The sequence below is a fragment of the Tamandua tetradactyla genome, chromosome 22 (genome assembly GCF_023851605.1).
Source record: "Tamandua tetradactyla isolate mTamTet1 chromosome 22, mTamTet1.pri, whole genome shotgun sequence".
NCBI lineage: Eukaryota > Metazoa > Chordata > Mammalia > Pilosa > Myrmecophagidae > Tamandua > Tamandua tetradactyla.
The window spans coordinates 23,840,763-23,984,941 of NC_135348.1; the positions used below are offsets into that span (position 1 = coordinate 23,840,763).

The 144,179-nt window shown below is 37.9% G+C and overlaps 1 protein-coding gene, 1 long non-coding RNA gene, 1 other non-coding gene and 1 pseudogene across 5 annotated transcripts; 3 read left to right on the plus strand and 1 right to left on the minus strand.

Annotated features, from left to right (window-relative positions):
- Nucleotides 1–41,092: 41,092 nt before the first annotated feature.
- GYPA (glycophorin A (MNS blood group)) lies at nucleotides 41,093–69,796 on the plus strand. Of its 2 annotated transcripts, XM_077139586.1 has the most exons (7): nucleotides 41,093–41,315; nucleotides 45,500–45,571; nucleotides 47,025–47,084; nucleotides 60,912–60,950; nucleotides 64,964–65,049; nucleotides 66,730–66,808; nucleotides 69,316–69,796. In XM_077139586.1, the coding sequence occupies exons 1-7, from the start codon at nucleotides 41,279–41,281 to the stop codon at nucleotides 69,327–69,329; spliced, it is 387 nt and encodes a 128-aa protein (XP_076995701.1). In that variant the 5' UTR covers nucleotides 41,093–41,278; the 3' UTR covers nucleotides 69,330–69,796. The 2 variants fall into 2 exon arrangements, with proteins under 2 accessions (XP_076995701.1, XP_076995702.1); XM_077139587.1 differs by lacking the exon at nucleotides 47,025–47,084 and having other exon boundaries at nucleotides 41,121–41,315.
- On the minus strand, nucleotides 55,649–116,470 carry LOC143666075 (uncharacterized). 2 transcript variants are annotated; one of them, XR_013167361.1, is made up of 4 exons: nucleotides 116,361–116,470; nucleotides 116,135–116,266; nucleotides 115,320–115,404; nucleotides 55,649–55,879 (listed from the first exon to the last, which is right to left on the minus strand). It is a non-coding gene; the product is annotated as an uncharacterized LOC143666075 (long non-coding RNA). The 2 variants fall into 2 exon arrangements; XR_013167362.1 differs by lacking the exon at nucleotides 116,135–116,266.
- On the plus strand, nucleotides 94,210–96,071 carry LOC143665937 (pantothenate kinase 3 pseudogene; annotated as a pseudogene).
- LOC143666412 (U6 spliceosomal RNA) lies at nucleotides 108,551–108,657 on the plus strand. Its single transcript, XR_013167612.1, has one exon. It is a non-coding gene; the product is annotated as a U6 spliceosomal RNA (small nuclear RNA).
- Nucleotides 116,471–144,179: the final 27,709 nt, after the last annotated feature.

Here is a 144,179-nt window from a genome sequence, read left to right on the forward strand (position 1 = left end):
CAGGTGGGCCATGGTGGTTCCACAGACAGAGTTCTCACCTGCCATGCCGGAGGCCCAGGTTTGATTCTTGGTGCCTGCCCATGCAAAAAAAAAAAAAAAAGAGAGTACTATAATACTTCAAATTAAAAATTGGAAAAATAAAAAATAACATTGACTTTTCCAGTCTAATCTAAAGGAAAACCATGACTATAAAAACATTAACATACTCCTTTTCAAGGTTAATAACAGAAATAGAATCAAAATCGATTATGCAGAGCATCATAATCATACAAAACAATTTCAATATTTCCATCAAATCCTCTTCTCAAGTTTTACTTCACTTTCTTATAAACACAGGTAACACTAAATGTTAGAACAAATAAACCTTGAACTTCAGTAACATACCTGATAGAAGTTTCTTTTTCACTCATTTGAAATGAGTGGTGGGTGATTTCGGTCCCACCCCCACTTGATGTTTCAGTGTCCCAGACTCCAATCTTTTGGGTGAGTGACCCCTAGGGCCTTGTGGAGCAGCCATCTCTGGATGACAATGCCTCATTATGGAAAGGATTTGGATGGACATGAACCCAACTGTGCCACAATTCTCTTCATCCAACGTTGTTAGCGAGTGTTAGCATTATACATGGTGATAGGTGAACTAAGCCTTGATATTTCAGTTAAATATGGAAGCAGTAGGGCATAAGGAAAGGGCAAAGAATAGAATCAGACTCTTGAGGCTGATTATGATTTTCTCCTGTACTTAAGCTCAAGGGAAATATTAATAGTAATGCATTTATTTGTTCATTAACTGTGCATTTAAGATCTAAGTTCTGAGGATTTAATTTGGATGCGGCAGTGAGCAAAATAGAAAAGGTTCTTCCCTAATGAGGGTTGTACTGTAATGTGGGAGTCAAATAAATAAGCAAATTCACAAATACGTAGGATCAGGTAGGAATAAGTGTTATGAAGAAAAGTAAAGAAAGGTGAGGGGATCTCAAATGACAAGCCACATTTTCAATAGAATGGTCGGTGAAGATTTCTCTAAGAAGGTGACAGCTGACGAGAGACCTGAATGAAGCGAGGTTGTGACCAACTAGAATACCTGGGGGTAAAGCAAAACTCTCAGAAGAAAGAAAGCTGACCCTTTGAAGGAACAGCCCAGTACCTGATTCCATCTATCAGTGCTACATGGAGCAATTCATATAAAGATGCTTAGGAAAGAAGTGTGGTAGAGTGGAAAGAGAATGGTCTTTGGAGTAAAGAGACATAATAAAAAGACAAAGTTTGCCACTTAGAATTGGTACTATTTTTGACAAATCACTAACAAGTATAACCCTCTGATTTTTCATTATCAACAGGAGGAGACTTACTGAATTGTTTTGAGATTTATATAAGGTACCACACATAAATTGCCACTAGTATATGGCACATTGAAAATAGTCATTAAATATCGAGCATTCCTCCTTTTACACAGAATCTTGTGGTGGTTGGTAGTAGAACATTTATTTTCCATCTTTCCATTCTTTCTCTAGCTGGGCAACTTTAATGTCTTGCCCATTACAAACTCACAATATCCCCTTCCCATCTCAGACACCCGGCCTTGCTTCACAGAGACGAAGATGAAAATTGAGGAGGAAGTGACCAGTTGTTCAAAAAAGAAGACAGATGTTGCTCTAGGCACCCACGTATCTATGGAACTTTCCTTGTAATTTCTGCCATGCTTATACATTTCAGGATTGGGTTGCGAGAAGGCAGAAATTCACGGCTATGAGCCACAGTTCGAAAGCTGAACTTCTGAGTCTGCCAACCTCCCCAGTTATCCTATCTGTACTTATTATTCATTAATTTAACTTAAGTTCTGGGGCAGGCTGTTGCTTTGGAAAAGGTAAGCTCAGTGGCTTTTGTTTTCTCTTCTCAGACTAACCTTTGTGGATTCTTTATCTGCCTTGTGACTTGCCCAAGGCCTAAAAGTTTCTGCATTCCCTGGCGCACTTTGGTTTCTTTGGTTTGGTTTGGTACAAAGATATAACTAAAGGCCCTAATGCATTTCCACTGGAACCAGTCTATATTATCCCACAAACCAGAGCATGAATTACTATTGCATGTTGCTTTACATGCCATTTTGAGATTATAGTACCCGCTTCTTTTAGAATGTATTTATCATCACACCATATGCCGGTGTCCCTAAATTTGTCTTTGTGACTTGGTTTCAGGGCAGTAATACCCTTAAGACATTTCTCCTACTTCACTGAGGCCTCAGCTCACTAGGGAAGAAGTCAACGTTTTCCATGCTCAAAGAAACACCTAGTCACTCTCAAGAGTACAATACATCACAGGTTACTAAATATTTAAATATTTTATTTGCACATTGTAGTCACCTACATCTTTCAAGTCTGGTTGTAAATCTCTTTTCACAGTGGCAGTATCTGTATCATTTGGTTAGCACTTGGCAAGGTTTTTCTAGAGTTCTTTTGACCAGACGTTATAATAACTTATTCATCTTCTTGCTTGGAGTTAAATCAGCTCTTTTTTTTTCCTCGGCTCTACCTCTCTTACCTATGGGTCTCATGTGTCTCAGACACTGAGAAATGTTTTAGTAATTTAATTTAAAAAAAACTCATAAAAAATCCAATCTCATTAAAAAGAAAGGAAGCTGAAACAGCTTATGTTACAGTAGCCTCGAAAGCCCTGCCCAGCTGCCTTCCTCTTGACAGCTCACTTCGAGCTTTGCCCCTTCTCTCAGCATCTTGCTTCAAGTAAATCCATGCAACGATGCTTGCAGGAACATCTGCACTCTCTCATGCGGGAAGACAAGCAGAATGGACATCCTGCAGAAGGAAATACCAGTAAACACTAAAACACCAGGGAAGACTTTTGTTGGGACATCTGCAGACACTACCCAGGACTAAATGAGTCCAAAAATATGCCCCATTCCATGTAGCAGACTACAGAAATTCTGTAAAAGTTGCAGAAGACTTCTATATTGCTTCATGCATTTCCAAATGCCAGCCTCTGGTGTGTCTATGCAGGGCCTACATTCCATTGTGCAAGTAAAAAATAAACATTTGCATCAACCTTTCTTTCCAAAAAACACCTTCAAATTCCTCGGGAATCATCAACCGTAGTAAAGTTGACTAAGAATGCACTGTGGCTTGTAATTATTAGGTGTTTAATAAATAGCTGCTAAAAATCAATGAATTTTAGAATTTAAAGTAACCTTAGAAATTATTTAACCTAGCTAGTCATAGTACAGTATTAGTACATTGTACTATTTTATAAAGTAGGCAAGCTAAAAAGCAAAAACATTTTAATGGTAATCAAACTAGGAGCCTAGTTATAATATTTGAATTTCAACAAAATGCTTACTCCAGGAAATAGATGGAACTGTCCAAAATAAATCTAAGTATAATCTTTTGATCCTAATTAATTGTACTAAATTAGTAGAATATATGACTATATATTTTAGTAAAGGATTTAAGTTTTATTGGAACATCTTCGCACACAAAGTAAAAATAATTAGTAGTAAAGGCCTAATGCATATTCAGAGCTTCTTTAATATTTATGAAGAATATCATGAATATGCTCATTGTAAAAATTTCTTGTGTGTGAAATACTAAAGACTATAAAGAAGAAAGTAAAACAAACTGTAGCCCTGACACATGGAGATAAACACAATGAATATTTCAATATCCTCCATCGTCCCCTTCCTCTTCATTTTAAAAAATAACTAAGATCTATTTATATGCTTTAATTTTTTCAGTTAACATTTAATCATTGGCACTGTCTGATGAGGGCAGCTGGCCTTCAACACAGCCTTAGTGGCCCCCACCTCCTTGTGTTCCCACCGTATCCCATACCGACCATACCGGGATTAGTCTGTGTGATCAATAGCAAATGGCAGACATAAGAGAAGTAAGAGAAGCCACTTCTGAGTCACTATGAGCGATTGCAGCTTCTATATCAGGCTTTCTCTCTCTCTCTCCCTCTGGCATCTCTTGCTTGGGGGAAAGCTAGCTGCCAGGTTATAAGCAGCCCTATGGCAGTGCCCACTGATGGTGAGGAACTGAAGCCTCAGCCAACAGCCAGGACACCTGCCAAAATGTACATATATGAGCTTGGAGGGGGATTCTCCAGCCCCAGTTCAGCACTGAGAAGACTGCTGCCCTGGCCCACAGTTTGATTGCAACCGTGTGGCAGCCTGTGCTTTATAAGCCACTGCCAGATTGCTGATGCTGAGAAACCAGATGAGATAATGTACATTTGTGAATTTTGAATTTGCATTTTTAAGCTAATATGCTTTGAGTCAAATTGTTATATAGCAATAGAAAACAAACACACCCATGTTTTTAAAGATTCTTCAAGAAAACTGTTTTTAATGGTTGCTTAATATTCTGTCCTATAGATGCATCATGATTTATGATTTCTTTTACTACCTATCATTGAATTTTCAGATTGTTTTGCTCCTTTAATTAATATTTTAGTATATCTTATTTTTGCACATTGTCACATCTGTTAGTTTCCTAGAACAAACTCTTAGAAGTAAAAGAAAATCAAAATGTAAACATTTTCAAAAATATTAATAATTTTATATTTATTACCAAAATGTTTTCTGAAATTTTTGTATCCCACCAATTTAAATTTTACTGATACACAACAGGCAGGTCTGTAAGGATGCAATTGTATCTGTGAACAGCACCAAATGTTCCTGATGTGTAATGCTCTATATTCGATTGCCTTTTTTTAAAAAAAAATTTATTATAACATAAAACATATATACAAAGCAAAGAATGAAAAAAGCACTATTTTCCAAAGCACACTTCAACAAGTCGTTACAGGACAGATCCCAGAGTCTTACCTGGGCTCCCATGCGTAAGGAACCTACAGACTGGGAGAAAGACCAAAGGAGAAGGAGGCAGTACAGCAGAGAAACTAGGACTTAACAAAAGAGTGGGATTGCTGAATCACTATATTAATAATCCTTTTAGCTTCCAATGTTTTGCCAAGGAAAAATTTGAGGTCATTGCCTTTTAAGTGCTGTTCTAGAAAAGAAATACAGATCTTTTTATGCATTTGGTTATTGGTTATATCTGCTGATTCAGTGTGTCTGGTGCACATTCTCCTCCTGTATTTTCTCATCTCAGGGTATAGCGCAACCAATCTCCCAGTCTTCCAAAGCAGGTATGTGAGAGCCATTCTAGACTGTCCCCTTTATCTCACCGCTTACATATAATGTTCCACTTAAATATCTTTTGCCTCCCTTTCCTCTCCAGCCCCACTGCTAGTGCCTTAAAACAAACCAGGCATAACTCTCTCCCTTTCTTTATTTTCAATCTTCTCTTACCAGTGGCTTTATTTTGCCACAATAGATTTGTTCTTGGAAGAACTAAGGATAACTTGGTTTTACTTACTATAGTGACCATTATCTTAAAGTTTTATAAGTACATTACTAAATACTATAATGTTCAATATTTCATGTACCAAAGGTCATTGAGGTTTTCATGTTAAAAAAACACTTCTAGAAATGATGCTTGCTGACTATGGCAAGGCATGGACTTTGATGACCATGCCAATGAACCATCCAAAATGATTCTGGGATTGGGGATGCCAGTCTTGGCAGTGCCAGGACAAAATCTTTGCAGAGGGAGAAGATTCATTCCTTTTTCCTATCTCTCAAAACATTCACTCTGGTTGGGGCTTTGTTTTGTCTTCTTATAGGAAATCTTCCCACCCCTCCAGGTACATTTCGATAGTTGTGGCACAGACTGCAGGACTTGAGGCAAAACTCAGGCAACACCAGAGTAACATATTAGATAATGGAAAAGAGTAACCCACTGATGACACTCATCACTTTCCCATGTCTTTTAAGATCGCATATACCCAAATACATTTTACAGATATTTACTGTAATATACCATTTTAAATATAGTTTCCCCATCTGACTAGTGAGTAGTAAAGTATATTTTAAAATTATACCTTCAGAGCTAAATTTAAAAAATGGTATATTTTAAGTTTTATGGGCACAAAAACAATTTTCATAGTTCAAAAAGATGCAGCTTCCAGGGTAAAAGCTGTTTCTACTTGTCTAATGAATGAAGAGATATTCAAAGAGCGTATTAGAATAAAAGTCCCATTTTTGTTTGGTTCTTGTTATCTAAGCAGTCATTTTTCACTCTCAGCTAAAATTAACACAGGACATTCTTCAGGACAGCCCCTACATTCCTGACATATTTCCACAAAGAGTCCCCAGTTGGAGGCTCCCACCCTCATGATAAAGTATTTTTGTGAGCATTATAGTAAGAATATTATTCATAACTTTAGTTTTTTATAATGTGCTAAGCATGGTGCTGAAAGTTTCACCTGTATTTTATCATTTAATCTTCACACCAATGCTGCAAGTTATTTATGATTATCTCCATCTTTCAGAAAACAAAATTGGAGCTCTTAGAACAGACTGACGAATGTCACAAAGTAAGGGGCTAAAGCAAGCTGCTTTTACTCCAAAATGAGATTTCTGTCTGATGCTGTTTTTTTCTCTTGCAGCTTGTTGTCTAGAAATTTCATATCAGAGAGATTTATAACTTTCATTTTCTAAGATATCTTCTAAGACTTCAAGCAAGTCACTGTACATTAGGGCTCTGATTTTAAAAGCAATTTTATTGATATAGTCTATACTCACATACCATATAATCATCCAAATTTTACAATCAGTGGTTCATGGTATCATCATACAGCTGTGCATTCGTCATCACAATTGATTTTTTTTGGGGTGGGGTGGGGGCGGAGGCAGGCACCAGGAATCAAACCTGGGTCTCTGGCACAGCAGGCAAGAACTCTGCCACTAATCCACCATTGCCTGCCCCACAATCGATTTTTGAACATTTTCACTACTCCAAAAAAAGCAAAGTGAGACTAAAAACAAAAAAGTAATGAAAAAAAGAACACCTAAAACATCCCATACCTTTCCATCCCTCCTATTATTTATTTTATATATATATTTTTTCTTACTCTTGTGTCCACATACTGGATAAAGGGAGTGTCAGTCATAAGGTTTTCACAATCGCACAGTCACACCTTGAAGATGCTAATATTCAATCATCTCCAAGAATCAAGGCTATTAGATTACAGTTCAACAGTTTCAGGTATTTCCCTCTAGCTACTCCAATACACCAAAAACTGAAAAGGAATATTTATATGCTGCATAAGAATAACCTGCAGAATGACCTCTCAACCCTACTTGGAATCTCTCAGTCACTGACCCTTTATTTTGTTTCATTTCTCTTCTCCCTTTTGGTCAAGAAGGCTTTCCCACTCCCAAGAAGCCAGAGTGAGGCTCAGCCCTGGGAGCCATCTCACACGGCGGGAAAAGGGTCCTGACTTTTGAAAAAACAACCCCCCCCCCCAGAGTATTAATTTGGATTTAGCCAATTCCAATTGTTTCCTGCTCACAGGAGAACCTTGAATATATTTTGTGTTCTGATGACTCACATATTCAGTTTCCATTTTTAGTACTCCCAAAAGGGTATGCAACATTATTTCCCCCCGGGGTGCTTGATTCTCAGGGTCTAACCGTGAAGGGGCATCAGCTTTTGCAGGATGGACCTATGTTTTAATTAGCAGGATTTGAACTTTTCCAACGCAAGCATGTAGGAACTTCAGTGAACAGCCTCCTGACCCTCGAAAGTGTATCTTCAGCCCCAAACCATCAGTCTTTTCCAGGCCTGTTTTGTGGTATTTCTCTAATTGAAGGCCACTAATAAAATGTTTTCCAAAATAAATTACTTTAAAAAATGATTTTCTATTCTGTAAACTAATTAAGGTCACAGTCAATGTTAAGTCATCCAGGAACTAGAAAGTTCCACTGCCTCTATTTCCCTTCTTGCCTCTTTCTCTTGCCCACCTTCCCCGCCCATTCCTACCTTTGGAGCACTTTGCTGTCCAGAGGAAGAAAGATGGTATTCATTCCAAACAGTAAAATTTGTTCTTTGTTAATTATTATAAACGTTTTCTTGGGGCAAAAAAGCAACTCACTTAAACTTGGCTTTGAATTATCCAGCAGAATCTGCACATCAATTTTGGGCCTTCTCTTTTAGTTGGCTGAAGTGCCCAAAAAAGACTAAATTCAGATCAAGTGCAGGTTTAAAATATTATTAACAATGACTGATATTTGATTAGTACTTGGTGGTTTATCAAGCACTTTTAAAAATACGAATTCTTTTACTCCTACAACAACCCTCAGCAGGAGGAAATAAATGTTTATTAAACATTTATTATGAGCAAGAGCTTGTGTTAGTGCTTTACATTTAAAAACACTCTTACTCTTCACAATAGCCCTTCAAGGCATGTATTATCTCTATTTTACAGATGATGAAACCGAGATCCAAAGAAGTGAAGTAACTTATCTAGTATCACACAGCTAGTGGGAGGGAATTCAAGATTCTAATCAAGAATATTGAGACTCAGGCCACGGTGGCTCAGCAGGAAAGAATGCTTGCCCGTGCCAGAGGACCCGGGTTCGATTCCTGGTGCCTGCCCACGTAAAATAAAAAAACAGACAAACAAACAAAAAAAGAATATTGAGACCCAAAGTCTTGTGCCTGTCCTGCGCTTCTCTGACACCCCAGTGGACCAATGCCATTTCCAGTGTCACCCCAAAGAACTTGTTCAAAGCCACATTTTCTCAACTCTTTCCTCTCTAAAACTTCTCTCTAATCTATAACTGATTCTGCTTTTGTTCAAAATGATAGATTTAAACACACATTATGCATATTTGTGTATGTACATGCACACATGTATACTTCATTATGAAGTGACCTTGCTTTTATGATGGGAAAGAAAAATAATCCCATAAATCTGCAGTATAATAAGGATGAAATACTAATTAATGAATGTTTGAGATACGGGTCTGAATCACCTAATGAATACAAATGTAGATGTGAATTTCTAGTAGACTTTGTCTCATACTCTCTCAACCCTCATAAAAGAACCACCTTTCATGTATAAGGCCCCCAATATTAAAATTCTTATATAAATATTTCCTTTAAGTTAACAACTATTTCATGGTAATAGTTTTTAGGACACATTAACTATGATCTGTAGTTTTAGCATTTAACTAAACCTTTCACAGGAATCATACAACAGGTTCCCAACAACATGTTTTCAAAAGCGTCTCCTAAGATACAGTGGAAAATGTGACTTTTCTTTAAAACTTAATAAATAACTCACTGATGTGAAGTGTTTTAAGTACAGCAATGTGCTACATTAAACAAAGTAGTGAAAATATATAACTTGACTGTGTCTAGTTGTTTTCACTTCTTTCAAGGTTTAGATTTCCTTTGCCTGCCTGTCTGATTCAACTTAAGTCTGATTTAACTTAAGTGAAAAAAAAAAAAAGAAAGAAGAAAAGAAAACTTATGGAAAGTGCGAACCCTGAATACTTCAAAGTTAACCAGATCAAAGTCAAATGAAGTCCACTGAATAAGAAATAAGCTTGAATGCAAAATGTGTCACGTTGATGTTGGCTTGAAATTTCCCATAGTTTATGATTTATTCCTTGAATTTGTCAGGTAGCTAAACTCTGGGAGTTAATGAAAAAGAATGATTCGCTGAGTATCTCCTGAGGACAGATTCGAACACAAACTCATCTACCTGACCAGCTAATTAATCCACCTATTATTCATTGAAATATTAGAAAATATAAGAGGCTTCCCAGCTACAGCATCTTTGTCCACTCTGTTTAATTCTGACAAATAAGCCCCTTCGACACAACTGCATCTTGTTTAATTAAAGAAGCTCTTTTTACCCTTTCGTAAGAAACATCCCTCCTTGAAACGTGAGTAGGCTAAGGACACTGAAATTAGCTCTTACATCTTTCTATCTCTGCTTGTCAATGCCTTTGAAGTGAAACAGTTTCTTTGAATGTTTACTGGATTCCAATCTAGTTTTTAATCTTCCCTGGCTCCCTGTAATTTCAGAGACTGGGGGAATTGGGTTTAGGTTGAAGTGAAAAAAAAAACTGCAGAATCATTAGCACACAGAAAGGTAGTGAGGTCTGTTATTCAAAAGATGCAATGGGTGTCCTTGAATGTTCTGCTTCATTAAAGCCCTCATATGCCACACATGTTACCAGGAAAGGCACGGCGTTTTTTCCTTGAAATGGTCCATGCTGTTTCGTTTGAAACGGTGTGTGCTGTTGCTGGGTGTTCTGTGGTTCTGTCTCAACAACATTACTCAGAACTCACATTCAGCAGGTATCACCCAGTGGGCCCTTTGGTATCAGAAGAGGAAATAAATCACATTCTCCAGAAACACCCATCTGTTTTGAATAGTCCCATAGATAGATGACTGTCTGTTTCAAGGAATATTAGAAGAGGAGGTTAAAAAAGAAAAAAAAAAAAACTAGTACAAACAGTTTACTTGCTTTAAGACCAAGCAGCAAGAGGTCTTCCAGTAAATTCTGAAAATGAGAGAGGCCAGAAACATTGCTCAGTGGCTTTCAAAATAAAAATGAAAGAAAATAAAATTAAATTAAAAAATAGTAATCTCTATGGCTTTGGTGACCTCTAGTGATCAAAAATAAGAACAAACTTACTGGATTTTTCCTGGTAGAGATTACCAAAGTCAGAAATTACATACTTATTTTGTGATTTTCTTACCCATTCCTTAAGTAAAATAACTGGAACTGCTCTTTCTTGTTATTAAATCACAATGTATTCCCAAGGTAGAAAATTTAATAAACAAAAGAATAAGAAAATCTTATTATTTAGAATAAATTCTTTTCAGTCTTATTTCTAAATATTTATCTATGCAGATAATTAGCCACAAAAGTGAGCTCATTCAGGACATAATATTTTGCAACTTGTTTTGGCATTTAAAAGATCATTATGAATATCTTTCTATGTTATTAAATATCGTCTACCACATTATTTTTTTACTGCCCACTTAGTATTTCATCATAATTTATTTAAACATTTCTCTGTTTTGGCTATTTACATTGATTTAGGGATTTTTTTTTTCCTATTATCCTTGGAACTAAGTCTTTGTACTCTTCCAGCAGTAAGATAAAATCTTAGAAGTGAAGGTTCTAAGGCTTTCAATGCATGTTACCAAATTGCCAGATTGCTCTAAGAAATAAGTGGCAAGCCAGACACATCACTTGGATTTATATCAAATAAAAGCAATGTTATCCAAAGGGGGCAATGTGATAAGCTGAAAACTCTTTGGCAGTCTATATACAAAGTATAATTACCACCCAGGCTTTCCTTCAGGAGCCTGTGGCTAAAGAGGAACCAAGAATAACCAAAAACGCTACACTGTGTGGGCTGCACAATAGCCCTTGTTAATCCAAGGCTATACCACTTGGCAGAAAAGGAATACGTGAGTATTATCAGATTCCAAGGAACTCTGCTTTGTATACACGTAGACATATGGCTTCTACATCAACAACAACCTTTAACCTTTTTTAAAGTATCCATTCACTAAATATCAGCTGAGGGTTATATGTGGAGAGGGTTTGCTGAAGGCTCCATTATTTTTTATGGTTTTTGCCTTCACAGGATAAACATCAAGTTCTTCTTTTCTTCTCTTTTTAAGATAAATGATGCTCAGGTAAAGCTCACAATATGGGAGTAAGGAGAAGAGAAGTTGTGGGTATCTGTTTTTGTAATTATCAAAGTATGGGTCATACATTCGGAAATACTTGCTAAATCTATAAATTAAGTCCCCTGACCATACTGTTTTATGAGTTTACCATGTTAAGGAGATGGGCTATATTCAGCAACGGTTCCCCCACCCCACCCCCAGGGGAACCTATCAGAGTATTATGGGATTCTGTAGGCTTTGAAAGGCACATTCATATAACTTTTTTTTTCCTTCATACCAGTTAAGGAAAGTAAAAATCAATCAAGTCTTCTAGTTTGATTAGAATGAGCAGAAAATAAGTTGAGGCAGGATGAAGAGGGTTAATAAGATCGAGAAATACAATTTCCCGGAGAAATTTATATCCTCCAGATCTCTGGAGTAGAAGAATCATTTGGTGAAGGTGATGGATGCGTTTCAAGTGCAGACCAACTTGTCTTCCCTCTCCTTCAAGGCATTGCTGACTTTCCGGTCGTTATAAATATCCACCCTCTGCCTGCTTTTCAAACTTCCCAACAAAAGGGTTTGCTGGGCATGTCTCCTTCACATCCCACAATAGAACAAACGTACAGAAGCCATGAAGATGCTCAGGGTTTTAGTAGAAGATTCAGGCTGAATCTGAGCATCAGGGTCCCGAGATGCGGCTTCCCTACCTCTGAGATTCCGACTTCAGAGCTCTTTCCCTCTGATTATAAAATGCCTTCCTGCATTAGTTGGGATTATTTGATTCTAAACCAAATAAATCAATGCTGACAATTTAAGAAAAAAAATGAATGAATGAATTTTTTAAAAGAGAAACTCAAATGATCTAGGAAGAAGGTACTGAAGGGTAGTCTCTTCAAGGCCAGGTTAGGAAGAACCAGTTCAAACCATGTTCTGTCCTCTACTCGAAACACAGTACAGATTATACAAAGGTCACTCCTCCAACCTCCACTCACTCAGTCAGGATTCTATATAGAACTAAAAAATTTGCATTTAATATTATGAAACTGAGGTGTTTATTTTGTACTTTAAAATTCTCCCCAGGTAAATAATGATGTCACTTAGGTATCTCATTGACAGACTTTTGTCTCTTTGGAAAATCACGTATAGGTTATTATATTTCTAGGTTCTAGTAGGGTTTTTTTCCACTAGAGATGGGATTGTGTAGAGTCATTAGACTTATCTACAAAGTTGGAAAAGATTAGCCCCCTTCCATAAACCTCTATTGAAGAATTACACCACTGAAACCTTGTTTCCTTTCTTATAACACGGCATCTTCTTGCACATTCTAACATCAGTCACAATTTTTATATCAAGGAATATTGCCATAATTACTTGTCTATTACATCATTACTAGCTGGTTGCTTCAGAAATTAGCTGAGTGTTTGAAACTACCTTCTTTCATCATTTTTATTCTGAGGCCATTTTTTTTCTTGAATAAAAACATCTAATTTTCCAGTAATTTCTTACCCTTCCCCCTTACGTCCAAGATCTGAGTAGAATGCCCAGATACAAAGGGAGCTGGCCTTCTGTACTGTCACATTCTATGAGGGAAAAAAATAACTCTGGTGATTTGGCTGAACCACATAAATGAGAAACACATTTGTACAACAGGGGTTTGCTCCAAGCCACAGAAGGTCAGCACCACCATTTGGTATATTTTTAAGGCTAGAGGGTAATTGAATACCTTCTACACTAGACAGATAGTAAAAAAACAGCAGGGTTTGTCTGGAGGAGACAGCCCAAGCTCACATCTCACTTATAGGATCTTGGCAGGACTGAGGGGGCACATATAGGGTTGTGCTAAACATCCCCACATGATTAGCCATGCACAAAAGGGCCCTCTCAGTCATTTGAAGCCAAATTATCTGCAATTGCTTCAACAAGTGTGGTCACCACATCTTCAATAGTGTTACAGACTTGTAAAGCCGCCTGCCTTGTCCCTGGCTAGTTCAGCCCAGCATTTGCTGAATTCTGTTAATGATTCCTTAATTAGACACATCAAGACCTGTCCTAATTAGGACTCTTTTGGTTACAAGTATCCCAAACCCACTTCAAAACAGCTTAATAGAATCAGAAAAGTTATTAGAAGGACACTGGGATGCCTCACAGATTCCAGGCGTCAGAAAGAGTGGGAATCCATGCACTTCAATAGAGTTCAGGAGATTTTTATTGATAGTCACTCTAGAGCTGCAACATTAATTTGGCTTAACTTCTAACTCCAAGTCTTCTGTGCTTCTCAATAAAATATTCTCCAGAGGAGAATCAGATGGGCTTAAATTGCATTGGTGTCTGTGCATGAACTACTCAACTATGTTCAAAATTAATGGTCACATAATAAAATGCATGTCCACAAGGATCTACCCTTCAAGTGGAGGGACCTTCTCCAAGAAAAGGGAGTGGAGTCTGGTCAAAAGCTGTAACTTAAAGGCCCTAGATGTATTCTAGTTCAGTTACTAGGCTTGGGCCGCCTCCATGTCTCTAGTTCCTAAGACTCAGCGACATCCTGGAACCTTTCCACCCAGCTAGAAGGAACTACAAACCTGGCTTACCCACCATCTCATGTCCATTCACTCCATGGGCAAGCTGATGACTGCCACAGCTCTATCTGTAGTCCAGATGCCTCTTTTGAATGCCAAATCCTTCTTCTGATTATTTAAATGTCAATAATCTATTTTCCTACTTGTCCTCTCCATTAGGATGTTCCAGAAAACCTCAAATTTAACATATCCAAAATGAAACTTGTGATCTTCCTTCACAAACATGATGTGCTCCTGGAATTTCCTATCTCCATAAACAGGCCCACTCTGTACTGGGTCAGGCAAGTATGAAACCTTGGAACCAAAACCTTTAGTCTCCTTCTCTCATTAAGCATTTTAATCCCATTTAGCAATTAAGTACACCATTCAATCTTACATTCTAAATGGTTCTTAAGTCAATTCACTTAACTGTGTGACAGCTACCTGAATTCAGACATCTGACCTTACTCTTACCTATCTCATTGTTTACAGTGTTACCTCCTGATATCTGTCTTAATCTTATAAACAGGATGGCACCACCCTACTACAGACCCTTCAGTGGTTTACTCATTATCCAATGGATGGAATTCCAGTCCTAATATGGTGTATGATCTCACTGACCACAGCCTTTATCCTCATCTCTCACCACTATCCTCACCTTTTATGCTCTATGCCTCAGCCATAAATTATTACTTTCCTTCCTCTGAACTTTATGCCCCTATCCTAGGCCATAAAGGGAGGTCTCTGTTCAAAAGCCTCTTCACCAAACCTGCATGCAACTGAGGAACAAATTTCCACTTTTAGTATTTGACCAATTCCTTCTCCTCCAGACCATGCTGTTTGACTTTTCATTGTATGATCTAGTACAGCACGGGGGCAGTATAGTTTACAGGACTTGGGCTTTGGTGACTTCCCATCTTTCACTGATTAGTGGGATGGTACCTACTTTGTACAATTGTGATGAGGATTAACACATTCCCTAAAAGATATAATTAGTACAATGGCTGATAATTGGTTAGCGTCCAATAAATGTTAAATAATATCATGGGTTTGTCAAAAACAAGAGCAGTGGAACCAACAGAGTAGCAATATAATAAACACTCTATAAAATATAATCTGAAAATGAATTAATTATCTTTGGACTCAGCTGATGCTCAGGGCCTGTAGAAACTCATCTCTGATTTTACTATATCAAGCCGTTTACTTTCTGTCCTCTAGCCTCCAGAGTGCAGCCAAGAAAGGGAAAATAGTAGGGATACTGGGTTCTCCCATCCCAGAACTTTATAAATTAATACTAGTTTCTTTGAGCCAATTTTTAAGAACTTCAAAGCCTGTGTCTAGAAATGACTTTGGCTACTTGTTCCTTGTTCATTTGAGACATGTGATACAATTACTCCTCCAAATTTGGCATATTAGGAAAATGGTGGAGCTGTTAATAGGAAAATTTGGGGCTTGTTGACTGATATTGATTAGCATCATTTATAGGCATGATAGGTAATATAGAGTTAAGACTGCACAAAGAGGGAGTTCTGGGAAGATGGCAGAATAGCATAAATCAAGTTCAACCCTGCTCCAAGAAACAGCTAGAGAAGGGATGGGAGAGTGACTGAGACAGCGATTCCAGGGTGTAGGTGACCTGGCAGAGTCTTCTGTACCACATAGGGCAGCCCTGGTTGCAAAAGCTCTGCTCTGAGAAACGGAGAACTGGAGACCATCTGGCTGGTGCAAACAGTCTAATGCAGAAGACTGGAGCCCTCACGAGTGCATGGACATGGAGAGGGACACTAGGAAGTAAGCCAAACCATGTCCCTGGAATGTGCTACCCTCACTAGCACAGTCCCACAACCCACAACTCACCCCACACCCCAAACACCTGAACCCCATCACCCGTCTGCACTCCCTGCACTCCAAGCGCCCCCACCCGGCCAAACCCTCTAGTGCATACCCACCCCACAACCCCTCCCCAGCTGGCATATGCCTGCCCCAACCCACTTATCCTGCAAAAGTACAATCTTGCCCTGCCCCTTCCGAGCCCTACCTCTCCCTCCCTGCCCCCTGCAGGCAGTTGACAGTGCACAAAGGCTACAAGCACTTACCTACATAACCAGGCTATGCCCACCCCCAACCCATACAGTTGTGCAACGCCCCCCCATGCCCTCCAGATCTGCACACGTGCACATAAGTTTACGGCCCTCCCATAACTGCACAAGCATATGGACTCTAGTCATGCCTCCCAGCTCTGGGCAAGCACTGACCTGCAAAGCTAGGCCACATCTGCCCCCAGCCCATGAAGGTGCAACTCTGAGCCACAGCCCTGAGCCCTGCCCATGTGCATAAAAGGCCATGTGCCCTAGACCAGCACACACCAGGACCTCACCCCCAGACCTGTGCACTGCACAGCCACATCCTCCCCACTGCTGGACACGCACACTCACAGGCACCACTGTAGCATTCTCAATCTGTGCCCAAACCTGTGCTGCAACATATCGTTGCACTGTTGTGCCCCACCCCACACCCTGCATCCTGCTCCACATCCATCCAGCAAATACAAAGCTTTAAAATACTGAAGGAAATCAACTTCCAAAGTAAACCAGTCAAGATATTTATGAAGACAATAGAAGATAACTAAGCATATCATGATGCAGACAGATATAGTCCAGCCTAATGACTAAATTAAAACACTAGAGGAGACACAGACATTGGAACAATCAAAGATGTTCATATAACTTTACTAAATAAAATAAATGGGATGGCTAGTGACATAAAGGAGATCAAGAAGACACTACAAGAGCATAAAGAGGAATTTGAAAAAATAAATAGAAAAGTAGCAGATATTACAGAGATTAAGGATTCTGTAGACCAAATAAAAAATATACTAGAGACACACAACAGCAAATGTGAGGAGGCAGAAAAAGAATAAGCAAACTACAGGACAGGACAACCAATTTTGAACACTCAAAACAGCAAATGGCAAAAGTAAATGGAAAATTTTGAATTGGATCTCAGGGAAATGATGGACAAAATAAAATGTACAAATACAGGAATAGTTGCTGTCCTAAAAGGAGAAGATAAGAATAAAGGGCTAGGAAGATTAGTTCAGGATATAATGGAGGAAAACTTCACAACCCTCATACAGGACATAAATATGCAGGTCAAAGAAGCTCAATGAACTCCAAATAGAGTATGTCCCAATAGGCTTTCCCCAAGACACATACTAATCAGTCTGTCAAATGTTGAAGAGAAGCAGAAAATCCTGAAAGCAGCAAAAGAGAAACAATCTACAACATACAAGAGTAAACACATAAGACTGAGTTCAGACTACTCAACTGGCACTATGGAGGTGAGAAGGCAGTGGTATGACATATTTAAGATCCTGAAAGAAAAAAGACACCAAGAATTCTGTACCCAGCCAAGTTGTCCTTCAAAACTGAGGGAGAGATTAAAATTTTCACAGACAAACAAACCCTGAAAGAATTTGTCAAGAAAAGACTGGCCCTACAAGAAGTACTAAAGGGAGTTCTGCCAATAGGAAAAAAAAAGATGACAGGAGAAGAAGGTCGGGAGGAAGGCACAGAATTGAAGAGTACCAATAAGGGTAACTGAAAGGATAAAAAGAAAAAGTGGTAAAATAATATATAGATCTGACAAATAAAATCCAAAAGATAAGATGGTGGATTCAAGAACTGCCTTTTCAGTAATAACTTTGAATGTTAATGGACTAAATTTACCAGTTAAAAGATACAGATTGGCAGAATGGATTAAGAAATATAATCCAGCCATTTGCTGCTGTTCTAGTTTGCTAGCTGCAGGAACATGTATACCAGAAAGAGAACAGCTTTTAAAAAGGGGGAATTTAATAAGTTGCAAGTTTACAGTTCTAAGCCAATGAAAATGTCCCAACTAAAGCAAGACTATAGAAATGTCCAACCTAAGGCATCCAGGGAAAGATACCTTGATTCTAGAAGGCCTATGACATTAGGGTTTCAAACTCAACTGGAAAGGCACATGGTGAACATGGCACTGTCTGCAAACTTTCTCTCCTGGCTTCCTGTTTCATGAAGTTCTCCCAGGGGCATATTCCTTCTTCATCTCCAAAGGTCTCCAGTTGCATGGGCTCTGGCTCTTTTCATTCTTGTGACTCTGCTCTGTTCCTCTCCTGTCATTCTCAAGCTTTCTCCAAAATGCTTTTTAAGGATTCCAGTAAACTAATCAAGACCCACTTAGAATGGATGGAGCCATCTCTGCATCTAATCAAGTTTAATACCCACAATTGGGTGAGTCACATCTCCGTGGAGATAACCTAATCTAATTTCCAATTTATAGTACTGAATAAGGATTAAAAGAAATGTTTGCCTTTACGAAATGGAATTAGGAATAAAACATGGCTTTTCTATGGTACATAAATCGCTTCAAAATGGCACAGCTGCCCTCAAGAGACTCATCTTATTATTTCATCAAATAGATTGAAAGTGAAAATAAGGAAAAAGATTTTCCATGCAATTGTAACCAAAAGAAAGCAGGAGTACCTATACCAACATCAGAAAAAATAGACTTTAAATGTAAAGACATCATAAGAGACAAAGAAGGACACTGTATACTAATTAAAGGGTCAATTCACCAAGAAGATATAACAATTACAAATGTTTATGCTCCCAATCAAGGAACTCCAAAGTACATGAGACAGACATTGGCAAAACTGAAGGGAGCAATAGAAGTAGGAGACTTCAATACACCACTCTCCTGTATAGACAGAACAACCAGACAGACGAACAACAAGGAAGTAGAGAAGTTAAACAACTTGATAAATGAATTAGGACTAACAGACATATATAGATCATTACACCCCAAAACAGGAGGATATACATTCTTCTCTAGTGCTCATAGAATGTTCTCCAGGATAGATCATATGCTGGGGCACAAAACAGGTCTTTATAAATTTTAAAATGTTGAAATTTTTCAAAGCAATTTCTCTGATCCCAATGGAATGAAGCTGAAAATCAATAACCACCAAAGAATGAGAACATTCACAAGTATTTGGAGATTAAATAACGCACTCTTGAACAACCAGTGGGTCAAAAAAAAAATTGCTGGAGAAATCAGTAGCTATCTGGAGATGAATGAAAATGAGAGTACAATATATCAGAATTTATGGGATGTGGCTGAGAGGGAAATTTATTGCCCTAAATGCCTATGTTTAAAAACAAGAAAGAGCAAAAATCAAGAACTTAACAGCAAACTTGGAGGAACTTGAGAAAAAGCATCAAACTAACCCCAAAGCAAATAGAAGGAGAGAAATAACAAAGATTAAAGCAGAGTTAGATGAATGGTAGAACAAAAGAATGATAGAGAGAATCAATGAAACCAAAAGTTGGTTCTTTGAGAAAATCAGTTAAATGATGGGCCACTAGCAAGACTGACAAAGTAAAAAAGAGAAAGAGATGCAAATAAACAAAATCAGAAACAACAAATTGGAGGATTAACACTTCCTGACTTTAAAACTTATAAAGCCACAGTGAACAAAACAGCATGGTACTGGCACAAAGATAGAAGTATTGACCAATGGAATAGAATCAAGAGTGCAGAAATAGACCACCAAATCTATGGTCAAATGATTTTTGACAAGGCCCCCAAATTCACTATACTGGGATAAAATAGTCTTTTCAATAAATGGGCATGGGAGAACTGGATATCAACAGCCAAAAGAATGAAATAAGACCCTTACCCTACACACTACATGAATATGAACTCAAACTGGATCAAATACCTAAATATAAGAACTAGCACCATAAAGCTTCTAGAAGAAAATGTAGGGAAACATCTTCAAGACCTAATAATAGGAGGTAGCTTCCTAAACTTTACACCCAAAGCACAAGCAACAAAAGAAAAAACAGATAAATGAGAACTCCTCAAAATCAAATGCTTCTAGACTTCCGGAGAAGATGGCGGCTTAGTAAGACGTGCGGGTCTTAGTTCCTCCCCCAGAAAAGCAACTAAAGAAACAGAAACAATACAAAACAGCTCCCGGAGTCACGACAGAGACCAAAAAGACAGCATACCCCATTCTGGAACAGCTGAACGGGCAGGGAGAATCTGCTGCGGTGAGATACCCGAGGGGCGCGCGTTTTCCCGGCCGGGGCGGCTGGCGACTGGGGTACCCTCCACACACGTGGCTCCCCGGTCTGACTGGGAACGTTGGATAGCAGGGCCCTCCCGTCACGCTTGGCATTTCGGGCCAGCTGGGCAATTAGGACCGGCACTCTCCCAAGCCGCAGCGGCCAGCGACCCCCGCCTCCACGCGCGGTTTCCCGGGCTGACTGCCGTGCAGACAGACGAGCACCATGAGCGCCACCTACTGGGCAGGAAAAGGAAAACAGAGCCCAGAGATTTCACAGAAAAAGCTTTCAACCAGCTGGGTCCCACACCCAGGGAAATCTGATCAAATGCCCAGACACCAGCAGAAAATAATGGATGACGCTCGGAAAATTGAAGATATGGCCCAGTCAAAGGAACAAACCAATAGTTCAAATGAGATACAGGAGCTGAGACAACTAATGCTGAATATACGAACAGAAATGGAAAAATTCTTCAAAAACCAAATCAATAAATTGAGGGAGGACATGAAGAAGACATGGGCTGAACAAAAAGAAGAAATAGAAAATCTGAAAAAACAAATAACAGAACTTATGGGAGTGAAGGACAAAGAAGAAAAAATGGAAAAAACAATGGATACCTACAATGGTAGATCTAAAGAGACAGAAGCTACAATTAGTGAACTGGAGGATGGAACATCTGAATTCCAAAAAGAAACAGAAACTATAGGGAAAAGAATGGAAAAACTTGAGCAGGGGATCAGGGAACTGAATGACAATATGAAGCGCACAAATATACGTGTTGTGGGTGTCCCAGAAGGAGAAGAGAAGGGAAAAGGAGGAGAAAAACTAATAGAAGAAATTATCACTGAAAATTTCCCAACTCTTATGAAAGACCTAAATTTGCAGATCCAAGAAGTGCAGCGCACCCCAAAGAGAATAGACCCAAATAGGCGTTCTCCAAGACACTTACTAGTTAGAATGTCAGAGGTCAAAGAGAAAGAGAGGATCTTGAAAGCAGCAAGAGAAAAACAATCTGTCACATACAAGGGAAACCCAATAAGACTATGTGTAGATTTCTCAGCAGAAACCATGGAAGCTAGAAGACAGTGGGATGATATATTTAAATTACTAAAAGAGAAAAACTGCCAACCAAGACTCCTATATCCAGCAAAATTGTCCTTCAAAAATGAAGGAGAAATTAAAACATTTATAGACAAAAAGTCACTGAGAGAATTTGTGACCAAGAGACCAGCTCTGCAAGAAATACTAAAGGGAGCACTAGAGTCGGATACGAAAAGACAGAAGAGAGAGGTATGGAGTAAAGTGTAGAAAGAAGGAAAATCAGATATGATATACATAATACAAAAGCCAAAATGGTAGAGGAAAATATTATCCAAACAGTAATAATACTAAAAGTTAATGGACTGAATTTCCCAATCAAAAGACATAGAATGGCAGAATGGATTACGACCCAGTAATACCACTGCTAGGTATCTACTCAAAGGACTTAAGGGCAAAGACACAGACGGACATTTGCACACCAGTGTTTATAGCAGCATTATCTACAATTGCAAAGAGATGGAAACAGCCAAAATGTTCATCAACAGACGAGTGGCTAAACAAACTGTGGCGTATACCTATGATGGAATATTATGCAGCTTTAAGACAGACTAAACTTATGAAGCATGTAATAACATGGATGGACCTAGAGAACATTATGCTGAGTGAGTCTAGCCCAAAACTAAAGGACAAATACTGTAAGGTCCCACTGATGTGAACCGACATTCGAGAATCAGCTTGGAATATATCATTGGTAACAGAGACCAGCAGGAGTTAGAAACAGGGTAAGATAATGGGTAATTGGAGCTGAAGGGATACAGACTGTGCAACAGGACTAGCTACAAAAACTCAAAAATGGACAGCACAATAATACCTAAGTGTAATGTAACTAGGTTGGAACACTGAATGAAGCTGCACCTGAAATATGGCTTTTTGTTTGTTTGTTTGTGTGTTTGTATCTTTTGTTTTTGTTTTTTTTTCTTTTTCCTTTTTTTATATATATATTATTAGTATTATTATTTTAATTCTCTTCTCTATATTAACATTCTATATCTTTTTCTGCTGTTTTGCTAGTTCTTTTCCTAAATCGATGCAAATGTACTAAGAAATGATGATCATACATCTATGTGATGATACTAAGAATTACTGAGTGCATTTGTAGAATGGAAAAAAAAAATCAAATGCTTCTGTGTCTCAAAAGACTTCGTCAAAAAGGCAAAGAAGCAGCCAATTCAATGGGAGAAAATATGTGGAAATCACACACTGGACAAAAGTTTGATATCCTGTATACATAAAGATATCATACAACTGAACAAAAAGAAAACAAGCAACCCAATTATAAAACGGGCTAGAGATATGAATAAGCATTTTCCTGAAGAGCAAATACAGATTGCTCAAAAGCACATGAAGACCCCTCTCTGCGTGGGACATGACTCCTTCCTGGCAACGTGGGACAGAGATCCTGGAATGAGCTGAGACTCAGCATCAAGGGATTGAGAAAAACCCTAGAATGAGCTGAGACTTCACATCAAGGGATTGAGAGAACCTTCTCGACCAAAAGGGGGAAGAGGGAAATGAGACAAAGTGTCAATGGCTGAGAGATTCCAAACAGAGTCGAGAGGTTATCCTGGAGGTTATTCTTACGCATTAAGTAGATATCACTTTGTTGTTCAAGATGTAGTGGAGAGGCCAGAGGGAACTGCCTGAAAATGTAGAGCTGTGTTCCAGTAGCCATGTTTCTTGATGATGATTGAACAATGGTATAGTTTTCACAATGTGACTGTGTGATTGTGAAAACCTTGTGTCTGATGCTCCTTTTATCTACCATATCAACAGAAGAGTAGAACATATGGAATAAAAATAAATAATAGGGGGAATAAATGTTAAAATAAATTTAGTTTGAAATGCTAGTGATAAATGAAAGTGAGGGGTAAGGGGTATGGTATGTATAATCTTTTTTCTGTTATTGTTTTATTTCTTTTTCTATTGTCTTTTTATTTCTTTTTCTAAATTGATGCAAATGTTCTAAGAAATGATGAATATGCAACTATGTGATGATATTGAGAATTGCTAATTGTATATATAGAATGGAATGATATGTTCATATTTTTATTTGTTTGTTGTTAATTTTTTTAATTAATAAAAAAAGCACATGAAGAGATGTTCATTTTCATTAACTGTAAGGGAAATGCAGATCACGACTACAATGAGATACCACCTCACACCTATAAGAATGGCTGCTATTAAACAGGAAACCACAAACGTTGGAGAGGATGTGGAGAAATTTGGATACTTACGCACTGCTGGTGTGTATGTATAATGGTACAGCTGTCATGGAAGACAGTTTGGTGGCTCCTTTGGAAAATAAATATCAAGTTGCCTTATGACCTAGAAATAGCAGGACTTGGTATATACCTGGAAAAGTTGGAAGCAGGGATAAACAGACATTTGCACACTGATGTTGATAACAGCACTATTCACAATCACCAAAAGATGGAAACCATCCAAATGCTCATCAACAGATGAGTGGATTAACAAAACATGGTATATACATACAATGAAATATTATGCAGGGGTAAGACAAAATGATGTCCTGAAGCATGTGACAAGATGGATGAGCCTTGAGGACATAATGCTGAGTCAAATAAACCAGACACAAAAGGATAGGTACTGTACAATTCCACTTTTATGGCCATGGTAGAGTAAAATCAGAGGGCTACACAGAATATAGAGGACGTAGAGATACATAAAAGCTATATATGGGTGAACAGTTAGCTAATGAGGTTGAACTCATATGTAAGGGAATAGATAGAAATGAAGGTGCTTCTCCAGTGGGTCTATAAGTAATATTACCATATTGAATGGTGAACAAGAAAAAACCTAAAATTGCAGAATTGTAACCCATACCAAACTCTGAAATCTGTCCTACAACTAATTGTTCTGCTGTACTTTGAAATTTATTGCTTTGCTATATATATGTTATTTTCAAAGCAAAAGGCAATTGCGATGATAAAAAAATATTTAGGGACTTCCTGGAAGATGGCGGCTTAGTAAGACGCGCGGATCTTAGTTTCTTCTCCAGGACACCTATTAGGGGAGTAGAAACGATACAGAAAGCGCCCAAAGCCACAACAGAGATAAAAAAGACAGCGTACCCCATCCTGGAACGGCTGGCTGGCTGAGAGAAGCAGCTCGGGTGAGATCGCCGAGGCGCGCGGGCCTTACCGGGCGGGGTGGCAAGCGGCCGGAGTTACTCCCTTCCCCCTTCCCGGGCCGGCTGGGAGAATTGGAGAGGCGGTCCCCTGAAACAAAGACGGCTGGCGCCCACACCACGTGCAGCCCCCGGACCAACTGAGAGAATTGGATCGGAAACCACCAGGCTGCGGAGAACGGTGACGGGTGGGGGAGGCCCCTTCCAAACCCGTGACTCCCGGGGAACGTGCACTCTCTCGGGCGGGCTGCTGCCGCCAGCGCCCTCCCGCCACGCTTGTTGCCCAGGGCCGACTAGGAAATTCGGACGGGCTCTTTCCCTGGCTGCGGCGACCAGCAACCCTCCCTACGTTCGGACCCCGGGCCGGCTCAAGCCGTTTCGGCTAGCGAACCCCCAGGACGGCGAGAGTTTTCCAAAGTTTAAGGTCCCACAGCACCTTTTACTGGTGGGACCCGCAGACAAACGGGTGCCACGAGCGCCACCTACTGGACAGGATAAGAAAAACAGAACCCAGAGATTTCACAGAAAAATATTACAACCTTGCTGGGTCCAACACCAAGAGAAATCTGAATAAATGCCCAGACGCCAGCAGCAGAAGATAACTGTCCACGCTCAAAAGATTGAGAATATGGCTCAGTCAAAGGAACAAACCAATAGCTCAAATGAGACACAAGAGCTGAGACAACTAATGCTGAATATATGAACAGAAATGGAAAACCTCTTCAAAAATGAAATCGATAAATTGAGGGAGGACATGAAGAGGACATGGGCTGAACATAAAGAAGAAATAGAAAAACTGAAAAAACAAATCGCAGAACTTATGGAAGTGAAGGATAAAGTAGCAAACATAGAAAAAATAATGGATAGCTACAATGATAGATTTAAAGAGACAGAAGATAGAATTAGTGATTTGGAGGATGGAACATCTGAATTCCAAAAAGAAACAGAAACTATAGGGAAAAGAATGGAAAAATTTGAACAGGGTATCAGGGAACTCAAGGACAATATGAACCGCACAAATATACGTGTTGTGGGTGTCCCAGAAGGAGAAGAGAAGGGAAAAGGAGGAGAAAAACTAATGGAAGAAATTATCACTGAAAATTTCCCAACTCTTATGAAAGACCTAAAATTACAGATCCAAGAAGTGCAGCGCACCCCAAAGAGATTAGACCCAAATAGGCGTTCTCCAAGACACTTACTAGTTAGAATGTCAGAGGTCAAAGAGAAAGAGAAGATCTTGAAAGCAGCAAGAGAAAAACAATCCATTACATACAAGGGAAACCCAATAAGACTTTGTGTAGATTTCTCAGCAGAAACCATGGAAGCTAGAAGACAGTGGGATGATATATTTAAAATACTAAAAGAGAAAAACTGCCAACCAAGACTCCTATATCCAGCAAAATTATCCTTCAAAAATGAGGGAGAAATTAAAACATTCTCAGACAAAAAGTCACTGAAAGAATTTGTGACCAAGAGACCAGCTCTGCAAGAAATACTAAACGGAGCACTAGAGTCAGATACAAAAAGACAGAAGAGAGAGGTATGGAGAAGAGTGTAGAAAGAAGGAAAGTCAGATATGATATATATAATACAAAAGGCAAAATGTTAGAGGAAAATATTATCCAAACAGTAATAACACTAAATGTCAATGGACTGAATTCCCCAATCAAAAGACATAGATTGGCAGAATGGATTAAAAAACAGGATCCTTCTATATGCTGTCTACAGGAAACACATCTTAGACCCAAAGATAAACATAGGTTGAAAGTGAAAGGTTGGGAAAAGATATTTCATGCAAATAACAACCAGAAAAGAGCAGGAGTGGCTATACTAATATCCAACAAATTAGACTTCAAATGTAAAACAGTTAAAAGAGACAAAGAAGGACACTATATACTAATAAAAGGAACAATTAAACAAGAAGACATAACAATCATAAATATTTACGCACCGAATCAGAATGCCCCAAAATACGTGAGGAATATACTGCAAACATTGAAAAGGGAAATAGACTCATATACCATAATAGTTGGAGACTTCAACTCACCACTCTCATCAAGGGACAGAACATCTAGACAGAGGATCAACAAAGAAATAGAGAATCTGAATATTACTATAAATGAACTAGACTTAATAGACATTTATAGGACATTACATCCCACAACAGCAGGATACACCTTTTTCTCAAGTGCTCATGGATCATTCTCAAAGATAGACCATATGCTGGGTCACAAAGCAAGTCTTAACAAATTTAAAAAGATTGAAATCTTACACAACACTTTCTCAGATCATAAAGGAATGAAGTTGGAAATCAATGATAGGCAGAGTGCCAGAAAATTCACAAATACGTGGAGGCTCAACAACACACTCCTAAACAACGACTGGGTCAAAGAAGAAATTGCAAGGGAAATTAGCAAATACCTCGAGGCGAATGAAAATGAAAACACAACATATCAAAACTTATGGGACGCAGCAAAGGCAGTGCTAAGAGGGAAATTTATTGCTCTAAATGCCTATATCAGAAAAGAAGAAAAGGCAAAAATTCAGGAATTAACTATCCACTTGGAAGAACTGGAGAAAGAACAGCAAGCTAACCCCAAAGCAAGCAAAAGGAAAGAAATAACAAAGATTAGAGCACAAATAAATGAAATTGAAAACATGAAAACAATAGAGAATATCAATAAGGCCAGAAGTTGGTTCTATGAGAAAATCAATAAGATTGATGGGCCCTTAGCAAGATTGACAAAAAGAAGAAGAGAGAGGATGCAAATAAATAAGATCAGAAATGGAAGAGGAGACATAACCACTGACCTCACAGAAATAAAGGAGGTAATAACAGGATACTATGAACAACTTTACGCTAATAAATACAACAATTTAGAGGAAATGGACGGGTTCCTGGAAAGACATGAACAACCAACTTTGACTCAAGAAGACATAGATGACCTCAACAAACCAATCACAAGTAAAGAAATTGAATTAGTCATTCAAAAGCTTCCTAAAAAGAAAAGTCCAGGACCAGATGGCTTCACATGTGAATTCTACCAAACGTTCCAGAAAGAATTAGTACCAATTCTCCTCAAACTCTTCAAAAAATTCGAAGTGGAGGGAAAACTACCTAATTCATTCTATGAAGCCAACATCACCCTCATACCAAAACCAGGCAAAGATATTACAAAAAAAGAAAACTACAGACCAATCTCTCTAATGAATACAGATGCAAAAATCCTCAATAAAATTCTAGCAAATCGTATCCAACAGCACATTAAAAGAATTATACATCATGACCAAGTAGGATTCATCCCAGGTATGCAAGGATGGTTCAACATAAGAAAATCAATTAATGTAATACACCATATCAACAAATCAAAGCAGAAAAATCACATGATCATCTCAATTGATGCAGAGAAGGCATTCGACAAGATTCAACATCCTTTCCTGTTGAAAACACTTCAAAAGATAGGAATACAAGGGAACTTCCTTAAAATGATAGAGGGAATATATGAAAAACCCACAGCTAATATCATCCTCAATGGGGAAAAATTGAAAACTTTCCCCCTAAGATCAGGAACAAGACAAGGATGTCCACTATCACCACTATTATTCAACATTGTGTTGGAGGTTCTAGCCAGAGCAATTAGACAAGAAAAAGAAATACAAGGCATCAAAATTGGAAAGGAAGAAGTAAAACTATCACTGTTTGCAGACGATATGATACTATACGTCGAAAACCCAGAAAAATCCACAACAAAACTACTAGAGCTAATAAATGAGTACAGCAAAGTAGCAGGTTACAAGATCAACATTCAAAAATCTGTAGCATTTCTATACACTAGTAATGAACAAGCTGAGGGGGAAATCAAGAAACGAATCCCATTTACAATTGCAACTAAAAGAATAAAATACCTAGGAATAAATTTAACTAAAGAGACAAAAAACCTATATAAAGAAAACTACAAAAAACTGCTAAAAGAAATCACAGAAGACCTAAATAGATGGAAGGGCATACCGTGTTCATGGATTGGAAGACTAAATATAGTTAAGATGTCAATCCTACCTAAATTGATTTACAGATTCAATGCAATACCAATCAAAATCCCAGCAAGTTATTTTTCAGAAATGGAAAAACCAATAAGCAAATTTATCTGGAAGGGCAGGGTGCCCCGAATTGCTAAAAACATCTTGAGGAAAAAAAACAAAGCTGGAGGTCTCGCGCTGCCTGACTTTAAGGCATATTATGAAGCCACAGTGGTCAAAACAGCATGGTATTGGCATAAAGATAGATATATCGACCAATGGAATCGAATAGAGTGCTCAGATATAGACCCTCTCATCTATGGACATTTGATCTTTGATAAGGCAGTCAAGCCAACTCACCTGGGACAGAGCAGTCTCTTCAATAAATGGTGCCTAGAGAACTGGATATCCATATGCAAAAGAATGAAAGAAGACCCATCTCTCACACCCTATACAAAAGTTAACTCAAAATGGATCAAAGATCTAAACATTAGGTCTAAGACCATAAAACAGTTAGAGGAAAATGTTGGGAGATATCTTATGGATCTTACAACTGGAGGCGGTTTTATGGACCTTAAACCTAAAGCAAGAGCACTGAAGAAGGAAATAAATAAATGGGAACTCCTCAAAATTAAACACTTTTGTGCATCAAAGAACTTCATCAAGAAAGTAGAAAGACAGCCTTCACAATGGGAGACAATATTTGGAAATGATATATCAGATAAAGGTCTAGTATCCAGAATTTATAAAGAGATTGTTCATCTCAACAACAAAAAGACAGCCAACCCAATTACAAAATGGGAAAAAGACTTGAACAGACACCTCTCAGAAGAGGAAATACGGATGGCCAAGAGGCACATGAAGAGATGCTCAATGTCCCTGGCCATTAGAGAAATGCAAATCAAAACCACAATGAGATATCATCTCACACCCACCAGAATGGCCATTATCAACAAAACAGAAAATGACAAATGCTGGAGAGGATGCGGAGAAAGAGGCACACTTATCCACTGTTGGTGGGAATGTCAAAGGGTGCAACCACTGTGGAAGGCAGTTTGGCGGTTCCTCAAAAAGCTGAATATAGAACTGCCATACGACCCAGCAATACCATTGCTAGGTATCTACTCAAAGGACTTAAGGGCAAAGACACAAACGGACATTTGCACACCAATGTTTATAGCAGCATTATTTACAATTGCAAAGAGATGGAAACAGCCAAAATCTCCATCAACAGAAGAGTGGCTAAACAAACTGTGGTATATACATACGATGGAATATTATGCAGCTTTAAGACAGGATAAACTTATGAACCATGTAATAACATGGATGAACCTAGAGAATATTATGCTGAGTGAATCCAGCCAAAAACTAAAGGACAAATACTGTATGGTCCCACTGATGTGAACGGACATTCGAGAATAAACTTGAAATATGTCATTGGTAACAGAGTTCAGCAGGAGTTAGAAACAGGGTAAGACAATGGGTAATTGAAGCTGAAGGGATACAGACTGTGCAACAGGACTAGATACAAAAACTCAAAAATGGACAGCACAATAATACCTAATTGTAAAGTAATCATGTTAAAACACTGAATGAAGCTGCATCTGAGCTATAGGTTTTTGTTTTGTTTTGTGTTGTTTTGTTTTGATTTTACTATTATTACTTTTATTTTTTTCTCTATATTAACATTCTATATCTTTTTCGGTTATGTTGCTAGTTCTTCTAAACCAATGCAAATGTACTAAGAAATGATGATCATGCATCTATGTGATGATGTTAAGAATTAATGATTGCATGTGTAGAATGGTATGATCTCTAAATGTTGGGTTAATTTCTTTTTTTCCGTTAATTAAAAAAAAAAAAAAAAAAGAGAAGGGATAATTGGGGATGAAGGGATACAGACTGTACAACGGGACTGGATATAAAAACTCAGAAATGGACGGCACAATGCTACCCAATTGTAATGCAATTATGTTAAAACACTGAATGAAGCTGCATGTGAGGTATAGGTTTTTTGTTTTTGTTTTTTTTGTTTTTTTTCTTTCTATTATTGTTTTAATTCTTATTCTGTTGTCTTTTTATTTCTTTTTCTAAATCGATGCAAATGTACTAAGAAATGATGAATATGCAACTATGTGATGTTATTAAGAATTACTGATTGTACATGTAGATTGGAATGATTTCTAATTGTTTTGTTAATTCTTTTTTTAATTAATAAAAAAAAAATATTAAAAAAAAATATATATATTTATTCCTTCCAGCCTCCTGTATTTTGGAGTAGCTAGAAGGAAAAATCTGAAAGGATCATATGGTAGCCCATGACAAACTCTGGGATGTGTCCTATAACTACTTGTTGAAGGTGCTTTAAAAACTACTGCTCTTTTCTTTCTTTGCTTTGTATATATGTTATATTGTACAATAAAAAACTTTTAAGAAAGATTGCACAAAGGGAGAATCTTCTGCTTCCAAACAGGAAATAACAGATTGAGGTAGCTATCAAAAGTGATAGCTTCTGATGAAACAAATAAATAGAAAAAGATAAATGGTATAATATTTTACCTTTAAACACACTTAAGAGCTATGGGAAGAGAGAACTAGTTGAATTAAAATTCCAGAGAAGAGGAAACCCTTCCTAAATGAGCTGACACTTACCAACCATTTTCTTTCCTTGGAGGAATTTTTCTATTTGCTGATTTCTTCCTCAGGGATATTAATAGATTCTAAGTAGAGGGTCTCTGTGGGAGAAGAAAAGCTGGTAAAGCTTTTGGCATAACAGATTAGGAACCAGAGAGGCCCCAAATACAAAGACCATTTTCCCTACAGGAAATCTGCTTAGTTCTGTAATAGTATAGCAGGCTGGGACACTACATTGGAAAGACAGAGCCAAGTCCTACTAGAGGCAGGGGCCTCTAATAAATATGACCACTCTCTCCCTCAAGTTTTTTCCAGTGATGCTTCATGGGTATCTAAGCTCAATGCCATGCCTAAGAGAAAAAATATATATATTAGACATGCAAAGAGATGTAGAAATGTGACAAATAATCAGGAGTTTAAAAAGTAGAAGCTGAATCAGATGACCCAGATATTGGAGAAAGCAGACAAAGATCTTACAATAACTAGGATTAGTATGATCAAGAAAACAGAGAGAAAAGTACATAAAACAAATAATAACAGGTAGAATTTCAACTGTGAATTGGAACTTATAAAAAGAACTAAATTTGCATTCTGAATAGAAACTTATAATAATATCCGGATATGAGGTGCAATAAGACTGATAGCTGATGTGGTGGCTTGGAGCTATGCACCCCAGAAAAACATGTTTTTAAACGTAATCCATTCCCGTGGGTATGAACCCATTGTAAGTAAGAACTTTTAAAGAGGTTGCTTCAGTAACGTGTGGCCCACCTCAATAAGGATGGGTCTTAATTCTATTACTGATGTCGTTTATAAGCAGACAGAGGGGGAGAAAAACAGGATATAAGAAGCTAAAATTTAGCAGAGCCCCAAATGGAAGGAAGAGGCCAGGAGCAGCCATCATGTGTGACAGAAGAGCCCAGAACCAAAGATCACCCGCAGCCAGCCCTAGAAAGCAAGTTTTTGGGAAGAAAGCATCACCTCACTAAGTCCTTGGTTTGGACTTCTCCTAACCTCAAACCCATGAGGCAATAAATTCTCTTAAGCCAACTCCTTGCATGGCATTTGCTTTAGCATTGGGGAAACTAAAACAACTGCTTTTTTTTTTTTTTTTTTTTAATATCTTCAGGTCAGGGTTTTTCTTTTTGGTAATCTGCACATAAGTTTATTTTATAAACGTATACACCACTACCCAAGGCCAAAACAAAGCTCACGTTTGAATTAGATTACTTATTCAAGATAATTCTAAAGCCAATCTAGTTTTCCATATTCTAAAACAGGGGTTCACAAACTTTCCAAAAAGGGCTCAGACAGTAAATATTTTAGGCTTTGCAGGCCCAAGAGTCTCTGTTGCAACCACTCAATGCTGCCATTATAGTGCAAAAGCAGCCATAGGTAATACATGAATGAAAACAAGTATAGCTATTGTGCCAGTTTGAAGCTGTTACATACCCCAGAAAAGCCATGTTATTTAATCCTCATTCAATATTGCTGGGTGGGACCTTTTTGATTGTTTCCGTGGAGATGTGACTCAGCCATTCAAGGTGGGGTTGCTTACTGGAGTCTTTTAAGAGGGAACCGTTTTGGAAAAAGCTTTAGAGCCACCAGAGCCACCAGAGCCCACGCAGCCAGAGATCTTTGGAACAGAAGGAAAATGCCCCAGGGAAGCCTTATGAAATGAGGAGAGAAAGCTAACAGATGTCACCATGTAGCCTCCCAGCTGAGAGAGAAACCCTGAACATCACTGGTCTCCTTAAGCCAAGGTGTTTTTCCTTGGACATCTTAGTTTGGACGTTTTTATAGCTTTGCTTTAATTTGGACATTTTAACAGCCTTGGAACTGTAAATTGACAACTTAATAAATTTCCCTTTCTAAAACCCATTCCGTTTCTGGTATACTGCATTAGTCTGCAGCTTGCAGACAAATACAGGTATGTTCCAATAAAATTTTATGAACACTGAAATCTAAATTTCATATAATTTTCATATGTCATGAAATATTAGTTTTTGAGTATTTTTTTCAACCATTTAGAAAAGTAGAAACCACGCTTCTCATATGGGCTGTGTTAAAAGAGGCAGCAGTTAGTAGTTTGCCAATCACTAAACCAACTGGTCCAGAAAAAAAGGACCAATGTCTTTGAAGGGCTGAAGAAAAAAGCTAACAACTGAAAATCTGTACATAATTCAAATATTCTTTAAAGTTAAAGAAAAAGAAAGCTATTTTATTATTAAAAAATGAAAAGAAAAAAAAACCTGAGCAAATTTTTCACTAGGAGATTAGCACTACAAGAAATACTGAAGGAAATCATTCAGGCTGAAAGAAAAAGATCCCAGATGGAAGCACAGAATTGAAAAAGTTATAGAGTGGCAGGAACTGTATAACTGTGGTTAAATAAAAAGGAATATTTTAAACAAATGATAATGATATCTTGTGGGACTTAAAACATATACAAATACAAATATATGGCAACAATTGTGCAAATGGTGAAGAGGGAGGTCAAAGGAGACAAAATGTTTTAAAATCCATGCATTGTTCAGGAGTTGATAAAACTACTAACTTAAAGTAGGCTATAATAAATCACTCTAGACTGCAATAAATCCATCCAAAAATACATGACTTATAACTAAAAAACAAAATACTTGTTTTATACAAAAGAGGTCAGGAAAGTATAAACAAATAAAGAATAGAAAGAATAAATGTAAAAAATATAAACAAAACAGTAGGCTTATATACAACTATAAAATTAATTTCATTAAATGCAACTAGACTAAATGTTCCAGTTAAAAGATAAAAGATTTAAAGGAAAATGTATAACTTTAAATTCATACATTAAAGAAGAAAGTTTGAAAATGTATCATCTAAGCTTCTATCTTATCAAGCTATAGAAGGAGCATCAAATTAAATCCAGAGTGTTGAATGAAAGAAACAATGGAGATAAAGCAAAAAATACATAAAACAGAAAGCAGATGTACATTAAAAAGCAAAAAAGCCTAGACTTGGTTCTTCAAAAATTATATGAATTATCAAGGAAATATGAAAGAAAATATAAATTACCAATATCAGGAAACAAAATATAGGACATCATTAGAGATTGTATTGGCATCAAAAATATCATAAGGATGGTCTTTGAATAAATTTGTCAATAAATATGACACATTAAATAACAAGGAAAATTTCTTGAAAAAACACAACTCACCAAAACTGGTACAAGAAGAAATAGATAAATTGAAAAGTCCTTTATCTGTTAAAAAAAAAAAAAAAAGATTAAAATCCTTCTTACAGAGAAAAATCCAGCCATGGAAGGTTTCATTGGTGAAGTTTTTCAAACATTTAAGAAATAATTTATACAAATATTACATAAAAGAGAATTGAAAAAATGCTTTCTAATTCATTTTATGAGGCCAGTATTACCTTGTTACCAAAACCCTACAATGACCTTACAAGAAAGGGAAATTATACGCCATTATTTCTCATAAATGTAAATGCATAAATCTTTAAATTATTAGAATATTGAACCTAACTATACATAAAAAAGATTTTAAAAATCTTATCTAATTTTTTATTCAAAAAATGACAGATTGCTTCAAAATTCAAAAAATAAATTCAGTTAAGTCAAAATTAAGCTAACCAAATAAAGATCCTTCATACATCAGAATCAGTTGGTCAATTTTCTCTAAAATAATCCTCTGAGATTGCATTGAATCTATAAATCTTTTTAGGAATAACTGAAACCTTAGCAGTATCATATTTTCCAATGCACAAACAAAATATCTCCCTCAATTAATTTCAGTCTTCTTCAACTTCTGTCAATAATGTTTTGTGATTATTAGTGTGGAAATCTTACTCATTTTTAGTTAGATTTATGCTATGTTAAGTAGTTTTCAAGATTTAAATTTCCAGTGTTCCTAGCATATAGAAATACAATTGATTTTTTGTTTTAATCTTGTATCTGGCAAGCTTGCTAAAATCCACTTGTTAATTCTGTTTTTAATAGATTTTTTGGTATATTATATACACAATCTTATCATCCACAACTAATGCCAGTTTTATGTTGCCTACTGCACTGGCTCAGACCTCCAGCAAAATGTTGAATAGAAATGATGCTAGTAGATGTAGCTGCTGTGGCCTCAAATTCAGGGGTAAAAGGCTCAATATTTCAAACGAAAATACTTCTGTTGTCTGTAAGTTTTACTGTGGATCCCCTTTATCAAATAACAGGGTCCCATTCCTAGTCTCTGAGAGTCTTTATTAGGAAACATTATTAAATTTTATCAAATGCTTTTGCTGCATCTTTTACGATATACCTATGATTGGTTTATGTTAGATTTCAATAAAAATCAGGTCGAAGAAATCACTATTTATTTGTTCTTTCTCTTTTGTTAAGATATCTCCCCAATATTTCTTCCTGCAGAGAATCAGGGCCACATATTGGTTTGCAAAGGCAAAAGGCATGGTGGACTGACATCACAGGCATTGAAAAGCACAGATACCCACATTTCTGTGTACGTACGTGTCCTTAGAATTTCGGTTTTGTAAGCTACTAAAAAACTCTCTCAATTCCAGACCAACACTCATGAAGTTTTCTATGCCTGCAACACTCTTTCTTCTCCCTAGACCTGGGTTTTCATTCTTTAGATCTCAGACATTGCTTGCTTTGGAATGCCTTTCCAGAACCCCAAGCCTGAGTGAAGTGCTCTCCTCATGTGCCCACTTGGTACCCTCTGCTTCCTACTATATATCAATTGACATCCAAATTTCAGGTGCCTTTTCACTTACCTGTCTCCCAAATAATCCCTAAATTCCTGAAGGGAGAGGAGGGAAGACATTTTCAGTTGTTAAATGTTGTGTCTCCAGCATTCAGCACAGTTTCTGGTAAGTGACTGAATGAATGAAGAGCAAACTAGACCTATCAGTTCTTAGCAGACAAGACATATGTGACACCTGATTTCAGAACGGTGATGTGGAATTAGAGGCAATCTAACCAATTATAATTGTAAAGAAAGGGAATGGGGCCCTGGATTTAATCTCAACTCTAAAACATCTTGAGCAGCTCTCCTAACTAATTTGGGTTTGCAAACCCAAATACAGAAAGGACGTAGGCACAGAGTACAAATGAATGTGGTACTTCATTATTGTTCTCAATTATGTATCACCCTTTCTTTAGGTGTTTTTTACAGCCCCACCACTGCCATGTGACTTGTAAGATTTCCCTTTGGAGGAAGCATATACTTCCTTGCCCCACTGATGTCAACTTGGCCTGTCATTTGCTTTGACCAGTAGAGTGGGAGCAGAACTGACACACGCCAAGTCTGAGCAGAAGCATTAAGTGCCATTACACAGTTTGACCAATTTTTTCCTCCCTCTGCAACAAGAACAGCCTATTCCAAATGGGGGCTGCTCCTCCAGCTTAGATCCTGGAATAAAGCGGACAAAATGTAATGTGAAGCAGCTAGGAGAAAAAGTCTGAGATGATGGCATGGTAGTCCATGACAAACTGGGATCTGTCCTGTAACAACCTGTTGAAGAATGCTTTAAAATTACTGTTGGGTTTCTTTTCTTTCTTTGTTTTGTATATATGTATATTATCCAGTTTGAAAAGTGAGAAAAAAAACACAAAACAATAAATGCGTATTTAGAAAAAAAAATGTAATGTGAGCGCAAAATGAACCAGTGTTGCTCTAAGCCACGGAGGTTTCAAGGGTTTATCACAGTATGTTTTTCATAGCTGACTTATGCAAGCAGCCGGTGAAGGACTGGCTAACTGGTGAAAGCGTACCTGTTCCAAGGGACGGCCAGGCCTTGGCTGCACTGGGTTGCTGTCATGTGGCAACGCAAGCTCACTCTTACCAGAGTCTCCTGTTGTTTAGGAGAAACCAGAAATCCTAATATTTAATTTAAAATACCTCCTTTTAAATGTTCAATATTTTAAATAACACTTAAGACTAAACACAGTAAGGCCAAACCTCTTACCCATCTCTCAGTTTCCCCATGTATAAAATGAGAATGGTAGTATCCATTCTGCCTATCTGACAGGTTATTTTGAATGTCAGATTGGTCTAAATGTGCATCTTTTTTTAATATTAATTGAAATTAAAAAAAATTTTTTTAAAATATTAAAAACTGAAATATTAAAAAAAAAAAAAAAAAAGTAACAGAGAAAGGTAAAAGAAAGAAGTCAGACCACTCTGGAAAAGCAGGCAGACATCCCTAAAAAAAGGTGACCAGGTGCCCAGGAAACCAGCAGGGCAAACCACTGTTTCTCAAGTTTTCTCTCACTCCCCTGTCCTTTGGTGCTCCATACAAAACAAGTAAAGGAGATTTCTCCACTAACGTGCGACTGTCTTCAGAAATAACATGAGCCTGAAATAGTTGGAGCATAAATAACTTGGGAGACGGGTAAGTTGCAGATCTATGCGGGTTGACCCAAGTTGATCCAAGTTGCCTTTCCTAGTTTACAACTTTATACTTAGTTTCTGTTCTTACACTGATTTATCCAGTGCCACTAAGAGAAATAGCCCAAACACATGCATTACCAAGAAATCAGGATGCAGCTTCCAGGTTTAATTAAAAGTTTCAAACATACTTGTTTTCCTGTAGGTACATACTCAAAATTCTCAAAAGATATGTTCCCATTTGTAGGACTTTATGATAATCTTGAAAATGTGCCTCAGTAGGAATAAAAGGAACATTGAGGAAATGCCTGAAAGGAAAAAGTATCATCTGATGTATAATTTTTGGTCACATTTTCAGGTCCCACTTTCTTTCCTTCCATTTTGCAGATATGCCACTAGAGGTCAGCATATAGTGCTGCTTTGGCACACCCTGAGTGCGATGCTGGGTCAGACCTTCAATTTTCACGTGGAGAAGCTGCCAATGTTTGCCTTTCTTTAATCAGGCCCAGGGAGTGTCAGCATTTTGGTCCGAAGGAAGCCATAAACCCGAACTTGACCCAAGGTCATTTCCCACGCCAGGTTGTTACGAGCTGACAAGTCCTTCCAGTGACTTAGAGCAGAGCATCCATTGCTTTCATGCAGCCTCATGAACATATAGGGCTCCCTGTGTCATGTGGCCCTCATCGCCAATGACAGGGGTTTGCTGACATTAGCAGCAAATATTAATACTAAGGTATTTTTTTAAAAAAATTTGCTTGGCCACTAAGGGACACCAGCAAGGTGCTGGAAACAGAACAGGGAGATAGGACCTAGAAGCACAAAGCAACATGATATGTGGGACACCCTGAGACAGGTGCCAAAGGAACTGGCTTACATAAGTTCCAAAAATGCTAAAGAGTTCCAAGAATGATTAATGGGGTGACTCTGCAGGACAATGGGAGGTCACGAGAGAAGGTATGAAAACTGGCTTTTAGGCCAACTTTCCTTTTCTCCTTTCTGTTTTAGCAAGGGACCTCTATGCTGGGGGTAACCTAAAGCTAGACTATATTAGAGGATGTGTGTATAGATAAGACTCTACCCCCTATGACAGCCTGAGAGAAATCTCTTTCCTCTAGACTGCAATGCTCAACTGTCATTTATTGATTTAATGAGCATTTATTTTATCCAACACTCTTTTAACAGGTTTTAACAAACATTTATTTTATCCAAACACTCAGTGGTGAATAAGATAGCCACAGGCAGAGAGTACCCATTAGAACTTAGAGTCTAGTTGGGGCACAAAGGTGAGGTCATGCAGTGTGAGAAGTCCCCGTGATAAGGGAAAAACAGGATGCAACATGAGTGCAGAGCAGGGACCCTTGACCCAGACTTAGGGAGTCAGAGAAGGCTTCCAGGAAGAAGTGCTATTAAACTGAGACACTTGGGAGGGACACATAAGAGAATAAGCAAGCTCTAAGCATAGGTAGCACAGTCCAGAAGAAAAAGGAATAAAACTATTTTATTTTTGAGCATACAGTTTTGGATCTTGCTGTTTTCCACTTTACTAGACTCTGTGCCAGTTTGAAAGTATTATGTACCCTAGACGAGCCATGTTTTAATCCTGATCCATCTCATGGGACCAGACCTACTGTTTAAGGTGGGCAACTTCGATTGGATTGTTTCCATGGAGATGTGACACACCCACTTGTGGGCGTGGCCTTTTATTTAGATGCAGATGTCATTCCACCCGTTCCAAGTGGATCTTGCTTAGTTTACTGGAGTTTTGTAAAAGGAGAAGCATTTGGGAGAAACATCAAGTGCAGATGCTTGAAGAACAGTTACTTCAGAACTGACAGAGACATGGATAGTTTGGAGATGCCTGGAGTGCAGACAGAGAGAGCAGGTGCCTAGACACAGGCAGAGCCCGGCAGACATCACCACGTGACTTCCCAGGAGATACTAGGCAAGCCAGAACCCAGAGTTGTGTCCTGGAGGAGCGAAGTAAAGACCCACAGATGCTTAGAGAGGAAGCCACTGGCATCAGAAGCTGGAAGCAGTGGAACTGGGAACAAGAACCAGCAGATGCCAGCCACATGTTTTCCCATGTGACAGACATTGGCCTTCCTTGAGCTAAGGTATCTTTCCCTGGATGCCTTAGTTTGGGTATTTTTTTCTGGCCTTAAAACTGTAAACTTGTAACGTAATAAATTCCCTTTATAAAAGCCATTCCATCTCTGGTATATTGTATTCCAGCAACATTTAACAAACTAATACAGTCTCTAGTCATTAAATAATTTTGAGAGCCTAATTTTAATAGCTGCCTAATACTGAATTATTAGGATAGCAACAACATTATTACCCATTTTTCTGTTGTTGAGCATTTTAAGGCTCATGCTACTGTTCTTCCTGAGCAAATTTTTTTACTGCTTATATTAATAGTCACAAAATCTCTTTTATTGGACTATCTATTTCTGCAACCCAACCTAACAGCCAGTCACAGCAAGTACTGAATTTATGAAAGATATTAGTTACCAATTAGTTAAATTAACTATTAATTTTACTGCAATTAGTTTTTCATGATTTGGCATGGCCTTAAGAGAGCGCCAGTGTTCTGGGGCTTTAAAAGTCTTGTGCTGCCCCTCAGCTTATCCCTCCATGACCCTCATTCTTGGCCTCTAGTCTGCCTCTAGTTCCTTCATCCATCTCTTAATCTCAAGCGCCCTTCTTTCTAGAATGTTCCACTCATATTTATTCCCATCTTCCACCCAGTAAATGAAGTTCTTCTCTCTGACCAAGTTTCCTGAAGCTGCAATAGCCACTTCATAAATAGTTTTTTTAAAAAAAGAAAGACTGCATTTACGGTAAATGTAAAAATACATATATATATATACAACCAGTTTACTTGGCAAATTGATTTTCTGGGGACAGGCAGGAAAGGTTCCCACAGATAAATCTTTCAGGAAGTGTGACAATTTAGGAGCAGTATCCAGTCACCTTTCTTTGAGCTGTTTCAGATCTAATTCATATTGTGTTTGCTCTGCCTCCTTTTAAAATTGCTCTTGTTCAGACTTCCACGCCCCTCATTTTAACCTGCTTTACAACAAGGGTACTTTGTGGTTTTTGTTTTTGTTTGTTTTTGAGTGTTTGCATTTATTATTCTGTTAGTAGCTGACGCTTACCTAATGAAGCATCTTCTTGAGAGAAACTATTCACAGGTTCCACAATACACAAATACCATCTGTTCATTTGAACCCTATTTTGAATTAACAAATTCTTGTGTCTCAGGTATACATTGCTGGATAATTTGACAGGAGTTTGAGTGTTTTTTTTAAAGCAAGAGCACTCAAGTGGTCATTCAAGTTCTCAAATACATTTGTATCACCTATGAGGAGTCATTTTCATCTTGGACAGCAGGAGGCCTCAGGCTTCCACAGTCTGATTCTGGCTTGTTCAGTTGGAAGCATCCAACTGCTACTACCTTGCAATGCCTACTTGATTTATGCAAAGCAACTTTAATGCATGGCAGTTAGTTCCTTGAAGAGAAGATTTTTTTCAACATCTTAATCATCCCAGCTAAGCAGATACCCAAGTATCTTTATTGACTGGTGTTTAACAACTTTGCAGAATTTTAAATGCTGCCTGTCTATCAGCTGATGATGGCCTCGGAAAGGTGGGCCTAAAAGATAAGAGTGTCCAGGCTGGGTCAGAGCCTGACACTGTCCTTGGTGGTGCTGGCGGTTTTCTTACACTGACTTTTGCCAACCAGCTCATGATCTCAGAATGTATGAAAAGCTAATAATTGCTCTACTATTGTCAGGTAAGTGAAAATTTTTAAATTTATGCTCTTGTATCAGGTATGAGATTATAGATTAAAATACAATTTGCTTCATTTATATTCTACTGTACTTAAATGAATAAATCAATCCCAAGCTGGTGGATAGATTTTACTGAAACTCAGGGGGCAAATGGGGTGGAGATAGCATATCGGAGTCCAGTTATTGTGGCTGGATCACAGTTTTCCAGTAGGAGAAGCATGCTTCAATTCGAGCCTAGCTAGAATTATAATAACTGTATGTAACATTATGAGAAACACCTTGTATTAATAGAATAGTTGATTTGTTTGTGTTATGATGAGCTTAACTTTCAAATTATAGACTAATTTATGACAGTGATGTCAGATATCTGGCCTTCAATTTTGAAAACATACAATATCATGCTTCTGACAAAATGGTACAAACCACAAGCATGAACTCTGAAACCCACACAGGAGTTTTTTCCCTTTCTGTGGATCCATTACTGAGATGTGATGAAGGAAAAATTAAAAATAAAAAAAAAGCAACTCTTACTGGCTGAGGTTTTATGCTGTTTTGGAAGAAGCCTAAATCAATCCATTAAAATAAAGAAATAATGCAAAGGTGTTATTAAATTGTATTGAATTAATGTAATGTTTGCCTTCTTCCTGAGAAAGTTAATCCTCCTCTTACATGCAGGCATTGTTCTAACCCAAGTTTAAAGGTTTTCAAATAAAGGAGAAGATCATTCTAAAGGCACTCTGTGTTCATTACTTCACACACTCCATTATCAAGGGTCAGTTGCACACTCTTGGAAGGAGGAAAGAGACGTAGCATTTTCTAAGGTAGACTAATAGAAAAAAAAGTCTAACAGTTAAGAAGATAGGGATGTGGCACAGAAATAACTGGGTCAAAATCCTGGTTCGAATTATCTTAAAGAATGGGTAAACTTAAGGTAAATTACTTACCCTCTCTTTACCTCAAATTCCTTTTTGTAAACTGGGCATAATGTTGGTATCTACCTCATAGTAATAGCATAAAGATTAAGTAAGGCAAATAATGGAAGGCACTTATTCTAGTGCCTGGCATGTATTAGGTACTATATAAGTATTAGCTGTGCTAATAAGATAGACGAAGGAAGAAACCAGGGTATGTGATTGATGGTTCTTGACATGTCAGAGAGAAAAGGAAAACAGAAGGCCAACAAGGCTACTCTAATCTTTTTTTAAGTAGCAATGATGTTGTGTAATATCTAAATATATTCAAAAATTTGTAGGGCTATTAAACAGAAAAGAAAGGAAGCATTCTTTGTTGTTCCAGGGGACAAATTGGGGACTACTCAGTCAAAATTAGAGCATCACATCCTTTTTTATTTTTTCGGTGTAGGGACACAATATTTGGAAGAGCCTCGTATGACTTAGAGCAGCCAACATTTGGAAAGCATTCTAGAAAAGAATAAATTCTTCACAATGACAACTACACAGGCGGATAGTGAGTGAAGGCCTTCGATGGCACTTCTCAAGGTATCACTGAAACAACAGGACTCTGAAGGCTCCAGCAGCCTTCATTGCCAACGCTGATCTCACCCCAGCATCTTCTCAGGCTCTTCAAGGAAACTGCCTTGAATGATAGAAAGGTGTGAGAACAGATTATTCTTCATTGACTCATTATTGAAGAGAAGAATCTAGAAGATAAGGAAGGTTAAACATCTTTGGCAGGAGAGAGAAAAAAAAGGATGGTCTTGCTTTTTCTAATCTTAAGGATAAAGCCAATATTTCCAATTCAAAGTCTATTGGATTTCATCCTCCAAATAGAGAGTAAATTTTTAAGGAAATGACTTGATTCCCAACCCCTGAATTCATTCATTCATTTTTTTCTTTCATTAATTACATGCCTGAGGCTGAGCCAGACACTGAAGACACAGCAGTAAGACAAATGAGTTCTCTGTCTATTCTGGCTGGGTCGGGGGAGCTGGTGGGGGAAACACAGACAATAAACAGAGCAACAAGTAAAGTATTAAAATGAGAAAAGACAGTAAAAAAAAACACAAAGAGAATAAAACCAGTTATGGCAAGAGGCATGAATGTAGAAGTCTGCTTTAGAAAAAGATAGTGGGAACATCTTCTCTTAGTAAACTGAGTGAGAGTTGAATAAGGACAGGGAGGAAATTTTGCAAAATCTAGGGAAAGGGCACTGTAGGCAGAAGGGACAGCAAGGGCAAACGTTCTGAGACAGAAGCAAGGTTAGTGTACTCAAGGAAAGTTAGAAGTCCAATATTGGAGCACAGGGAAGGAGGCAAAGATGGAACCTAATTTTTTGAGGGCATGATAAAGAGCAGAGATTACATTTTGAGTACAAGGGAAAGCCATCGCAAAGTTAAAGCCAAGAAACAATGTTATCTGATTTGTGTTTTTAAAAACATCTCTCTTGTTGCTGTATGGAGAGTGGATTATAGGCAGTCGTGAGAAGAATTTTGGACACTGGCTAATAACCCATTATAGTCATTGAGGCCAATGAAACCATGGAAGAGGATAGTAACAATGGAGATGAGTAAAAGTGAAGAAATTTAAGATGTATTTTAGAGGTATAACAGGGAAGGCCTACTGGTGCACTGGATATGGGAGTCAGGAAGGAGAGAAATCTAAGTTGTCTCTAAGTGAGTGATGATGCAATATATAAAAACAAGGAAACCATATATGTAATAAAACAGAGCATCCAATACAATGATAGCCTTTAAGAGCTAGAAGAGACCTTAGCAGTGATCTATATAATCTATTTATTCCACATATCAGGAAGTTGTGACTATAGATTGAAAATATTTTGGCATTGTCAAACAGCTAGTAGAAGAGCCTCTATCAGACCTTGCATCTTGAAGATTTTGGTGCAGAGAGCTTTCTACGTCATTCAATAATTTTCAAATTATGGCCTGCAGAGGCACAGGATTTCTGTAATTTCTCCAGGGATTAAGATGGGATATTGGGAAGCTTTGAACTCTAGACCCTGAATATGCACATATATATCTACAGCATCCCCTGATATCTACTTTATAGTGGATTTTCAAATAAGCTTTTTATGTGAAAATCAGATTCTGGTGCTAAAAAATAATTTTAGAACGCAGTGTGATATTACTTTAATTAGGAAATTATGTCATAAACTAGAACCCTCTTTAAAAAGTTCCTGGGTCTTGTTTAAAAATTCAGGCAAATTTGCATTCCCAGTCATAATATACTCATTTAATTGGGAAATCCAAAAGGACTTTATTCATCAGTTATCTCTATAATCTAGCACAGTGCTTGGCACATAAGGGGATATTGGTTGAATAAGCAAGGAATGAAGTAGAGGGAAGTAGGAAGAGAGGGAGGGAGGGAGAGGAATATTTGCTTGCATTTGGTTCGGCAAAATCAGTGCTCCACATAGCAGACCACGCTCACCCGTATATCCTGTCACATACCCCTGCAGGTACACCAACAGGAAAAGCACATGTTTTAAATGACTAATAAAGTTAAAAAGGCATTTTATCTCTCCTCTCTCTCTCTCTCTCCCTCTCTTGCTCTCTCCCTCTCTTTGTCTCTCTTTCTAGGAACCCAAGAAGAAAGTTTTTTGAACTGTCCATTTAATTGTTACAGAAAAGAGGTCTGAGCTGGGTGTCAGGGTCAACATGGCCAATAATTCATTAAAAGCAAAACCTGTGTCTTCATTTACATATCCCACACATTGTCAGGCACATGACAGGCATTAAATACTAGTTGCAGGAATGACAAATGACCAGAATTTTACTCTGGGCTAAACTATGTAAATTGAACTAACCTCCATGGGCCCCACTTTCTTAGTACCTTTTAAATAAAGCACAGTTGAGATGGTATCTAAAATCCCTCCCATCTCTAAATTTCAATGAATCCTCAAAGGTCATCCTGAGATATGCTGTAGATGGGTTCCCAATGTTAGAAGTCTCTTTAACTTTGTGATGAAATTGAGCTTTTAGACAGGACTGAATACTCCACTGTGAATTCCTTTGGAGAATGAGTCCTGACAGAGGGTACAGATGGGAGAGTATCTCAAAAGTGATTTATACAAATTCTGAATTGGGAAACTGAGCCTCACATTCTTGGAAAGAATTTCTTTTTACTTTGGTTTCTAGATGATTACTGAAAACTCTGTGAAAGTGTTTGGGGAGCATATTTTAAATAATTTTCCCGACTTGTTTTTACAGGTTATGCGTCTGCAGGAAATAACGTAAGTCATCCCAATACCACTGTGACAACACCACCAATAAAGACAGCTGGTAAGCTTGTATGTTTACATAGTAGATTTTCAGCTATTAGTATTAGAGCTACATATCTTATAAGCACCTATCTGTGTAGTTTTCTGTGATAAGTGAACTAAAAGAAACAATACTGAAAAAAAAAATCACAGGGTTTTCTCTGAGTGATGGGATTGTGAATAAGTTTTTTTTCTATTTTTTTAATCTTTTAAAAATTTTCCACAAAGAGAATCATATAATGTAAGCAGGAGAGGTTAAAGAAAATTTTAAGCAGACTGAAGAAAGAAAACCTCTGCTTTTAAAGAGATCTGTATCAATAAGCAATACTGACAAGCATTAATGGAGAGAAATCAAGATAGCAGCGTACTGATTTCATTGTTGTTGTTGTTACTTGAATGAAATTGGTTCTGATGTATGTTGGGACCGATTTCAAGAATCTGGAGCAGAAAAGGTCAAGAATTGACAGCAAATACAAGAGATAACCCATTATCAATAATTTTCCCATTTTCTGATTTTTATTGAACTTGTTTTTGTGATGGTGCAATAATTCACCTCCATAGGCTTAAATGCCATGCTAAGAGCAGCTAAGCCTAACAGGGAGGACTAAGGTAGCTAAGGTGGTGTAGCTAATGTAGCCAAGAGTACCATAAAACTGACAGCCAATGGAATCTTAGGATACTTTATTGCCTAGAAAGGCTCTTTCTAGGTGTGTGAGCCTGTCTCAAAGAAGTGAATGACTCAGGGCCATTGTAAGCCTCCCAAATCCTGAAACATTGCATGTTCTTCTCTCAGTCCCCTGGCACCACACCAATCCCCATTGTACAGGATGGGAGGAGAACCCACGCCCTCACCTCCTCCAGAGCCTTTTTTCTTCTGATATTTTTTATATCAAACTGAAATTCAACAGTTTGCCTTGAAAGTCCAAAGGAAAAGGGCTGGGTTTCTCTCTGAGGAATGCATAACCCTACAAGGTATTCTTACATCTCAAACAACTGACTAACTACAACAAGGAAACCCAACTCAGTTGAATTGGGGACGCGAAATTCCAATCTCTGGTGATAAATAAAGGAGGAAGACAAGTTAACGTTTTCTGATTACCTATGTTTCTTCCATTTCAATTTGAAAGTGAGGCTGTTTCTGATTAAGATTAGGCCTTTGTACTCTCAACCTTTAGGGACCTCAACTTGTAAATATTCCTTAACAGTTTCCATGCAAGAGCAATTACAGATCTGCAGCCTATGTACCACTTTGGACCTCAGGTACAATGCATGAAGCAGTATCTAGTGATAGAGAAAATGAGTTCCCTGCTTTGCAAAAACCATATTATCATGAGAGAAGAATGTTTAACTTGTACTATCATTTTGTTTTAACAGAGTTATGATGCAAACATAAATACATATAATACATATTCATTATAGAACAATGGGAATTTACAGACATTAATATTTCTTACTGAAAACCTGTCTTGTACCAGGCACCCTGTCAACTCCTTTACAAGGATCATTTCATTTTAACCAGACAGTAACTCTACGGGGTAAGTGTTATTCCCTTTGCACAAAAGTCAAAAAGGTTAAGAAATTTGGGGGGCATGCAAATCCCGTCAGTTGGATTGGAGAGCCCTCATCCTTAACCAACATTTTCTACTTCCTTCCTCAAGAGAGGATAAAGATCATCCCCTATCCTGCCATTCAGACATAAGCCCTGTGGCCATTTTGGTGCAAATCTTCCAGATTTTTTTCTATGCATATTTATAAATGTACACTTAAAAACAGGACATTGTTTTATGTAATACTCTGAAACCTGTTTTTTCTTCACTCAGTGACTGTTTTGCCATATCAACAAATGCATTCATAAAACAGCAGTTTTGTGGTTGCATAATATTACATCTGATACACTTGCCATAGTGTACTTGACCCGAGTTAGAGGATGGTTTGAGCTCAGACTGCCACCTTTCCCTGCACCCACAAATGCATCTTGTGATTTGGACCAGATGTGTTGGCCAAGAGAGACAACAGAGATAGAACACATCCCCCAGCTAATAATGATGTGCTGCTGAGTTCCTTCCCCTTGTGTCCTGAGCATATGTAAACATTCACTGCAGATGGTCACGCTGAAATAGTTATGACATCCAGTTCACAGTCCCTCCATCCTCGTCCTAGTGGTGTACCTGTCCTTGGTGGGAGAAAGCAGTGGTCCTTCCACTGTGCATGAGAGGGGTGAGCTCCCACTGTTTGCCAGCAAACTGGGATCTACTGGCCATAGGGATGAATACTCAGAGCAAAGCAGGCCTTGCCCTGTCTTTTCTCTACGTGAGTCCCCCGCTTTCCCATCAGTGCTGGGTAAGCCATGCTTTCACTGGCAACCTCAGCTCCTGTATTGGAGTGTGTTGACATCTCTTTTGATGTTTCCCTCTTTTTTTTGGCCAACAATTTGGTTCAGCAAGCTGGACGCTATCAGTTTAGCACAGCAAGCAGGGTGCAGACGTTTGATAGTCCAAAATAACCTATGCCATATTTTTTAATATTTCAGTTATTTTCACTTTGCAGTCTCTTAAACAATGCTGCAGTAGACACCCTTGTAGACTCATCTCTGTGTACATGACATTAGTTTCTAGAAGCAGAATTGTGTTATATCAAAGGTATAAGCATTTTAGAGGTTTTTGATGAATATTGCCAAATGTGCTTCCAGAAAAGTTACAGCAATTTGTATATCCACCAGTGTATTTTGAGAGTATATGCCTTTGAAACTTCTTGCCAAATGATATGCTGGAAATCATTTTATTTTTGCCAATATGATTGTGTTCCAATTTTTATTTCCTTAATTACCAACAAAAGTAAACCTTTTTTTTCATTTATTTTTTTAACAGCTTTGCTAATGTATAATTTGCATGCAACAAAATCTACTCATTTCAAGGGCACAATTCAGGGCCAGAACTAGGGTGAGGCCAGGGAGGTATCAACTCAGGTCCAAAATTTAAAGAGCAGCAAAACCTTAGTAATCAAGATAAATGAAATCTCAATGCAATATTTTTAAAACTCAAAATTAATTACAGAAAATCCATATGGAATAAAATATGGACATTTTAAATACAAGACAGGATCTATCCGAGTCAGGAGCAGGGTGAGGTGAGTGAGGTGAGTACAGCGAGAGCAGGTCATCACCTGTCGCCTGGTGACTGTCCTGGTCGAGGAAGACCAGCCTATTCCAATCAGTGACAGAGCTGAGTTCCGCTAGGATTCAGTCTTTTAAAGACGTTGTTTCTCTTCACCCCATCTTCTAGCAGTTAGCCTTCCAGAGGCCCCAGCTGACATCTCGTGGTGTTTACTTGTCCTGGCTCCTGTTTCTCAGTGGTTCCTTAACCCCAGCTGTGGTTCCTCTCACTCTGTGAAACGGCCAACATGTCTGAAAAGCTTCGCTGCCTCTCAGGTCCACTTACAAACAAATGTTTCCAGAGGAAGGCTGGTGGCAAATGTCAGGCTTGCCTCTTTGCACATCTCCTCTCAGCCTCAAATCCTACTGTGTTGGTAGCCTCTGCAGCCCTCCATTAGATGTTTTAAAGCTGTCCAGCTTTTCCACTTGTCATCAGCTGGAAGGTTAATCTGCAGCAAAGGTAGTCAGCCCTGACTGGAAGCAGATGTCTTTGTTAATTTATTTCTCCAATGAGTTTTGGATCATTTGGGAAAGTTAACCTTTATACAATGCCAAAATATTCCCACTGTTATTTTAGTCAGAATACTGAAGGAATAGATTAGCTATTTTTTTTGCAATGTTAGATCTTCCAATCGGGACTCTATTATATCTTTCCATTGAGTTGCATCTTCTTTTAGGTCCCCAAGAAGAGTTTGAAATTTTCTTCAAATAAATTTTACGTACTTTCATAAGAGATATTTTATAAATTTTGCTATTTTAATTAAAACATTTTGTTGTATTTTGAAGTATTTATTTTTGGCCTAAGGTGTATATATTACTTTATGTATATTCATTTTGTAACTGTGTTAAAATAGTTGACGGTCTTTGGTTTCCAAATTAGACAAACATATTCTTTATAAAAAATGATAATCTTGTTTCTTCATTTTGAGTAACTATTTATGGCCACTTTTTCTCTTATATGGCATTCATTAGAACTTTCTAAACAATGTTACATAATGATAGTGCTGGCAGCATGTTTATATATGAACGTCATACCATTAATTATGATATCTCCTTTGCAATCATCACCCTTATAATGTTAAGACATTTCCGTCTAGTCCTAAACTAAGATATTTAATGACAAAAAGATATTGTATTCTATGAAAAGCCTTCAGCATCACAGCTGAAAGTTTGAATGTTGACGTGTATGGCCTTATGATGTGATTAATTATGATAATAACTTTCCTACAATTATTATGGAAGACAAGATATCTGTTTTCCCTGGTATAAAAGGGATACTTTCTAAACTTTTCTTTCTTTAGGAATGTCTGTTAACCTTTTGAACCTCTATTGCTACCATTGTAATTCTGTTCTGTAGTATGTTCAAATGATGAATGATATCAATGGATATTATAAAATTGCACTATCCTTCTCATCCTGGTTTAAGTTACTTGGACATTATATAAGATTCTTTTAGTATCATGCTGCATTTAATAGTGTATTTACGATCTTTTTATCTTTATTCACTATATATAAAAATTTTCTGCACTTTACTTGTATGTACCCATGTGCATGTGCTTTCAAAAAGCTATATGGATTTTTCTTTGCCTATTTCTCTTACAAATAATTTAAGAATCACTATTCTGTGCCTGTGTTAAACATGGAAACGATTTAGAAATAGCATCCATCTCCTCTCTATTAGAAGATTATTTTTAAGAATAGATGAACACTTTATCAAAAAAAAAATGTCAATAATAGGAGGACATAAGGGAGGGATATGGGATTTTTTTTTCATTTTTCCAGAAGAAATAGAATGTTCTCATATAGATTGTGGTGGTAAATGCATTACTATGTGATTTTTACCAGTAGCCACTGACTGTACACTTAGGATGTGTGACTAAAACTGCTTGTTTGGGTTTTTTTTTTCAAAAAAGAAGTGATAGAATGTATCAAAAGAACACAGATTTCCCACTGACCAAATCTGGAACAATTTTAGTATCAAAATAAATAGTAATAATAAAAGATTAAAACCCACTAAATAAGATAAGAATTCATAAGTATAACATTGATTGTAAATGATTAAACAATTGAAAGTTTGATTATAAATAGGATATTTACTTAGATTTCAAATATCCCTCCCCCCCAAAAAAGGTCATTATTAGGACAACTGGTAAACTTTCACTGAAGTCTGAGGACTAGATGGCTATATATTTCAATGTTAATTTCCTGATTTTGATGGTTATATGTGGTTATGCAGAAGAATTCCTTGCTTGTTAAAAAGATACACAAATAGAATGCATCGTGTTAGTAACTTGCTCTCAAATGGTTTGTGAAAAAGAAAATTCTTTTTATTATCCTTGTATCTTTCCTTTCAAAATATGAAGGACAAAAAAGTTAGATGAAAAAAACTAGATGAACAGGTATCTATTCTCAAATTATACATGAATAAATTATATTATCTGATCTTGAAAATTTTTAAGCAAAGGGAAATATTCAAAACCAACAATGTATATTAATATATTTTCTTCCATAATGACACTTTAACTCTATACACTTTAGCATGCATCTCCTAAGAAAAAGGATATTCCTTAAACCAGCACAACCATTTTATGATCTAAAAATTTTGATAATCCCATAATATAATCTAAATGTGGTCCACTTTCAAATTTCTCCAATTGTCCCAAATGTCCTGAGTGTCTTTTATAGCTGCTTTGTTTAAAATCAGTATATGATCTACATTCACTCATTGAATTTGTTTGTTACCTCTCTTTTAGTGTAGGCTGATTATCCAACTCCTTTTCTCATTGACCTTTTAAAGTTTCCAAAAGAGATGTCTTTTAGAATGTTCTACATTTTGATTTAATTATTTCCTCCCAAAGGGCATTTTCTGGAAGAAGTTTCCTTCGTGGCTACTTACTTGCTCAGGTCTTAAACTTTTCCGTAAGCTAATTTAATCATTTATACTTTTCTAGGCATTTTTGTTTTAGTTAATCCTTTAAAATGTTGGAAAGGAATTGAACATAATAATATGTTTTAATTTTAGTTTAAAAAATTGCCTCTGTAACCTGACACCGTGGGATCAGCAACTACAACTCCATCCCGACCAAAAGGGGGAAAAGAAGTGTAATTAATAAAGTAGCAGTGACAGAGAGAGTTCAAATAGAGTCAAGAGGCTACTCTGGAGGCTGCTCGTACACAAGCCTTAGGTAGTCCTTACTACTTATCATAACCTGCCAAACCCCAACCAGGACCATTCCAGCTAATCCTAAAGAACACCTAGGGCAATTTATAAGATTCCACAAGGGTTCCAAGAACTAGAGTAACTTTCCAGGAACCTGCAACCTCCAGATTGGTCCTTGGTCCAGATAAGTCCTGACACCTAGCCCAGCCTCTCCAGAACATTAAATAGTTCCATCTTCTTACCCCATATTAGTGACAGTCCCTTCCAATATGAAAAATCAAGAATCGCCATAACCCAAATACCCCTAAAGAGAGGTATGGAAAGATTGAAGGCGATGGTGGCATTATACAGAGATGACAGGATTTAACAAGTGAATATGAATGCTGAATCATTAAATTGATATCTCTTTTAGACGCCAGTATTTTAGAACAGCTAGAAATAAAAACCTAAAATTGTGAAATTGCAACCCATGTCAAACACTGAAATATGCCCTACAACTAATTGTGGTGCTGTGCTTTGAAATTTATAGCTTTTTTATATATATATGTCATTTTTCACAAAAAAAAGATGGGGAAAAAGTCAATTGTGATGCTAAGAAAGTATTTAAGCCCTCTAGCCTCCTATATTCTGGAGCAGCTAGAAGGAAAAATATGAGAGGATCATATGGTAGCCCATAACAAACGCTGGGATCTATCCTGTAACTACTTCCTGAAGAGGGCTTTGAAAACCATTGCTTTTTTATTTCTGTGCTTTGTATATATGTTGTACTATACAATTAAAAAAGCTAAAAAAAAATTCCTCTGTATACTTTATATTTTTCTCATCCCTAGTATTGCATATTTGTGTTTTATATCTTCTCATCTTGACTAAAATTTGCAATGATTTTTTTATTTTGTTGGTCTTTTAAAAAGCTATTTTTGTTATATTTATCAATCCCAATAGTTTATCTTTGGTTATTTTTCCTCTTATCTTTATTGACTTCTTCCTCTGAATTTCTTTTAGGCTTATTTTGCTATTCTATTACTTATTCATTTTTTGTTTAATATTAAAACAATTGAGGCTGAGAATTTTAGAAGGTCACTTTTGGCCATTCTCACTGAATTTTTATGCATAGTGTTCTTTTAGCTAATTCCTAAATAGTCAAGAATTATTGTGTTAATGTCTTCCTTAACTTAAGGGTTATTTTAGAAGAGCGCATTTGTGTGTGTTTCTCTGGGTCTATGTGTCTGTATCTGTGTTTTCCCGAGCTATTGCAATTGGGTTCTTTGTTAACTTTTACATTTTTCTTAACTTTTTCTTTTCCACATAAATTTCTTATCTTCTTGTAATGTAGTCAGAGATTATGCCCCCCCCCCCAAAATTTCTCGTTTGGAATTTTTATTAAGGATTTCTAAATAAATGTTAAGAAATGCTCACATATGTGATCACTGGAAAAGAAAATGTCTCTTTTTTATAGTTTGTGATGTTATACAAATCAACTGTTTCATCATCTTTGGTGTATCCATCTCTAGATGTTTATTACAATTAGGTTATGAATAATAGCTGACACTGCTGATAGCATTTGCTTTGCTTCAGGCTCTCCTCTAATTGATTTACATATATATTTACTCACTTAATCCTGTCAAAACTTCTATAAGGTACAGACTATTAGCACCGCTGTTTACAAAGATGAAACTAAGGTACAGAGAGATAAAGTAAGTAGTCCAACATATCAGCTGATAGTGGAATTAGTTGAAACCCAGTCAATCGGGCTCTAGAATCTGTGCACTTACTCGATTCAGTGAACTGAGTTCGTGGCCCACTAATGCAGGTATTCACAACCTTGATTTCATGTTGGAATCACTGGAGGAGCTCTAAAAAGTACTGATGACTGGGTCCCACAGCCAGAGATTCTCATTGCACTAATGCAGGGGTTGGCAAACTGTAGCCTGCAGGTCAAATCTAGCCCACTGCCTGATTTTGTACAGTCTGTAAGTTAAGAATGGTTTTTGCATTTTTAAATGCCTTTTAAAAATCAGAAGATGACTAATATTGTGTGACATGCAAGAATTACATGAAATTCTCATTTTCGTACCCATAAATAGAGTATTATAGAGCACAGACACTCGTCCATCTATAATTTGGTTTACGTATTATCTGTGTAATAAGGCTGCTTTTGAACTTCAGCAGCAGAGTTGAAAGTTGCATCAGAGACCATATGACCTGCAAAACTAAAGCATTTACTCTCTGTCAATTAATAGTAAGAGCTTTCCGACCCCTGCATTAATGGGTCCTAACCTATCATTTGAAAAACTCAATTTTAGACTGAATATTTCTTAGGTGAATTCCCATAGGGTTGCTTGAAACCTGCTCCTGAGTCCTTCCACTTTCTCTGTTTCACACATTAATGAGCTTACCCTTAGAAAGTGCGTAGAGTAAAAACAAATGGGGAAAGAGGGGTAAATTCTAAGAAAAAATCATGAGGAATGCTAACATTTCAAATAGCAAAATGCAAATGTTACTTTTCAAGCAAACCAAACTAATATACAATTGTTTTCTGAAGCTGTCCAAGCCCTAGAGAAGTATGACAAAAAAAAAAAAAAGGTATCTTAGCAAATGTAAAAATGGACCTAAAAAGCCAGGTAACCCAAATTTATATTTTAATCTGGTCTAGAACAGTTGTTATTTACCACTAACAATACATTACAATCCTGGATGCTATGGATCATTCTAATATGCCATCAAGAGTGAGAACTATTGACCTAGAATTTTGACTTTTATTTACAGTTGCTCAACCAGGGACAGGAAGTATTGGTGGCCTGAGAAGTTTGAGATAAAGTTTTCATTTTAAATGAGCATTGTTTTCATCAAGTCCACCTTCTTTAAGCCCAAATTTAATATGAGTAGAAATTTCAGCTAAAGAAAGGCCAATATTTTAATATAAAATTGGCACACCTAAAGTAAGGGAAATCCATTTTGCTCTGAGGATGGCAGGTAGGAATAATAGGATTGGAAAAATCCTATTGATTTTTTGATTGGAAAAAGTGAGGTTCCAGTTAAATTGTTACTGCTCAGAAACATCTGTCCTTCCATAATTGGATATCCCACTAAAAGTCACCTTGCCAATTCTATGTTAGATGTACAACACTCCCAACCCGGGCTATCTACAAGGTGAATTTCTCTATTTATGTATTTTTGATTAGCCCTGATTTGATATAAATGGTCATTGTAATTTGGTGAGAATTGAATCTTCTCCTAACGAACCTTTTTTATTCTGCAGAAATCACAGTAGAACTTGGTAGCCAGCTCTGCAGTCAAATGGAAGTGCATTCAAAATCCAGTTCTGCCACTTACCAGTTTGGTAACCTTGGGCAAGTTGGTCAATACTTCCAATCTTCAGTTTTTCTCCAGTACAAATAATAATGAATATATAATAATACACCCTCAGAGAATTGTTTTGAAGATGGCAAGGAAAGATGCTTGGAACATAGTAAATGAACAATAAATCTTAGCTACAAATGTGATTACTTAGACATGTAAATTTTCATGATTTTAGACTAGTGAAGGAATTTAGAAGACCTCTGCTCCATTCTCAGATTAGAATGGAATTTTGGAAACTGAGGCCCAAAAAGTTCAGTGACTTGAACTTCAAGTCCCCAACCACTTGGTTGCAAAGTAAGGTCTAGAACTCAGCTCTCCCTCCTCGCAGTTCAGCTTTATTCCACTTAGACAGTGGACGGACGCATCCCTTGTTTTCCATCTGTCTGGGCTAAAGAATGTACAATCGTTAAGAGATATAGATCGATTTTTCTTTCTAACCCTCCTGCCTCAGTAATTGTTTGGGACAGAGAGGGTGATCATAGGCTGGACAGTACAGAGCCAGGCTTAAAATGCAGTGTTCTCTAAGGGAAGCTGCTGTCTTCTTAGCCCACAGCAGCTTCAGCAGACTCAGTGAAGGGTTTGCTCTCTACCAAATTAGAGAAGGCAGATGTGTGTCCAATTGGTTGCATGGGAACTGCCAAAGCAATGTCATTTTGTACCTAAAAAGAGAAGTAAATCAATGAGTTATTTCTTTCTGAGTTTGGGTAGGGGGAGGCAGATGTGAATACCCAGTTAGAATTTACTTATGTCCATTTCATCAATGCTAACCTTCACAATAGTTTCTTAATAGTAACATTTGTCTGTAGCATAGTAAAATTCTCCTTTAAGTACAAAGTGTCTTTGCTTAGGTACATAATGAAGGAAATAAATTAGGTTGGCTAGATAAGTGGAGGGACTACTCAAAACACTAAGTCTAAATGTTATCACACAAAGCACTTCATCCTTTAAAAAGTTAACTTTTTCTGAATTGTAATTGGCTGCATTGGCTGCCTAAAACCTTGCCCAAAAAGAAAAATGAATGGCAACAGAAGGTACGGGCACCTAACCACATGATTACACCTTGTAACAGATTGAATTTGTCAGTAATTTGGCTCAAGAGCAAAACTTAATAATTTCCCTTAAAAAAAGTGCTTCCTGATAATACCCCTCTCCAAACACCTTTTGGCACAGGCAAGATCCTCATTTATACCTTTGTCTTATATTGAACAATAAGGTCTGGCAGAAAAGATAGAACCAGAAGTCAGCAGATGTGAGTTTTAACCCCAGTTCTATCCCAAATTCCTGTGCAACATCTGTGCAAATAAATTGATCAATCAGTTTTCATGGTTATGCCAAGTCCAATAACTATAGCACTTAGGAAATTTAGTTTTCCAACTTGGAAACCATTTAAAGCATTTTATGTGCAGGGTGTATCCTTGTTAAGGGTATGCTTTTACAAGATAAGACTTCTCCTATCATCTGAAACCTAAGAGGGAAGCAAAATCAAATTCAGCAGCTGTGTGAGCTGACTTTTTTATCACTTCACAACAGAAACTCACTCCTGGAAGTCGGGCATAGAGCAAAACTGCAGGTTATTTTGTCCCACATCTTATTTCACTTTTATTTGTTCTAATAACATTTCATGTTAGAAAGGTCAAGTCTTTGGAAAAGCTGCATGGTCTAGTGGACTGAGAGTAAAGCAAAAGTTAAAAGGGCTCCAAGCTCTATCATAACATGTCGTAGCTGCAAAGTTGTCACTTCACCTCGTTGGTACAACTGTGACAGTGGGAGGACTCACTCAGACTGTCTCCCCCTATGCACAGACACACAGGCTGGTTTCCTTTAGCAACTGTGAGCTCAGAGCAGTGTAGATAAAAGATAATAGAGGTGAAATGTTTGATATAATTCAGATATTATGCAAGTGCAAGCATGAAAGTACATTCTGGATTAAACAGGACAATATTTAAATTGACCTTTAAACTGCGAACGGTCAAATGGACTTTTAAGGAGCTGATTTAGCTGTAGAGAACTAGGGGCCCAGAGCACAACAAAGAAACACCTAGGAAAAGAAAGAGGGACCCAGCTCCTATTCCAGTTTTTAAGAGGTTTAGGCAAACTCTGCCTGTTGTTTTGTGGTCCCAATTTTGTTTGGATGCTTTTGACCCAGTTTACTGAACAGAAGAATCTATTGCAGAAAGCGGTTTATAGTCCACTTATCCACAGAAAATGTTTGTCTTAGTATAACAGGGCATAGCCACAGACAGATATTAGCTGGTGAGGGTTTAAGAAGCTGGCAGAGTCAGACAGCCGGGGCTGGGAGACAGGAACGGTTGCCGTCAAGTGGTACACCTGGGCATTCTTGGTGCTGATTGGAGGAATGTATTATGGGATTCGGGTTCCCTTGTCTTGAATGCTGTAAGCAACGTGAGCACTTGAGAATGTATAAAGAGGTATTTCTTTTCTTACTTCTTGCAGGGTTTTTTCAACCAGATGTTGGCTTATTTAATTTGAAGTGACTGATAAAAATTCTTTAAATTACTTCATGTGGTTCTATCTGGAAATTGTTAGCAAGTTCTTTAAAATGTAATTAAATAACAACAACAAAAAAAAAACCATAAAGGTTTATTTCTGTGATTAAAACTGTTGCTCTTTCAAGCCTAGACTGTCTTTTAACTATGGACTTTCAATAACAGGACCCCATCCTCTTGTCCTGTTGCTAAGCCAGCTCAGGTAGTAATTCCTGTTTTCTGTATCCTTTTATACAAAAAACTGAAGAAGAACTAACTGTGACAAAGGCTGTTTTATAGGCCAGCCAAAATTATTAGATCTAGAGAAAATAATGTTTAAAAACATTTTTTAATCAAACCGTCCTTAGGAATTTATGTATTTGTTTATTTACTATGTTTGTGGCTCTAAGTGACTGTGACAAGAAATTGAATCAAAGCCACTAAATGTGAAGAATTAAAGCAGTTATTTCTAAGAACATAGGTGGAAAATTTCAGTCTCAAGTCCATTTGGCCAGCAATCAGTTTTTATAAGGATTTAAAAATAAAAAAGGGGGCTTGGATAAAGTATGTGCAGCTTTTGGAAATTACCTCAAGCAATGTGTTGCCTTCAATATTAGGTATTTTCAAGTTCTGAGTACAGTTTAGAGCTTTGCTTAGAAGTAAGGACAGAGAGTTTAAAAACACTGGTCTAACTTAGTACGGATTTTAAGATGAATGTCAGAGTATAAATCTTGCTCTGTAAACTTGGGCACATTTTTTATCTCTTTGGGCTCAAGTCTCTATTTCTTTGAGCACAGTTTCCACTAAGTGGCCTTTTCCTGTGAAGAATAGCTGTTGGAAGAGAATTGTTTGTTAGAGGGTTAGAATTATTTTGAGGAAGTTCAAAACTTATGTTTGTGAGCTTTCTCTCCCTGAACACTTTCTCATATTGATACAAAAAAAGTGACACATGATTTGCTTATAAAGGTTAATACCTTTTCCAACCCTATCTCCCTTCTCTGTCTTTCTTTAAAATTAAAAGCATCAGTGTGTCAGTTTCAAGAGACGTGAAAACCTATTGTTGGGTATTTGCTGTACTTTTTTCATTACTTGCTCACATTTTCTGTCCCTTTAAATGAGATCCCTGTCTACAAGCCTGCTCCAGCACAGCCAACGTGGAGAAGTAAAGGGCCCCTCTTAAGGAGTAGCTTGTTTGCAAGGCAACTGCTTGTCTTGGCCACTCTTGAATCCAAGAGTAGGATCCTTTTAGGAAGAACCCCAGGTGTGCTCTTTGCCCTGTGTCATCCCTCCTACCATTGACAGTCATCTCCCCAAAACTAAAATCTGATTAAGGCTCTTCATTGGCTTTCCATTGTCCAAGAATAAAATTCAAGTCTCATGGCTTGGCCCACAGCATCTGGCTCTTTTCTACATCTTCAGCATGTTTCTGTGCATATTTATACATGTTTATATGCAATGACCCCAAATTTAGGTATAATAGCTAAAACTTACAATGCTGTAGACCAAAACGTTTGAAGTGTTTACCGACGGGTGGTTTGATTATTGATGATTTCTATATTATTCTTGCATTTCCCAAATTTTCTTCACTGAATCTAGATTGCATTTGTAATTTTAGAAATTGTGTTCTTTTGAAAAATAGTTAACAATGTATTTAATGAGATTTTATAAGGGCAGATGAGAACGCGTTTTCTGTTCTTTATGTCTGTGTGCATGAATGTTGATCCTAAAGAATAACCAGGACCTGAAGTTAATTACATCACTTGGTTCCCTGGGTCCTCAGCTTATCATCTCAGGCTGGAGTCAGCATTTCCTACAGGCAGCACTCACTAGCTCTCGGGTTACTTTTCTAGGGACAAGAAAGGAACTTTACAAGGGTTGACTGAAAGTAAAAAGGGACCAAGTCTTACAGAGGAGAATGCAGGTTTAAAATAAAGCCAGAGAAAAGACTTTAAGTGGCTAAGAGTTTGTAAATTAATAGATACATTGAGGAAATTTTCTGAGATAAATAGAAGAAATAAATTGTAAGGAGGACAATTAGGCTTGAAACTAATTATAAGCTTCTGGGTCCAACTAAGCAATCTAATTTTCCAAGTGACTTCAATGTAATGCCAACATGATGGTGTTGAACTGGACAGCACTCAAGGGTAGACCAGAGACGCACACAGTGCTGGACATTGTAAGACACAAATAATGGCTAACATGGTGAAGCACTGCCATGTTCTCATGTGTTATTTAATTTTATCTTTGCAATAACCCAAAGAGATAGGTATTGTACTTTTCATTTTGCCCAAAAGGATTCTAAGCACAGTGACATTAAGTAACTTGTTTAAGGAGACACAATTCATCAGAGCAAAACTCATCATGGAAGCTTCCATGGTTTATACCAACGCCCTTACTCTAACCACATGTATTACCAGAAAGAAAGAGAAAACAAGCTGGTAACCTTTATACAAAACGTCAAAAGAGTGACACAAAATGTCACCAAGTCCTTGACTATGCGACACAATATAATGTGATATGTATAGAAATTGGATTCCGAAAAAAATCTGTGGACTCTAGGGTAAGAGGACTTTATGATGACAATGGCACATGGACACAGAGGAGATAGAAATGTCAGATGTGGACTGATAAGGGGGACGTTAACTTTGGCAGAGCACTAAGGAAACCATACTAGAAACTGCTGGAGACCAGGAAACCAGCGGCACTGTTGGCAAAAACTCAGATGAGATCTGACCCAATAACAATTTGGACTTATTTGGATCAGACAGTGTCTGTGAGATAAATCTGGAAAATTGATAGCAACATAACTCCTTTGTGGGTTGTACTGAAGTCTGTGTGATATGATGCTCCAGGTATCTCCTTTTTTTCTCACCATTTTTCCACACTGCTTCTCATGAAAGTAGGTAGGTCCTTCTTCCAATACCTTCTCATTCCCTTTCTCTCACTTAATGAGGTGGTTCACTAATTTTTGACTCATGAATATTTGTTGAGTATTTGAAAGTAGGTACTGGAATTATTGAAGGTAAGTCTATATATCACCTCATAAATACTATTAGCTAACTCTTGAAATTTGATTTAAAATAAAAACTAAAACATGGTTAAGTAAAGAAACCCACTAAGCAATATAATTCCAAATATGTTCTATTTTTGTCTTTTTTAGACATGCCCTTTTTTCTGACTTAATTTTGAAATTTTGTCTTTTTAGAACAACCGACACAGAAGGCCCACCTTTTCTCAGAGCCAGGTATGTTAATATTTGACACAGAATGACAATCGTTCCATTTTAAATTATGTACTGCTAATGTCAAAAAGACAAGAAGTATCAGTTATGTTGTTAGCTTTAGTTGCACAAAATTGTAAAGGCAAACTAAATATGCCCTTTTTAAAATTAAAATAGGTATTTATTATATTCTTGAACACTTTCGAAAATAGCAATACATAATTCAACAATAATGGTTTTTTAATTAATTTAAAAAAAGAAAAGAAATTAACACAACATTTAGAAATCATTCCATTCTACATATGCAATCAGTAATTCTTAATATCATCACATAGATGTATGATCATCATTTCTTAGTACATTTGCATTGATTTAGGAAAAGAACTAGCAAAACAACAGAAAAAGATATAGAATGTTAATATAGAGAAAATAATAAAAATAAAAAATAAAAATATATATATATAAAAAAGGAAAAAGAAAAAAACAAAAGACACAAACAAACAAAAAAAAACTATAGCTCAGATGCAGCTTCATTCAGTGTTTTAACATAATTACATTACAATTAGGTAGTATTGTGCTGTCCATTTCTGAGTTTTTGTATCTAGTCCTGTTGCACAGTCTGTATCCCTTCAGCTCCAGTTACCCATTATCTTACCCTGTTTCTAACTCCTGCTGGTCTCGGTTACCAATGACATATTCCAAGTTTATTCTCGAATGTTGGTTCACATCAGTGGGACCATACAGTATTTGTCCTTTAGTTTTTGGCTAGACTGACTCAGCATAATGTTCTCTAGGTCCATCCATGTTATTACATGCTTCATAAGTTTATCCTGCCTTAAAGCTGCATAATATTCCATCATATGTATATACCACAGTTTGTTTAGCCACTCGTCTGTTGATGAACATTTTGGCTGTTTCCATCTCTTTGCAAGTGTAAATAATGCTGCTATAAACATTGGTGTGCAAATGTCCGTTTGTGTCTTTGCCCTTAAGTCCTTTGAGTAGATACCTAGCAATGGTATTGCTGGGTTGTATGGCAATTCTATATTCAGTTTTTTGAGGAACCGCCAAACTGCCTTCTACAGTGGTTGCACCATTTGACATTCCCACCAACAGTGGATAAGTGTGTCTCTTTCTCCGCATCCTCTCCAGCACTTGTCATTTTCTGTTTTGTTGATAATGGCCATTCTGGTGGGTGTGAGATGATATCTCACTGTGGTTTTGATTTGCATTTCTCTAATGGCCAGGGACATTGAGCATCTCTTCATGTGCCTTTTGGCCATTTGTATTTCCTCTTCTGAGAGGTGTCTGTTCAAGTCTTTTTCCCATTTTGTAATTGGGTTGGCTGTCTTTTTGTTGTTGAGTTGAACAATCTCTTTATAGATTCTGGATACTGGACCTTTATCTGATATGTCATTTCCAAATATTGTCTCCCATTGTGTAGGCTCTCTTTCTACTTTCTTGATGGAGTTCTTTGATGCACAAAAGTGTTTGATTTTGAGGAGCTCCCATTTATTTCTTTCTTTCTTCAGCGCTCTTGCTTTAGGTTTAAGGTCCATAAAGCCGCCTCCAATTGTAAGTTTCATAAGATACCTCCCTACATTTTCCTCTAACTGTTTTATGGTTTTAGACCTAATGTTTAGATCTTTGATTCATTTTGAGTTAACTTTTGTATAGGGTGTGAGATACGGGTCCTCTTTCATTCTTTTGCATATGGATATCCAGTTCTCTAGGCACCATTTATTGAAGAGACTGTTCTGTCCCAGGTGAGTTGGCTTGACTGCCTTATCAAAGATCAAATGTCCATAGATGAGAGGGTCTATATCTGAGCACTCTATTTGATTCCATTGGTCGATATATCTATCTTTATGCCAATACCATGCTGTTTTGACCACTGTGACTTCATAATATGCCTTAAAGTCAGGCAGCGTGAGACCTCCAGCTTCGTTTTTTTTCCTCAAGATATTTTTAGCAATTCGGGGCACCCTGCCCTTCCAGATAAATTTGATTATTGGTTTTTCTATTTCTGAAAAATAAGTTGTTGGGATTTTGATTGGTATTGCATTGAATCTGTAAATCAATTTAGGTAGGATTGACATCTTAACTATATTTAGTCTTCCAATCCGTGAACATGGTATGCCCTTCCATCTATTTAGGTCTTCTGTGATTTCTTTTAACAGTTTTTTGTATTTTTCTTTGTATAGGTCTTTTGTCTCTTTAGTTAAATTTATTCCTAGGTATTTTATTATTTTAGTTGCAATTGTAAATGGAATTCGTTTCTTGATTTCCCCCTCAGCTTGTTCATTGCTCGTGTATAGAAATGCTACAGATTTTTGAATGTTGATCTTGTAACCTGCTACTTTGCTGTACTCATTTATTAGCTCTAGTAGTTTTGTTGTGGATTTTTCCGGGTTTTTGACGTATAGTATCATATCGTCTGCAAACAGTGATAGTTTTACTTCTTCCTTTCCAATTTTGATGCCTTGTATTTCTTTTTCTTGTCTAATTGCTCTGGCTAGAACCTCCAACACGATGTTGAATAATAGTGGTGATAATGGACATCCTTGTCTTGTTCCTGATCTTAGGGGGAAAGTTTTCAATTTTTCCCCATTGAGGATGATATTAGCTGTGGGTTTTTCATATATTCCCTCTATCATTTTAAGGAAGTTCCCTTGTATTCCTATCTTTTGAAGTGTTTCCAACAGGAAAGGATGTTGAATCTTGTCAAATGCCTTCTCTGCATCAATTGAGATGATCATGTGATTTTTCTGCTTTGATTTGTTGATATGGTATATTACATTAATTGACTTTCTTATGTTGAACCATCCTTGCATGCCTGGGATGAATCCTACTTGGTCATGATGTATAATTCTTTTAATGTGTTGTTGGATTCGATTTGCTAGAATTTTGTTGAACAATAATGTTTTTAAGTGAGATTTTTAGCCTTCAAACCAACTGTGAGTACTTGAGAAAAGTCTCTTACAAGCTTATAAAGCAACTGAACTCTCCTGTTCAATTGAAAAGAAAGCAAGGGGCTTAATATCATGCAATTAACAGGTATCAAGAATAAATACAGATCATACACATCTCAATCCTGATTTATTTTTGGCCCTGCATTACCTCTTTGGGATTATCTTTACAACCTGCTATAGTCAGTGACTGTCACTAGACTTGGCTCTAGTTGACTGATGAGCTCAGGACAGGAAGGCTGGACAGACAATACCAATGAAAAGAAAAGCTTACCTTATCAGTAACAGGGCTTTTAAATATAGAATAACCAAACAAATGTGTCAATTTACCTGTGTATCTAGACTTCAGTTCTATTTACTTCACTGGAAGCACTGAACATATGTTTTATGATATGCAGAAATGCCTCTAACTTAATTGATTAAACGTTCTGTTTCATTTCCAACATACAAAAGATTTGAAAAACATTTTTAGTGACTATTCTATAAAATATACGCTAGGATACGGTGGAAAGAGCACAAGCTCAGAATATAGGTGACCCGGATGATGTCTGTGATTCTGCTTTTTAACTAGTTTTGTGATGTGAGCCAAGAAACTTAAATTGCCTTCTTTTCCTCATTTGTAAAACTTTATGTTTATTCCAGTTTCTTTCCGAACTGGAATTGTTAGATTCCATGATCTACCAATACCATTTTATACATTAAAGCATTATTTCCTCTCTCACAATTTTAAAAATATGGCCTTGTACAAAAGTCTTAACCATTCAAAGTTTCAGGTTTCTACATGGTTACTGTGAAAAACTCAATTTTTGAAGTGATGAAGTATACAGCATTTACATTCATAAAAAAGAAAGGTGAAGGGTGGGCCATGGTGGCTAAGCAGGTAAGAATGCTTGCCTGCCATGCCCGAGGACCCGGGTTTGATTCCCGGTGCCTGCCCTTGTTAAAAAAAAAAAAAAGGAAGGTGGCATTACTCTGATTTCACTTGTTTACATGTGGTTTTTCTTTTTGATTGAGAGTGGTAATTTATTTCACATTTTTACAATTTTCTTCTTTCTTTTTCTCCCAAAGTGATAACAGTCATTATTTTGGCTGTGATGGCTGGTATCATTGGAATTATCCTCTTTATTGCTTTCTTTGTTGGCCGACTGAGAAAGGTAAGAAGACAGCTTTAAATTTTGCTCCAAATATTGGTGCGGATTTATTCCTCTGAGTTCAATTAAGCTCAAGGAGAATTAAAACTACATAAAACTCCATCTTTTCCACTGACCATAGAGGAGCCACTGAGTTACTATACTGATTTTTTTTGCTTTTTGCATTTACCCAATGTAAGCAAACCCCAAATATAAAACTATATCCCATTTTCACAAAGAAAGATCATGCAAAGTTTTTGTCTAACTTCATTTAATATATACTTAGATGAAATGGTCACATTTCTACTTCCACTGTTTACTTTGTTAATTTGTGCATAAAAATATTTAATATAACATAATATGTTTATATATGTTTACAACTTTTGCTTTATTCCAGTCTCACATTTCTTTTTTTATTAATTAAAAAAAATTAACAAAACATTTAGAAATCATTCCATTCTACATGTACAATCAGTAATTCTTAATATCATCACATAGTTGCATAATCATTTCTTAGTACATTTGCATCAATTTAGGAAAAGAAATAAAAAGACAACAGAATAAGAATTAAAACGATAATAGAGAGAAAAAAAAAACCTATACCTCACATGCAGCTTCATTCAATGTTTTAACATAATTGCATTACAATTAGGTAGTATTGTGCTGTCCATTTCTGAGTTTTTATATCCAGTCCTGTTGCACAGTCTTTATCCCTTCAGCTCCAATTACCCCTTCTCTCTTTTTTTTTTTTTTTAATTAACGGAAAAAAAGAAATTAACCCAACATTTAGAAATCATACCATTCTACATATGCAATCAATAATTCTTAAGTCTCACATTTCTTGAAACAAATATTTGAACTTTGCCTATGCATTTTCAGCATCAGTAATTTTTTTCATTACTAAAGCTATGTTTAAATACATATATCATAGCCTCCAGAGCATGCAAACCTTATATAGTTTCTGTTAAGTTGTTTAAGGTACAACATTTGTATATGGATTTATGATACTTTCACAATTTCAGATCATATACATCTAGTCAAAAAACTTTGGTACAGATGGGTTTTCATTCATCCTCTATTCTAGATCTCTCTTTGTAATCTCTATGCCATCCCAAAATATATTGTTTTTAAGAGACTTATTTAGAGTTAATGACTCTGAATGGTGGGGACAGAACAACAAAAGACTCCTCTTGTCTGAAGTATAAATGTTGGGGAAAAAAATCATCTCTTTGTGTTTGGGGATATATGGCAAACTGAGTTACCTTCTATCTTGACCAATGCTCACAAACTTGAAAAGGTCAAAGAAATACACATTTGACAAAATTCAGAGAACATTTCCTATGTAAATAGAAAAAATTGATATTGGTCTACATGACAGAACTTTTACCCTTTTTTTCCCCCTATTTTAACTATGCATCCCATTTTACTTCTAAATGTATCAGAAGTCAATTTTGAAGCCATAATTCACCTGTTGAAACACAAAATGCTGTTTAGAAATAACAAATACAAGTTTAAGTCAACATTTGCTTTATGAAATAGTGATTTCTTCCCCCCCCCCCCCGGAATAAATACTTTGCAATGTGAATTGTAACCAAATGAAAAATATTTAGCAAAAAGAAAATTTTCATCAGTCGTTTTCCTTTATAGTGCCTTATAAGCTTTAGAAAATTATGACATTTATATTCTTCTGCTTTTTAATCATAGAAAAGTACTTTCGATGAACAATTTTCACCTTCACATGACACAGGCCTTCCTGAAAATTACATTGAAACAGCAAATCCAGGTTGGTACTAATTTCTTGTTGCCTTTTACCATTTTGGAAGAGAAATAAAGTAATGAGTTACTTCTTTCTGAGTTTGAGTAGGGGAAAGTAGGCATGCATACCGAATTAGGATTCATTTATGTTCCACGTCATCAATGCTAAACTTCATAATATATGTATGTTTAGTATGAGCATTTGCCTGCAGCATAGTAAAATTCTCCCTTAGGTATAAAGTGTCTTTAAAAAAAAAAAGGACAAGCAAATTCTATAAGTAAAAGAGAAAATCAAGTTCTTCTTTACACTTATTCTTCTCCCTGTAACATTATGTTTTAGGAGACAATACAGTGGGAATAGTTTAAGAGTCCTGGATCTGGAGCCAGACCTGGATTTGAACCCTACACTTATGAGTTGTATAACCTTGAGCAAACTACTAAACTCATTTAAAATGGAGAAAATGATACTGTCAATTTCAAAGAGCTTCATGAGGATTAAATGAAGTACAACAGGCTAAAGCATTTGGCACAGTCCTTGGCGGCAGTAAGTGCCAGGCCTGACACTGTTCTTTTTGGATATCTGCCCAAACAGACATTAGCTGGGTTTTGCTTCAGTCAAAGTTTAATAAGAACTATATACTCAATTAGTAAAGTTATGTCAGGGGTCATACTAAATGCAATTGGCTAGGTATTTAAACAAAATTGGAAGGCACATGCTAGAAGCTGCAGCTACTGCTTAGCTCTTCTATATTGCTTGCTTGCTTGTATAGATGCTCCCGACATTATTAGATTTTACTTCCTTTTTTCCCTCAAGAGTATACTAAAATCCAGATTTTCTAAATGCAAAAATTTTCCACTTCTTAAGGTTGGTCACAAGCCCTCCTTTAAGATAACAACAACAAGGCAGGCTGCAGTGGCTCATCAGGCAGCGTTCCGGCTGTGACTTATTTTTTTATTTTATCTACATTCTGCCTTTTCTCAAAAAAGTGTCTTGATGCGGTTTTTTATATGGATCAATTACAACCAAAGACTAAGTCTTTGTTACCTAAATACCTGTCTCTTTTTGCTACTCATTTATTCTGGTGACAAAGTTAATGTTTAGAATTTCCTCTATCATTTTTTTTTCATAGAACCTTGAACCTCTCTCTGGAGTAACACACAAAAGTTTGGGACAATTTAATCCACCACTGTGCATCAAAATATCCTTGTAAGATTAGTTCAATTAGGTACCACGAACATTTATGGAATGCCTACTGTGGACTGGGCCCTGTACCTGCCATTAAATATATTGAGTCAATGCTTTTGAGAATCTGAGAGTCTAGTAGGAGACACAGATAAAAAGTGGTCCTTGCAGTGAGCAAGTTTTAAGGGAACAGAGCTGTTACGCACCTGAGAGAAATGACCATTATCCACATTAGCAGGATAATGCTTTGGTTCCTTGTTCATTTCTCAAGTACATACGAAAACAGGGGAAGGTCAGATGAAACAAAGTTCAGGTTCATTTCATTTCCCCGTATTTGTGCAAATTAAGTTATTAAGTGTATTTTAGCAAGTTAGTGAGATGGGATTAGAAAAACTGATTCAACTGCACAGGAAACATAAGACGATACATAAGATTATTAAAAATGCGTTTTAAAAAATGCATCTGTCCCATTTTTATAGAATACCATTCTAAAGTAATTTACAAACCAATGGCATTAAGAGATTAGATTGATTCTATTATCTCAACAAGACCTAGAATGTTAAAAAATAATTAACATACACAGTCCCTTAACTTCCTTGAATTTGCACATAACTTATGCTTGAGAATAAGTAAACCTGGGTCAGCTGTCCAGTGTGGTGGCCACACATGACTCTGCCAGCCCATTTCTTACAGGACGCTGTTACAGGTACACGTGCCCAGTGAAAGTCAAATAGAAAAAACACTGAAAATGCCCTTTTTCCTTAAGAGGAGAGTTCTTCCCGTGCCTTTCGTGTCCTCTTTGGGAGCAGTGTAAATCCATACTTCCAAACAAGAAAGCGGGGGAATCAGGTTTGATGGGGGAAAATAGCCCATTGCCCTTCATTTACACACTAGAATCAGAGCGGTATTTAGCTGTAAAAGATTCTGTGCAGATTTCTCCTTGTTTATGTCCAAGAAAAGAAGTTATCCCTAAAGAGTTATCGCAGACTGCGGAGTTTGCCTTAAATTCAAACCCGCATATTTAATTCAACTTGCATATCATTTACTGCCTTCCCACTGGTTTCAGTTAGATTCTCAGCTCAGGAGAAACTAGGAACAGAGCAGTTATGCATCTTTCTTACCTAAAGTTTTTAGAACAGATTTTTTGAGAAATTCTGTACCTTTCTTTACACAAAACTCTAATAGAACTAACCTGAAAAGAGAGTCCTTCCATTTCCTAGTAATTATACTCAAGGACATCTCTCTAAGAATGCAGAATCCTGAAGTTTATTTTATACATTAATTTGCAGTTGTACTTAAATATATCTGTTTCATACTATTATTTTATGTTCTTTTCTATCATCCTTCTACAGAAAGTAATCAATGATAATTTGCTCACCAAGCTAAATTTTAGAAGAACTCGGAGAAGAGATGACTTCACAGTCAGGTGAAAAATGAACATGTAAATTGGACACTCCGCTGAGTTGTACACCAGGCTGAGTTGTACAATTTCAGGATGGAAATTTCATCAGAATGGGTTCCAGCGATTCAGTGATGGGAAGATCTCTCTGCTCATTAATGTTTCGAAATGAAAACCAAATATTTCCTTGCAAGCTTGCTTTTGTGTGTTAACACAGTTTTTATAATTCATTGATGGCATTACAATCTGATCCAACTTCAGCTGGTTCTCTCCCTACTTCTTTAAGACTGATTTGTTCTGTTGTATTGTATTTTAGTGATTATGCTCTGTCAAATGAAGAGCTTGCAATACCTAGATGAAATCTAAGCTATCCTCTCTTAATTCTAAACTTGGAGTCTATTTTCATTTTTTTAAATAAATTAAGGAACTCTGAAGTCATCATTTCTTTCATTGCTGAAGAGGCAAGGTGTGGTATTACACTAATGAGGATATTTTATTCACACTAATAAAATTTATACTTAGAAAGGCCCTAAATGTATTGTGTCATCCACACTCCCCACATGATGAATAAATTGATACAAAATTTTTTCGCATAAAAAAGTGATATGCTACATATATATATATATATATATATATATAAACAACCCATTTAAAATAAGTTGTCTGAGAGTAGAGTACTAACTTCTTGAGGACACTGGTTGATCTGTTTTGTTCTACTGGACAATTTAATTTTGTAAGTGATCAGGGTATCCTGGGAAAGCAATTAATAACTTTTCAGGAAGACTTTAGTAGCTCCATCAAGAAAACAAAATGGGCAAACTTTGGCATGCTGATGAATATTTCATAGGTCAACCTGTGTTGTCAATTAAATTTCCTAATCTAGTCGGTCTCAGTTTCTTTTTCTGTTAGTAGAACTTTGGAAATCACTGTGTATTGTCTAAAAGAAATTTTAGATATAAAAGTCTAAGGTTTTGCTACCAAACAGCGGCCATTCATTTATTTTGAAACTTAAGAAGTAATATGGGTGGGGGGGGGGGGTATAAGAGTAGTCCAGTGGTAGAATTCTCACCTGCTATGCAGGAGACCCGGGTTCAGTTCCAGGCCCATGTACTTTCCCTGCCACCCCCCCAAAAAATTCAACAAATGAGCTGCAATAACAGGATAGTCACATGGAAAAAGAATGAAATGTGAAAACTGACCATAGAGCATACAAAAAAAAGTAATATGAAAACAAGGGAGTATTTTCCTGTGAGATTCTATTTCCAATTTTACAGAAATGCTTGTGACTTTCCATTGTTGCGTGATAATTAAGTAAACAATTTATGTACATATTTGGGCCTGGCAATTTAAAAATCTGCGTATCCTTGTTCTATGAAATTGTTTTTTCATGGGCAGGCACTGGGAATCAAACCTGGGTCTCCAGCATGGCAGGTGAGAACTCTGCCTGCTGAGCCACTATGACCCTCCATCTAGTGAAGTTTTAAAATCTAAATCTTAACTTACTTGTATGTTCAGAGACTTTTTGTACTGAATTGGGTATTTAAAATAATAGCACATTTCTGTTGGTATACATTTCTAAAAAAGATAACAGTATTATTAGGTTAATTTATTTAAACTTAAAATTACCAAGAGCCAAAGTAATTTTAAATATAATTCTTTTCAATAAAAATGAAAGGTTGAACCAAGAGAGGACAGGAGACTAAACTTGTCTCTAAAGTAACTTATAAATCAAAGACAATAAAAGATTGGGATAACTGGGCCATCTTAAAAAGAACTAGAAACTTTAGGGAATAAAAAGTAAGTTGCTTTAAACTCTGAATTTTTTTTGCTGGACATTTTTGCTGGACTTCTGTCTGTGTAGTTTTCATGTTTAAGTTTAGTATTTGCCAAAAGAAAGAAATGACCTTTAATCTCTACTTCTTGTTTAAAATTAAATTAGCTTCCTGGGCCATGCACTTTCCAAACAAACAAGCAAACAAATGAAAAACCAACCAAAAACAACAAAAATATTCAACAAATCGTGCTGCAATAAGAGGATACTCACATGGAAAAAAGAATGAAATGTGAGCCCTGCCGTACAGCATACAAAAAAAAAAAAATCTAAATTAGCAAAAATCTGTAATAAAGAATTCTTATGTATGAAACCAACATGACCCCATGGACAGTTCATGTTGAGCTTCTTAAAACTGGGGTCAAGGAAACGCATAAAAGGAGTGAAGCTCATTTGAAAATTTTATTCTTCAGCCTGAACATTTGCTTGTGTAAGTGTGAGCAAAAGCCCTTTACCAGACACTGGGCTTTTGGTCTTCCAGGATTTGATTTGCTCAGTGTTCAGTAGGTATATTTTTTCCTATAACCTGAAGAGTAGGAAATACACTGGGGATTCCAAATAAAAACTGATCATTGAGGAAAGCTGTAAGCTTTAAATACTAAAATACACCATGTTAATGAAATGACTCTTTTGCATCCTATGAGGACTCCTGAGACTCAACTGCTTGAAATGTATTTCTTTATCCTAAAGAAACTGATTCTGGATTCCAGGTTCCTTAGGTTCTATTTATCTGTAAAATCTGTGTACCGTAACAGAGACCCAGGTTTTGTTTTTTATTTGACTGGATCATACAGTACCGTCTAAGCAGGCTGACTTAGATTCCTTTGCTACCAAGGAGAGCACAACCCTTAATTTAGTGTGGGAAACTACTTCCACTCACCAAATGAATATCAAGTCACTTTTTAACTTCTTTCTTTGCAACAAACATCTTATCAAATTTATCTAGGGATTGTAGACAGTATGAAGTGTCAAACTAGATTTTAGGTTTCTATTTTTTTCCCCTACTTTCCACTCCTCTCTTTTTTCTTTCAGTTGTAGATCCTCAAGTTTTATGCGGGTATATGGCTGCCTGCTAGACCCTATATTTCCCACCATCCTCTGTAGTTTAATCGGTAAAGCCTTCAGCTGATTGGATTAAACATCTCTCATTGCAAAAGAAACTCCCCTTAGTTGACTGTAGAGGTAATCAGCCCTAGATGCAATCAACTTACTTATCATTTAAGTCCATGAAATGTTCTTGCAGTAGCTCTGCTTCCTTGACCAGACAACTGGGCACCATTATCTGGCCAAGTTGACACATGAACCCAACCATCACAGAACCATACTAGTTGAAGTACTATGGTTCAACTAGTACACATGACTGTTCAGTTATTTCATGCCTCCCTCGTATTACCTAGAGTTCTACCATCCTCATTCCCCAAACCCTATCCACTTACCTCCAAATATAGAAAATATAAGCAATTTACAGTCTGTTAATAAGGAAGAGCATTCTTGTTGGTGCTAAAAAAGCAGAAATACAGGCAAAAGTGAAATAGAAATTCTTTCATATTCTCTTCACTGGATAATCAGCCCAGCTAGAAAACTGCCTGTCTTTTACAATTATGAATAAAAAATACAAGACTGATTTGTGTGTATGAATGTGTGTGTGTGAGAGAGAGAGAGATTTCCTGTGAAAATGAAGTTGACAGGGAAGAAGGCAACCGAAGGCACAAGACCAGAGACAGAGAGACTATACACTATGGTGCCAGCCCACTATAGTCAAGTAACTTCTGCTGAATTCCAGACTCTACAATTTATTAGCTGTATGACTTTGAGCAAATTTACTTAAACCCTCTGAGCCGCAATATCCTAGTATTTTTTAATGGAAATAACAATTTCTTTAGAATTCGGTATATACTGAACCAACTATTCCATTGAGGAATAATATTTGGAGAAATGCACTTGGAAAAATAAAACACAGCTTTACAAAATGTGTACTTGCAACACAGGCAACTCAAAGTCAATTCGTCCAAATCCAAATTCACCTTCCCCAATCTGACTCTGTGACCTAATTAACAAATTTTCCATATGGATTATTTCTTTGATGTCAAGTTTAAGAACTCCCTGCCTTGTTCTTGTACTGTTCTTCCTGACAAGGTCTTTCTCATTATAGCAAATCAACATCGTTCAAAACTTTAATAGACAAAAGAGAACTCAGAAATAGATCCACACTAGTATGCCCAATTAATTATTGACAAAGGAGCAAAATCGAACCAATGAAGGAGGGTTAGCCTTCTCAATATAAGGTGTCAGAGCATTTGGACACCTGTGGGCAAAAAGTGAACCTCAGCCTAAACCTCACACCTTGTACAAAAAATTTAATTCAAAATAAACCATGGTCATAAGTGTAAAATGTAAAACTATCAAACCTTTAGAAAAACATAGAAGAAATATTCAAGATCTATCCATAGGCAGGGAGTTCTTAAACTTGACATCAAATGAAAAACCCATATGGAAAATTTGTTAATTAGATCCTATCAAAATGTGAAAATTTACTTCGTGAAAGATCTTGTTAAGAGGATGAAAAGACAAGTAACAGATCGGGAGACATACTTGAAAACCACACATCCAACAAGAATAACTTATAGCTAGAATATGTAAAGAACTCTCAAAACCCAACAATAGAAAATCCATCTAGAAAATGGGGCAACAGACATGAACAGATGGAATATTACTACAGGTGGATATAAATACCACAAATGAGCACATGAAAAGTTGTTCAACATAATTAGTCATTAGAGAAATGCAAATTAAAACCACAATGAAATATCACAACATAACCATCAGAATGGCTAAAATAAAAAGTTAGTGATAATATCAAATGCTAGGGAGGATCTAGAAAAACTGGGTAACATAAATTGCTAGTGTGATCCAGCAGTTGCATTCTTGGATATTTTTCCTGTAGGAATGAAAACTTATTTTCATTCAGAAACTTGTGCATTAACGTTTATACCAGCTTCATTATATTATTATGTATCAAAGGTGAGTCCCAGCCTGATGTACACAAGAGCCAATTCTGTGACACCAGGATTTCAAGAAAAGAAAGAGTTTATTAGCAAATGCCTTCCTTGCTTGACACAGGAGGACATTTCCTCAGATCCATCTCCCTGAGTTACAAGTGTAGTAGCACTATATTGGCTCTTCTGGTGGGCAGAAATGTAGATGGTTGGGGTGATATGATTTAGCCAATCTCAAAAGGATACTTAGTGCATGATTCCATTTATACAATATTTTTGAAATAACAGAATTATAGATGTGGAGACCAGATTAGTGATTGCCAGAGTTAGGGACGAGAAGGGGCATGTGACTATAAAGGGATAGCGTGAGGGGATCTTGTGGGGATGGTGCAGTTGAATATCTTGATGGTGATAGTGGTTGCTCAAAGCTACACTTGTGATAAAATTACACAGAGCTCTACACACACACACACACAAACACACACAAATGAGGATGTGCATAACTGGTGAAATATGAACAGATACTGTGGATTATACCAATGTTAATATCCTGGTTTTGATATTGCATTATAATTATAATTATAATGTAATTATATTTAAAGATGTTGCCATTGGGGAAGACTGGTGAAGTGTGCAGAAGATCTCTTTGTGCATTTCTTAACACTTTCCTGTGAATCTATCATTACTTCAAAATTAAGAATGTATAAGAAAATAGACACATACGTCTTTAATAGAGAATTGATTACTCTCTCTCCCTTGAACACCATTAATAAAGAAAGCATTCATTCTACCTTTATAATGTCTGTTACCTTCTCTATTCATTTTCTCCCTAGTATAGAACATTTTAATAATCTCACCTGATCACTGAGATTGGACCCTTAACTTTAAAAAAAATCTTTGTTGCCTCCACCTAAACCATCCTTTGAAGCAGCACTCTATTAATCTTCCTCTTCTCTGAGTTTCTACAATATTATATTACTGGATAGTACACTCACCTGGTGCTGTACCTTGACTATCCTTCTCCCCCTCCCTCGTAACGGTAGACAGTTCAGGTCGTGAGCAAAAATGTAAATGTCATGCAAGATATTGAAGTACCATTCCACACAGACTGCATTCCCATAGGGGACCCCAGGTGAAGCCAGTTGTTGCTTTTTTAATTTTGCTGCCACTGTTGTCAATTTCCCACCAGGGCTACAAAATAGACCAGCAGAGAATTCACACCAGGAAAAAGAATGAGATAAGATTGAAGAGATAGGTTATCATTGAGATATGGAGTTTCTTTAATATCAGTCTTGGGGAGTCAAGAAATGATACGTTAGTTAAAAGGGATGCTTTAGGAATATTAATATAGGGTGACTGATGAATAGCATACCAGTTCATTCTAAGCATTCGTCCTTTCAAGTGTATCAAATTTCTCACAAGAAACTACTAAGAGCTATGTATCTTCCAAAGAAAAATAAATATAAAATTCAACCCAGCATCAACCATAAACCTGTTATTGCATCAGCCAAGTGCTAATGTATCTGTGTTGTCTGCTCTATTTAGCTGGAACATATCTACTAACAACTACTAAACCACTTTCCAGCTTCTCGATTTAAACATGTTCACTGAATTCTGAAAATACTTGTACATCTTTTGTAGCATTTACTATGATCTGACTTGATGTCCTCTTTCACTGTTACCTGTTAAAAGCAAGGATTTTAATGTTTTTTAAATGTCTGAGAGGTTTATCACAATTTGCTTCTTATTTCTTGAAGCCTTTCTTAATGCTAGAAACGACAGTGTACTTGGTGACACTATAGAAGCAACAAACTTGGATATTAAGCTGATGAGATTTCCAAGCTAAGTGTGGAAAGTGCAACCTGGTTTCTCCTTATAGCTTATACAAAATGTGAGAGGAAAGGGATAAGCTGATAACTGAACTCCTAGGAACAAAGAAACCAGAAATCGATGGTTTGGAAAATTCTATGCTTCTAGAAAGCAAGTTTCAAGAGACTAGTGCTCCATGAGAGGGTTTAACTGAACATGGAGCCTGTCAGCAATCTCTGTGGAAGTCAGGACTGGAAATATAGTTATCCAGGAAGTACCTGTGGAAAATCCTGTCTTATGCATTGGGCCCCTGTGAACTACAGGCAAAGTTACTGTCTGCCTGGAGTAAAGGGACAGAGAAGTAAAAACTGAAGGAAAAATCACTTCCAGGGCAGACTCATGGGAGCTGAAGTCTGCACCAAAGACATCTTCTTGGGTCCAAGAGAGTGGGCCCACCCATGAGAGTAGAAAAGGTAGGTCTGCCCTGGTGATTGAGGAGGGCATGCCTTCCACCCCTGTGCTCTGAAAGGTCAAAGGCTGTGTCCCAGCATTTGCAGGGAGCCTGACTGCCATTTTAATTCTCGAAGAGGGTGGGGCCTTCACCCCTATGTTCAGAGAGAACATGGCCACTGGGTAGGTGCTTAGAAGGGGGGGGGGGTTGCCCCTCCATCAGGCCTGGAAGACAAATCATCATTCCATAGATGACTCTTAGAACTTGAAATCTAATGGAATATGTCCTGCTATGTTTTGAAATCCTCAGGGACCCATGACTCCTATTTTCCTTACAATTTCTCCCTAACTTGAATGGGAATTTTTATCCTATGCCTGTCCCTCCCACTGTATATTGTAAGTAGATATCTTATTCTAGGTTTTACAGATCCAAAGATGGAGGGGAATTGTGCCCCAGGACAGACCATACCTATAACCAATTTTTATGAGACTTTGTACTCAGCATTGTGTCTGAACTTACTAAAGGCTTTTGGGATGCTGTGACAGAATGAATGTATTTTGTGTATATAAAGAACATGTCTTTTGAGAGTCAAGATTGTGCAGTGTGGTGATTTAAATCTGTATATACCACATAAAGACATGTTCTTAAATTTAATCCAGTTCTGTGGGTGTGAACCTACGATAAGTAGGACCTGTTGATGAAGTTGCTTCATTTGAGGTGTGGCCCAGTCCAATCAGGATGGGCCAACCACCTATAATAGAAGTGGATTTACCCAAGTCAAGAGAATAGAAGTTGAGAGGTCCCTTGTGATGGGAAGATTCTGAAGAAACTAGAAAAGCTTCTACAAGAGAAAGATTCAGATGGAAATCTTTGCCAAGTATAGAATGCCAGAAAACTGTGAAAATATTACTCTAGTCTGAACTTTCTCACTCTCTTACCGATTTTCTTTTCTTGGATGCCAATGGCAGAGAGGTCAGAATGTTCAGGAGCAAGATTGGCGAGGAAGTGAAAAAAGTTCAAAAGAGAAGTTGACCACTCCCTCCCCTTCCTGTTCCAGGCAGGGGAAAGATTAATGACATCAATTTGAAATAAAAATGGAAAATTTAGTATTATATTAGTATATATTTTAATTACTCGCTGGAAGGTCATTTGTACTACCTAACAGTGACCAGAAAAATAATGGGTTCTACCCAAATTTTGACAAAGGAGCAATGGAAGAGCCAGTTCCACAGAATACAATTTATTGTGCAAAAGAGACTTAAAGTTATTTACACTTATTCTCAGTGGGTCTTATTCATTCAATATAACCATTATATTAATAGAACTATTGAGGCAAAAACATTTTAATAAAAGTTGGTAAAACACAATGAAAATTGAACATATATCTTTTTAGTAACCCTGTCAATTGACTCAGATAAAAGAGAACAATGTCTTTCAAAATTCACAAATTTGCCTATATATTTTTTCTGAGCATTTCCATCTTGAATGATTTACACCAATGAAATTACACATGAAAGGACTTTTAATGTATTGGTTTATAGTTTATTTTATATACTCTTAATAGCAATTAATGACAAAAGAAAAAATAAATAGCTCAAAGTTTCAAAGTGTTAGTCATAATTTAGTTGTTAGTAAATTAACAAATAAACTGTTATGCTACCATAAAATATTACATGTTTGTGGACTTTTATTACATGTGGAAATGTGTGTATAAATTACTTTGAAGTGTAAAAGTAGAAAACAGTATCTACACTGACAGGACTATAGGTATGTAAATTGAAAAGTTCTGAAAAAAACACTTTGCTGTTATTGATATGCTTAAAAGCCAGAATCACTGATTTAAAATTCTGTGTGGGGTGCAAGGGTAGTTCAGTGGGAGAATTCTCACCTGCCATGCAGGAGACCCGGGTTCATTTCCTGGCCTGTGCACTTCCCCCCAGACATACACCAAAAAAAAAAAAAAAAAAAAAATACCGTGGCACCAAAATTGTTGATTCCTGTTGACTATCTCTAAGCTAGAACTCTGTTTCAAAACTGAGCACCAGAGACATTCTGGTATTGCGCCATGGCCCATATCTCATGCAACATGTTTTAGGGTGTGGCTAACATGCTGCGACCCTATAAGTGTAAACGTTGGAAGTTGAAGAGTAGATGCTTCAAAGAGAGAAAACAGAAATATTAATATTTTCTAATTCATCCAAAAGGTAACTTGGTCAGTATACTTTAGAGGTAAAATAATGTTATACTATCTTTTTAATGTGCTTATGTTTAAAAACTATATGTTTAATAACAGAACACATCTCAGTTGGTGTAACATTAGCAGCAGGTGCATACATGATTTTTTATCAGCTCCGTACATTCTAATTCATTTTCAAAATCTTACTTGAAAAGAATCAGTCTACTTACGCCTCTAAGCATCTAAGAAAGCAATAGCATAGTGTCCTCCCAACAACAGAAAGCAGAAAACCATGCATCTGCTTCTGCATCAGATTGAGTCTACCCTGGAGTTTATTTCCAGACATCATATAGCAGTGAGCATGGGTCCTACATGAGCTTATAAAGAAAATCTAAAATGAAAGCAAATGAAGCCCTCATCTGTCTCAATGGGATCATTTGAGCAAACATTTCCCATGACATATTAAAGTTTTTGTTGATTTCTAAAGCTAAACACAATGCTGTAAGAAATGATAATCATGTAAGGGTTTTCTTGAACTCTAATAATTTGTTTTCATCTAATCACTTCAAGTTTTTAACAAAAAGCTCTGGTTCCCAGCTTTCTTGGCTTATTCTTTTTTAATACAGCTACATAGTGCGACCTCTCATTTCACGTGATTTGTTTACTCTCCTCTTACTTCCAGTGTACCATGAAAGTCTCAAAGGCAATAGCAGAGCAACTTCACATCCTAGCTTCTTTACAGAACCTGGAAAGAAGCCCACAAAATTGAGTATTACATAGATGAATATACTAGTGATTCTTCTCCTTCTTGAGATCAAAGCTAGAACAGACCTAGAGTTCATGTAATTTTTCCTCAGGTTTTTTTCTAAGCAGTTCTTGTATACAAAGGTATATATTAGAAATTATGTTTAATAAATGTACAATAAAGTGTAAAAAGAAGGGCAAAACTTACTTAAGTAAAACAGAAAAGTGAAAACACAGGTAGAGGCTTGGGGTCTCCTTGAATTGAGAACATAAAGTTGGGGATCAAAGGAGGACAAGGAGTTCTCAAGGCAGAGTACCAGAGAGGAGACGACAGCCCAGAGAAGGAGCTAGGAAGGTCTGTGGGTGTTCTCCACAAGGCTTTAGCTGGATACGGATTAGCACATGCATGTAAGAAAAACACCTGAGATCAGGGAAAGAGCTGCAGATGCAATAATGCCCAGAGCTCACAGAGAGCTGGGAATGGTTGCAACGCCCATCAGACAGAGTGGAAAAATCTCATAATACACTGGCATGACATTGAATTCTCAGACAGTGTTTTAACAGAGGGACAAGATCAAATTTAGATTAAAGGTTTTGCATTATAAATTTTGAAAATAACCTGAAAACTTTTTCCAAATAATGTTCCTGTGTCCCAGAACATGGTTCAAGAACATTTTTTATAAATACAAGAATACCTAATACCCCAAAAGGTAAAAATCAAAATATCTTACCTCCAATAAAAAATTATGTCATGGAAAATATAATGCATAAAGAGCAGAAAAATCAATCATTAGAGACCTACACAACAAAGACACAAATGAAAGTATTAGTAGACAAAGACATTGACACAGTTTTCATGACTATATCCCAAATGTTCAAGAAGGTAGAGGAAAATAAAAGCATATTAAGGAGACACCTAGAGGAAATAAGAAAGAACCAAACTGATGTTGTAGAGGCAAAACCACCATGTATGAAATGGCAGCTAGGTTATATGGATTTCACAGCACATAAAACAATGTAGGCAAAATGATTAATAAATCAGAAGACAGTGCAATAGAAATGATACAAAAATGAAACAAAGAAAAAAAAAGGCTGGAAAAAAAGAGCTTATTGGTGAGCCAGGTAATAATTACCCAAGGCTAATTGTGTGTAATTGATATTCTTGAAAATAACGTGGAGGTGACAGAAAAAGTGTTTGAAGTAATAATAGTTCCAAATTTGTTAAAACCATAACCCAAATATCCAAGTAACTCAATAATCTCAAAAAACAAGGAATAGAAAATTATACCAGAGCATTTCTTAAAACCGTTGATAAAAGCAAACATCTTAAAAGCAACCAGAGGAAAAAGGTACAGTACACATACAGGGGAACAGATAAGAATGACAGCATTCTTCTTTCCAGAAACAATGCCAGCCAGAAGACAGAGTAGCAACATCTTTTAAAAAGTGAAAGACCATGGGGGAGACCCAGGTTCGATTCCTGGACCATGCATTTCCCAAAAAAACAAAACAAACAAATTCAACAAGTGGTGCTGCAGTAACGGGATACTCACATGGAAAAAGAATGAAATGTGGGCAGTGCAATCGTGGCTCAGTGGCAGAATTCTTGCTTGCTGTGCTGGTTTGAGAGGATTTATGCACCCTAGAAAAGCCATGTTTTAATCTTAATCCCATCTTCTAAAGGTAGCTGTTTCTTTTAATCCCCATTCATCATTGTTTGTTTGAAACTATAATTAGATCATCTCCCTGGAGATGTATTTCAATCAAGAGTGGTTGTTAAACTGGATTAGGTAGAGACATGTCACCACCCATTCAGGTGGTCTTGATTAGTTTACTGGAATTCTATAAAAGAGGAGATATTTTGGAGAATGAGAGAGATTCTGAGAGAAGAGAGAATGACATAGCCATGAGAAGCAGAGTCCACCAGCCAGCAAGTTTTGGAGATGTAGAAGTAAAATGCTTCCTAGGGAGCTTCATGAAACAGGAAGCCAAGAGAGAAAACTAGCAGGTGATGCTGTGTTTGCCACGTGCCTTTCCATTTAAGAGAGAAACCCTGAACTTCTTTAGCCTTCTTGAACCAAGGTATCTTTCCCTGGATACCTTAGATTGGACATTTCTATAGACTTGCTTTAATTGGGACATTTCCATGGCCTAAAAACTGTTAACTTGCAACTTATTAATTTTCCCTTTTTAAAAGCCATTCTATTCCTGGTATGTGGCATTCCAGCAGCTAGCAAATTAGAACTTCTGCCATGCAGGAGACCTGAGTTTGATTCCTGGAGCCTGCCCATGCCAAAAAATAAGAATGAAATGTGACCCATGCCATACAGCATTAAAAAAAAAAGCTGAAAGAAAAAATAAAACTGTCAACCAAGAGAATTATTTATCCAGTGAAGCTATCATTCAAACTCAAAGGTAAAATGACTTTTTTGTATAGAACATTTTCATTTAATATAATTTTACATTATTTGATTCAAATCTACAATCTTGGATTTTTGTTTTCTGTTTGCCCCATCTGTTTTTTTCCTTTTTTCCCCTCTTTTCTGAACATTTGAATTATTGGAATTTTTTTTTCATGATTTATCCTTACCTCTGGGTTGGCTTATTAGCCCTATCCTCTTTTTTTTTTTCTTTTTTTAGTGGTTGCTTTACGTTTATAGTATACATCTTTAACTTATTACCAACTGCCTTTAGGTATCATGATATCATTGAGTACCATTAGAATATCTGCGCTATAAAAAGTGTTTTTAAAAATTCTTTCAGGAAGATGAAAAATTATAAAAGATAGAAATCAGGATCTGTACAAAGGAATGGAGAACACCGAAATTCATAAATATGTTGGCGATATAAAACGGTTTTCTTATTTTTAAAATTATGTTGGAAGAGAATTGACTGCTTAAAGCAAATATAATGTTTGAGGTTTATAATAAGTTTAAAAGTAAGATGTGTAGCAAAATAGCAAGGAGTCTTGGAAAGAGTAAATAAAGGTAAATCTCATCATGTTCTTTTACCATCTGTGACGTGGTTTAACTTTCCAGAGGCTGTAGCTACAAAGATGAATAAAACATTTATGGATGAGAGGTGTCAACAGCTAACAGGTATTCCATTCATACTATAGGCAAAGATAAGCTTTATTTTATATATATATATGAAAATTAAGGGATAAGGTTAGAGTAAATTACTTCAAAAGTTAAATGCACCAAATTTCCAGAAAGGCTTCTTTAGACTGTGACTGGCTGAAATTGGTTTGGAATGAATTATTTTTTGTTTATTTGCTTGCCTTAGATTTTAGAGCTGCTTGGGCGTGTGGCTGTACTGTTACTGCCTGAGATTCTGTCTACCTTTTCCTACCCACTTAATTCATTTAATTAGGGCAGGTATGACCCAAAGTGTAATGATGTTAGAAAAACAGAAGTTTATTTCTTGCTCAGGTAATGGTGCGGTAATATTCTAGGTCTGTCGAGAAGAAGGATGAGGTCATTTGTGGATATAATCTGATGGAAATCCATCTTCAACCCACGGTTTACAAAGTTGCCCTGGGTATTACCATTTCAGCCATTCCACAGAGGGAAATAGTAGGTAGCAGCATTTATGGGAAGCTGAATCAGCCAGAACTGAAAGTGGTGTACATCACTCCCACTTACATTCTTTTGGCTAGAACTCAGGCTATACCTAATTGCAAGGGAAACAGAAAAGTCAATCTCTGCATCCAGGAATAAGGGTAGAATGGATTTTAGTGGACAGCTGACAGACTCTGCCATAATCCTTGCCTCTGGTCACCAGACACTCATGAATTCTCAAATTAGATCACAACCTCTTTATTTTATTATCACATCAAGCTCAAATCCCAGGACCTCTTGGTGATGTATAATTTTCTTATCAAGTCAACAACCAACAAACTAAGAAGCAAGGTATCTGCCCATTCCCATACTCAGTACACAATGGTGGAACCAGTCTAGGATGTCAGCAATAAAAATTGCCCTTTGAAGAAGAGATGAATGTGAAACATTTATCAGTCATTGGTCTACAGCCATGAAAGAATCTGCTGGGCAGGCACCGTGAAGACTCTCAAGTTGGAAGGGTCCATTGTTCTCTATTGCACATGAGTGCACCCTTTGAAAGCTTCTCCCTTAGTCAGTAAGTTCCATGGCCACATTTGAAGTGAGTATTGTGAAATGTGCCCTCCAGGTGAGCTATAAGGTTTTGTAGTTTCTTTTCTAATGGCGCCAGTGTTCTTTTATATCAGAAATAAGCGAAGACTTTTTTCAAGCCATGCTCGCAGCTTCTCTGGCAATACAAATCACTTAGAAACTTAAGAGTCTTGTATTCAATTTGCTTTCAACCCACTCTATTTGCCTGTAACTACATCTAAAATTATTTTTGAGTCACAATTCTTAAGTCATCTTATTTCTTTCTGTACTTGCATCTCTCCTTCTCTCTAACTTCATGATAACAGTGGACTAAGGCAAAAAGCAATGTTCGTGATGTGATCTTTACCTCAGGGTTGAGTTCCCTTGGTTAATAGGAAGCATTAATGCATATTTTCCCCTCTAAAATGTTCTCAGTTGTATTTCCTATTGTTTGAGGTCTAGAAGCATTTGGCTTCTTCAACATTCTGAGAACCTTAATTTATTCTTGGAAATCAACCATTTTTTTCCTGAACTCACTTGTTTTTTATAATATTGCTAAAAGCAGTATGTATTAATGAAAAATACTAAAACTTGGGCTCTTTCTAACTACTTGTACTAAACTTCAGGGGCAGAGGACACATAATATTCCTTCCAAGTTACTGTAGACATTCCTTTTTTAAATAATTTACTTCAGCATAGCATGAAGAGTTGGCTTTCTAGCATGAAACATCTAATTCTATGTCTCCTATAAGGCAATGCCTTAGAATTCAGGGTTTTCTTATGGCAGCATCCCTGCTTCTATCATTGGGTAGGATAAATGCTATAATAAATAGGCCCAATATGGATTAAGATTCAGCACAGTTTAGTTAGTTTGTTTGTTTGTTTTTGAGGGTAGAACTGCCCCGTGTGAATCTAGGTCAGGAACAGGGTTGTGGGGAGTGGGATGGAGGCAGAGATAGGTGGGAAGATGACTGTTCCACCCATCATTGGGGGATCTAAACTTATAGTTGCCCAGAAGACTACAAAGTCACGTAGGACATTGTGCTGCTTTGAAAGGATGTGTGTCCCCTAGAAAAGCCATGTTTTAATCCTAATCATATTTTGTAAAGGCAGTTGTTTCTTCTAATTCCTATTCAATACTGTATGTTTGAAACTGTAATTAGATCATTTCTGTGGAGATGTGATTTAATCAAGAGTGGTTGTTAAGTTGGATTAGGTGACAACATGCCTCCACCCATTCGGGTGGGTCTTGATTACTTTCTGGAGTCCTATAAAAGAAGAAACATTTTGGAGAATGAAGGAGATTTGGAGAGAGCAGAGAATGCTGCAGCACCATGAAACAGAGTCCATGAGCCAGCAACCTTTGGAGATGAAGAAGGAATGCCCCCCAGGGAGCTTCATGAAACTGGAAGCCAGAAAAGAAAGCTAGCAGATGACACCACGTTCATCATGTGCCCTTCCAGCTAAGAGAGAAACTCTGACTGGGTTCACCATGTGCCTTCTCACCTGAGAGAGAAACCCTGAACTTCACCGGCCTTCTTGAACCAAGGTACCTTTCCCTGGATGCCTTTGATTGGACGTTTCTTAAGATTTGTTCTAATTGGGACATTTTCTCAGCCTTAGAACTGTAAATTAGTAATTTATTAAATTCCCTTTTTTAAAAGTCATTCGTTTCTGATATATTGCATTCCAGTAGCTAACAAACTAGAACAGACATTACCTCCCCAATCAGGCAGCAGCAGCAGGGAGAAAGAATGGAGAGGTGCTCAGATGCAATTTTCTGGGCCAGACCAGGTATTGGGTCATACAACCTTGGCTCACATTCCATTGGCCAGAACTCAATTGCAAGACCACTTCCAATTGTCAAAGAGGCTAGAAGTCATTGTTTCAGCCATTACTTCCAATATATGTTGAACAGTGACAGGGATGGTCAACATCCCTCTTGTTCCTTTTCTTAAACAGAAAGGGTCTAACTGAAAGTTTCTCCATTAAGAATAATGTTTCTTATAACTTTTTAGCCTATAACCTTGACTATACACAGAAAATTGTTTTGAAGTTGCCAAGGATTCTTTTTTATCATGTCATTATTATACTCTACCAAATATTTTTTTTTCTGCAGTTCTTCAAAATTTGTGAATTCAAATTTTCCTTTGTCTTCTAATTGCCATCTAAACACAACTGTACCTGATTCCAAAGCCCATGTTTTGTCCACTGAAATAGACTTTGCTAACTATTCATAAGAAGCTTCTGTGCTATACAGAAATGAGAACATGAACGGAAATGAGAACATGAATGGAAATGATTGTAGCAAAGATAAACTATGATGTACACCACTAATGAGGTATCTTAAGTGCTCTAAGGGTTGAGATGAGGAAGAGAAAGGTCATCTTCAGCTACTGGATTTCAAAAAAGACTCAAAGGGTTAGAGATGAGATGTAGTGACCCAGGAAAATATGATACATATTTTAGCCATGTTGCATATTTAGCGCCATATATTTTAGCTAAACTTCTGTGCCATATGGAATGACAAGTTAAAATGGTTTAGCTAAAATATATGGCGCTAAAATGTTGCAACTAGGATGGAAAGCAGTCTGGGGTCAGGCCACAAGGCACCCTTGATGAACTCTAATTGCAAATTAAACTTCTGCAGGTCTAGAATAAAAGCAGCCTTTGAATTCAAAATGGTTTGATGATCATATGTGTTTATGCCTCTCCTTTCTAAGATTTCACCTAATTATATTAAAGGTTTTTAGCAAAATATAGAGAACAGAAAGGAGACTAGCAGCTGATGAATATTTTCAATTAAGTTTTGGAAAACTAAAAGCAAATTAAAGGGTGGACTGATGAAGCAGAAAGGAGGAAAATAGGTGATTTACGTGCAATGTGGACTTCCCTCCCAAAATGAATGAACTACTACAGAAAACAAAGACTGCCTGTGTGGGCGCTGGTTTCTCCAGTCTGAAATGAACAGTGGGGAGAAGTTGGAACAGATAACTGCTGCAGAATGGCATAGTGGTTAAAAACAGTTTTTTTATGGCCAGGACACATGGATTTGAATCCAGGTTCTAAATCTTATTCGCTGTGTGGCCTTAGGCATGTGATCTAACCTTCCTTTCTAAGAAGGATGAGGCTCTTACAAAGCCCACGTCAGAGAACATGGAGAAAGGGAGTGCGAACTTGGGCCTGGACTCTCCGTAGGTGGCTCAAATGAAATAACATGTGAAAGAGATTGGAAAGGAACATTACAGAAAAGTTAGGATTCATTCAAATACCCCAGGGGCCTGGCTGCTGAAACTGCACTGGCATCAAACACAAACAAAAGACCAACTTTATTATTCTTTGAGCGCCTCGAGGGCAGGGAATTAATTTAAATCTTCACTTCTAAACCGAGCTTTTGAAAAGCTTCTGTTAATATCAGTTGATCTCATTGTAATGGACGTTCCTGGAGTTTACAGTTTTGCTTCAATAGTAAGGAGAATGACAGGCATGAGGGGTGAGAGCATGCAGAGAAGGGCCTGACTTACACATGAGCTGTCCAAGATACTGCATCCCAGATACTGCTGGGATGCTGGGTCAAAAAGCTCCAAAGAGCTATGGAAGCCCACATCTGCACGAAATGGGGTCAAAGCAAAACGATCTAGTACTCTCCCTCCCCTCACACACCAAATGCCATGACTGGTTTACCTTCATCTCACCCATTCTAAAGGACAGGACAGTCAGGGAATTGTCTGCATGCCCTACACCTTCTCCCAGCAGACACTAGGAAGACTGTCACGAATCTATTTTGCTCAGCAGGAACATTTGTATAAATGTATACTGTGATCTCCCAAAATAACTGCTTTGAATGCAGAATTGGTAGAATCCTCTGGACATTAACTTACAATCACATTATGATGTGACCTGTTAGGTTTAATGGTAAAAAATGGTGTCTACTATATTTTTAAAAGATTATAAACCAGTCTTTCTACAAGAGCTCAGTGTGTGCATGTGTATTTAATATATCCAAGATGTTTGCAAAGTTTAATTCTAGTGGTGGGAGTATAGGTATTTTTTCCTTTTCACTTTTGTCCAGTTTCAAATTTTTTTTAATAAGCACGTGTTAAATTTTAAGAAAAACTAGAGTAAAAGTCGCTAATTTTTTTAAAGCTAAAAAAATCATGACAACACACCTGCTTAAACACATTTCCCTAATGTAGACTGCATTGGTATAGACGGGGTCCTACCTACAATTGACAAAAATGGTCACCCAAATCTATGAATTATTTTACTCTCTTGCATATTTCACATGTTCCCCCAAATGTGTAATTGTGGTTTATAGAGAACTGTAATTGTCCATTCAAATTAGAGAAAATCATTTCAATCCTGCAGTGGTTATCCAAAAATTTCTTCCATACAGATGGGTTTGGGAATAGAACATAGAATTTGAGATGATAAACACATGTTGAATGTTTCCTTTTTTTTTTTTAGCCTGACTTTGACTTATCTGCCATTTTAAAGTCATTCTTAGAAGTGATCTCATTCTCAGTTCAGTCATTTCTCAATGAAGAATATAAAATTTCTCAAACTTCCCTCTTTCCAAGTTTTATGAATAAAGTTCAACTGGAGTTCACATTGTGAGTTGATGAACTTCACTCAGTGGAGCTTATTAACTCAGATTGTTGTCTCATGTTGGTTCTCTTCCAAATGGTTTTGCCAAATGCTATCAGTGCACTGTGCATTAGGAGAATATGTTACTTTAGCCTCTAGTTAAGTTACTCAGAGGTTGTCCTTGACCCTTCTCAAGCCTCTTCTCTCCTGTGGCTGGTGTTACTTGTAATAAGATATGCTCTGGGGAAAGCTAATAAGGTAATTTTTAAACCTTTCTCCAACTGAAGTTGAGTAATGATCTTAGCTATTGCCAGCCATGTGAAAATTATTTCTATTCTCAGCTGAAAGATATTACCTTTAAATCAAAAGTAATCAGTTTAATGTAACTCTTACTTAATCTTAGTCAATAAAATTCTTCCTAGGCCTATGAATGCATAAAAGTGCTGAATATTTTAATTTCTTCAGCTCAGAGTGCATCCATCCCTGGCTATTTTGAAATTAGGAAACAGAATCATTAAAAAGGGACCAGCATTACTTATTCCCATGAAAAAGAATAGATGAGATTGCCTGAAATAGAGCAATAGACCCACAGCCTGTCTTTCTGGCTCTTGTCATATTTCCTACACTCCATCTGTCAGGGAGCAGAGCAATTTTTCTAAAACATAAATTAGACCATGTACTTCTCTTGCTGCAAATATCCAGTGGGCTTCCCATGCATAGAGTAAAATCCCTACTCTTAGCAGGCTCTCAGGACCCTGTCTACATGTCCAAACCTAACTTCCTCCCATCCCCTTCAATTATATTCTTGTTTAGAAGGCTCCAGCCTCATTGACCTTTTTTTGAAAAGTCAAACACTTTAAGCTTACTCCTGTCTGAGGGACTCTATTCTAAATGTTTTTCCTTTTTGTTTCGTATCTTTGTTTGGTTCTATCTTTTATGTCATTCTAGTCTTAACGCTTTCAAAGATTTTCTGGTGATTTTATTTTTTGTCTATATTGCTTACTACTGAATCCCCAAATTCAGTAACAATAACTGGATTACAGAACTGGATTACAGGAAACAGTAAATGGATTACAGGAAAACTCAATAAAATTATGTTGAATGAAATAGGTTCTCCAGCTTAGCCTAATCAAAGCAGCTTTCCCTCTTCTGCCCCCATCAAATTCTCTCACTGCTTTCCTTTACTTTCTACATTGCACTTAGTTCCTAAGGCTATCCTCTTCATTTGTATAATTAGCTATTGACACGTCTCAATTCAGTAGAGTAAAATGCATGAAATCTTTTGTTTACCTATGTGATGTAGGATCTGGCTTTCTATTCCATAGCAACATTTTGGGGAGTGTCTTCATTTCCTAGTGCTACTAAAACAAAGTTACACAAACTGGATGGCTTAAAATAACAAAAATTTATTGTTCACTTCTCTGGGGGCTAGAAGTCCAAAATCAAGATGTCTTCAGTGTCATACTCCCTCAGAAACCCATAGGGGAGAAACCTTCCTTGCTTCTTCTAGTTTCTGGAATTTTCCAGCAGTCCTTGTGGCTCCTTGATTTATAGATGTATCACCCCAATCTCTGTCTCTTTCTTCACATAACCTTCTTTCCTATTTGCCTCTTCTCCTCTTTCTTATAAAGTAGGGTGGTTTAGGAGCCCACCCTACTCTGGGATGATGTCATTTTAACTAATTACATCTGGAATGACCCTATTTCCAAATAAGGCCATGGTATGAGCTACTGGGAATTAGGACTTCAACATATCTTTTGGGGGTCACAAGTCATCCCCTAACAAGGAAATACTAAGTTTTCTAGTTCCTTTCTGTTATTAAAGGTATTATAATTTCAAAATGCTAATATAGCAAATTCCTTCCTTCCTTCTCCCTTCTTCTAGGCTTTGGCTTCTCTGAGATTGGCAGCAGAGGGAAAAAAGCAGGGAAAGAGCATATTTTTACTTGTCTTCCCAAGGTGGTAGTGGCTGCTGGTCTGTCTCACACAGACCACTGATGGACTCTTAGAATCAGAAGTCCAAAGGCCAGAGCTCACAGAGGCATACAGGCAACCTCAGAGGATCCTGCCATTGACGGAGGGATTCAATTCCAGCTCTGCCTTTTCCCCTCTTGCACAATTCTCATCACTATATACGCAGAGGCTCTGTGGTTGGTGTTCCCTTGCTTAGCAGAAACCCTCTTGGGTGAGATACCAGCAAAATAACTCCTTGGCGATTTTCATTTCATTCTTGGGAAACTCTGGCAAAATGGAAGGAGTGCAGATAATTCACCACTGCCTTCTCTTAGCCTCGTTGTCTAGCCCCAATTCTCTCACCCCTGTTCATGTAGGCATAGAGGCATATCAGCGAATCTGCTGCCTGAACGGCCATCCAAAAGCAAACAAAATGTCCAATTTCCTCCACCTTCGTGCAGGCATCTCCAAGCTTCATATGCTTTTCTCTCAAAGACTACTTTTCTTTCTTCCTACTTAAAGCATGAAAAGAGAAAGAGGGAAAAGGACATATAGATCTGAAAAATAAAATTCAAAGGATAAGATGGTGGATTCAAGAAACGCCTTTACAGTAATGACTCTGAATGTGAACGGACTAAATTTACCAATTAAAAGATACAGATTAGCAAAATGGATTTCTTTCCTTTTCTTTTTTTTCAGAGTAAATTTAAAAATTGTCAATAACATGATTTAAAAATACTGAAAGTTAACCAACTAAATATAGAATTGAGAAATTAAATGAGGAACAACAGAATAATGCAAAAGTAAGTAGAGGGAAGGAAATAAAAGCTGAAATCAATAAAACAAGTGAAGTGAGCTGCCGGGATCACACAGCTGGAGGAAAGGCGCAGCAACAGGGATCAGAGTTTCCCTCCTGCCTGAAACGCCATCAAACACACAAACAAAGCATATGAAACAATGGTTTCAAATATTACACATTAGGCAGTGCAGGACAGTGATTCCTAAGAGTGGGAAAACAAAAGTGAGCTGCACTGTTCTGCCTGGAGAGCATTCCCAGGGCCCCCACATAGGGTCTCTCTGTATTGAGGAGACAGAGCTGAGTCTAGAGAAAACCAAGGCAGCTAAAGCTTGCAGAGCAGAGACCCTGCGTGAAAAAGAATGGCAGAGAGGGCCCTGGAAATCTGCAGAAAATTCCCCTAAAGTCTTCTGCTGCGTATTGATGAGGACATGTATGCGAGGAAACTACCTGTACATTTCGAGTTCTAACATCATAATAACCAATTAAATTGGGTCTAAATTTTCTCATTTAGAAAGTAAGGGAGGTGAATTTAAGTGTGACCTAGCACCAAAATCGTTTGACCTTTATGAAAACTATTTCTTTCCCCCTTTTAGTCTTTTTTGTGGGGAGCAAATACAGGAATGTCCTTTCACCCCTACCTCAGACAAAAGATAAAGAAAACACAGCCTGTCCCAGGATGCCTTTCATTGTAGCACTGCAGCTATCCCACCTCCTATGACTTGCTCTGGCCACCACCAGAGCAATTTTCCAATTACGAGACAAAAATAAGCCTCGGCAGAGCATTAACAAGGCTTTTTTCTCCAGGAAAAAAAATATTATTCAAATGGAAGAGAGTTATTTAAATATGAAGAACAAGGCATGGTAAATGCAGATAGCATTTTCAATAATGGAATAACTTTTCTTTCGCACTCAATACAAATAGCCCTGGAGTGTCAATGCAAAGCTTGTTCTAAGTAACATTTTTCAGAAATGTAAAAAAAAAAAAAATGCTGGAAAAAAGGGAGACAGATGATAAGACACTAATCCATTTTTCTCCAATTAATTTCACCACTGTCACTGGTGGCAAGCATGAGAATCTCCAGTACACATGAAAATATGGGTGAACCACAGCCCGGAGCTTTACTTGATTTTCAGCCTGAATCAGGGATGACTTTATCCAAAGAGAAAAAAAAAAGTTGCACATGTCAATACAATTTTTTATAGATTAAAATGAGAAAAATTTCTGATGATTACAGGAATCTCTTTAGCAAGCTTTTTATATGTAGTATTACATTTTCATATATATCACCCCTGAAATTTCCATTTTCCTGCCCACACTGACATTACTGTTATATTTGAGTGATTTTTGGAGTCGTGTTACAAATAAGAGTGTGATTTTTCTTAAAGGATGTGTGTAGTAAAATTTGCTTTGGAGGCCAACTTCTTATGAGAGAAAAGTCCTATGACATTTTGTAGCTTGAATGGAGTGAGAGTTGGAGATTGATTGTGAGGCTCTTTAACTCAGTTTCTGTGATAAAGAAGAAAGAAATTGCTCTCCCCCACGTTGAGAGAGTCTGCTTCTATTTTGAAGATTCGCCAGTGACACCTCTCAATTTTGAGCCAACTCATTAAAAAATGCCAACTCACTCTGAGGTTTTACTTGAATTTCTTTTGCCTGGAGTCCATCTTTAACAAGGAAAACCATTCTCATGCCTGAGACATCCCAGAAATGTGTGTTTTCTCCATATGAAGCTGATTTTTGTACACACTCATGGCTTCAATCCCATCTTATAACAAAACAAGTTAGAACAGTTTGCTTAAAATGTGGCTTTCCTTTGAAGAGTCACTTATGTCACCTATTTGCCCAGCTTTGTTTAAAGCACACTGCCACCCTGCCTCAGTCCAGGCAAGGCTCCAATTTTGACTTTGCTTTTAATTATCCATCTTTTTCTGTCTATTGAAATACTTCGTTTCATCCTTTGTTCAGTGCTATGATTTTCTTCTGTACTGGCTCCCTGAACTTAACTAAGTCATAGCATCCTTTACACTGTATTTCAATTTCCTGTTTTATCTGTTGGTCTGCCCAACTTGCTAGCTTTGAATTCAGGGACTGATTCACCTTTTCACCATTTCAGCCATAGTAACTGTTCAGTAGCCAGCAGAAAGTAGACAACTAGTAAGTATCACTGTGTGATTGAATGAAAATATGAATTGATCATTTTATTTATTGATATTAATTCCTGTTATTAGTTATAAAAGACCCTTACATCAGTATCTTTAAAAAGCTTACAACTACAAAATGAAAAATGATCTTGTTGTTATTATTATTACTAATCAAGCTAAGTGTGAGTGGAAAAACAATAGATGAGAAAGAACGTACATTGAGAAAATCTAAAAATGAAGGTCAAAATTCTCTTCACCAGGAGCACTCTTCCTTAGATGTCTACTTAGTTTCTTCCTTATATCCCTCAAGTGTATTCTCAAAAACATTATGAGAGAGGTTATCCCTGATCACCTTTTATTAAAAAAAAACAATCTCCCACTTTTCAAAACCTCTATCCAACAAGGAACCCAGTGCTGAGAGATCACTGCTATCAGCCTTCTCCGGAAATCACTCTTTGTAGAAGATGCTTAGACAAGATCACACCACCTTCCCAGGAGCCCAGACTTTCCCTCCTCTTAATCCTATTTTCTTCCCTTCCCTGCAAGTGTTGATCCTAACAGCACTTCCCAATAAACTTTCTACACATTAATCTCCATCTCATAGCCAGCTTCCTAGACCCCTGAGCTGCGGCTCCCCTCCCTTATTCTTCCTTGTTTTTCTTCCTTGCAGTTATTCCACTTATTGCCCTATTAAATATTCATTACTAATCTATCACATTTCATTTTGTATTGGATTGTTGGCCATCTCCTCCCTTCCCCATTAGACTGGAAGCTCCATGAGGGCAGGAACTTTGTTTCATTTACTGTTGTAACCACAAGACCTGAAAACCATAAGAACTAAGTAGATTTTTTGAGATGAATATTAAATAAATGAAAATAGGAATTTGCAAAACTATATATTGTTTAGACTGCCATCGCTCAAATGTGTTCCTAGACCTCAGGTTTTACTTTGTGCCAGAAATCCAAAGGTTCTACACTGGTGCACATTAATTAAGATCAGAGGAAAAATTAAGACTATGCAAAGGGATGGTCTCCTGGAATAATTAGGATTGCACAATCAAGAGTTAACATTTTACTTATTTTGCATACCTGATTTCAGCTTACCAGTGTACTGGTTGAATGTACAAGAGAACATTCAAGAAGCTACACCTTGTGAAGACCCAAGCTTGAAAGAAGAATGGCTGTAAATTATGTGCCCTCAAGGAAGAAGCTTGGGGGGCAACTGAAGATATGAGGTTAGCAACCCAAATCCAATGTAGGCAAGGCACACGCCTGTCGGGACAGCAGCTGAAAAGCAGCGCTGGTCGTCACCATGTAGTTGACAGTTGCTGTTAGTAATTCACTTTATTTCTTAATAAGTCTGTTTCCATATTTGAAAAAAAAAAAAACAGGAATAGGATTTACCTCAAAGAACTATTGTGAGTGCAGCGGCAGTGGTGGCTCTGCAAATCATCGGCTGCTGGGGGCTCCAGAGGCCGGTGTCTGCCTGCCAGAGGCTGCTGGCGGGCAGACACCTTCCCCAGCCCGCCGGGTCCCCCACCATCCCCGCCCCAGCTGGCCCCACTTGGCCTCACCGCAGGCCGGGTCCACCTCCGAGTCCCCCCCATCACGCAGCCACGCTTAGGACCAGTGGCTGCCACTCCCGCTTTGGGCTGACGAGGTAAATTTCAAGGATGCCAAGAAACCCTATTTCCTATGGTTTGACATGGACATGGGGGCAACTCCAGTAAAGCCCTTATATTTTGAATTTGTGGCTATCAGAGTAGAGGAGGAACAAATAGAAGTCGAGAGCTTGGAAAGTATCCAGATATGTTTGACTTGTAATGTAGCATATGAATCCACTGGCATTCCAGCTGTGCAAAGAAATGAACACTTTGAGGTTGTAGAGGGTACTTGCACTTTACCAAACTTCCAACCCAGGGCTGCCTGCTTTTATTCAAATGGGAAGAGACAAAAACTTCTCAACATTACCCACAGTGCTGTGTGCTACTGGAGGTGGTGCTTACAGTTTAAAAGAGATTTTCAGTAGACTTAAAATTTAGGCTTAAGAGTCACGCCCAAGAGAGCCTCTTTTGCTGCTCAGATGTGGCCTCTCAATCCAGCCAACACAACAAGCAAACTCACCACCCTCCCCCTGTCTACATGGGACATGACTCCCAGGGGTGTGGACCCTCTTGGCAACATGGGACAGAAATCCTAGAATGAGCTGAGACTCAGCATCAAGGGATTGAGAAAACCTTCTTGACCAAAAAGGGGAAGAGTGAAATGAGACAAAGTGGCAATGACCAAGAGATTCCAAACAAAATTGAGAGGTTATCCTGGAGGTTATTCTTATGCATAAAAAAAAAAAAGAAAGAAAGATTTTCAGACAATGGGAAACCTCCAACCTGCACAAACTATGAACTTGACTGCCTTGTAAAGGGCTTACTGTATACAGATTCGGTCAGTTCAGTGGTGACACACAGTGCTATTCTTTTGCTAATGCCTCAGAACTTGAGCAATGCCAAAAAATGCCTTTGAACCTGGATGATTCCTACCCATTTCCGGTAATGAACATTGGTTCAGGTGACAGTATTTTAGCAGTCCATTTCAAAGACAACTCTAAACAAGTGATCTGGACAAGCCTTGGCAGAGACACCTTTCTGAGTTTATGTAGTTTATTGACTGGCTGTGAGAGTTTTGAAGAGGCTTTTGAATTGACATTCAAAGGTGACAGCACCAAAGCTGATGAGTTGGTCCGTGATATTTATGGAGGAGAACATGAAAGATTTTGTCTGCCAGTTTGGGCTGCAGCAGCTAGTTTTGCTCATAGGATTTACAAGGAGAATCTGTTAGTAAAGAAGATCTGGCAAGAGCTAATTTAGTTACTATTACCAATAACATTGGTTCTGTGGCATGGATGTGTGCTGTTAATGAGAAAATAAGTAAATTGTCTTTGTTGGAAATTTTTTACGCATCACTACTCTCTCAATGAAACTTTTGGCATGTGCATTGAATTATTAGTCGAAAGGTCAACTGAAAGCATTGTTTCTAGAACATAAGGGATACTTTGGAGTGTGGGTGCACTTCCTGGGCTGCCAAATTGCAGCTAAAACATCAGATTTCTCTCTGCTAATAAATGTCATCCAAGAGGAACTGAAAACCAGAGGCATTATTACTGCATTGTTGGTCACTGGGAACCAAAGGATAAAAGAGTAGCACTATTCCCATTGATTTTTAAATGTCAAAATGGTCTAAATTATCAAAGTTAAAGACTTTGTTCTATTATGAAAAACAACAAAGTCACATTTATTCTGAAAAGGATGTTATGGAATTCCAACAGATGAGTTGTTTTGAAACTTTGTGGGACTCAAAGTCGGAGGCATTATTGCAGAATTATAAAAGGATCAGTGTTTTTTTTTGTTTTGTTTTGTTTTGTTTTTGTACATTCTGGTAGTAAAAGCATTATAGTTCCAAAATTTGTTTTTTAAAAAAAAGCTATTGTGAGTGAAAGGTTTTAAGATATGAGGTATTTGGAGAGACTTCATGATTCCAGCCATAGAGCCCTCCCTTATTCCCCCAACCTAACAGTGAGGACTCAATGAAATTATGAATATGAGCACCAGCTATAGAGCTTGCACATTAACTCAATAAAAGTTAAAAGAAATGAAGAAATGACATACTGTTTCAGATCACTTCAAAGAACATATAGCCACTTCCAGATTTACTAATGTTCACCCAGATATACACCCAGAGGTCTAATCTGAATTAAATCAAGGAAAGATCTGGATTTATTGAACAAAAAATGAACACATATTGAGTACTTGCTTACTCTATACCAGGCTCTGTGCTGGGTACAGGATTTTTAATAACATTTTAGTGTAGTAATATACATTCTTTAGTATCAATTATCAGATATAAAGTGTTTAATTAAAGCTTTAAAAATATAATTAAAGAAGCACATAGAAGTTAGTGTCTCCTGGTAATGGGTAGTCTTTTAAGGTCATAGAGATGGAAGTCACTTATTCTAAAGATGGAAATCATTCTCCTTGATAGTTATTTTTTAATGCAATTTTATTGGTATATATTCCTACACAATATAATCCATCCAAAGTATACAATCAATGACTTATTATAATTGATTGTATCATCATAGTTGTACATTTGTCACCACAATCAATATTAGAACATTTTCATTTGAAAAAAAAATAATAAAAATATGAAGGAACACCCAAAACATCCCATACCCTTGTCCCTCTATTGTTTATTTATTTTTATTTATGCTTTTTTTGTCTTTATTTTATTATTCATCTGCACATGTATTGAATAAAGGGGGCATCAGTCACAAAGTTTTCATAATCACACAGTCATACCAAAAAAGCTGTATAGTTATGCAATCATCTTCAAGAATCAAGGCTACTGGATCACATTTCAACAGTTTCAGGTACTTCCTTCTAGCAATTCGAATACACTAGAAACTAAAAAGGAATATCTATGTAACACATAAGAATAACCTCCAGCATGACCTCTCAAGTCTATTTGAAGCCACCGAATCTTTATTTTGTTTCATTTCCTTCCCCTCTTTTGGTTAAGAAGGTCTTCTCAATCCCACAATGCTGGGTCCTGGTTCATCCTTGGGAGTCATGTCCCATGTTGCCAGGGAGATTCCCCCCCAGGAGTCATGTCCCACATTGGGGGGAGGGTAGTGATTTCATTTGTAGAGTTGGTTCAGTGAAAGAGGCCATATCTGAGCCACGAAAGAGGTTCTCTGGAGGTGACGTCTAGGCATAATCATAAGCAAGTTTCTCTTCTCCTTTGGAGGAATGAATTTCATAAAGCCCATGATCAAGAGTTTGACTTATTGAATTCAGAGTCCCTCAGGCTTGAAAGAATAACTTTGATGGTTATTAAACTCAGCGACAATGACCCAGCCTCGTAAGCACATCTCAGCACTCAATGGTTTTGCTGGTTGTTAATACCCAAGGAAGGGGAGTTACAGAAAACATGATGAGACTGGAAACATCCCTTATCACACTATCAGCAGCTTCAGCAAAAATAATGACTTTTTCTTAAGCACCTTCCCAGGTAAAAGACCCTGAGCTAAGTTCATAGCTTATGTTATTTCATTTAAATCCATAACTCCATGAGGTAGGAAAAAAATATGGCTCCAAAAGTGACCTGAGCAAATCAAAATCCAAGCAAGGGGCTGAATAAAATTTCAAATCAAAATCTGTCCAACTCTAAAGCTGATGCTTAATCTAACAAAAACTGGCCCAAAAGAAGCAACCTAAAATCAAGAAAAATGGATAATTTAGAATTCTGAATTGCTGGCAAAGACATATTCTTTAATTTAACTTAAAAACTTAACAGCTGGTATATTTGGAATGAGTTCTCTTTGTTCAGCATAGTCATAGAACCCTTTACTATTCCTTTTCACATATTTTATGCAATTTGAGGTTTGTAAGGAACTAAATCCTGGCTGAGATAAATGTTTCTGCAATCCTCTTCAACATACCCTGTTTCCCATTCAATCCCAAGCTCAGTGAACTGCACACTATGAACCTAATTCTTTAAGACATAGAGTATCTTAAATTGTCTATAATGAGACTTTCACATCCCAAGGGAAACACAAAAGAATTACTTTTAAAACCTTTTAACGTTCTCCATTCTCATGCGCAATCAGATGCCCTGTTATCAAGAATTTGCTAGATAAATATACTCAATAGCTGTCAACCTGTTGGGGACCAGAGGCTAACCTAAGATGGCGATTGAGCCAACATGGCCACCCCGGCTAATGCAATGGCATCTATATAGTACAACAAGGTTCTTCATGGAAATAGGTTCCCGCCGGGACCTTCCCGCCGGCGCGAACTCCCCACCAATTATCTAATCAGCCCTTCCCGCCGGCGCGAACTCCCTCCTATCATAATGCTCCACATACCCTACTCCCTCCCCAAGTCGGTATATATACACCCGGCTTGCTTAATAAAATTTGCAGCTTGATCAGAATCCTGTCTTGCTGTCCTTCTTGCGTCTCTCTGTCCCATAGCCATTCTTCCCTCAGCAGGTGGCAGACCCCGTTGACTGTCCTGCAGGTCAGGACAATTGGCGCCCAATGTGGGGCTCGACCGCTAGCTGAGAGATAGAAGCGTCGCGCACCGAAAAATGAGGAGGGCCCTCCCATAACCCCGGACTGCCACAGAAGTAACTCGCCTGTGAACGCAGCCCCGGCGACACTGCCTCGCGCCGACGGACGAAAAAAGAGAAGAGCGAAGGATCACGCAGTAAGTCACTTTCATTTTCATTTAAAAAATTCACTATGGGACAGGAATCTAGTACACATGAGCTTTACGTGAGACAATTAAAAGAAACCCTCAAGACGCGAGGAGCGAGAGTTAAGAAAAAGGACCTTAGAAATTTCTTTCAGTTTGTCTATCAAACCTGTCCATGGTTCCCTGCTGACGGGACCATAGACCAAAAATGCTGGTCAAGAGTAGGAGATTGTTTACAGGACTATTATAAAACTTTTGGACCGGAAAAGGTACCAGTTACAGCCTTCAATTATTGGAACTTAATCAATGAGGCCATAAAAACTTCCCCTTCAGACCCTGAAATACTGGAGCTTTGTAAAGAAGGAGAAAACGCCTTAAAAAATTCAGACCCTGAAATACTAAAGTTTTATACAGAGGGAGAAAATGCCTTAAAAAATGCACGCCCCCTCTCCAGACCTCACTCAGAATGTGATTCTGTCACTATAGATATACCAAATGACACTGACCTCCAAGAAAATAAAACTCCTTGTGCCGAAAAACCCCTCTCAGGTTTTGATAATCTCCCGGCCTTTCGACCCCCCCCCATGTGCCTTGTGCACCACAACCTCCTCACCATTGCCATCCTATAATGCCCCGGGTTCCACAATATACAGCCTTGGAGGAAGCGGCCACTACGCTCAGAAACAGTGCTCATGCCTTTAGTGTACTCTTTGCCCAGGAACAGGCCAGGGTTAACCGACAACAACTGCAAAATAATCACCTCCTTAACTCCCTGCAAACCACCAGTCAGGCGCTCTCTTCTCTCTCTCTAATGACTAACCAAAATAAGCCCTCTAACCCCCGCTGTGCCCACTACACTTTTCCGGTCCTCCATAGCCAGCAAAAGGCAAAGTCAGAAACTTCCGAGCCTCAGTCTGAACAAGAAAGCAGTGAGGAAGAAGGGGAAGGGAGCGAGAAGGCTAATGATGAGGACGAAATAAAATCGGAATATAGCCACGAGCGTAGCCGCGAGCGGGAGAAAATACCCCGGCCCAATAAATACAAAAGGATTAATCTAAAATATTTAAAGGAACTAAAAAAGGCCATGCATGATTATGGAGCAACTGCCCCTTTCACCCTGGCTTTGCTAGATAGTATTAGCGAAAAGGAACTCACTCCAAATGATTGGTCACAGCTCACCAGAGCCACCCTATCAGGTGGCGATTTCCTGTTATGGAAATCAGATTATGAAGAACAGTGCAAAAAGTATGCTGAAAGCAACATTTTAAAAGACAGCACAAAATCTTGGTCATTAGAAAAGCTTCTGGGGTCAAGTCCTTATCATCTTAATTCTACCCAGGCACAATATCCCCAAGGACTTGGTCTCCAGGTGCAGTCCGCCGCCATTAAAGCATGGAGGCTGCTTCCCTAAAAGGGGGCTCTCACCTCCTCTTTATTGAAAATAGTTCAGGGCCCCAATGAGCCATATACTGACTTCCTCAGTCGGCTACAGACCGCAGCCCAGTGCATTCTGGGTGATCAGGAAAGCGAAAGCGATTTTATCAAGCATCTCGCTTATGAAAATGCTAACACCGCCTGTCAGGCGGCAATCCGCCCCTTTCGTACCACTGACCTCTCCAATTATATTAAACTTTGTAACGGAATAAATCCTAATACTCAGGCAATATTAGCTGCCTTACAAAATCGTCCTCAAAACAACGGCCCCATCTGTTTTAATTGTAACGAATCAGGTCGTTATTCAAAAAATTGTCCCCTACGCACAAATAATTCTCCCACGCATCTGCCGGTATCTAATTTCCCCAATCCAAGACCTCCCCCTCGCACCATCTGTCCTCGGTGCAAAAAGGGGTTTCACTGGTCCTCTGATTGTCACTCTGAAACTGACATCACGGGTCAGCCTTTAATGCCTAGGCAGCAGGGAAACTCCTATTGGGGCCGGCCCCAGGCCCCTCAGAGGACAAACACCGGGGCAGTGCGGTTTGTCCCCCAGCAGCAACCCCTCCCTTCAGTTCCGGCGCTACCAACCATTCACCACGCCTCCGTGTCTCAGAACTCTGGAGGGCCACAGCAGGGAGTGCGGGGTTGGACCTCTGTGCCTCCTCCGACTCAATACTAACCCCAGAAACATCGCCTTTACTTATCCCTACGGGAGTCTATGGGCCATTGCCTCCTAACACCTTTGGTCTGGTACTAGGAAGGGCTAGTGCCGCCTTGCAAGGCCTCCACATCACCCCGGGAATAATTGATAATGATTATACAGGGGAAATTCAAATTATTGCTGCCACTAACTATGACCTTGCTCCCATCCATACTGGCGATCGGGTGGCACAACTCATTTTGCTCCCCCTTCAACATATCAATACTAACTTTAAAAAGCCCTATCACTCAAAAAACAGCTTTGGGTCATCAAATGCTTATTGGGCCCAACCTATTACTAAAGAGAAACCAACCTTATGTTTAAGACTTAACGGAAAACCCTTTACAGGACTTATTGATACTGGGGCTGACGCTACTGTCATCTCCTCAAAACACTGGCCTAAGGCTTGGCCCCTCACTTCCACTCATACTATAATTGAAGGCATAGGTGGCCAAAATGAACCCCTCGTGAGCACTCAGTTATTAAAATGGGAAGATGAGGAGGGCAACACAGGAGATGTCTTACCGTATATCGTACCTGATCTACCGGTAAACTTGTGGGGCCGGGACATTTTAAGCCAAATGAGAATTATCATGCATAGTCCAAATGATGCTGTCACTGCACAAATGCTGAACATGCAGCATCTCCCTGGGCAAGGTTTAGGGAAAAATAACCAGGGCATGAAACAACCCATAATGACATTCCCGTGAAGCGACCGGACAGGACTTGGTTATAATCCAAATTTACCCTAATGGTCATTGACATTCCTGTACCCCACGCAACTAAAATTTCGTGGAGAACCACAAATCTTGTGTGGGTTGATCAATGGCCATTAACTTTAGATAAAACCCTGGCAGCCATACAGTTAGTACAGGAACAACTTCATGCCGGGCATATTGAACCTACCCACTCGCCCTGGAACACTCCAATTTTCGTTGTTAAGAAAAAATCTGGCAAATGGCGACTAATACAAGACTTACGCACCATCAATAAAGTAATGGTCCCCATGGGGGCGCTTCAGCCTGGCCTTCCCTCGCCAGTTGCTATCCCTGCAAACTGGCATAAAATAATTATTGACCTTAAAGACTGTTTCTTTTCTATACCCCTCCATCCAGAGGACAGACAATACTTCGCTTTTAGCGTCCCTCAAACTAATTTTCAAGCCCCCATCCCTCGCTTCCAGTGGAAAGTTCTTCTGCAAGGCATGGCTAACAGCCCAACACTGTGCCAAAAATTTGTTTCCGACGCCATCCGTCCCGTTAGAGTTCAATGGCCATGCAATTATATCCTCCATTACATGGACGATATTTTAATTGCCAGCCAAACAATTACTGACTTACATACCTGCTTTCTAATGCTCTTAAAACGCCTGAAAGCAATGGGCCTCTCAATAGCCCCAGACAAAATACAAGTTTCAAATCCATTCTCGTATCTAGGTTTTGAACTCCACCAGGAGCGAGTCCTAACGCCAAGAATCCATTTACAAACCAATCACTTAACAACCCTAAATGACTTTCAAAAACTCTTGGGTGACATCCAGTGGCTCTGTCCTTATTTAAAATTAACAATTGAGGAACTCGCACCCCTTACAGACTTACTAAAAGGTGACCCCAGTCCTTCCTCCCCTCGGATTTTAACAAAGGAGGCCGCTCAAGCACTGACCATTGTAGAATCGGCTATCCAACATCAAACCTGTTATCAAATACACTATGACCAACCATTATATTTTATCGTTCTTCCCACGCCTCGTGCGCCCACAGGGGTTTTTTGGCAACTTAATCCAAAGTCTCCCACAAATAAAGGCTCACCTTTATACTGGGTACACCTTCCCTCCACACCGAGTAAAGTTCTCTTCCCCTATCCATCTTTAACTGTCTCCCTCCTAATAAAAGGCCAATGAACGAGCCTCCAGTTATTCGGAAGGGACCCTGATACCATCATTCTCCCATATACGCTAGAACAAATACAATGGCTATCTCAAACAAATGACGAATGGGCCATCGCTCTCGTTTCCTTTTCAGGCAATTTGGAAAATCATTATCCAAGTGATCCTATAATCCAGTTTGCTAAAACTCATCAGTTTGTCTTCCCTCGGGTCACATCGCAAACACCTATTACCCCAGCGCTCACAGTTTTCACCGATGGCTCTGCCAATGGCACCGCCGCCTATGTAATTCAGGGCAGGGCCACTCCCCTTCCATCCCCTTTTACATTGGCTCAACTCGTTGAACTTTATGCAGTCTTACACATCTTTCAAACACTCCAGACCCAACCGTTTAATCTATACACTGATAGTGCCTACATCGCACAGTCCATCCCCCTCTTGGAAACAACACCTTTTATCAAACCCTCCACCAGCACTACTCAGTTATTCTCAACCTTACAAAGGCTTATCCACCAGTGCCACCTTCCTTTCTACATAGGACACCTCAGAGCACACTCGAACCTGCCTAGCCCACTTACCGAGGGCAATGCCCTAGCAGACGCAGCCACTCGCTCAGTTCATTTGGCCGTCCTCAACCCACTCGAAGCAGCCACAAAAGCCCATGCTCAACACCATTTAAATGCAACCACCCTTCATCACAAATATCACCTCTCTAGGGAACAGGCAAGATCCATAGTTAAGGCCTACAAAAACTGTGTCACTGAATTGCCGGTCCCACACTTGGGAGTTAACCCCAGAGGACTAATCCCTAATGAACTGTGGCAAATGGATATCACGCACTTACCAGAGTTTGGCAAGTTAAAATATGTGCATGTTAGCATAGATACCTTCAGTGGATTCATTGTGGCCAGCCTCCATACTGGAGAAGTCTCAAAGGATGTTCAATCCCATCTACTATATTGTTTTTCCGTTTTAGGTCAGCCAAAAACCATCAAAACAGATAATGGGCCTGGCTATATGGGAAAAAACTTCCAAAACTTTTGCCTACAACTTAATATTAAACATGTTACAGGAATCCCCTATAATCCTCAGGGACAGGGAATAATTGAGCGAGCACATCGCACCCTGAAAAATACCCTAGGGCGCCTAAAAAATAGCACTCTCTCCTTAATGAAGCAGCGCCCTCGTGACCTCCTTCACCATGCGCTTTTCGTTCTTAATTTTCTATCAGTTGACACCAATGGGCGTTCCGCAGCCGATCGACATTGGCATTCGGAAACCTCCACAAATCAGGCCACTGTTATGTGGCGTGACCCCTTAACATCGAGATGGAACGGGCCTGACCCCGTAATAATTTGGGGACGAGGCTCTGCTTGCATATATGATCAAGAAAAGGAAGGCCCTCGCTGGCTTCCAGAAAGACTGATAAAACATATCGATTCTCCACTATCGAAACCCACCTCTGAGACACCTTTCCCCCATCCTTCTAATAATAATCTCTCCAGGGTGGAAGTCTCTCCCTGAGAAAAATGTTTTTCTTCTCTCTTTCAGCACTTCAACAAATCCTGCTATAGCCTACCCGGAGGCAACCAACCTATACGCGACCGGAAGCCAGAAGAATTCCTACTCACAGGTTTATCCCATCACTAACACCTCATGAATTACTGGCTCTTACTAATTTGTCTTCTAGCCCTAGTGTGGGCAGCAATATTAGCACAAATCGCCCCAAAAGACTGGAATCTATTAGAGAGAATTTTGCTCGCCATAACATTTCTATGCGCTATAGGGTGCATTACCCTGCTAGTTTTTCTCCCTTAATCAAGGGAATAGATAGCCTTTATTAGAATGGCTTTATTAATATTTCCCTCTAGACTTGTCATCTTATGCTTGCTCCTAAAATATACTTTTGGTGGCATGGATGACCCACAAGCCATCCAAAAACTGGTGAACAAAATCCATAATACTGCGTGCGATTGTAGAGAAACAGTTGACAACACCCCCTTGACGGGAACATACTCATTGCAGCAAAGTTGTGGGGAGAAGGTAGCCTACCTATTACATGGTCACACCTCTGAGGTAGGGAAAAATCAAAGGTGGGTCTGTTTAAAGCTCCCTAATCTAGCATCCCCCATTAATGGAGTATTACCAAAGTGTGCTTGCACCCAAATATATTCCTCTCTTCATACCCAGTGCTATACGGCGTATTCACAGTGCATAAACGAAAGTAATAACAAAACTTACTAATTTACTAAATTATCTCTCACAGATTTAATGTTTAAGCCGCCTGAAGGAATAAGCAACTCTAAGCTCCAACTCAGTAACTGTGGCGGAAATGACGCCGCAATAGGGAAGGAGGTGTGCTGGTCACCTACACCCCCAATACAAATGTCAGATGGAGGGGGACCCCAAGATCAAGCTAGAGAGCTCGTAGCTAAAAAACAATTACAAGCAATAATTGATCATTTATATCCTCAGCTCCATTATCACCCGCTAGCAAAAATAAAAATCCAAAATATAGATCTAGACCCCCAAACATATGATATTTTAACTGCCACTTGGAAATTACTCAATATGTCCAAACCAGAATTGGCATCTGATTGCTGGCTTTGCCTACGGATGGGAGGCCCCCTGCCCCTTGCCTTGCCACCACGCAATAATACCTATAGCAATTTTTCTAGCTCTTGCAGTATCTCCATACCTTTCCGAGTGCTGATTGAGTTCGAAAACAGCACTCTTTGCTTCTCCTCGCCATCCACTAATGATAGTAATGAGATAGATCTTGGCGTGCTCCCTATTGATTGTCAAGAAACAATCACTAGCTCTAATCCCCTCTGTCCCACTACCGGCACTGTATTCGTATGTGGCGGTAGCCTTGCTTATACTGCACTCCCACAAAATTGGACTGGATTATGTGTCCTAAGTATACTCCTTCCTAATATCGATATCATCAGAGGGGAGGAGCCAGTACCTATTCCCAGATTAGACCTTATTGCTGGCCGCCAAAAAAGGGCCGGGCAAATGCTCCCCCTCCTGGCTACGATGGGTATTCTTGGAGCTTTAGGTACGGGATCTGCTGGTATAGGGGTTTCTGTCACACAATATACTAAATTATCCAAACAATTAATTGGGGAGGTGCAAGCTTTATCAAGTACCATTCAGGACGTTCAAGACCAGCTAGACTCTCTTGCCGAGGTAGTCCTACAAAATCGTAGAGGGCTAGATTTATTAACCGCGGAAAAGGGGGGAATATGTTTGGCTTTACAGGAATGCTGCTGCTTCTATACAAATAAATCCGGCATCGTCAGAGACAAAATTAAGAAGCTGCAGGAAGAATTGGAAAAAAGAAGACAAGAACTGGCTGAATCTCCTCTATGGAGTGCATTTAATGGACTACTGCCTTACCTCCTCCCTATATTAGGCCCTTTAATAACCCTACTCCTTATAATATCTATTGCACCTGCTGTTATAAGGAAAATACTCCAGCTTGTAAAGGATCAAGTTAATTCAGCCCTAGGGAGGCCCATTCAGGTGCATTACCAAAGGCTCCATCTCCAGGACCAGGGCGTAACCCTGGAAGGCCAAGAAAACATCTACCCTCTGTAAATCCCCCCCTCCTACGGGAGCAGCATACCACTTGAAAGTATGCTTCTAGCTTATGCTATGATTGGTACCGCTGGGTGCAAGGCAAAGCACTGCAAAGGAGGGCCAGAACAATCAAAGGCCGTTTTGGAGCTCCTTGAGAAGTATGCCTCATTTGCATAGGGGTTCGCGCTGCAAAAATTCCCCTCCCCAGAAAAACAGAGCCACAAACAACTTGGGGAATGAGGCCTCTACTTCCCCCAGCAAAGGTTAATGCCAAAAGAATGCTTAATCAGCATCTTTCCTCCATCCCCTTTTTGAAAAACAAAGGGAGGAGATGTTGGGGACCAGAGGCTAACCTAAGATGGCGATTGAGCCAACATGGCCACCCCGGCTAATGCAATGGCATCTATATAGTACAACAAGGTTCTTCACGGAAATAGGTTCCCGCCGGGACCTTCCCGCCGGCGCGAACTCCCCACCAATTATCTAACCAGCCCTTCCCCGCCGGCGCGAACTCCCTCCTATCATAATGCTCCACATACCCTACTCCCTCCCCAAGTCGGTATATATACACCCGGCTTGCTTAATAAAATTTGCAGCTTGATCAGAATCCTGTCTTGCTGTCCTTCTTGCGTCTCTCTGTCCCATAGCCATTCTTCCCTCAGCAGGTGGCGGACCCTGTTGACTGTCCTGCGGGTCGGGACAAACCCATCTTTTGAGTAGGGAGTGTAAAGCCCCACAATGATTAATTTGAGTGGCAAGCTGCCTAATTTATTTCTGCTGAGTGAAGTTTATTCATTTGCCAGGAATAATAGTAACACAAAAATAAAAAGGCCATGCAAGTGCTAAATAATTAAGAATCGTAATGGAATTACATCAGACTGCTGTGTGGGGTCTTAGTTTGAGTAAAAGGACAGGGAATTGATTTATCTCATCTAGATTATCATGTCTTTACATTACCATGTCTTCTGCTACCAATTTAAAATCTTTCGTCTTCCTTATTTTTTCCCCTGAGACGTATTTGCTTTTACATGTGTAGTATATAAATAAGCATTAATTTTCTTGTCTTCCAGAAACACACAATTAATATAAAATGCTAAGTTTTCTCTACTTGTAGACTTACCTTAAATGTTTGGCTGATAATGATTTAAAGTGAAAACGGACTATAAAACTATTATCCTACCAATATTCTATACTGAAATTGTGAAATATGTTGTGATGAGAACAAAAAAATGGAAGAATAGGGGTCCAAGTTTGTAAAAGAGCAATGACTGACTGTACCCTGTTTTTATGTCCTTTGCACCTTTTAGGGCTTTCAGTATTTTCATGGGTGGGAACATTGAGATAGAAATGACTTCTTCAAGGAAAGCAGCTCTACAGAGCACACATCCCTTAAAAAGGAAATAACATCTTTGTGTGCAAGTGGCCCCAATTCAAAATAGCACTCATGAGTTTTTAATTTAAGTGGGTCTCCTAACCCTTCCACCTTCCCACCTATCCCCATTGCCCGAAAGAATCATCAAGAGATATCATGTATGTGTGAGGAACTTTTTTCTCTTTTAATTTTTTCTTCTAAATAAAAGGCAGAAAACTTGTACATAGAACTGTATGTATTACTAGAATATAGAGTTTGTATAACTCTATTATGTTGGAAGCTTCAAGTTATGATTTTTCTAATTTTTAAGTTCAAAAATGTAGCAACAAAAACCTTGCTTGGTGCTCGCTTCGGCAGCACATACACTAAAATTTGAACAACACAGAGAATATTAGCATGGCCCATGAGCAAGGATGACATGCAAATTTGTGAAGCGCTCCAAATTAAAAAAAAAAAAACTTACTTGCAAGAATAGACAAAAGGTCCCACAGATAGCAGATCAGATCAAGTAAGAAAAAATATTAGAGGATTACTATTAATGTATTCCCCATCCTAGAGAAACAAAGCTGAGATGTGGTCCCTTTTAAAATCATGAAATTAAACTGCAGAAATCCATCTTCTCCTTTCTTCCCCTTTTATCTTTTATAGAAAAAATGTCCTCAACTGCAAGACATTTCTAGTGCAGGGTTTGGAACTTCAGCAAGCCTGATATTTTCACATTTGGGGGCACATGATTTTGTCAGGCATTCATCATACTAGACGACTTGCTTTACTTAGCAGAGTTCTGTACAGATGGTAACCCATGAGTATTTTTTGGCTAACCTAGCAATCCCCTTACATCATTGTTATCAGGCTGCAGAAAGAAAGAGAAAAACATTTTCCAATATTTTACTATTATGATGCTGCATAATTTTACTTTTAAGGCAAGAAACTGCATTGCTTACTAAAGTTCTGAAATATCCATAAACCACAATATTTTGCAACCATTAAAAGTCATCTTAGAGAAATACATTTATTGTAAGAGAAAGTTAGCGATACCCTAGAAAAAGAATGAGTTAAAGACAGCAAAATAAAATATGCCATATAGGGATTAAGAAGTTTATCCTGATTAGGACAAAACGAAACTTTAAATTATTCCAGTTAACCCTATGCTCTAAGTAAGAAATGCTTTAAAGATGAAAGTCAAAACACCTTTCTCAAAATCCATTTACTTTGTAATAAAACTTCTCTTTTTTATAGTAAATCCAAAGAGTTTTTCTAACAGTGAAAACTAAAAGCCAGCTAAGAATATTAACAGAAAATCACAAAAAGAATAAAACACATGGAAAAAAGTTCAACCTCACTAGTAACAAAACCTGAACATTAAAATTATAGATACTATTTTAAATATCAATTTTAAAAAGCTAAAATAGTTTGTGATAAAACCTGGCAAATATTTATGTAAATAAAAACTGGTGATGGAAGTTTAAATGAGTTCAAACTTTCCTGCAAGGCTTGTAGAAATGTGTCTTGAGACCTACTTAACCCAGTAATTCCAGTGTTGAAGTTCAAGATTGTGTGGCAAGACTTAGCTGCAATGATGTAGTATAAATTAGATTCTACCCAAGAGTCCCCCAAAAAATAAATAAATAAAAGGAAACTTAGGGCGGGCCAGGGTGGCTCAGCAGGCAGAGTTCTCACCTGCCATGCCGGAGACCTGGGTTCGATTCCCAGTGCCTGCCCATGCCAAAAAAAAAAAAAAAAAAGGAAACATTAAGTTCTAGAATACCCATAAAATAAATCACTTTGCAACCATTCAAATTCATTTTAGAGGAATATCTTTATTGTAAAAGAAAGATAGCGACGATTAAAATAGAAAATTTAACATCGTTTTTTATTTGGACATTTTTAGTATGCTCATTTTAATATGGGGTATATTGGTGGCCTTAAGCAAATTCATTACCAAAAAAAATCAGAGTTGTATTTGCAACAGAAGCTTCACCTCATCCCTGGCACTTGCTGCTCCTGAAACTCCAAAGTGAGTGAGATGATGAACAGAGAAGAATCTGGGTAATATAGCAAGGAAGTCTGCCAAGACGAAGAGAGGGTACAAAGTATTGGAGGTCTTAAAACAGCCACAGAATCAAAGTAGACAAAGTGCTTTATTCATGAACTGTGCCCACCTCCTGCATGAACTGCGCCCACCTCCTGCATGAAGCGCGCCCACCTCCTGCATGAAGCGCACCCACCTCCTGCATGAACTGCACCCACCTCCTGCATGAAGTGCGCCCACCTCCTGCATGAACTGCGCCCACCTCCTGCATGAACTGCATCCACCTCCTGCATGAAGTGCACCCACCTCCTGCATGAACTGCGCCCACCTCCTACATGAACTGCACCCACCTCCTACATGAACTGCACCCGCCTCCTGCATGTAGTGCACCCACCTCCTGCATGAACTGCACCCACCTCCTACATGAACTGCGCCCACCTCCTGCTGAACTGCACCTACCTCCTGCATGAACTGTGCCCACCTCCTGCATGAACTGCACCCACCTCCTGCATGAACTGCATCCACCTCCTGCATAAAGTGCGTCTACCTCCTACATGAACTGCACCCAGCCAGTTCATGTATGAGGAAAAATATCACAGAGCCAAAGAACACGGATTTCCAGTTTAAAATTGCAAGACAAGTTTGAACAAATAGCGAACCACCCTCCCTAAATCCCCGCAGACCAAGAACCTAAAAATAAGAGAAAAAATTCAAAACACATTAATAAGTGAAAGCTTAGCACACCGCTAAGAGATGTGTTCCCCATGGGAACAGGTAGTTGGAGGCAGAGAGCAGTAAGCGGGGTGGGGGGGGAGGGAGGGGGACATCACCATCATTCATAAAAGAACACGATGAAGAATAAAATTTGAAAGCACAGGGAATGTTTAGTTTTTTAACAAAATTATAAAGTTTATATATTTCACCCTCATTTTATAGACGAGACTGTGACACAGAGGAGGTCACAGCACTGGTCAGTGGCGAGGCTGGATTTAAACCCAGGAAGCCTGGCTCCTGAGCCCAGGCCCTGAATCGTCACACATACTGTCATTGACCAAACAAGATCACTAGGACATCTAAGCACAATCAGTGCACAATCACAAAATGTAGCTGAACTCTTTCACAATAGCAACAACAGCTCTTTGGTAGTGCTAGGAATGGCACTTGCAAAAAAGTTCCAGGGAAAATGATGACATTTTATAGAACAAATGGATAGAGTCTATGTTCATGAATGAAAATGTATGGCCTATTTGTCTATTTGTTCAATAAAAGTCCATTCACTCTAAATTCTTCTATACAATAAGTAGCGTTCCTATAAAAATCCAAGCATGATTTTTCATGAGACTGAATAAACAGATTTAAATGTTTATGAAAGTGCAAAAAAGACATTCTTAATAAAAGAGAACAAAAAGAATGAAATTGGCTTGGCACTTATCAAATGTATCATAAAACTATAGTAATGAAAACTAGATAGTAGGGGTAGAAGGGTAGCTCAGTGGTAGAAGTCTCGCCTGCCATGCGGGAGACCCAGGTTCAATTCCCGGTTCATGCACTTCCCAAAAAACTAACAAGCAAAACACAACAAGCAAAATTTCAACAAATGATGCTGCAAAAATGGGATACTCACATGGAAAAATAATGAAATGTGACCCTGTCATACAGCATACAAAAAAAAAATCGAAACTAGACAGTGCCTCAAGAATAAGAAAATTGATGGATGGGCCAGAAAGGAGAGAACCAGCATGTTCGTGGATATATGGAAACTTGGTGTTTAAGAGAGTTCACATTGAGGATATATGGAAACTTGGTGTTTAAGAGAGTTCACATTGAACCAGTGAGGAAAGGCTGATCAATCAAGGGTCTTTGGAGCATGTAATATTTAGATGAGAAGAAAATTCAATTAGATTATGTATCTCATATCCATATGAGCAACAAAATACAGGAAATACAAAATTTAATAGGAAGATTAAATTTTGGGATAAAAAAAGGAAGGAAGCAAAGGGAAAAAGGGAAGAGGAAGGATACAGAAAGGCAGAAAAGAGACAGAAAGGAAAGCAGACAGATTTCAAAGTCATTAGAGAAAATATAAGCATTTATCTTTACAATCTTGGAGTAAGGAAAGCTCCATAAAAACACAAACACAAACATACACACTATATTAATCAGCGTTCTCTAGGGAATGGAACCAACAGGAGAGATCTGTAAATAGTTTGAGATTTTATAAAAGTGTCTCATGCAACTGGGGGATGTATGAGTCCAAATTCCAAAGGGCAGGCTGAAAGCTGGCAACTCTGATGAAGGTTTTCAATGAATTTCCCAGGAGAGGCTGACTGGCTGAAACAGAGATGAAAGTTCTCTCTTCTGACAGCTGAAATCATTACTTCTCCTTCTAAAGTCTTCAACTGATAGGGTTAAATGCTTCTCATTACTGAAAACTCTCCTTGTTGATTATGAATGTAATCAACCATAAATGCAATTGACTTATTGATAACTTAAGTCCAGGAAATGTCTTCTCAGTAACAGTTAGGTCAGTGCTTACTTGACCAGACAACTAGGCGAATTATCTGGCCAAGCTGACATGAACCTAACTATCACACACACAAAGCAATAATTACAAAGGTAAAGAATGACAATTTGGAGCCATCAAAATTTTAAATGTGCACATTGGAAGACACATGTAACATCAAAACACAATTAATGAACAAAAAAGAAATTACCTCTCTGAAAGTAAACAGTAGACTATTTTCTAGAATATTAAACAAAAAAGTCTGAACAATCAAATGAAAAAGTCAAGGCAAGAAAAAATTGGGCAAAGAAATGAAGAGGCAAATTCACAGAAGAAATTCAAATGATCCATAAATATATAAAACCATGCTTAACATGCAGATAATGAGAGAAACGCAAATTAAAAGACTAATGAGATAATGTTTTGCACCCATTTGATTTGCAAAATCCAAAAAATCTGAAAATAATAAGAGTTGGTAAGATTGTGAGGGATCAGATACCCTTCTGGACTGCTGATGGATGATGAGAGTGTAAATTAGCAAAGTCATTTCAGCAGTGTCTAGTAAAATTGAAAATATTTATTCCCGATGAGTCAAAGGTCTAAATTCTAAGAACATACCCTAAATCCAAAACAAAACAGCATATGGGCACAGGATTTCATATACCAAAATACTTCATTGTAATATTTTAATTTCAAAACTTGGAAAGAGTCCAACCAAAGAGGAATGGATAAATAAAATGTGCTATACATGTATGTTAGAGTACAATGTGCAATTAAGAGAAACAACTTAGATTTATATGTATAAATGCATATATGTAAAATGTATCAATTGGACAGAACCTATACTGAAAAGATGCATAGGTATAAAATATTCCATTAAAATTAAAAATACATAGGATTTTGGTGGAATCAGAAGCACCTCCTATCAACATGAGAATGGAGGCCTCATGTCCACATAATGTAAAGTTTTAAGGAATAGCCTGGTGTATTCGTTAGGGTTCTCTAGAAAAACAGAATTAACAGGGAAAGCTCGCAAATATAAAATTTATAAAAGTGTCTCACGTGACCCCAGGAATGCAGAGTCCAAAATCCACAGGGCAGCCTATGAAGCTGACAACTCCGATGGAGGGTCTGGACAAACTCCACTGGAAAGGCTCACCAGCTGAAGCAGGAATAGAGCCTGTCTCTTCTGAATCCTCCTTAAAAAGGCTTCCCGTGATTAGATTAAGCATCACTCATTACAGAAGACACTCCCCTTTGGCTGACTACAAATGGAATCAGCTGTGGATGCAGCTGATGTGATCATTATTTAATTCTATGAAATGTCCTCATTGCAAGAGACAGGCCAGCACTTGCCCAACCAGACAAACAGGTACCACGACTTGGCCAAGTTGACACATGAACCTGATCATGACATCTGGTAAGTATTATGAGGCCATATTTTCAGGGTATGTGCCACTTTGTATATAATAAACATGCTTTATTTTTCAAACTGTGACAGAAGTGAGTTTGAGCTCCCATCTGTCTGGAAATCTTAATGTGATGCCTCTACTGCTGAGCAGGTACCATATCTCCTGAAAAGCACCATTTTCCTTTTTCTTCCTCTGCCTCTCCCCCATCTTTACCTTTCCCAACTGCTTTATCTTTCCACCCCGCTATGAAAAACCCAACAATTTAAATGAAGTAGGGAAGGGAAAATTGTGCAAGAGAATTGATGATAAGGACAAAATTCTTTCTATGCCTTTTTTTGCCGTCAAATTCTCAGCTATCCTATGGTCTAGAAGGTCTTGTCTTAATCTAATATCTGTTTGCTTTACCCAGGGAACAGACACATTTCTAGAATTTGGTTTGGTTAGATTTGGGTTAGAATAATCTTGATCTATCAGATTCTTAGAAGGGAAAAAAGAGCTATGGTCCTCTTTCCTACTGAAGTAGTAGTTTCAGATGAAATAAAAAATCAATACACCAAAGATTTCTTTGTAGGAGTAAGGTTAGAAACTGGAGAATACGTAATCGTGTTTTGACACAATCTCATGAATCCAGAATCAATGCATTTAAATAGAGCCATATCATCAGTTTCATTTGAAGTTTGCCCTTGACTGAATTATTTGTAAGAAAATCAGGTTTGAATTTTGGTTCTGAAATGACATAATATTTTAATAACAGTTTCACGAAGTACCAGAGCATTAAACCTCAAAACTTTATAAAACAAGGTCTTTTTCTGTGTTCAAAAAAGGTCACAGAAAAGGATTTTGCCTTAGTCTCAACATTTCCTAGGTTCTCACGAAGAAGTGAAAATTGTAAATGACATAGAATTAATTCAATACTGCTTTAAATCAAGCCCCATTTTGCTAGCACTTGAATACTGAGTATGTGCCTATTTGGGAAGATCATGTTGATGTTTTTGTTATGTGGATCACAGAGCTTTGCCTGATGGCCCAATCCGTTACTTTATTCAGTGTTCTTAAATTATTTACATTCCCCCCCACCCCCGATCAAAACTTCACATATATATAATTGCTCTATTTATTTAGCTGGCTATGGGACTAACATAGCATATATTTGGTAGCCTTACCTTTTTCTCTCCAGTCCCTCTTTGCATTTATGAAAGCTGAAACAACTTGTGTTTCCTGGGAGCCTGTGACGGCTTCTTCCTTAAGCTAGAAAACCAAAATAAAATTAAAATTTAGATAACAATTAAGCCAGTTATTAGGAAAACTTATGATAATTAAGTGGATAAACAAAATGACATTAGAAAGAGAACAATAGTTAAATGATCAGCACCTTAATTTAGGTTCCCATCAGACTAAGAAAAGATTTCAAGTGCAGGTACTTTATTTTTTGAGAAATAACCTGTAGGAGAATACATAAGTGCAACAGGGAAAGGATAGAAGTCCCACTACCACTGTTAGTCGTAGCTCTTATTGGTTCTTAATATTTTAGAGCAATTCTGGGAAATGGTATAAATACATGCCCACCATTTTCCCATGAGAGGGGTCAGGGGCCTGGGGTATTAATACGCAACTCCCATCAATCATTGTTTGAGGACTGCTCAAGGGGTGGGGGTGGAGGGTAATTCTCCAGTACCTCCAGCCTAATGTTTCTTGGGCAGCATAGTCTTCTATTCCCTAGGAGAAAACCCTCAGTCAAAAGATGCAAATACTGCCAGTTATAAGTCACTAACTTACAGGAGCATAGAAATGGTAAGGCCCAAGGAATATGGACGGGACACTGGCAACATCTGCTACAGGCAGGGATTGACTATAGGTGAGGTAATGTGGTAGGTTGATGACACGAGCTGCTCGATTCTTCACCCCTTCCAATTTCTATGCACTTTGTCATGTGACTTTGCAGTTCTTATCACTATGAAGAAGGAGTCCATTTCCTTACTCATTGATTCTGTTTGACAATATGACCTGCTTTGACCAACAGATGATAGCGGACGCATGCAGAGTCTTGGTAAAAAAAAACAGTCTTTCTCTCTTGCTCCTCTGATTTTGCCATGAGACATGCCTGGGCTGGCTGCATGAAGGATGAGACAAGGTAAAGCCAAACCAGGTCATCTCAATCATTCCAAATAAGGTGTGAAAAAGGAAAAGTTAATGACTATACTAACCATCTTGGTTTGCTTAAGCCTCTGGTTTATCCAGGATGCTATGGAGAAGAGGAGGCGAGCTACGTTGACATGCCAGTGATCCTTTGCAGTGGCAGCAGGGGCCTCTGGCCCTGTGAGAAACACAAGTCAAAGCTGGTTACAGAGAGTCTGCTGACATTCACCAGATGGCCCTGTTCCTGGGACTTCCTAATTAATAACCATTTGCCTGCAGACATCCTACCCGCTCACCACACCCCCCACCCCGGGCAGCCACATAAGCTGTCCCCAAACCGAAACTCTCTGAACAGATCTCCATTCTGAGACTGCTTGGCATGCATGTTGCTTTTGCCCAATAAAGCCTCATTTTTGCCTTTACAGTAAGTAATGATAATTTCTTTCGTCAACAGAGGTCACACAAGATCAGCTATTTTGTAGCCAGTCTCCAACCATGATACCGGAAGAGCCAAACTGCTGGCCTGCAGATTCATGCACTCAGTAAGTTCTTAGTGTTTTAAGCAATGGAATTTTGTGGTTGTTTGATGTTTTTATGCATGGTTATTATGGCACGAGGTAACCAGTATTAAGAACTAGTATGTTGTCACAGCATCAACCAAATATATGTGAAATACTCACTCAAACTGTCACCTGAGGTAACCTGGAAGACATAAAACATACCTGATGAATTTTGGGACATAATTTCCAGGCAGTATGTTGAAAGCATCCACTGGCTTTTATTAGTTGCATATGAAAATGTATTACAAGAAAGAGACAAATTTTGAAAAGAACTAGGCAGTTCACAAGAAAGAACTTTGAGGGTATAGAGAGAGCCCAGAAATGATAGGATGGAAACTAAAACTATCCCTACTCTCCCAAACCAGGAAACAAGTCCTAAATTAAGTCATGGCCTCAAATTAAAGATAAAAAGACAAGGGCATGGTCATGAGACTCTTTAACACTATTGACTAATAGATGCTTTTAGTGAGGTGGAAGAACTTTCAGGAAGATTTAGCCCTACAAACTCAAAGTAGCAGTGGTTAAATATAGAGACAGGCATGACTGTGGTCAGATTGCAGGACCTTGAATTAAGTTTATTCCTTGAATTAAGTTTAGTTTGTCCTCAGCTCGTCCTTCATCCAGGGTCTGCATATATCCTCAAGTCATGGCCTCAAGTCATTCCTAAGTTAGAATCAGGGGTTTTATTACTTCTATCACATCACCATTGCAAACTATTGGAACAAAACCCAAGGTGTATCAGCAGAGCACCCTTGTGATATTATTAGCTGGAGACCTCATCCCTGATTCTTTACATCCTTCCAGATTAACATAAATCAACGTCTAACAGTTATTAAACCAACAAGAGCCTGGGTGACCTGCTCCAAAATAATGCAATCTAAGGACAGAGATTAAAATAGACAAAATATTGCAAATTCAGATGTGTGGGGATTCTGGAAGAGAACCCTGGAACAATGTGCTTTTCAGCTATGTATGTTTGGAAGCTAGATGATGAAGTCTGAAAAGTTTGCTTTGTTTATCACTCTTGGCTTGAGACTTTATCCTGTGTAGATGTAAACAGCTACAAGTCTAGCTGTTGGCCCTCCTCACCATTCTCTTCTTTAATATTTAAATACCTTCATTTCCCGAGAGTAACACTTGGTTTATAGTCACTTGTTACACAACAGATCAGAAAAAGTATGCTCTTCTGAACTCGACTTGAAAGACTCCTTTTTGATCTCTATACCCTGAGGCAACAGAGTTAATAGGTTTAAAAATTACAAGTTCTAGAGAAGCATAGTTTTCTCTTTCTTATTTGTAGAAGCAATCATGAAATAGAAATATAAATCAAAATCTTACCATGGAAGTAGATACATTGCTGATCCAAAATATGAAAAAATAATAATAAAAACCAAAAGAGAAGCCCCAACCTTTCGGGTTTGGCTTTCAGTATTCTTGAAAACCTTCACAAATACCTGGGTTCTATCTAAAACTCTGTAAGTTTTACCTATCAAGTTTATTTTTACATACACTTAAAGTCTGCAGATGGCTCCTTTGCAACCAGCCCTGAAACCCAGAGGTACCATCTCTTTAAGAATATCAACTAGCTTCATTCTCCTAACCCATAAGGTTGACTTTACCCCTTTTCAGCACAAAGAAGTTAGAATGGTCACTGTCCATATATCCCTGAAGATTAAGAGAGTGATCAAATGAGAGAGGAGTTGTAACTGAGAAATTACAACTAGAATAAATATTAGTTTCTAGTGTATTAGAATAGCCAGAAGGAAATATCTGAAATTGTTGTGCTGTAATCCCGTAACCTTGATCTTTGATAACGATTATAAAACTAGGTAGCTTTCATCTAGTAACCGTGTGATTGTAAAAATCTTACGACTGACATCCCCTTTATGCAGTGTATGAGTAGATGAGTAATAAAATAAAGACGCAAAAAAATAATAGGTTGGGAATATGGGGGAAAACACCCTACATAATGATGGACAATAGTTTAAAGTACTACATTAATAATCTTTCATCAATTGTAACAAATGTAATACTTTTAAAAAAAATAGTAGAATTATAAAAAAAGGGCTAGCATCTGTTGTAACAAATTTTCCCTACCAATACAAGTGTTGGCGGTGGGGAGGTCTATGGGAACCCTGTATTTTATGCATGATAGTTCTATGAGCCCACCACTTCTCTAACAAAAATTTTTTTTAAAAAAAGGAAAAAGTCACATTGGCTGGTAAAATAAGCCAGTCCCATGTCTTCAGATTCCAATTCACTGCTTCTCCCACTGACACCTCATTTGATGGGATGTTTTAGATACTATAAAGATAAATCTGCATCCTAAATAATTTCAAAGTACATTTTTTTCCAATCTCAAGATCCTGTAAATAATTATTTAAAATAAAAGTTTTTGAAAAAAATGTTACAAGCACTGTGTAATAGTTATATTTGAAAAAAAGTAAACTTGAAGGCACTTTACCAACAACTAAAAACCAGATTAAATATAAATGGAAAGAAAATTAATATTCTGTGATTATATTTGAAGAATACAGATAAAGGGAAACAATTCTTTTTCCACCAAATGTTTTCAGCCAACTCATATCAGGCTGGTAGTTAAAGGGGGCTGCTGATGTGAAAGAGTCATGAAATAATATTCTGAACATGAATGAATGGAATTCCAGTCTGACAAATTATTATTTAAATTAATATAATCCTTATCTCTAAAGTAGCCCTACTAGGAGCTGACAATTCTAGAATGCTCAGAATAGAAAGGACTTGAAAAGCCTTCCAATGTTCTGGCAAAACCATGCCTCTACCAAGCGTGTGGTAAGAGTTCTTTATTAATTTGGAGCAGGGATAATATTCAAAATATATAATACTTTGCAGTCACCAATGACTCAGAATGGATGGTGGCTGGCACGGCGTAACAGCCTGTGCTGGCTAAATAAGGTAGAATTGGTAAAACGAGTTAAGCAATGCCTAACCTCTTAATGTAAATGCTTGAAAGGGTAACAGTTCACAATTCATACCTGGTCATGTTGAGATATGCTTTAAAATTGATGCTGCAAACAGGTGACCAGTGTGTCATTCTGGTCTAGGATAAGTTTTGTTTGGCCTGGGCAGCATTTGTTTAACACAAGTTAATGGACAGCATTTTATAATCCATAGACACAACATAAAATGTTTTGGCCTCTTTTGAAATCTCAGAAGATCCAGAAAAATGATGTCACAACCCTTCATAACAGCACCTAGTAGCAGCTGCTACCTTTAGAAAGGGTTCACTCCCATTTGGATGCAGTTGGCCTCAGCCTTGTTTGACACATTTAAGTAGCCTGCCTCATCCTTCTAGGCGTTTGGGTTTGGACTTCATGTACAGTTTAATTAATGAAACAACAGAGAACAACCTTGCCTTACTGGGAGTTTAAGTCAGCTATTTAGAGTTCTTTACCCTATGCGGCCTTTGATCGAGTACTCAAACTTTCAGGAAAAGTAGGAAACTTTTGTATCAAAGATACATGAGTAACTTAGAAATCAATATAAATAGTATGACAAGCTGTCTACAAGAAGCAGGTACAGAATATTTCATGATTTTACCATCAGAATAATATTTGCTGAGTTGTTTCCTTACAATTTGTCCTGATGCCCCCTTACAAACAACTGTTATTCCAAACCCAGAGCCCCTAAATTGTAGTTATTAATAAGCATTCAGAACAATTTCATATCTCCTAAGATAGCAATTTAAAAAATGAAGACTTCTTTTCATCTTGATGATAAGGACGTCAATTTAATTGTATTTAGCCAAAGTGTTAGAGACTCAAAGTGATTAACTTGCTCTGAAATTTTGTGTGATTCAGAAACACATATGTCAAATCCTCATGCTGTAATCCAACCTATTTCACCAGACAATAAGAGTGTAAAACACGTCAAATTGCAGGCATTTCATAATAATTAATTAATATTGATCAAGGAATATATAGAAGAAGGATGCAAAGCCCAATTGATACCTGGTCATGTTAAATGAGCCTCATTTCCTTTTCCCCATAGGATCACTAGATTGGTGGGTATTGTGGCTATGGCTATATATCAATGAATAATGGGCCAACAGATAAGGCTTCCCATTATATAATTGTAGACAAAATAGAGAGATATGGACTAAAGGAAATCACAGTTAGAAGAAGTTTATGTTTTCCTTAGAGCTGGTTCCTTCTTAAGGATTTTCTTTCTGAGTTTGTGGTACCATCATTCACTCCCTGTTATCCCAGCTAGAAACCTTGGCATCATTCTGATTCTTCTTTCTCTTGTACCACTTGTGTTCAATCCTATACTTATAACGTCCAGATCTAAGAGTCGAACAGTGGAAATGCTACTCCACTCTGCTCTGGAACAACCACATCCAGATAGGGGAAATCTAAGAACAAACCAAAATCATAAAGAGCCGCCTAACAAGGCCATATGAATTTGAAGATGTTTTGTACGAAAGTAAAATATTGGGGGATATATAAAGCCATCTGGATATAATTTTATTACTTTAATGAGAATGGTTCTGCAAGGGCCCAGGAAGTGGAGCAAGAATCTTTTCATGCTAGATAATCAAACTTTGGCTATTACAAAGAAAAACTTTTAATACTCAGGAAAAAGGAGGTTATGCAAAAAAAAAAAAAGTAATGAGTTATCCTTCATGGAAGGTATTCAAACATCGACTGCACAATTTGTTTGCCTGATCAGAGTACTTTAGAAATTGTTCAAGTATCTGATAATTATGAAGTTTACAGTCCTTCAAATCCTAATATGATTAATTTTCCAAAATTGAAGATACTCAATAATACTATGTTTCCTATTATAAGATTTAATAAATCAAAATATGGACACTCTCACTCCCAGAGAACCTCTTTTCGGCTCAGCTGTGGCTGCCTTTCGTAGAAGCCCAACTCCTGGTAAACTCACTACCCTCCTCCCTACATGGGACATGACTCCCAGGGGTGTAAATCTCCTTGGCAAAGTGGCACATGATTCCCGAGCATGAGCCTGGACCTGGCAGCATGGGATTGAGAAAGTCTTCTTGACCAAAGGGGAAAGAGAAATGAAACAAAATAAGGTTTCAGAGGCTGAGAGGTTTCAAGTAGAGTCGAAAGGTCATTCTAGAGGGTATTCTTATGCATTATATAGATATCCATCTTTAGTTCTTAGCATATAAGAATAGCTAGAAGAAAGTATCCGAACTGTTGAACTATAATCCAGTAGTCTTGATTCTCAAAGATGATTGTATAACTATATAATTTTGACAGTGTGACCATGTGACTGTGAAGACCTTTTGGCTGGTGTTGTTTGCTAGCTGCCAGAATGCAATATACCAGAAATGGAGTGGTTTTTAAAAAGGGGGAATTTAATAAGTTGCTAGTTTACAGTTCTAAGGCCAAGAAAATGTCCCAATTAAAACAAGTCTATAGAAATGTCCAATCTAAGGTATCCAAGGAATGATACCTTGATTCGAGAAGGCTGATGAAGTTCAGAGTTTCTCTTTCATCTGGAAGGGTACATGATGAATACAGTCAGGGTTCCTCTCTCATCTAGAAGGGCACATGGTGAACTCAGTGTCATCTGCTAGCTTCTTCTCCTGGCTTCCTGTTTCATGAAACTCCCCGGGAAGCATTTTCCTTCTTCATCTCCAAAGATCACTGGCTGGTGGACTCTGCTTCATGTGACTATGTGGTTCTGCTCTGCTCTCTCTCAGACCTCTCATTTTCCAAAATGTTTCCTCTTTTGTAGGACTTCAGACACTAATCAAGACCCACCTGAATGGGTGAGACATGTCGTCACCTAATCCAGCTTAATGACCACTCTCAATTACATCACATCTCCAGGGAGATAATCTAATTACAATTTCAAACATACAATGCTGAATAAGGATTAGAAAAAACAGCTACCTTTACAAAATGGGATTAGGATTAAAACATGGCTTTTCTAGGGAACATACATCCTTTCAAACCAGCACAGCAGATATTGCCTTTATTCAACGTGTGGACAGATGAGTACAAAAATAAGGATAAAAAAATAGGTAATGATGGGGATAAAGAGTATGGGATGGTTGGGTGTTCATTTTAATTTTTAATCTTATTTTTTGTTTTACTTTGGAATAATGAAAATGTTCAAAAACTGATTATGGTGATGAATGCATAACTATATGATGATACTGTGAATCATTGTATGCTTTGGATGATTATATAGTATGTGAATATATCTCAATATATTGTTCGCTTTGGATGATTATATAGTTTGTGAATATATCTCAATAAAATTGCATTACAAAATATTGGCAAAAAATTTTTTTAGTAAAAAAATATTGGCACTCCTGAAGTATTTATACTAGTACAATTTCTGTCCCAATCTTTTTCGGTCAATATTATCCATCTGCCAATTACCTTCACCATCAGTTTTGACAGTCTTATGTAGAGTGAGAAAAAAGTCAATTTCAATTTCTTGTTCTAGAAAAAAATCAATGATACTCATAACTACTACACCAATTCCCCCCAGAGCCAGCTGGAAACCCTATCATTTAGAAAATTCCAAACTATAAGCATTTACCAGTCAAAGTTTTTTGAGATACCCTTGCACATAAACTAGATAACAATTTTAGATGATCCTGATTTTAAATTCAAGTCTTAAGTTCTCAGCACTGAAGAATATCTATGAAGTCTCTTCAATTTAGACTTTCTGACAACCAAGAACCAGGAAAAGTGGGTGTGTTGATTTGAAAAGACCATGTACCCTAGAAAAGCCATGTTTTAATCCTGATCCATCTTGTGGAGGCAGCTGTTTCTTTTAATCCCTATTTCAGTACTGTAGGTTGGAAACTTGATAAGATTATGTCCATGGAGATGTGATGTGCCCAACTGTGAGTATTAACCTTTGATTAGAGAGTGATGTGACCCCAACCATTCCAGAGTCTTGATTAATTTACTGGAGTCCTTTAAAAGAGGGGACATTTTGGAAAGAGCCAAGAGAACTGCAAGAGCCCACCAGCCAGCAACCTTTGGAGATAAATAAGAAAAATGCCCCCAGGGGAGCTTCATGAACGAAGAAGCCTAGAGAGAAAACTAGCAGACGTCGCCATGTTCGCCATGTGCCTTTCCAGTTGAGAGAGAAATCCTGAATTTCATCGGCCTTTCTTGAGTGAAGGTGACTTCTTGTTGGTGCCTTAATTTGGACATTTTTATAGGCTTGCTTTAATTTGGACATTTTCATGGCCTTAGAACTATAAACTTGCAACTTAATAAAATCCATTTTAAAAACCATTCTTTTTCTGGTATATTGCATTCGGCAGCTAGCAAACTAGAACAAGGGATAAAAGCCATGTGAGGGGGAAAAAAAAGAATATTGCAAAGTAACTCATGAGGCATTATATTCATTATTTTGAGGAACTAGTTATTTTTTTCAAGGAATGAAACAAGTTACCAGGACTAGAACTCTTCCAGGAACTAATTATGTCATTAGTTGCCAGTATTCATACTTTGAAGGAAAAGCTATAAAAAAAAAAATACAGCATAAATATGCCAAGGGCTAATAGCCATATCATGTTTCTGCTACTACTCAATCATCTTCTTGCCAAATGTAGATGGACGATGTGTACAGAGAGATTAAGCAAACTTTCCAACTGCATAGTATCTGGCCGTGACATAGAAGGGCTAAGAGCCATCTTGCAATCTTTAACTATGGGGCTGGGACTCAGGTTCCACACTTCAATCCCTCAAGAATTTAGGAGAGGTAGCCCTGTGGCCAAATATTTGTCAAGTAGAGGTTCCTGAAAGCCTGGGGGAAGGTTACAAGATGTTGGCAATGAAGCCAGCCTGCATGCCAAAGATAAATGGTTCTGACGCCCTCTCTGGCATTCATGCTATCAGAGACCAGTTCTTGTGCTATATATGGCAACTCTATCAGAGGAAATTTCCAGAAGCATAAGTACAGAAAGATGGATAGATCTGGGAATGAAGCAGCCAAACAGACACTATAATAGAATCCTTCAGATTTATGCATAGCTTGCAACTTCAATGTCCAACATTCCACACTTCTTAATTTGGAGAAACAGCGTCTGTTGTCCATCCTGGACTTTGGCTGGGAGGGTGAGAGGATGGGGAGGGAGGAGATGAAACTTCTGGAACCTTTACTACAGAAGTTCAGTTGGAGGGAAGCCTCTCATCAGTAGCTACACCTGAGGGTGAAATACCAATAAACCACCTTCAGTGTCTTTTCCAAAGTGCCAGATGATAAATGGCTTTATATGGAATACTAACATCAGTAAAATCAAATCAGAAAGGAAAGTTCACTAATGGTTATATAACATAAAGAAATGTAGGCATTAATCCACCCTCCACCTCTTAGTTCTGTTAATCAGCTTCCCTTGAATCTTTGAAGCTTACTAGCTCTCATTTGCACCATTTCTAAAAACGGCTAAGTATGTTTGTAACTTGCATGCTTCATCTCATGGTCATTTCTAATGGTAATTACAATATACTCTGGTTGACACAGCATAATGATCACTGAAACTCTATGATAATTATGACGGTCAGTTACAAGTGAATTACAATAGTAGTGCCCTGAGGGTATAATAACAGCAAACAACCTACTTTGTAACCCACATAAGAAAGCTTTCCCTCTAAGAACATAGGGCAACCCTGAGAATATCATTTAGGATGCCTGCAAGAAATCGGACATGGCGATCCAAAAGAATACCTTTTGATTGTATCAAAGGAGTTGGAAACTATCAGTCTCTAAACCACACTTTTTATGATCGATTACATCTAGTGTCATGCAGGGTTTTCTTTTTACTAATGAATCATCTTAAACAACCATACCACACACAACTCACAGCTTGTTGCTGCCATACTTTTAAGGCACCACTTTTTCCACTGTAGATGGGCTTGTACATTATTTTAAAGTAAATAGATTAAATTATGGCATTTTTGAATAGGGTTCACATATACCCAGAGTTTGAAGAATGTCATTTCCATCTTGATCCTTGTGAACTCATTATTCATCCTGAATATATGTGGGAACTAGAAGAGGGGGAAATTAGCAGTAGAAGTCACAACTCTTGGAAGTCAAAACATCTGCAGGTATAAAGAACAGCTAGTTTTGATTCACCACTAGGACAAGTTGCCTGGCATCATAATTCTTCCATGCATTTTTTTGATTATGACTCTATTCCACACTTTCAGCCCTTTCTAGGAAAACCAGCACACAAAAGAAATTCCACCAAGTACATCCTTTTCATGCCTTATTACAACTTGGAGTTCACTGGTTAAAGACCCACTAAAAGTTTTCTTTCAGACATTGACTTCAGAGGACAGAGACTGGATCTGTCACATACTTTACCGTTTCCCAACTCTTACTTCATTGTAGACACAAATATTTCCAAAATTACAATTTCCCTTTTTCCCTTTCATGTCTATTTTACCTTTATTTCTGTGCTCTTTTCTAGTGGGAACCCAGGATAAATAAATCAATTCCAGGAAAGCAAGAAAATGAACTGTCAAGAAATTCACACCAAGTAAAATCTGTTAAGTACTTCTGTATGCCAAGGACCCTTAAAAAAGTTGCAAATAAGCAAACGCCGACTTCACTGACAAGAAGCCACAAGAATTGCAAAGCAAGAATTTGGTCAGAGAGTGAAACTGTGCAGGAGTTGGGCATTCTAATTCCATCCACTGGAAATGTTGAGAATTGCATTGCATTGTCCGTCATTGGTGTGGCTCTTATCTGTGCTAGACAGATTGTCACAGCCCAGAAGTTCGGCCAAACATTTTTAAATGCTGAAAACTCTTACACAACTGTGACTGGATAATATTTGAGACTTATTTTTCTCTCTTCCATTCTAGTTGATCTCAGCATGTGTTTCTTATTTTAAGAGAGTGCCCTAACAGGGGGAAAAAAAGCAGCAGAAGTTATCCTAAGTTTCTCTGACTTTTTGGATTCCAACAACTCCAATTCCAGAGAAGGAAAAGTATGTGACTGGCAAAAATACATATTTAAAAAAAGCTAGCTGGAGAGAACTAAAAGCTCCAGGAGAATGATTCGCTAGGGTTGCAAGAAGTGAGAACGTAGGGAGCTGATACTTGTCTTTTTTTGGTTAGAAACAAAGGAAACGGCTAGATCCCTGAGAAGGAACGACTCTGGGTGCACCTTGGAAACTGAAACCAGGACTTGGATGTAGCAAAGAGACAAAGGACTGTTGAGGGCAGAATCACTGTCTGATTTCTTCCTGGGTGGGAAAGTGACCATGCTCTGAACCCTGAATTCATTGGGTGAATTTTACAACTGTGACACAGATTCCAAGGAGATAAGGGAACATTTCAACAGACTAGAGTTAAAGTTTCCTGCCCTTCTGGAAGTCCAGGTGGTTAAAGTAAGACTCACGAGGAATTATAGAAAGATGAAGATAAAGGTGCTTCCCTACCCACCTCAGTGTTCCCAAACAGGGAAGAAAGGTGTTAATGATTTCACTTTAATCATCACAAAGCCATGTAACTTTGCACCCTAGTTCTCAAAGTTTTCAAGAACCCCTTGGCTCCCCATCTGCCAATCTATTCCAGTGGCTGATGTTCTCTCCAGATCAGCAAAGCACGGAGGCACTTCTCAGCTATTTTATGAGAAACCTAATCCAGTCAGGCATTCAAACTGCTTTAATGAGAGCCCTTGGACACCAATCACTCTCTCAGCTGTGAGTTCTTGATTCTACCTTGGGATTTACATTATCCTCTGATTTATGCCCTTCACACTCCCACAGGCTCACAAATAACCATCAGAACTACCTCTGCAGCCTTGAATAAGCCATAGAGTCTGATGAGGCCAAGAGAAAAATTTCTTCTACAGCAGCTTCTTCATAGACATTTTGAGCAGCAATCTGTGATTGAATCTTGTTTGTGACTCCGCTGTCTGAGTAATTGGCTACTGCACAGAGTAAATTCATCTTAGTTGGTTTCTATTGTTGGAGAGCATTGAGGGGTCAATACCTACTGCATAGTTTCACTGTTATAGTTTTCATCAATGTCTCCATTTCTTCCTCTCCCTGTTAAAATGGGAACTGGTGTAAGGTGCTATTAATAGGTTGGTATATGAGAACTCTGGATTTTATGCATGATTTTTCCCTAAACCTACACTTTTCTTATTTAAAAAAAAGGGGGCGCTGGGGGTGTTACCTGATAATTCTCTTTAAAAACATGGAGCAATTACTGATGACAAGGAATTTTGTTCCAAACCACAACTGACAATCCATTTTAGTTCTTCCTCCCACTTGGAGATTCAGGGTAAGGGCAAATCATTGTTTCTTGCCTGCATGATTCCCTTTTTTAATGATATTTTCATAATGGAAAGTACTGTACATATCTGGTACATGATATGTCTCAATAGATGTTAACTAATAATAGTAACCATTTTTGCTGTAATAGCAATAAAAAGTAAAACCAAACTCAAAATGTTGATTACCAGGTACAGATAGATGCAGGACAAGATACGGAGACATAGAGGCTATAGAATTAAAGACTACAGTAAAGAGGAAAAGCTAGAGACAGAAAGGGAATGTAGCCAGAAGGCAAACAAGAAATAGCCAGGTAATAAGTGTGCTGATTTGAAACTGCTATGTGCTCCAGAAAAGCCATGTACTTCTTCTAATCCTTTCTTGTGGGTGCAGACCTATTGCGGGCGGGACCTTTTGATCAGGTTGTTTCCATGGAGATGTGACCCACCAATTTAAAGTGGGTCTTAATCCTCTTCACTGGAGTCTTTTGTGAGAGGATAAAAAGACAGTAAAAGCCGAGAGAGCCCAGAGACATGTAGAGAGAGAAAGAAAACGCCAGAAGGACCCACAGGAGCCAAGAGAGCCGTTTGAAAGCAGAACCCAGAGAGAAGGACAGAAGACGCCATCATGTGCCTTCCCATGTGACAGAGGAACCCCGGACACCAGCAGCGTTTCCTTGAGGAAGGTGTCTTCTAGTTGATGCCTTAATTTGGAAATTTCCATGACCTTAGAATTGTAACTTGTAACGTAATAAATCCCCGTTGTTAAAAGCCAACGCATTTCTGGGATATCACGTTCTAGCAGCTTCAGCAAACTGAAACCATAAGGCAAGTGGCCCCCAAAGAGAGACCCACAGGAGAATAAAGATTACCCAGATACAGGGTAATACTTGAGAAAGGCAGAAACTCAAACAGAAGAAAGTAAATGGGAAGCAGAGGGGACCCCAAGGAGCCCAGGAAAATCAAATTTTACTCTAGTCTTGTTCAGAGGAAATTGTGATCTATTTTTTTTGCCCTTTGAAATTCTAATCTGATTATTAACCATTATTCACAACTTTTATTTTTATGAAGTCATAAGTGTTACCCCATATTGAAGGGGCATGATAATCACTGCCCATTGATGGGGCGAGAAATAGAAATAATCATTTTCTGCCTGTCAGGAGTGGCCAAAGCAATATAGTCACAAAGGCCAGATATTATATCTGAAAATTGCATCTGGTAGCCAAATAATTCCTCACCCCTCTGTGTTAAACTTTTGTGCATTAACTGAATTATGCAAACTCTAGAAGTGTTGAAAAGATTAATAACCTTAATACCTGTTAAGTTCTTTGAAGTTTAAAAAGAATAAATACTAAGTTTTTAAAGGCCAGCCTTTACTTTGTGTAACTGAAATATATTATAATGTTTCATTTAGACAACTCTTTGAGAAGTAAAGAAATATGAACGAATTACATTGATTTGTGTCCCTGTGCTGTCCCTTATTGAAAAAGTGATTTGTTACATATCCTTGGAAAGATGCAAGATGCCAGAAAGGGTTGTAGAGGAGACAGAGCAACAGGGCCTATTCTGAAATCACACTTGTCACAGGAGAACAGCCAGGGACTAAGAGACTGAGAAATCAACAATTTGCCTTTGGGGACACCTTCACTTGTTCTCAAGCTTCGCCTTTCATCTTTTTTTTACAACATACCTAATTTAGAGCCTCTTTTAGATTACTTTATTATCTGCAGTTCTTGGACTGCTTCTGAAGAGGAAATGCTTGTTGTACTTACTGATTCTTCCTTATTATGCTTCTTTCCTTATCTGGTTTATAATGTTTCATTATGAGCTTGTCTTCAGGAATTCAATGTGCTCTGAGTTGTGAAAGTTTTGCTGCGGAACATCTCTCCCAGAGTGCATCCTTCTTTGTTTATGGTAGCCCAGAATTTCACTTGACTTTTGCCAAGCTTGTCTATATTTATTTACTGTGATGGTGCTGTCTGCTATATTTCCAAATGTTTTCAGCAGACAGTAGAACCCTTCTATATCAGCTTATTTAGCCAAACTGTGCAGCCTCAATTTCATAGGCCAATTGTATGCGAATAATAATAATATTAATAATTGTTAAATAGCAAATGATCAGTTTTCTGTCATTTTATAGTATATCAAATATTTCTCTCCCCCCCTCACCTATCGAAACCGGAAGTATAGAATCTCATTGGCGTTTTGCCTTGATCAAGGCTTTTTACTATATGATTAAAAAAAAAAAACAGAAAATTGTAACCAGTTCCTGAAAATGATTCTAGAAAAATTCATGTCTCTTTATAGTTGCTAAAATGGAAACTGCAAGATCAATGAAGAACACTAGAGTAGTGCCAGGTACTTTGAAACATTTGACACACAATTCTAATTCAAAAGTTCTAAGATTAAATGCTAAAATTAATTTGTCCTATGAAGAATCACAAATGTTATATGCATTGCTTCCATTTCATCCTCACAAATGCTCATTACATGTTTATCTCCTCTTGACATAGGAGAGATCCAAGACTCAGAGAGGTTAATTATGGTCCGTGAGCTAATTATTAGGGTGTCTGGGATTCATGTGTGAACCTCCAACTCCCCACCAAGATCCATGAACTGTTTTATCCCACTATATCATGCTATTATTCATTAATCAAATATTTTAGATTTTCAGTTGTAAATACGAAAGCATGGTTTAATCCATCCATTTCTGATGAAAATGCTTCACTTTTTGTCATAGAAACCACTTTACGTAAGATGATTTCATCTTATTTTACCATAAAAGGAAACCAATGTATCACTATTCTATCACTACTAGGCTATATCAAATATCATAAAACATTTTAATTTCATATAATTCACATGAATATCAGTCATTGAAAAATATTAGCCTTTATCCTGAATGAGTGCTTTTGAGATGAAGTACAGCAAGCAATAGCCATGTGTCCTAATACAGATCCTGCTTATTATAGGTGCAATAGATGAGCTTATAATATTCTATTATGATAAATTTAATAAAAATCTTATTAGAAAGATTAGGGATTACTATTATGACAAAGGCTTATGTTATTGGAACTCCAGCTTGAAACTGGACTGTAAAACCAGCAAGTGATATAGAACTGCATTCTCTGTTGACCTTCAGGTTTATCTTTGGTTACACATAGCAAATTGGAGAGACTGTCACCTGTTTGAAGCAAGAAAATCTGCATAAATGTATTTGCAAAGAACTTTACTTTTGAATAAAAGAACAGGGTTAAAATTTTGTAAAACAACCTGAGATGAAAGAAGTAGGAACAGAGAGAAGGAGATGCCTTTGGGGTCCATATGGAAGGACTTTATGGGATTCAGGCTGTAAGTACTCGTGGGTCCCTAAGCAATAAAGTGTGAAACCCACCAGAGGAGGTCAAACAAGTACCCCATGGCCACCTTGTGGGCTGATGACTTAGAGTCTGGCTCTTGGCCAAAAGCCTATGTGTGATCTTTCAGGCCTGACCATAGGCAATTACAAGGGCTTTCTTTGGCCCACCTCCAGGAGGAAAGCAGCTCTCCCCACACAGACCTGGGGCACAGCCAGTGCATTGCAGTCTCTGAAGGGAGTTGCAGTCAAGGACTCAGGTCCCCCAAATCCCTCAGACTCTTATGCAAATCTGCATTCTTGACATGCCCCAAAGCCTTCTGTCAGGAAGGCTCTTCTGCTGAAATCTTACCCCAGAAGGTGGCAGGGAGAAGCTGGGGGTTTCTAAAACCTGAATCAGTAATTTTCTACTCTCAGCCCCAGTCCTTCTTCTTCTCTCCAGCCCCCATGGCCTTAAAACTTCAGGGCTTCCTTGGCTGTGAGACAACCCACACACCTGTGTGATCCATCCAATCCTTTTCTTGTTGCTTGGAAGTGCTATTCCACGGGGAGAAAAGAAAAAGAGGGAGCCAGTGCTTTTGTTGGGTTAGGGGCTTGCTAATATTATCGCAGTAAATGATTAATGGCTTAACTGTTATTTTCAATTTGTTTTGTTGTCTTAATCAACTACTTTCAACACCTGAAAGCTCAGCTCAACTCTCTCAGCTCAACTCAGCCCTTGAGAGTGGCTTTGGGACTCTTGGGTGATAATGCCCATAGCTTTGACTCTGTTGTTCTAATGCAGATATAGGAACTGTGATAGTAATGAGGCAGCATGAGGTTTTGTGGACAGAGAACATCAACATTGAAGGCAAGAGGAAAAGATTGCGGCAAATGCCCTATGGTGACTGTAGCTGCCAGATGAGTTAGTGAGCAATGCATGCAAACCTGCCCCAGAACTGGCCCAAAAGACACTCTATGTGATACTTTGTACATAGAATATTACAGCTTTTCCTTCCAACTTGAGGCCTTGTTGTCCACACATGTGTGCCTATAGCTTTCTTTAAGAGTAAGCCTTTCCCAGGAGGTTTCTCAAGCCTTCATGAAGATTGTAGGCTATTCCTCCAGATACCTCGGAATCCTGGGATGAGCGCAGCTTCAAACCAAGCGGAGGCCACACAGTTTATATTTATTCTATGTTTCCCTATACTTAATGTTCCACATTTTCCTAGACTTTTTTTTACAGAGGTCATAATCAAGAACTCCCAGGAATGGGGAACAAAGAATGCAGTAATTCTGTTCTAGGTCTTGTAAGGGATTGGTACAGTAATTCTGTTCTAGGTTTTTTAAGGGATTGGTGATTCCAGCCATCTGCATTCATGTCCTATCAAGGGATGAGAAAAGTCACAGAATTCCTATGGCTTACTTTTCACAGAGAAGAAAGTATTCTCTGGGTTTGCTAAAGCCTCCCTTGATGACTTCCACCCAACTATCACCTCTAGACCTTCCTCCTCCTCTTTCCCATTAACCATTTACAAAACTACTTTTTCTTAAGTCTGCCAGATCAATCACTCTACACCCCACCCCCTACCTGGACCTTATACCGAAAACACTGGCAGTTCAAGAACCTACAGGTCGGGGGCCAAGATGGTGGCTTAGTAAGGTGCGCACGTCTTAGTTTCTCCTCCAGAACAACTACTAAATAACCAGAAACAGTACAGAACAGCTCCTGGAGCCATGACAGAGACCGGATACACAGCGTACCCCAGTCTGGACTGGCTGGACCGACTGCAAGACTCCACTGCGATGAGATCCCCAAGCGGCACGCGCTTCCCCGGGCCGCGGCGGCTGGTGGCCGGCGCCCCTCCCTCCCTCCTTCCGGGGTTGGCTGAGAGTCTTGGAGAGACAAGTTCCTCAAACCGTGGCGGCCAGCACCCTTCCCTCGTGGGCAGCTTCCCGGACCGGCTACGAGTCTCGGATCAGCAAGATCCCCAAGCCGCAGCGGCTGGCAGCTGGCGCCCCTCCCCCACAGGTGGCTACCCAGAGGGAAAAGAAAGAGTCTCCAACAGTAGCAAGGACTGAGTCCAACCAAACACCAATAGTGGCATTAATAAACACATTCCGACTACTAAAAATAGGCCCCCAGCTCAGGCAAAACTGATCAAGGTGGAAGTCACCTATTGGGCTAACTGAAAAAGAGGAAAAGGGATGAAACAGAGCCTTCTGCGGCTGTTTCTATGGAGGCTTGGTGCCTCTGGGCTCAGTGCCGGGATTACACAGGTTGCAACTGCCCCAAACGCAGAAACAGGCTGCTTTCAGGGCTCTCTACCACCTGAACCTTCCCCACCGGAGGGGTGAAATGCATCTCAGGTGGAATCCCTCTCTCAAGGAATTCAGATCCCAGGACTTCGCAATTTGAAGCCATTAAAACCAGCCTACAAACTTTCCTCTGTCTCCACCACACACACAGCAGGGAGAGTCTTCCAAAATTAAAGGAGCCACAACATCTTTTGCTGGTGGGACCTGCAGACAGACAAGCGCCACATACTGGGCAGGATAAGAAAAACAGAGCCCAGAGACTTCACAGGAAAGTCTTTCAACCTGCTGGGTCTCACACTCAGGGAAATCTGATTAAATGTCCAGACGCCAGCAAAAACAACAAATAACACCAGGAAAATTGAAGATATGGCCCAAAGGAACAAACCAATAGTTCAAATGAGATATAGGAGCTGAGACAACTAATTCTGAATATATGAATAGAAATGGAAAACCTCTTCAAAAACCAAATCAATAAATTGAGGGAAGACATGAAGAAGGCAAGGGATAAACAAAAAGAAAAAATGGAAAGTCTGAAAAAACAAATCACAGAACTTATGGGAATGAAAGATATAGTAGAAGAGATGAAAAAAACAATGCAAACCTACAATGGTAGATTTCAAGAGACAGAGGTTAGAATTAGTGAACTGGAGAATGGAACATCTGAAATCCAAAAAGAAACAGAAACTATAGGGAAAAGAATGGAAAAATTTGAGCAGGGGTTCAGGGAATTAAATGATAATATGAAGCGCACAAATATACGTGTTGTGGGTGTCCCATAAGGAGAAAAGAAGGGAAAAGGAGGAGAAAAACTAATGGAAGAAATTATCACTGAAAACTTCCCAACTCTTATGAAAGACCTAACATTACAGATCCAAGAAGTGCAGTGCACCCCAAAGAGAATAGATCCAAATAGGCATTCTCCAAGACACTTACTAGTTAGAATGTCAGAGGTCAAAGAGAAAGAGAGGATCTTGAAAGCAGCAAGAGGAAAACAATCGATCACATACAAGGGAAACCCAATAAGACTATGTGTAGATTTCTCAGCAGAAACCATGGAGGCAAGAAGACAGTGGGATGATATATTCAAATTACTAAAAGAGAAAAACTGCCAACCAAGAATTCTATATCCAGCAAAATTGTCCTTCAAAAATGAGGGAGAAATTAAAACATTTTCAGACAAAAAGTCACTGAGAGAATTTGTGACCAAGAGACCAGCTCTGCAAGAAATACTAAATGGAGCACTGGAGTTAGATACGAAAAGACAGAAGAGAGAGGTATGGAGAACAGTGTAGAAAGAAGGAAAATTAGATATGATATATATATAATACAAAAGGCAAAATGGTAGAGGAAAGTATTACCCAAACAGTGATAACATTAAATGTTAATGGACTGAATTCCCCAATCAAAAGACATAAACTGGCAGAATGGATTCAAAAACAGGATCCTTCTATATGCTGTCTACAGGAAACACATCTTAGACCCAAAGATAAACATAGGTTGAAAGTGAAAGGTTGGGAAAAGATATTTCATGCAAATAACAACAAGAAAAGAGCAGGAGTAGCTATACTAATATCCAACAAATTAGACTTCAAATGTAAAACAGTTAAAGGAGACAAAGAAGGATACTATCTACTAATAAAAGGAACAATTAAACAAGAAGACATAACAATCATAAATATTTATGCACTGAATCAGAATGCCCCAAAACACATGAGGAATACACTGCATATACTGAAAAGGGAAATAGACACATCTACCATAATAGTTGGAGACTTCAATTCGCCACTCTCATCAATGGACAGAACATCTAGACAGAGGATCAATAAAGAAACAGAGAATTTGAATATTACAATAAATGAGCTAGACTTAACAGACATTTATAGGACATTACATCCCACAACAGCAGGATACACCTTTTTCTCAAGTGCTCATGGATCATTCTCAAAGATAGACCATATGCTGGGTCACAAAGCAAGTCTCAACAAATTTAAAAAGATTGAAATCATACACAACACTTTCTCAGATCATAAAGGAATGAAGTTGGAAATCAATAATAGGCAGAGTGCAAGAAAATTCACAAATACAGGGAGGCTCAACAACACACTCTTAAACAACCAGTGGGTCAAGGAAGAAATTACAAGAGAAATTAGTAAATATCTCAAGGCGAATGAAAATGAAAACACAATATATCAAAACCTATGGGACACAGCAAAGGTAGTGCTAAGAGGGAAATTTATTGCCCTAAATGCCTATATCAAAAAAGACGAAAGGGCAAAAATTCGGGAATTAACTGTCCACTTGGAAGAACTGGAGAAAGAATAGTAAACTAACCCCAAAGCAAGCAAAAGGAAAGAAATAACAAAGATTAGAGCAGAAATAAATGAAATTGAGAACATGAAAACAATAGAGAAAATCAATAAGACCAGAAGTTGGTTCTATGAGAAAATCAATAAGATTGATGGGCCCTTAGCAAGATTGACAAAAAGAAGAAGAGAGAGGATGCAAATAAATAAGATCAGAAATGGAAGAGGAGACATAGCCACTGACCTCACAGAAATAAAGGAGGTAATAACAGGATACTATGAACAACTTTATGCTAATAAATATAACAATGTAGATGAAATGGACAAGTTCCTAGAAAGGCATGAACAACCAACTTTGACTCAAGAAGAAATAGACGACCTCAACAAACCAATCACAAGTAAAGAAATTGAATCAGTCAAAAGCTTCCCAAAAAGAATAGTCCAGGACCAGACAGCTTCACATGTGAATTCTACCAAACATTCCAGAAAGAATTAGTACCAACCCTGCTCAAACTCTTCAAAAAAATTGAAGTGGAGGGAAAGCTACCTAATTCATTCTATGAATCCAACATCACCCTCATACCAAAACCAGGCAAAGATATTACAAAAAAAGAAAACTACAGACCAGTCTCTCTAATGAATACAGATGCAAAAATCTTCAACAAAATTCTAGCAAATCGAATCCAACAACACATTAAAAGAATTATACATCATGACCAAGTAGGATTCATCCCAGGTATGCAAGGATGGTTCAACATAAGAAAATCAATTAATGTAATACACCACATCAACAAATCAAAGCAGAAAAATCACATGATCATCTCAATTGATGCAGAGAAGGCATTTGACAAGATTCAACATCCTTTCCTGTTGAAAACACTTCAAAGGATAGGAATACAAGGGAACCTCCTTAAAATGATAGAGGGAATATATGAAAAACACACAGCTAATATCATCCTCAATGGGGAAAAATTGAAAACTTTCCTCCTAAGATCAGGAACAAGACAAGGATGTCCATTATCACCACTGTTATTCAACAGCATGTTGGAGGTTCTAGCCAGAGCAATTAGACAAGAAAAAGAAATACAAGGTATCAAAATTGGAAAGGAAGAAGTAAAACTATCACTGTTTGCAGATGATATGATACTATACATCGAAAACCCTGAAAAATCCACAGCAAAACTACTAGAGCTAATAAATGAGTACAGCAAAGTAGCAGGCTACAAGATCAACATTCAAAAATCTGTAGCATTTCTATACACTAGCAATGAACAAGCTGAGGGGGAAATCAAGAAACGAATTCCATTTACAATTGCAACTAAAAGAATAAAATACCTAGGAATAAATTTAACTAAAGAGACAAAAGACCTATACAAAGAAAACTACAAAAAACTGTTAAAAGAAATCACAGAAGACCTAAATAGAGGGAAGGGCATACCGTGTTCATGGATTGGAAGACTAAATATAGTTAAGATGTCAATCCTACCTAAATTGATTTACAGATTCAATGCAATACCAATCAAAATCCCAACAACTTATTTTTCAGAAATAGAAACACCAATAAGCAAATTTATCTGGAAGGGCAGGGTGCCCTGAATTGCTGAAAGTATCTTGAGGGAAAAAAACGAAGCTGGAGGTCTCACGCTGCCTGACTTTAAGGCATATTATGAAGCCACAGTGGTCAAAACAGCATGGTATTGGCATAAAGATAGATATATCGACCAATGGAATCGAATAGAGTGCTCAGATATAGACCCTCTCATCTATGGACATTTGATCTTTGATAAGGCAGTCAAGCCAACTCACCTGGGACAGAACAGTCTCTTCAATAAATGGTGCCTAGAGAACTGGATATCCATATGCAAAAGAATGAAAGAGGACCTGTATCTCACACCCTATACAAAAGTTAACTCAAAATGGATCAAAGATCCAAACGTTAGGTCTAAGACCATAGAACAGTTAGAGGAAAATGTAGGGAGATATCTCATGAATCCTGCAATTGGAGGTGGTTTTATGGAGCTTAAACCTAAAGCAAGAACACTGAAGAAATAAATAAATAAATGGGAGCTCCTCAAAATTAAACACTTTTGTGCATCAAAGAACTTCATCAAGAAAGTAGAAAGACAGCCTACACAATGGGAATCAATATTTGGAAACGACATATCAGATAAAGGTCTAGTATCCAGAATTTATAAAGAGATTGTTCAACTCAACAACAAAAAAACAGCCAATCCAATTACAAAATAGGAAAAAGACTTGAACAGACACTTCTCAGAAGAGGAAATGCAAATGGCCAAAAGGCACATGAAGAGATGCTCAATGTCCCTGGCCATTAGAGAAATGCAAATCAAAACCACAATGAGATATCATCTCACACCTACCAGAATGGTCATTATCAACAAAACAAAAAATGACAAGTGCTGGAGAGGATGTGGAGAAAGAGGCACACTTATCCACTGTTGGCGGGAATGTCAAATGGTGCAACCACTGTAGAAGGCAGTTTGGCGGTTCCTCAGAAAGCTGAATATAGAATTGCCATATGACCCAGCAATACCATTGCTAGGTATCTACTCAAAGGACTTAAGGGCAAAGACACAAATGGACATTTGCACACCAATGTTTATAGCAGCATTATTTACAATTGCAAAGAGATGGAAAGAGCCAAAATGTCCATCAACAGACGAGTGACTTAACAAACTGTGGTATATACATACGATGGAATATTATGCAGCTTTAAGACAGAATAAACTTATGAAGCATGTAATAACATGGATGGACCTAGAGAACATCATGCTGAGTGGGACTAGCCAAAAACTAAAGGACAAATACTGTATGGTCCCACTGATGTGAACCGACGTTAGAGAATAAACTTGGAATATGTCATTGGTAACAGAGACCTTCAGGAGATAGAAATAGGGTAAGATAATGGGTAATTGGACTGAAGGGATACAGACTGTGCAACAGGACTGGATACAAAAACTCAGAAATGGACAGCACAATAATACCTAATTGTAATGTAATTATGTTAAAACACTGAATGAAGCTGCATCTGAGGTATGGTTTTTTTTTATTTTATTTTATTATTTTATTTTTTTTCTCTATTATCATTTTATTTCTTTTTCTGCTGTCTTTCTATTTCTTTTTCTGAATCGATGCAAATGTACTAAGAAATGATGAAAATGTATCTATGTGATGATATTAAGAATTACTGATTGTATATGTAGAATGGAATGATTTCTAAATGTTGTGTTAGTTAATTTTTTTAATTAATAAAAAAAAAAAAAAAGAACCTACAGGTCTGGGTTAGCGTTACCTCCTCCTGATGAGCAATATATCTAGGAAAGTTCAGAGAACCATTCAGTTAACTCCATTCTTCCTTAGCTCCTGCATTGCCAAGTCACTTGCAGGGCTATTCTCTAGGTAACAAGGAGGTAAATGGGCCTGGGGCAAGGCTGCATGCCAGTGATCCAGGAAGTAGAGAGATAACACAGGAACAGCCCCAGCACCTTCCTTGCCTCTAATTGGGCACCTCGAAAGCTTTTCCTGCAGCTGCAGTTCTTGGAGGGTACTGGCCCTGAAACCCCTCCATTAGTTGCCTTGTGTTAATCCTTCCTGAGAGTGAGAGCTGAATTTCTTTTTTGTTTGCTATATTCCCCAAAACTGTTTGATGCATGATCAAAGTTGCTGAACAAACAGCCAGAAGGATTTAGTCAATGCTTTCAAGAAAACACCAAGGATCTCTTTCTTTCCTGATGGGTTACTTTTTATCCAGTAAAGATTGCAGTGGTGAGATTGTCTTGGGAATATGTGCCATCCATAGTTGTAAAAAGGCCACATTTCACCAACCTAGTGAAAGAAATGAAAATCGTTTTGTCTGCAATTGCTGCAGATACTTTTTACTTCATAGTTTGAAAGCAAGAGAGGGTAAAATTACCCCACCCAAACCTCCATGATGTTAAATCAAATATGTAAATTCTGTAATACAGTTAAACATCAAATTCTTCACACCTTGTAAAAGTAAATAAGCTCATAGACAAATCTGCCAACTGGAATACAAAAGAATATTCTTTCCAGAGGGAGTTTTGAAATTCAGGATATGAAAATGTGAAAAAAGCATACATAGAAAAGCTTGGGTGACTACTCTATGATTCATTTTATATGTTGACAATTCTGCTTAATGTGAGGGATTTAGAGTAAAATATTAATTATGTTTCTTTTAGTATTCAAATCAAATGCCACAGCACAGAAATGGTGCAAAGTAGCTATCCCCAATGAGTCAAAAATGATTATATTGACTTTTTGAAAAGTTGAAACTTAAAATTTCTCAGATTTCTCTCTTGCTTTGGGTACAACAATGGATTTTGATAAGGGACATGGATCTTAATTTTTCCTAATATTTAAACATTTTATTTTATATCTCATAGAAATAAACTGTGATTCTTGAGTTTGTCCTGTAAATAAATATCTCAACAGTGACTACAAATTGGTATCATTTCGTTATCTACTATTTCATAAGTATCTGCTTGAGTACTTGCTTTCAATTCCTTTGGATATACACCAAAGAGTGGATTTGCCAGGTCAAATGGTCCTCTCTATAAGTCATACAGATTAATACCCACCCTGATTCAATTTGGCCCTACCTTAACTAATACAGATCTTCAAAAGGTCCTATTTACAAATGATTCACACCCATGGAAGTGCAGACTAAAGTTGAAACATGTCTTCTGTGGAGGACATGATTCAATCACCAATAGATTTGAACAGACATTTCTCCCCAGAATATATACAAATGTCCAATATGCACATGAGAAGAAGCTCAACATCATTCATTGAGGAAATACAAACCAAAACCACAATGGGATACCACCCACTAGGATGGTTATAATTAAAAAAAAAAAAAACAGAAAATAACAAATGTTGGGAAGGATGTGGAGAAATAGGAACCCTCTTGCATTGTTGGTCAGAACATAAAATGGTGCAGACACTGTGGAAAACAGTTTACCAGTTCCTGAGAAAGTTAAGTATAAAATTACCATATGACCTGGCAATTCCGCTCTTTGGTGTTACCCAAAGGAATTGAAAGCAGGCACTCAAACAGATACTTTTACCTGCATGTTCATAGCAGCTTTATTCGCAATAGCCAAAAGGTGAAAACAACCCAAATGTCTATTAATAGATGCATGAATAAACAAAATATAGCTTTTATACATAAAATAGACTACTATTCACCTATTTAAGGAATGAAATGTTGATACATGTGACAACATGGATGCACCTTGGAGACATCATGTTGAGTGAAATAAGCCAGACACAAAAGGGTAAATATTGTATGATTCCACTTATATGAAATATCTGGAATAAGTATGTCCATAGAGACAGAAAGAAGATTACCAGGTTAGCAAGGTAACCAGGAGCTGGGTCTGGTGAGAAATTATTATTTAATGTGTACAGAGTTTCTGTTTTAAGTGATGAAAATATTTTGATAAAGTATGGTGTGATAGTAACACAATAACGTGAATGTGATTAATGCTATTGAATTGTACACTTTAATATGGTTAAGATGGCAGGTTTTATGTAATATATATTTTACCACAGTAAAAATTATACCTTTTACAATTACATCAATGAAATCAAATATCCAGGAATAAATTAATAAGTATGTGCAAACCCCTACACGGAAAATGATGAAACATTATTGAGAAAAATCCCAAAATACCTAAATAAATGGAGTACATTCAGTATCCTACACATATCTATTATCCCAAAATTATTCTATAGAGTTTATGAAATCTCAGTTATAACCGCAGTAAAAAAAAATTAACAAGCTGATTATAAAATTCATATGAAAATGCAAATAGACAAAACAACCAAGATAATACCAAAGAAGAAAAATAGTCAGGGATTTAAACTACCAGTTATCAAGACATATGACAAAGCTGCAATAATTAAGACAATATGGAACTAGAGCAAAGTTAGAGTAGACCAATGGATCAGAAAAGAGTTCAGAAGCAGACCCACACGTAAGACTTGTGACAAAGGTGCTACTGTAAGCAATGGAGAAAAAAGGACCTGTCTTTTAAAATATACATATACTGAGTCAATTGAATATCCATAGTGAAAAAAACTTAACCTTAACCCATTCCTCACACCATGTGCCTTCCAGGTGAATTGAAGATCGATGAAAAAAAACAAAGCAGTCTCTAGAAGTAACATTGGAAAAGCTTTCCATGTCTTTCACATAGGCAACGTTTTCTTAAGCAGGACACAAAAAGCCTGCAAAAGAAAAGACCTATAAATTAGAGTACATTAAAATTAGGAACCTCTGTCTATCAAAAGACATTATTAATAAAGCAAAAGGCAAGTCACAGAGGAAGAGAAGACATTCGCAATATATTTACCTGACAGAGTGCTCATAAGGAGAATATATAAAGAACTCGTAAGAATCAATTTTTTTAAAAAGACAGGGAACCAGATTTTAAAATGGACAAATGATTCCACAAAGGCACTTTTCCACAAGCAAGATTATCCAAATGGTCCATAAACGTATGAAAATGTATTTCACTTTATTATCAGAAATAAACAAATTAAAACCCTAGTGGGATATCACTGCATATGCATACCCACCAGAATATCTATAATTTGAAAATACCAAGTATTGCAAAGGTATGGAGCTCCTGGAATGCTCACTCACCACCAATGAGAATGCAAACTGATAAAATCACTTTGGAAACTGTTTGCCAGTATCTGCTAAAGCTCTACATGCACATATATCACCACCCAGCAATTCCACTTTTAGGTATACACATGACCGAAATGAGAACATGTGAACAAAAGGACATTTACAAGAATCCTCACAGCAGTGTTATTCTTAATAGCCCCATGTTGGAGATAAAGCAAACGTCCATCAACAATACAGATAAAGAATTGTGGTGCATTTTTCAATGAAACTATGTAGCTATAAAAATGAACAAGTTACTGCTACATGCAACACGGATGAACATCTCAACACTATTAAGTAAAAGAAACTAGAAACCACACATATATACTGTAATATTCCCTTTATATAAATATAAACACTTTTTTATTCCCCTTATATAAATAAGCAGAAATAAAATTAATCTGTACGGATAAATATGGAGAAAGGTTACTTTGGCAGGAAGAAGGAGAAGTGGCTGGCAGGAGGCACAAAGAGGTTCCTGAAGGTCTGGTAATATTTTTTGTTGTCCTGAGTGGTGATTATATAGGTGTGCTCCTTTTTGATGAATTCAACCATCTGTACACTGAGGGTTTTTGTACCTTTCTGTATGTGTGTTACACTTTGCTTTAGTTTCCTTGGCTGCTCAAGCAAAAACCATGCTATGAGTTGGCTTTAGCAATGAGAATTTATTAGCTCACTATTTTGAGGTTAAGGCGTAAATCCAAATCAAGGCTCATCAAGGTGATGCTTTCCTCCTGAAGCCCGGCTGCCAGGCCTATTTGGTCCTTAGCTTATCACAGGGCAAGGCACATGGTGATGTCACCTGGTCCCTCCTTTCTCTTCTGCATCCCTTAATGTCCAGCTTCTGGCTGCTTCCTCTGTCTTCCTCTCTCTGCATCAAAATCCCATTCTCTTATAAAGGACTCCAGTAATAGGATTAAGACTCATCCTGACTGAGGTGGGTCACACCTTTACTGAAGTCACCTCATCAAAAGGTCCTACTTACAATGGGTTCACACTCACAGGAAAAGATTAAGTTTAAGAACATGTTTTTCTGGGATTCATACAGCTCCAAACACCACATACCTCAATAAAAATGTTAGTAAAAACAAAAAGATATGACTTGTGCAGGAGGAATAAGGTCTAAAACATCAGATTAATAAGAGTAATACTAATATAATAATAATGCAATAGTTAATAACCAACACTTTATCCAATTTTTTAAGGGTATCCTAACATGAACTAGCAATTTGGGATTGAACAACTTGTGTTTTTGCTTGTTTGTTTGTTTCTTACACCAGCCACATTGTTTCAATACTTCTTTGCTACTCCAAGGAAATAGGTACTTGGAGTTACAGTAGGTACTGGAGTCCTATAAAAGAGGAAACACTTTGGAGAAA

Excerpts from the sequence above, each read along its gene's own strand:
- GYPA (XM_077139586.1), top strand. The coding sequence starts at position 41,279 with ATGTATGAAAAGCTAATAATTGCTCTACTATTGTCAG. Across the intron at positions 45,572-47,024 it reads ACCACCAATAAAGACAGCTG|GCACCCTGTCAACTCCTTTA; the intron begins GTAAGCTTGTAT and ends GTCTTGTACCAG. Across the intron at positions 60,951-64,963 it reads CCACCTTTTCTCAGAGCCAG|TGATAACAGTCATTATTTTG; the intron begins GTATGTTAATAT and ends TTTCTCCCAAAG.